At 39.5% G+C, this 144,179-nt stretch overlaps 2 long non-coding RNA genes across 4 annotated transcripts in view; one reads left to right on the top strand and one right to left on the bottom strand.

The window, feature by feature from the left end:
• The first annotated feature begins 36,147 nt into the window (after positions 1–36,147).
• Positions 36,148–134,954, top strand: LOC140528656 (uncharacterized). 2 transcript variants are annotated; one of them, XR_011975246.1, is made up of 4 exons: positions 36,148–36,212; positions 40,603–40,922; positions 44,904–45,064; positions 134,782–134,954. It is a non-coding gene; the product is annotated as an uncharacterized lncRNA (long non-coding RNA). The 2 variants fall into 2 exon arrangements; XR_011975245.1 differs by lacking the exon at positions 44,904–45,064.
• An 8,615-nt stretch (positions 134,955–143,569) lies between these two features.
• LOC140521713 (uncharacterized) overlaps positions 143,570–144,179 on the bottom strand; it is a 17,452-nt gene continuing 16,842 nt past the window's right edge. For both annotated transcript variants that reach the window (XR_011973033.1, XR_011973034.1), the window contains one exon: positions 143,570–144,179. This exon is cut by the window's right edge. This is a non-coding gene — a long non-coding RNA (uncharacterized lncRNA).

Genomic DNA, 144,179 nt, shown 5'->3' with positions numbered 1-144,179 from the left:
TCCAACGTGATTTCTCCTTTCAGTGATGACTGTAGAGGATGAGCTAGAAGCAGGCCTGATGTTTTGGGGGAGAAGGTGCCATGCTATTCCCAAGGTTCTTGGGTTGAGGGTTCTAGACTACCTCTATCAGGGTTTCAGGTGAGATCATGGTCAAGGTTGTGGTGGTTTGACTTGCCTGACACATGTTACCTCTCTTCTTCCCCTCAATGTGCCTTCTGAGTAGCAGTTGGCTGGCACTGAGGTGGTGGTGAGAGGGTTGGCCAAGACCTTCATGAAAGGTGTTCTCTTCTTAGATGATGACTGTGAGGACTGGGATATTTAAGTTGACTTATGATGACTTATCAGGTGTTATAAGGAGGATTCTCTTTGCCTGTCCATAAGCCAGAAGGTCCCTTTTGACTCTAAAATTTTGTGATCCTGTGATCTCTGGTTTAATTGAAGTAAGAGAGAGAAAGCCCCTTTATCCAGTGAAGACTGGTTACTTCCTGATAACTTCTAGGCTCAAAAAGCTGCCTAAGATGGGGGAACAAGAAGAGAGTCAATATTATACACTGCAAATATGATTGGCATTGGAGTCGGAGGATCTGAATTCAAATCCTGACTTATGTGACACTGGACAAAGCACTTGACCTCCATGGGCCTCAACTTTCATGTCTATAAGTTCACTAAATGAGTTGGACTAAATGGCATCTGTTATTCATGTAAACTCATAAGATCTTTGATACTATGAGTTGCTCATGGTTCAAGAAGTAGGCATAGTCACTAGATCTACTTCAAGAAGTGGATATAATTAGGGTATGGTGATGGGGGCTTTGTCACTGGGCACCAATATTCCAGGGGGAGTTTTTCTTTCTTATGAATAATTCTCCTTCTGTCCCTGGCTATGTGGTGCTAGGAGGGTCATACTTCTGCCCTGGTTCATCTTCCATCCCATTGGCAGGTGTTCTAATCCCCTCAAATGAATTTATTCTGATCACCAACATTCTGGGTAATAGAGTTTGATTCTGTCTTCAGGCATTCTGTGAAAATCAAATGAGGTAGATCGATGGGAGTAGGACATTCTAGACATATGCTTTATTCCTCTTTACTCATGGTGATTGATTGACTAATGAGACTGAATTGAGGAGGGTGTGTAGCTCAGAATGTGGAGACTGACAATCTATTATTCAGTCCACGAGCACATCCTAAGCTCCTACTGTCCTGATGCCAGGCACTGCTGTGTGCTGGGGAGACACAGACAAAGAGCTCATCTGCCCTCAAGATTCTTCTATTGGGAGACGAAAATTTTGTTTATACTATAATTTTCCCAAAGTCTTTATCTTATTCCTCATCTCTTAAGTGTTTGAGCCCAAGCAAGAAGGAATGAGGAGAGCCTAGATTCTTTAGGATGTGCTATATCCAGTACTGGAGAAAACCTAATCCATAACAGTAGAAGAATTGTGTATTTATACTTGGGTAATTTACCTCAAGGGCAACTAGGTGGCAGGGTGGACAGAGCTCTGGGTCTGGAGTCAGGAAGACCTGAGTTCAAACCTTACCTCTGACACTTACTAGTTGTGTAACCCTGGGAAAAATCACTTAACTTTACCTCAGTTTCCTCATCTGTAAAATGAGCTGGAGAAGGAAATGGCAATCCATTTCATTATCTTTGCCACGAAGAGTTGGACATGTTGAACAACAGTAAATTTAACTCAGGCTTTATTAGGAACCAGATTCCTTCTGTTTTTCACTTTAGAATCCCATTCCTGAAACTCAGACATCTTGTAGGTGTTCTACAACTGGGATGACAATTCCACTCCATTTTTATTGACATATCTTGGCAGCTAGCATTTATATAGCACTTTAAGTTTTGCAAAGTACTTTATAAATATTATCCCATTTTATCCTTACAACAACTCTAAGAGGTAGATGTTATTATTATATTTTCATTTTGCAGTTGAGGTAACTGAGGCAGAGGTTAAGTGACTTGCTCAGAGGCACACAGGTAGTAAATGTTCGAGGCTGAATCTGAACCCAGTTCTTCCTCATTTGCAGTCCAGTGCTCTATCTACTTAGCTGAAAACAACAATAATAACAACAACAGAAAAACAAATACAAAGATATTTCCAGACCTTAAGGAGGGGTAAGCAGGAGATGGGAAGGGAATGAGCAGGGTGGAAGGGGAAGGAACGAGGAGTGAGGAGAAAGAAGTATAAATATATGCAATATTGATTTAAATCAATACAAAGGAATTTCAGGACACTAACAAGCATGGAAATCAGGGAAGGCTTCAAAAGTGATCCCAATCTGAGCTTTGAATGGAGCTAGAAGCAGAGGTTTTAGAAACAACCTGTGCAAAGACATGGTGGTGGGAGATTGAGGAGTTGTGAGTAGGCCAGTTTGGTTGGAAGGTGGAAGGACAGGTTTAGGGGCTGAATTAATCCACTTTAGAATGCCTTGTTTGTTACTTGGAGAGGGTTGGGACCAAAGCATTCCTGCTCACTCCTTGGGTAATAGTCATGACAGCTCAAGTTGGTTGCCAAGAGCTCTGGGCACAGTTTCAGAAGCCCCCAGTAAGGAAGGAAAGAGGAGAGATGGTGTGAGAACAGCCACTGGTCATCTGAAACAGAATGTAAGATCCGCCTTCAGTTCTCATTATCTGGAGAAGACGAAGCTGTGAAACATCATCATTTATACCCCAAGGGAGAAAAGAGGCCAAGAACGAGAGAAGGTCTAGCAGTCTACAGACGGCACAATAAAAATGTCACTGACAAAGCCTCTGCAGTCTGAAAAGAGAGAGCTGGGATGGGAAAATCAGGGAGGAGAGCCTGACTGGGGAATACACATTTAAGTGAGCGACCAGATGTGGCCACAGATGTTTCTTTCCTCACTGATTAGGGATCAAGAAAAGATGCACAGAGCCTTGCCTAATAAGCGAGTCTGGAATTAGAAAAAGTTGATTTGCTAAGCCAACCATTTCTTCCCATGGGAATTGACTAGAATATGGAGGAAGCTGGGGAAAATTGTCTTGTTCTTTGGAGAAAGGCAGTTTTCTCTGCCATGGTTCTGTTGAATTCAAGACATAAACTATCCATTGCGGACTTAAAAACAAAACCTGTAAGTAAGACCCTTTGGGTACCATGTCTATAAATCCCCAGAGGGCTTTTTTTGTCACAAGAGCAAAGGTTGAAGAGTTTTGGTGACTTGGTCAAGGTCACATAGTTTCCTGAGGCAGCAGAGATAGTGCCACAGATGGTCTTGTGACTTCGAATCATCATTCTTGAGACTTGAGAGACCATCTAGTCAAACACTCTCCTTTCACAGAGGAGAAGACTGAAGCAAGACTGGGGAAGTCACTGGCCCAGGGAAACAGAAAAAGCCTTGGACAGAATCAAGACTAGAACCTAGATTGCCTCCAGTAAAGTACTCACTAAGTGTCTTATTGATCTAATAAAAACAGCTAATATATAGTGCTTTAAGGTTTACAAAGTGATTTACAAATATCATCTCATTTTATTCTTATAACAACACTTGAAAATGGATGCTAGGATTATTCTCCATTTTATGGACAGTGAAACAGAAATGTTAAGCGACTTGACCAGGGTCACCTATCTAATAAGCTGGATTTGAACTCAGGTCTCCCTAACACCTCTCACCTCTTTCTTTCTTTCTTTCTCTCTCTCTCTTTCTTTCTTTCTTTCTTTCTTTCTTTCTTTCTTTCTTTCTTTCTTTCTTTCTTTCTTTCTTTCTTCTTCCTTCTTTCCTTCCTTCCTTCCTTCTCCTCTTCCTTCCTTCCTTCCTTCCTTCCTTCCTTCCTTCTTTCCTTCTTTCTTTTTCCTTTCTTCCTTCCTTCCTCCTTCCTTCCTTCCTTCCTTCCTTCCTTCCTTCCTTCCTTCCTTCCTTCCTTCCTTTCTTCTTCCCTTCCTTCCTTCCTTCCTTCTTCCTTCTCTTCCTTCCTTCCTTCCTTCCTTCCTTTCTTTCTTTCTTTCTTTCTTTCTTTCTTTCTTTCTTTCTTTCTTTCTTTCTCCTCCTCCTCCTTCCTCTCTCTCTCTCTATCACACACTCTCTCTCTTTCTCTTCTTCCTTCCCCTCTTGCTACATTGTAGCTATTTGAAGGTTCACACCATGACACCGTTCACACTCATTCCTGCCAAAGAAGTCTAATACTGCCTCTCCAATCAGAACTGATACAATTTCCATGAAGCTTTCAGATTCCTCACAGAAAACCCTTTGGGTTGGGTGTTTTGATTACATCCACTTCAAAGAGCGAGTAAACTGAAGTAAAGAAAAATCAAGTGACTTGTCCAGGGAAGTTCAGGGCATGAAAAACCAGTGAATAGGAATGATTAAAAGAGTCACATAAAAGGATGAAGGCACAATTATCGAGCACTCATTCCTGTCAGAAACCAGAAACTGCTGAGCACCAGCGGACATAAAGATGAGAAGGCCTCAGGGCCTTGTGTTCTAAGAGGGGCAGCAGTCAGGGGAAGGAGCTTTATTGTGCTGAGTCACAGCACTGATGAGTGGATGGACAATGCTGGGCCATTCTAAAAGATGCTAAGGATATGGTTGCTGGGCCCAGAGAAAGAGGAGGAAAGTGGAGCAGAGGGCTGGTGAGAGGGCCTGGGAGGAGGCTGGAGAGCTGGGTGAGATAGAAAGGCTTCCTAATTGTTTGAATGTGTCTCCTCTATGAGACTGTAAGTTCCTTGAAAGAAAGCGATGGTTATTGTTTGTGTTGCTCTGTAGGCCTAGTAGTACGCATGGAGCCTAGCACATAGGACATACTTTATAAATGCTATTTGACTGAATAACAGACTGCAGATGAAGCATGATCTGTGTTAAGGCCTGGTAGCAGGCATAGTGGTCTCAGTGGACTAGTTTACTCTCATTTAGTCATCAGTCAGCTAGGCTGGGTCCAAGGGAGGAGCTCCACAAATCAATGGATTATCTCCCCTAGGGGCTGGGACCATGAAGCTAGGACTGAAACACAGCACAGGTATTCCGTATCCGAGACTAATGATCTTTTCATGGCGAGCTCTCAGGAAGGACATTATTAAATTATAAGATTGTTAAATCTTCAAGGACAGGCACATAATGGACAGGGTATTGGATCTGGATTCAAATCCTGGCTCTCCTATGTATCATACTCTGGACTTTCAGTGATTGCTCAGTCTTCCTGAGCCTCTGTTTCCCTACCTGTAAAATAAGGGGATTGGAGTAGATTATCTCAGAGGTTATCTCCAATTCTAAATTTTTATTACCTTATGATTAAAATTTAAGAACTATAGCACTCTATAGATTATTGTAACCAGTGCTGGTAACCTCAGATGTTTAGATGATTCAGGAAGTTAGTACAGGTGACAGAGGAGAGGAAATTTCCACAGTTGCCCCTTTGGTCAAGTTGGGGCCTGGTATGAGTGGCAAATGCCTGGGGATCAGGGAAGGTTATGAGAGGGTAGTGCTATGAAACCAGGGAAGGAAGAGTCTAATGATAAGTCTTCATCAGGTACCTGGAGGGAGAAGAAACACAGAAAGAGGAGGCATCAAGGAGTGTTTTTGAGGAGAAAGAAAGAAAAAAGAAGTGAAAGAGAAAAAAGATACATAGAGAATAAATGAAAGAGAAAACAAAAGGAAGGGAGAAAGGAAAGAAATGAGAAAATATAAGAAAAAAGTGAGAAATGAATATAAAGGAGTGAGTGAGGGAAAATGAAAGAGAAAGTATGGAGAGGGGATGAGAGAATCAAAGAAAATAAAGGAGAGATCAAAGAGAAGAAGAAGAGAAGAGGGAAAGAAAGGAAAAGAGTGGAGAGAGGATGGGGAGAATGTGAGAAAGACAGAGTAAAGTGAGGAGGGGAGAGAAAGGGGGCAGAGAGTGGAGAGAGGGAGAAAGGGAGGAGAGGGGGAGGGAAAGAAGGGAAGAGAAAAGGAAAGAGGAAGGAAGAGGAGAGAGGGGGAAAGAGGAAAAGAGAGAGAAGAGAAGGGAAGAGAAAAGAGAAGAAGAAGGAGAAAGAGGAGGATGAGAAGGATGAGGATGAGGATGAAGACAAGGAGGAGGAAGGAAGATCACATTCAAGAGATTCCTGACTTTCTCTACTGAAACTGATGCTTCCAGAATTTTTTTTTTTTAAAAATGAGCTCTTCTGTCTCACAGTGACTGTGCACCCTCTCTCAATCTGTTGTGTCCTCGCAGGTGATGGGGAGGGTCACTGGTGCAGGTCTCATAAGAATCTGGCACATAATAAGTATCAGGATAAACAATGCTCTCCCATTACTTGTGCCTCATGAGAGACGCTACCTCGAAGCACTGAGGCGTCTCTTGTGCAAATAGGCTTAATATGCTTTTGATTAAGTATCAAAACAGAAAATCGAATTGTGGGAAACACTTGGCCATGGCCTGAGCTGAATTCTTAGCTTCCTGTGTGAAAGCTCCTGATGCCAAATGAGGAGGAGCCTGGGTAAAGATGTAGCTTAGTCCTTAGTTGGAGGTGGGGCATAGAGATGTCCAGTTGAACTTACTCAAGCTAAGTAGGTGGGGAGGGAAAGGAAGAAATCTGAGTCTGGCCAAGCCTGGGCCCTCCTTAGTGTAGCAATGGGAGAATTTAAAAATGCAGCAGATACTCCCCATGATAAACATTCCATCCCATTCCATTCCATCTTATTCAATTTGAATTGTTTGAAGTTGGTTCATTTTAGTCTCACTTTGGTTCAATCCAATTCAATTCAATTCGCTTTGCATTCATTAAGTATTTACTATACAAATCGAATTTTGGGGGATGTGAGAGGAGTATTAACAACTGAGAGGATTAGGAGAAGTCTCTGCTAGGTGCTTGAGCTGAGCCTTGAATGGTGTTAGTAATTCTTAGAGGTAAAAGCAAGGAGGGCATCCAAGGCATGAATAAACAGTCCCAGAGGTGGCAGATGGATCATTGCATACTGTGAGCAGCAAATGGCACAGTCCGGCAGAATCTAGAACATGAATGAGTGGGGTAATGAATAACCAGCCTGAAGGGACATGTTGACCATCTTCTGTGAAGTGTATTAAATGGCAAATAGAAGAGTTGGTATTTTATCATAATGGCAGGAGGGAATCATGAAAGCTTCTTGGGAGAGGGGGTGTCAACTATAGCAATAGTATGTTTGCTTTGAGTGATAACTCCCATCATAATGGAAATGGGCTTCATTAAGTCCTTATTACTCTTTCACTCTACCCCTTCAGTCATCAACAACATCACATACAATGACTGTGCAACATTGGGGGTCAAGCTTTGGCCAAGGTCATGGGATAAGTATTAGCTAGGACACATAGTCAGCCTTAAGGAGAATTTTGTGACCTGGGACAAGGACCCATTTGTGGCTGAGTCAGGGATCATCTGTGGTCAAAGTTGGAGGTTAGTCTATTTTTAGAATCAAGCGTCAGTCTGTAACAGATTCAGAGGTAGATGGATAGGTCGATAGATGACATGATAGATAGATGATGGACAGATTGATAATAAATAGATGGTTAGATAGATAGATAAACTAAGCATATACTTTATTCCAGGCACTGTGCTAAGTGTCAAGGGTATAAATAAAAGCTAGCAAGAGAGTTACTGGCATCAAGAAACTTCTGTTCTAATATCTACATGTTCACATTAATGTTTACACGTTTACATTAATATTTACATGCTTACATTAATGTTTACATTGATATTTACATATTCACATAAATGTTTACATGTTCATACTATTATTTACATGTTTACATAAATGTTTACATGTTTACCTTAATGTATACATTAGTATTTACATGTTTACATTAATGTTTACACATTTACATTAATATTTACACGCTTATATTAATGTTTACATTGATATGTACATATTCACATAAATGTTTACATGTTCATACTATTATTTACATGTTTACATAAATGTTTACATGTTTACCTTAATGTATACATTAGTATTTACATGTTCACATTAATGTTTACATGTTTACATTAATATTTAAATGTGTATATTAATGTTTATACATTTATAACATGTAAAAGAGTGCTGGAAAGAGGCATGAGACGGTGGCAAGTTGTGGAGATGGCCACAGGGAGTATGGATGTCTGATTCTCAGCAAGGTAAATAAAAACTCACTGATAATGTCTTGGATCTCAAGGGTAGAGTCCAAATTTTCAGTGAGTGTATGGGTTTGGTGTAGAAATGAAGATGATGATGGCTGGAGAATAAAAGTCTGGCTTGGAAATAAGCTCAGGGAAGTGGGAGGGAGTCCTGACACAGCTTCCAGGTGTCCAGGGCTAGGGGAATCAGTGTGTTATCAGGAACAAGAGTCAGTCTATAAACTGGGGCTAGGGGTTAGTTACAGAAATGCAGAATAGCTGGATTTAGAGAGACTTTGGAGTTAATCTAATCCAAGCTCTTCTTGACCAAGAATCTTCTCTACATTGGTCCAGAGAGTCTGGGGTCAGTCATCATTCAGCTTTTGCATTGTGATCTCAAGTGAAAGGGAGCTCACTTTCTCCCAAGCTAGTCCATACCACTTTTGGATGGTGCTGATAGTTAGAAAGGCATTCCAGACATCAAGTCCAAGTTTAACTCTCTGCAAATTCTGTCCATTATTCCTAATTCTGTCTTTGGAGTCAGCTAATCTCCATGAATTTGTTTTAAAAATGCTTTCATATGTATTTTCCAGTTACTTGGTTCCTTTTTAATCTTGTGTGGTTTACCTTATACATTTAAAACATTCTTCTGAATTGTTGTCCAGAGACTTGGCCAAGTTGCCCAATGGGTTCAAGATACAAAAATGTTTAAGACCCCCTGATTCTACACTCCTCTACATAAGAGCCCCTTAAATTCTCCACCATGCTTAACATCGCAATTCTTACTTTAACAAATCTTCTTCTGGCAAGATCTCTAGGTCCTTTACCACTCTTCTTAAAGCAGAAACAAGTAGTTTGATATTCTCAAACGCAACAACAATAGTTATATATATATATGTATATATAAATATATAAATGATTTATTATAGATTTGCAAAAACACTTTACATGTGTGATTTTGTTTGATTCTCCTAACAACCCTTTGAGGTAGGCACTGCTATTATCCTCACTTTCCAGATGAGGAAACTGAGACTGATACAAAGTTAAATGACTTAGGATCACACAATTAATAAATGCCTGGAACAGGATTCAAATTCATGTCTTCCTCACTCAAAATCAAGCAGCATGCACTGGGCCACATACCCGATTAAAGTCCTAACATGATTCCTAGAACTGAGTACAGTAGTCTAGATATGACAGAGCAAATGGTCTGACTCTCTCTTACCTCCCTGGTTCTGAAAACCATACCCCTGTTAATATAGCTGAAGACTGTAATACTGAAGACTATTGACTCCTTTTTGAGTAAAGTCTGTAAAAACTCCAAGATCTTCTTTTCAACTCCTCATAGGGAGGATTGTTGGACAATCATGTTACCTATATCTCCTATCTGATTTCTTTTTGGACTCCAGGTGTGACTTTAAATTAGTCTCTGTAGCCACCAAAGGGTAATGCCTAACCCTGGTTAGTAGTCTGGACCAGACACTGTTCTTCAAACACTTATCCCCACCTATTATGTGTGATACCCAGCAGTAGAGGATGCTCTGCAGTAATCGCTAGATTACTGACTCTCAGAGAGCTGATTGCTTGTCTTCCCTCAGCTCTGTGCTTTTTGGGTGGTAAACTCAACTAGTGGATACAGTAGTTGGATAGCTGGGCTTGGAATTAGGAAGACCTGAGTTCAAACACAGCTTCAGACACTTATTACTGTGTGACCCTGGACAAGTCACTTAATCTGTCTATCTTGGTTTTCTTGCTATAAAATGAAGATAACGATAGCATGTACCTTCCTGGACTGTTGTGAAAATCAAATGAGATATTTGTAAATCACACAGCACAGTGCCTGGCACTTAGTAGATGTTTAATAAAAGGCTTATTTCTTTCTTTCACTGAGAATCCACCTGACTTAGGGGTCTCTTCTTCTTGTGCTTGAATTCAGCTCAGCACTGGCTCCTATACTGCTCATTCTCCTTCAAGCCTCTTGATGGCTGATGCTCCTGGGTTTAGTCACAGCTTTAGTCTGTCCTTATACTATCCCAAGGGCAGGTTAAAATGTTCCAGGCTCTGTCTGTGTGATCGTAGATTGAGAGCTGTTAGTCTAGAATCCATAATGGGAGGGATAATTGATGTGGTTTGGTCACCATTATATCTGTCCTTTTTTCTTTTAAAAGTTGGTACCAACTTTCTGTTCAAGGATGTTAGGGGAAGGTGTGTGTATGTGTTCGTCCTTCATTGCCGAAGAAGACCACGCCATCAGAGAAATAATGACATGACTTGCACTTGACTTTGTTATGAGTGAGGGAGGGTTGTGTAGGTTACCAGTCTCACTTCTCCTCCAGACCCATCTGAATCCAGTGACCAGATATTCATCAGGATGACTGGAGATGACCCAGGATGAGTCAATTGGGGTTAAGTGACTTGCCCAAGGTCACACAGCTAGTGAGTGTCAAGTGTTTGAGGTGAGATTTGAACTCATATCCTCCTGACTCCTGCACTGGTACTTTATCCATTGCACCACCTAGCTGCCCCTATGGGGGAACGTACTGGTGATAGGGAAAGCATAACCAGGTTACTATCCAAAAAATCAAAATATCCCAAAGCAACCTTATTAAAACTCATCTTAGTAGCTTTGATGCAATACCCCATTTCTATGCTCTATTGGGGAGAATCATGGAGAGTCTCTGAAGTAGCTTTTTTCTTTTGCCCCCATCATCTAATACTATTTTCCTGGAACATAGTAGATAATTAATAAATGATTGTTGATTGATTGATTCCAGGACTTCAAAGGCTCATAGAAAGAGAATGATCCCCTATTTCTTATCTCTCCTGAAAAAGATGGTATAAAAATGGGTGTAGTTTATGGCATGAATTAGCTTACAATTGAAATTTGTATAGCACTGTGTGGTTTACAGAGCGCTTTGCATTTATTAATAAAGTCTGATATTTATACATACTTTAACGTTTACTAAGCACTTTACACATATTAATAATAGTTGGGATTTATATAGAACAAATATAAAAACCCTTCTGCATATATATTCTCAGTGAATTTTCATAGCTAAGAGAGAATGAGGCTGAGAAATATGGTCATGACCTTTTTTACAAAGGGAAAACCTAGTCTCAGAGAGGTTAAGTGACTCCTCCCTAGTCACAGAATTGAGTGACATGTCAGAAGTAAGAATGCTGAGCGTATTTTCTCTTGGTTCCAGGTTCAGTGCCCTCTCCGCATGCCTAGTAAGAGTACTGGCAAACACGACTGACATACATCAGAGAGTCTCTTGTTAAGAAGCTTTTAGACACATGATATAAACCCCTTGGAAGCAACTAGAGTGTGACCTGACCTTAAAGCAGAGGGAGGGATTTAGTCAATCAATTATGAAAACTTATTCTATGTTAGGAGCCATGCTGGGTACTGGGAATACAAACAGAAAAGAACAACTCCTACCTCTAAGGAGCTTATATTCTTTAGGGGGAAATAAATTTTATCTGCATATCTATCTTCCATCAATTTGTCTGTCTATCTATCCATCTACCTATCATGCACTTATGTATTTATGTATGTATGTATCGATCCATCCATCTATATTCCTACCTGTCTTTCATCAATTTGTCCATCTATCTACCTATCATGCACTTCTCTATATTTATCATTTATTTCTGTTTATGTATTTATGTATGTATCTATCAATCCATACATTTATCTATATACCTACTTATCTTTCATCAATTTGTCTACCTTTCTATCCATCTATCATCCACTTCTCTATTTTTATCGTTTCTTTCTTTCTCTCTCTCTTTTACGTGTCTCTGTCAATGCAGAATATGTACAGGGTAACCTAATAGTTGAAAGATCAGAAAAGGTCTGACATAGAAAATGTCCCTTGTGCTGATCTCTGAAGATAACTAGGGATTCTCTGAAAAGCAGAAGAGGAGTGAGTGCATGCCAGGCCTGGTGGACAGCCTATATAAAGGCATAGGAGCAGGATTTGGAAATTTGTGCTTAAAGACAGCAATAAAGTCAGTTTGTCTGGACCACAGGGTATGTAAGGGAGAGGAATGTGTAACGTTGGTAGAAACATAGGTTGGAGTCAGACTGCCAAGGACTTTAAATGCCAAAGGGGGTGTATGTATTTACTGTAGAGTAATAAGGAGAAACTGAAGCTTATTGAGCAGGAGAATGACTGTCCGATCTGCACTTAAGAAATATGACTTTGTTGGTTGTTAATAGGCTGAATTAGACAGAGGTGACACTTGAGGAAGGGAAACCAGTAAGGAAACTACTGGAATAGCCCATGTCCATTTTACTGAGGGCCACTTTCAACCTAACAATTATATGATTTTAAGAAGAGCTATGTCCAAAAGATGGAGAAGAGAATCATGATTTTTTCCCCCCTGCAGTGAAAATCTGGACAAATGGATGGAGGATTCACAGGTTGAAGGCTGACAAGTAGACCAGAGGGGAAACTGCCACCTTCTAGTCTCCAGACATAATTCGGTGAAGAATTAGAGTTCAGCCAGATGGCTTGTCCGTTAACCGGTGACTGCGGGCATTTGGTCATGCCAGAGATAATTATCATAAACAGGTCATATCAACACATTCACAGACTGAGCAGAGTGGTTGTGTTCTTGTCTGTGTGATGTAGAGGAGTTTAGATAGAAGGAAGAAAAACTAGCATCTAACTCACCTAAGTCATCTTGGTTTATTTGCAAGTTTGCTCTAAAAATGGGTGACACTCAAGATATTTCTCATTCCCAAACTACTCTCCCACTAGGTATCTCTGGCTCAGGTACAGTCAGGATTCCTCTCTAGACTTTTGTACTCCTTCTCGTTCCAAACAGGAGGTTTAAAAGGAAGCAGAGAAAAATGATTTTATCCACTTGACTTGATGACTTGATGATGACAGCAATAATAGTGATGTCTAGTATTGATATATCACTTTAAGGTTTGCAAAGTGCTTTCATCCTAATGCTAATGCGTCTTTTGCTGGGTTCTCCTTTGGATTCCACACCCTACCTGAGCAGAGATTCTCCTCTGCTCCTGCCTGAAATACCTGCTCTCCCTAGATTTAACTCCATGCTTATTTATTTATTTATATAGGTATGCATCAATCCGTCCATCTATATTCCTACCTATCTTTTATCAATTTGTCTACCTACCTATCTATCTATCTATCTATCTATCTATCTATCTATCTATCTATCTATCTATCTATCTATCTGTCAGGCCTAGAGGCCTGTGTGGGCTACCCGAGTCTTCTTACCTCACCTCCGAGGTCTTCGGTTGGCCAAAACCGGATGCTCATATGAGAGAAAGGACGTTCCAGGGTCGAACAAGGGTTGAGCTTTATTACAGGGTCTCGGTTACAAGTGCAGGGGGATCTTCCTTAGGAGGAAGAGGGGGAGATTTCCTAAGGAGGCTAAGATCTTAAGGGATTGGAAGTAGAAGTACAAGCGGGGAGAGAGGGGGAGGGGAGAGAGGAAAGAAGAGAAGCGGAGCCTACTGTCCTCTTGGCTTCTCACGTGCTAAGAGAGCTTTCAGGCTTCCTCAATCCTACTTAACCTTCAGCCGCACAGTTTGCATCTGAATACCATGCTGTTAGATAACAATAGTGTGCCCAGATCCGGGACGACCTCGAGGGCAGGGAGACTCCACCCATCACGTATGTCCCGGGGAGAGGCGGAAATACCCGAGCTAGCCGAGCTAGCTCAGTCTGACCTTCTCGAATCCCCGCTGTTCATGGAGGGCCTCGTAAGACTCTAAGATTTAGAAGTCCCACTTTTACCCGCCCGAGACCGTCCACACGGATTTGAACTTCCAATCCCAACATCTATCTATCTATCTATCTATCTATCTATCTATCTATCTATCTATCTATCTATGTATCTGTCATCTATCTACCTACCTACCTCCCTACCTATCCATCCATCCATCCATCCATCCATCCATCCATCCATCCATCCATCTATCTCTGTCTGTCTATCTACCTACCTATCATGCCCTTCTCTATGTTTATCATTTATTTATGTTTATGTGTTTCCTCTTTGTTGGCCTTCTTGGTGTGGTTTTTCCACCTGTTTCACAGGATATCTCGTCCTGGTGTCTCCTGGTCAACCTTGTCTGCTATTGCGCACTCTTCAACTTTCAGTAAAGAAGAATGCAAGCAAATGAACCAACACACTACTGTCCCCTTTCACTTACCTCCACCAAGTGGGAATATAATTACACAACTCACTGCATGGCCTTGGGCAGGTCACTTCTCTCTGAACCTCAGTTTCCTTATTTGTAAAATAGGAATAACAGCACCAGATGTTGAGGCTCAAACAAGATAATATATGACAAGTATATTTCAAACTTTAAAATGGTACCTACATGTCAGTTGTTGTGATTGTCATTATGGACTCTTCTCATTCATACTAAACCCTTCCATCCTTCCCACTGACGCTTTTGTGTTTTTTCTCATCTCTTCTAGCTGTTTGCTTCGTTATTGGGGTGGATATGATGGTCCCTTTAACATAGTCACTAAAAATACCCTACTTGTGAGAGAGTCATAGGTTTAGAGAGGTAAGTAACCTTAGAGCCCACTGCCCTTCATTCTACAGATGAGAAACTGAGCCCCAGAGAAATTGTGACTTGCTGAAGGTAAAACAATATTTGAAGCAGAATTCAAACTCAGATCATCTTGACTCCCTTTCAGCTTCCTTTTATGTGTTGTTTTTCTGCCTGAAATACCTGATCTATAGATTAGATTATATGTTCAGGGTCTCTTTTTATTTTCATTTGTATCTCCAGCACTTAGCACAGTGCCTGACACATAGCAGGCACTTAATCAATGTTTATTGACTTATGAGCCCAGGTCCATTGAACTCTAAATTCAACACTTTCTTTACTTTCCCACAATCACCTAGGTGATACCATATGACTATAGTTGTACTGACTTACTGTGTTGTGGAATTGTTCCCGTGTCTCATTCCTGTACTCTTCAGTGGTCAGTGAAATGATAGGGCTGCACTATAGTCACAGCTATTCAGCACTCAAAAAAGGACATTCTTGCCACCAAAGACCTTGGTGCCATCACATAGCTTCCACGCTTCAGTTCCATAATCCTCTGCCTGTTTTCAGTGCAAGCTTGCCTCTTGGAGGAGTGTTTCATCTTCCCTCCTACACTGTCTTGACATGGGATATTTACTCTTTGCACAGTTGATGAATGACATTGGGGAGAACAACATGTCTAGATGGGGACAATCTAACCAGATGAAATGTAATAGGGATAAATGCAAAGTTTTGCACTTGGATTAAAGAAAACTCAGTAGAATAAGTAAAGATGAGGAATAAGAAGTGAAACAGATATGCTTGTGAAAATGCCTTTTCCCCCTCCCATATTAATTCCATGGAAGCCAGCAGTGTGATATGACAGCCAAAAAGGCTAATGAAATCTTTGATTGTCTTAACTGAGATAAAGCACCCAGCCTCACAACCTAAGTGCTGCTCTTCTAACAGAAGCCCCAGAATATTCCTACTTTCAAAGGACTGAAATTAAGGATTGCTCCAAGGTTAATGAGTAGATACATCTCCCCCCTCATTCCCCCTTCCTTCCCCCTTCCCTCTTTGAGATGGAATGCCACCTGTTATATGGGTTCTATACATACATTCTTATTAAATACATTTTCACCTTAGTAATGTTGCATAGAAGAATTAAAATGAAAAGGAGAAACCATGAAAAACAAAACAAAACAAAACATAACACAAGAGACAATGATCTGCTTCATTCTGCAATCCAGTTTCATAGTTCTTTCTCTGAATGTGGACACCATTTTGTCTCAAGATTCCACTGGGAATTAGGTCCTTGCATTGCTGTGAAGGGAGAAGTCTACCAGAAAAATTCCTCACACACTATGGTTGTTGCTGTGTACAAAGTTCTCCTGGTTGTGTTCCTTTGACTCAGCATCAGTTCATAAAAGTCCTTCCAGGCCTCTCTGAAGTCTTCTTGTTCATCATTTCTTATGGCATAATAGTATTCCATCACATTCATATACCACAACTTGTTCAGCCATTCCCCAACTGATGGGCATCCCCTTGATTTCCAGTTCTTGGGCACCACAAGTAGAACTGCTATAAATATATTTGTACATGTGGAACACTTTCCCATTTTTATAATCTCTTTGGGATATAGTCCTAGAAGTGATATTGCTGGGTCAAAGGGTATGCACATTTTTGTAGCCCTTTGGGCAGAGTTCCAAATTGCTCTCCAGAATGGTTGGATCAACTCACAGCTCCACCAACAATGAATTAGTGTCTCAACTCTCCTTCTTCTCCAACATTTATCATCTTCCTGTTTTGTCTTGTTAGCCAATCTGATAGGTGTGATGTGGTACATCAGAGTTGCTTTGATTTGTATCCCTCTAATCCATAGTGATTTAGAGCATTTTTTCATATGACTATAGATAGCTTTAATTTCTTCCTCTGAAAACTATCTGTTCATATCCTTTGAGTATTTGTCAATTGGGGAAGGTAGACAGAGGTATTGAGCAATCCATAACACATTACATGCAAAGGAGGAGCATAAAGGATGAGACTAAGGAAATTTATGAGTAATGAAAAGAAAAAAAAGATGAGTTGGTCCTACAGTAAGAAAAAGCTAGTGGATGTATTACCTTTGCTTCTGTCATTGGTAGTGAAGGGATGGAAAGATGTTGCAAAGATGGCTTCTACCACATTATATGGACTGTCTAAGATGAGCTTTAAGAAGGACATGGATATGTGATTACATCAGCTTCTAGTGACTATCTCTATGCTGATGATTCTCAAATCCATTTACCCAGCCCTAACCTTCTTCCTGACCTTCAGTCTTACTTCTCCAATTGCCAATTAGACATCTCAAACTGAATTTCTCTTAGGCATCTTAAACTCAACATGTTCCAGAGTGAACTTACTATCATTCCTCCAAACCTTCTTTTCTCCCTCGCTTTCTTATTAGTTTGAGGGCACCCTCATTCACCTAGTCACCTAGACTCATAAACTAGGCATCACCCTCAACTGCTCACTTTCACCTCCTTTTCCAATCTGTTTAAAAATCCTGTTGATTCTACTTTGGCAAAATCTCTTGTATAAGCTCAGTTCTCCCTTAAGACACTACAGACACCTTGATCTAGGTCTTCATTGTGTCAGATAGCCTTCTTGTTGGTTTCCTTGGCTTGATTATTTTTCCTCAGTTCATCCTTCACTCACCTATCAAACTGATCATGTCACAGGTTTGACCATGTCACTCCCTTCCCCTCAATGAGTCAGCTCTAGCGGTTTCCCATTACCTGCACAATCAATTATAAAATTCTCTGCTTGACTTTTAAAGCCCTTCCTAACCTTGTCCCTTTCCTACCTTTCCAGTCTTTCTTGCCCTTTCATATAAGCTACAATCCAGAGACACAAGCCTCCTCCACATAGTTCACACAAAACACTCCATCTTCCAACTCTGTGTATCTACACTGGCTCTTCCACATGCCTGGAATTATCTCCCTACCCATCTCTGTTTCCTGGCTTCCCTGATTTCCTTCAAGTCTCAGCTAAAATCTCTCCTTCTGTAACATGTCTTCCCCAATCTCCCTTAGTTCTACTGCTTTCTTTTTGTTGATTATTTCCAATTTATTCTGCATATATCTTGTTGTACATAGTTCTTTGCCCAATTCCTCTTTCATTAGATTGTAAGCTCCTTGAGGGTAGAGACTGTTTTTGCTTTTCTTTGTGACCACAGTGTTTGGAACATAAAAGTATTTAACTTTTTTCTTTCATTTGTTAATTTATTTACTTATTCATTCATTCTGAGAATGGTTGAAGGATTAGTAATGTTTTACTCAGAGAAGAAAAGACTTAGGGGGAACATGGTAGCTGTCTTTGAATATCTGAATAGTTGTTTTTTGGAAGTTAGTTTATATTGATTCTTTGTGATTTCCCAACAATGACTGTTGGGTTGAAGTGACAGGAAGGCTAATTATGACTCAGTTCCAATAACTTTCCAACAATCAGACAGTCTTTGGACCACAGGTTCTCCTTGTAACCAAACCCTCATAGGCATAATCCAGGAAGATAGCTCCTGCGGAGAAGGGACTAGCCATCTCTACAACTGCGGATGACCTGGAATCCACAGGTAGGCAAGCCAGCCTAGCTGAAGCAAGAAGGCACCCTACAGAAGAGATAGGATATCTCAGGCAAGTCTGACAATCACCACCACCACCAACATCACCACCTCCACCACCACCACTGTAACTACCACTTTGACCAACATCTCCTAATGGAGACAGGACAGGATTCTGAACCCCAAAGTCTTAGAGACAGCAAAACATCCAACCCATTGTCCTCTGCCATCATCCTGGAAAGCAGCTTAGAAAGGAGATGCAGCCTGACAATGGCTCCTTAGGTGCTATAGCCACAGCTGTTGAAGACCCACAACAGGAGATTCTTATCACCGAAGACTTTGGCACTGTAAAGTGGTTTGATATAAGTAACTGACATGATTTTAATCAATAGAAATGATATTAGAGGAAGCTGGTGGTACAGTGGATAGCGTGTTGTGTCTGGAGTCAGGAAAACAAGTTCAAATCTAACCTCAGACACTAGCTGTGTGGCCCTGGGCAAACCACTTAGCTTCTATTTGCCTCAGTTTCCTTAACTGTAAAATGGGGATAATAACATTTACCTCCCAGGGTTATTGTCAGGATCAAATGAGATAATATTTGTAAAAGTACTTAGTAGAATGCCTGGCATGTAGTAGGCACTACATTCCTTCCCCTTCTCCTTTGGCTTTAAATCAAGGATTCTTTCACACTATACTTCCTTCTCCCTTGGCACCCTGGGGCAAAGGCTGATTGAGCCTGCCCTAGTTACAATTCTGGTACCAACCCTCTTGTACAACTCTAGCAATCAACAACTCTAGCAAGCAATTGCTTATCAAACACAACTGTTAATAAAGTTACTCCCAAGTTCACTGACTTATCATGATGAAAGGGGTTTTAAGAGCTACATAAATGTGAGTGTTATTATTAGACATCAAGCTCCCAATACAACTAACCTACCTCTTGACCATCCTTTGGTTCCTGAATTGTGAGTCTTGTTCAGGTCCTCTGGGAGATAGATGGAGGTATCTTATGGGAGAGGGCCATTAATAGTGTTGGCTGACACATAGCAATAGCTATGTGAATTCTTATTCCTTTCCCCTCTCTTAAAGAAAAGGTATCACCATCTACTTTAGTGCTGTACCCTAAGGACTGTAGAACTGTTCCATCTGAAACCTTCCCTATAGGTTATCTCCTCTTTAGAATATGACCTCCTTGAAGGCAAGGACTACCATCTTTTCTATTCATATCTTTGGGACAGCACAGTGGGTAGCACATGGTAAGCATTTAATAAATGTTTTATTCATTTAATTAGAGCTGTCCAAAAGTTGAATGAGCTACCTTGTAAGGTAATAAACTCCCCATTTCTGGCAATATTTAGGCAGAAATTGCATGACCACATGTCAGGTGCCTCATAGAAGGAATTCCTGCTTGACAATAAAACACGCCACCCATTTCTTGATAGGTGGACTCAAGATGCAGAATAAGATATTTTGGGACACAGTCAATGTGTGACTTTGGTTTGCTTGGTTATGTATTTACAAGGATTCTTTTTTTTTCTTCTTTTTCCAATCAGGGTGAATGGAACTATGGGGAGGGAAAGGGAGTAGGTATCACTAAAAAAGGAAAAACGTGAAAGAAAAGAGGTTCATTGAAGCATTCTTTAAAACGAAGAGACAAGAACAGAAGAAAGGCCAGAAAGGAGCACAGACAAATAGGTTAGCTTTGAAATTTACAAATTTACCTCACTACATACTTACAAAATATACAGGCTACACATAATAGAGATCTCTACTTTCATTGTCAGTCCTTATTTTCTGTTTTATGTATATGAAAATGGCCATTTTGTTTAGTGTTTGTTAATTCAGGTTGATATTTTTTTAATGTCCAAAAGAAAAATGAAAGAAAGGATTCCCATTTTTGTTATGAGTTGTACTACACCAGCCCTGAAGTCCCTTCTAATTTGAAGACTGACTCCATGAGAGGGAGGTATTTGTCGTGGGAGGTGGGCAGGTATGGAGAGTATGGCAAAGCCCAAGTTTCTGAAGGCCTTGAAGACCTGATCAAGAACTTTGGAATGTTCCTATCTCCGGTGAAAAGTCATTGAGGGTTCTTGGACCAGAGGTATGCATAGAGAGTGATATCAATATCAAAAAGCCCAGGGGTGTGCAGAACAGACTTATGGACTCGAGGATGGGTAGAGGTGCAGAGAAGAGAATTCATCAAAGAAGAACACATTTTTGAATTGTACTTCAAGCTTCAGGGGTTGGCTGTGCTCTCCACATCCAAACCTTTCTGAATAATATATGAAATCATGTAACAGTCTTACCTTCTCTTTCATACTATGAGATCCTGGGACAGGGACTGTGTTTGCCAGCTGACTGCTTGATAATGTGGTACAAGGAAGGAAATAGATATTAAAAATCAATGAAAGTCATTGGGGGCTTGTCACTTGACTTCTAGCAGAAATACCAGCTGAATAACTGTCTTGCTGAAAGGAAAGATGTTTCTTCTTTTCCACTTAAAAAAATCATTAAAAGCTTTCTTTTTGCTCTGGTCTCTCTTCTCCCCTTCAATATTTAATTTATTTCATTAAATATTTCTTAATTACATGAAATTTTTTTTGAACATTCCTCTAAAAAATTAGTTCTAAATTCTCTGCGTCCTTCTTTCCCTTTCCCCCTTCTTGAGAAGACAAGCAATTTTATATAGATTATACATGTGAAGTAATACAAAACATATTTCAATATTAGCCAGGTTACAAAAGAAAACATGGACCAAAAAGAAACTCAAGAATAAATAGAGAAATTAAAAGTTTGCTTAGATCTGCTTTTAGATTCCACCAGTTCTTTCTCTGGAAGCAGATAGCATTTTTTTTTTTATCATAAGTCCTTCAGAGTTGTCTTAGATCATTGTATGGATCAAAATAGCCATCATTCACAGGTGATCATCACATAATATTGCTGTTACTCTGTACAATGTTCTCTTGGTTCTGCTAACTTCACTTTGTTTCAGTTCATGGGAGACTTCCCAGTTTTTTTGAAATCATTCTGTTCTTCATTTCTTATAACATAATTGTATTTCATCACATTCATATGCCACAACTTATTCAACCACTCCCTAACTGATGGGTATCTCCTCAGTTTTTGATTCTTTAGCACTATGAAAAGAGCTGCTACAAATATTTTTACATGTAGGTTTTGTTTTCCTTCTTCTTTGACCTAGAAGTGGAATTGTTGGGGGGAAAGGATTTGCACAGTTTTATAGCTTTTGGGGGCATAGTTCCATAACTCCACTAATACTTCAACAGTGTCTCAATTTTTCCACAACACCTCCATAGTCTGTCCATTACCTTTTGGTCATATTAGCCAATCTAATAGGTGTGGGTTGGTAACTCAGAGTTGTTTTAATTTAATTTTTCTAATCAATAATGATGTAGAACATATTTTTCATATGACTATGAATAATTTAAATTACTTCATCTGAGAACTGCTTGTTCATATCATTTAACCATTTATTAATTGAGGAATGACTTGGATTTATAAAAATCTGACACAGTTCTCTATGTATTTGAAAAATAAAGCCTTTGTCAGAGAGACCTGCTGTAAAAAAGTTCCCCTACTTTCCTGTTTTTCTTGTAATTTTGATTGTCTTTTTTTGTGTAAAATCTTTTAAAATTTAATGTAATCAAAATTATCCATTTTGCAACCTGCAATGCCCTCTATTTCTTGTTTGTTCATAAACTCTTCCCTTATTCATTGATCTGACAGATAAAATTTTCCATGCTTCTCTAATTTGCTTATGATATCACCCTTTATGGCTAAGTCATGTACCTATTTTGACTTTATCTCAGTATATGACGTGAGATGTTGGTCTATACCCAGTTTCTGTGAAACTGCTTTCCTGTCTTCCCAGAAATTTTTGCCAAATACTGATTTCTTGTCGGCAAAGCTGATATCTTTGCATTTATCAAACACTATCTTACCATGGACACTATCTACTCTGTACTACATATATATACATATATATTCTGTACTACATATATATATGTGTGTGTGTGTGTGTGTGTGTGTGTGTGTGTGTGTATGCAATCTACTCCATTGATCCACAACTCTGTCTCAGCACTACCAAATTATTTTGATGATTACCACTTTGTATGTTTTGTTCTTCCAGATTAATTTTTCTATTTTTTCTAGCTGTATATAACATTTTTTTAGTTTGATTGGTATGGTACTGAATAAGTAAGTTAATTTAAAAAGAATTTCATTTTTGTTATATTGGCTCAGCCTATCTGTGAGCAATGAATATTTTTCCACTTATTTAAATATGACTTTATTTTTGTGAAGTGTTTTGTAATTGTGTTTATATAGTTCCTGGCTTTGTCTTGACAGATAGACTTCCAAATATTTTATATAATTTGCAGTTATTTTAAATGGAATTTCTCTTTTTAGAAAATTCAGGTGTTATGTCATTTGGTGCATATATGTTTAGCAGTCATATTATTTTATTGTTTATGGTACCTTTTAGCAGATGTAGTTTCCCTGCTTATCTCTTTTAATTAGGTCTATTTTTGCTTTTGCTTTGTCTGAGATCATGATTGTTACCCCGCTTTTTTTTTAACATCCGCTGAAGCATGATAGATTCTGTTGTAGCCCTTTACATTTTACTCTGTATCTCTCTGTTTTAAGTGTGTTTCTTCTGAACAATATATTTTACAATTCAGATTTTTAATCCATTCTCCTACTTCCATTTTACAGGTAAATTCATCTCATTTACATTCATAGTTATTCTGTCCTGTTTTCTCCTGTTTATCCTCATCCTCATCCTTGTCCTCCTTGTCCTTCTCTTCTTCTTCTTCTTCTTCTTCTTCTTCTTCTTCTTCTTCTTCCTCTTCCCCCTCCTCCTCCTCCTCCTCCTCCTCCTCCTTCTCCTCCTCCTCCTCCTCCTCCTCCTCCTCCTCCTCCTTCTTCTTCTTCTTCTTCTTCTTCTTCTTCTTCTTCTTCTTCTTCTTCTTCTTCTTCTTCTTCCTCTTCCCCCTCCTCCTCCTCCTCCTCCTCCTCCTCCTCCTTCTCCTCCTCCTCCTCCTCCTCCTCCTCCTTCTTCTTCTTCTTCTTCTTCTTCTTCTTCTTCTTCTTCTTCTTCTTCTTCTTCTTCTTCTTCTTCTTCTTCTCTCTCTCTCTCTCCTATTCCTCCTCCAAAGTCTTTTTTTTGCTTCTGATCACTACTTCTTTTATTACACCCTCCCTTCTACCAGCCCCCTTTCCTTCTAATTCCCTTCTCTTCCTACTTTCCTATAGTAAGATAGAGATCTGTACCCAACTGAATATGCATGCACAGTTCTTTGAGTCAATTCCAATGATGTTCAAGCATTTTCTGCCACCCCCTCCCTATTTTCCTCTTCACTGTAAAAGTTCTTCTTTTCATGCTCCTTTTATGTGGGATAATTGTCCCTCTTTCCTCCCCCTACTCTCAGGGCATCCTTATTTCTTACTTCTTCATTTTAGCTTTTGAAATCATCCCATCATAATCAACTTACACCCATGCGTTCTATTAATACTCCTTTTAATTGTCTTAATAATGATAAAATTCTTAGGTGTTAGAAGTATCATGTTGCCATATAGAAATATAAACAGCATAGCTTTATTGGACTCCTTATCATTTCTCTTTCATGTTTACCTTTTTATGCTTCTCTTGAGTTTTCTATTTGAAAGTCAAATTTTCTATTCATCTCTGCTCTTTTCACCAGAAATGCTTGAAAGTAGTTTTGCTAGGTAAATTATTCTTAGTTGTATTCCTAGCTCTACCCTTTAATATCATATTAAAAGCTCTGCAGTCTTTTAATGTGGAAGCTGCTAAAACTTGTGTTATCTTGTTTGTGGCTCCATAACATTTTTATTGTTTTTTTTCTGGTTTCTTGCACTATTTTCTTCTTGACCCTGGAGCTACGAAATTTCACTATAATATTCCTGGGAGTTTTCATTTTTCAGGAGATGATTAATAGACTTTAAATTTCTATTTTGCTCACTGGTTCTGGGATACCAAGGCAGTTTTCCTTGATAATTTTTTGAAAGATGATGTCTATATTTGTTTTTTGATTGTGACTTTTAGGTAGTCTGGTAATTCTTGAATAATCTCTCCTCACTCTGTTTTTACCAGCCTTTCCAAAGGGATATTTCACATTTTCTTCTTTTTTGGTTCTTTGACTTTGTTTTATTATTTCCTGATGTCTCATAGAATTGGTTTCCATTTGCCTAATTCTAATTTTTAAGGAATTATTTTCTTCAATGAACTTTTGTATCACTTTTTATATTCGGCCAATTCTTTTTAAGGAGTTCACCTCTTCAGTGGAATTTTGTGCCTCTTTTGCCATTTGACAAATTCTTTCTTTTATAAAGTTCAATTTTCTTTAGTATTTTTTGCTCCCTTTTTACTACGCTATTAATTTCCTTTTCATAATTTTCTTGCATCACTCTCATTTCTCTTCCTAATTGTCCTTCTATGTCTCTTATTTGGTTTGTAGAATCCCTTTGGGGCTCCTCCAAGAATCTCATTCGGCATTTGTCTAATTCACAATTTTTCTTTGAGGTTGTGCTTGTAATTGTTTTGACATCAATGTGTTCTTTTGAGTTTGTATTTTGATCTTCCCTCTTACCATAGTAACTTTTTATGGCCAGGTTCTTTTTTATTGTTTGATCATTTTCTCAGCCTATTTTTTTACTTTTAACTTCATGCTAAAGTTGTCCTGGAGTGGAGGGGACATTGTCCCAAGCTGCTGTCACCACTGATGCAGCTGTCTCCAAGGCCTCCTGTTAGTGTGCTTTGCTCTGAGTCCAACCACCATGCTGGTGAGATAGATCTTTCCTGCTGACCTCCTGAGTTGCCTTGGACTGGAAAACTCACCTCAACCTTTTGTGGCCTCTGCCACTCCAGAATCTGATTTGAGATATTATTTTAAAGTTGTTTGGAGGGGAATTTGGGAGAGTTTAGGTGAGTTCCTGCTTCTACTCTGCCTTCTTGGTTCCACTCCAAAGTATTGTGCTTCAACACAACATTCCATCTCAGCTCTTACTACCTATGTACCTTTGGGAAGGTCACATTACCTTTCTAGGTCTCAGTTTCTTCATTTGTAAAATGAAGAGGTTATATGATCTTTGAGAGTCTTCCTAGTTTTAAATATATGAGCCTACAGTGCTCCCCTTCTATGCCTTTTATAGACTTTATCTTTCAGTATTGACTCTCTACTGAAGCCTGCCCCTTAGACCCCTTAGTTTCCTGCAAAGAGTGCTTCTTCCCATCAAGGACTTTCCTAATTCTTCTAACTGATATGGTTAACCTTGTCCTCACAGTACTTGGTACTTTGTGTATATTTTACATTTTTTATCTACGTACACATTGTTTCCCTGGTAGAATATAAGGTCACTAAGGGTAGGGAGTATCTTTAATTTTGTCTTTCCATCTCTAACAAAGTGTCTAGCACTTAATAAAATTTTGTTATATTGAAATGAATAGGATTTAAGGAAGATGAGCACCTTATTCCATGAATGCAACATCTCTGCATTTTAATCAACATTCTCATTACCAGAGAGTCATTTTGTGATTAGCAAAGGCTTTCAACTGTCTCAACACTTTGATGAAAGGTAAATGGAAAAGATATCCCATTTTCAGGAAGAGAAAACCATTTATCAGGACACACACTACCAACAGTGTCCATTTCTTGACAAGTTGAGATGCAACATGATTTAAAATTATTTTGTGTTGCAAATGAATATCCTGATGCCATGAAGAAATCCCCCCAGGAATCACTTGAGGCAGGAGAATTTGGTATGAAATATAACAAGCATAAACTAACCTGAGTAAGCTTTAGGTTTGCTTTTTTTTTTTTAGGATTGTCCTTGTCCCCTCAATAAGGCAGAGGGTGTGCCTCAACAGACTAGGAGTCTCCTAAGGTAGTGTCTTTTTTTCTGCACCTCACTACAGTGTCCAGAATAGGGTTGTGTATAATCTCCCCTGGATGATGCTATGATGGTAGAACCTGTGGAACTTGATGATCGATTGGATGTAGAGGCAGGTGAAGAGGAGTATCTGGAGGGGCATCAAAGTGCAGTGCAAAAAGTCCTGACTTGTGATTAAGAGGCATGGCTGGATTCAGAAAGAAAAGAAGAAAGGAAGAAGGAAAGAAGGAAGGAAGGAAGAGAGGGAGGGAGGAGGGAAGGAAGACAAGGAAAAGCCCTTTAACGGACATGGGAATTATTGCGTTTCTAGATGTTTTCTTGTAGTTTTGTGCCTTCATAATTGCTCCTTTTTATTAGGTGGTGGAGGATTGGTATCTAATTTTGGAGTTTGCTACCTATGTGACTTTGGACAAGTCACTTCACCTATCAGTCTCCTCCCCTGTAAAATAAGGGAATCAGAGCTTTGGATCTGGTATGAAAGTACCTGTATGAAATCCTGGCTCTGTTACTCACAGCCTGGACAACCTCAGTCATGTTCTTTAAACTCAACATGCAAACAAATACATCCAAACAAGTTATTTATAGGATAAAGTGGAAGCAATCAAGAGAGGAAAGGTGCTAGCTTGAAGGGAGGCTCAGAAAAGCTTCTTGCAGATGGCAGGAATTTAACTGGGACTTGGAGGAAGCCAAGGAATCCAGGAGTTGGAGATGAGGAGGAAGAGCATTCCAGGCTCTGGGACAGGAGAAAATGCATGGAGTCAAGAGACAGAGGATTGCATTAGAAGTAAGGAGGTTGGTGTCTCTGGACCTTAGAGAGTGTCAAGGGAAATTACATGCAAGAAGACTGGAAAAATACAACCAACTCCTATTCACTCTCACATATACATCTGTTTCCTCGGCTGCAAAATGAGCTAGAGAAGGCAATGGCAAACCATTCCAGTATCTCTGCCAAGAAAACCCCAAATGGGCTCATAAAGAGTTGGACAAGACTGATTAACAACAACATTCTAATCATCTGATCCTCATCATGAGCCTAGGAGGGAGGTGGCATTATCACCATTTTACAGATGGGGAAACAGTCTGACAGAAGTTAAATGTTGCACCTTTGTCAAATGACAACTATGAGGAGCCTATGCCAGAATGTGAGCACAGAACTTGGTCACCCACAGTCTATTGTTTCATCATTCAGTTACTTAGTAAACTGTGTGATGATGAAGGCACAAGACAGCAGGGAAATGTCTAGAAATGGGTGTTTCTCGTCTCTGTTAGAAGACTTTTTTTTTTGCATCCAAATATGTCTCTGGACTCCAGTGAGTGAAGATCATCAGGGACACATGTTGGAATGAGAAAAGGAAGAAAGTAATTAAGTCTGACAAGAAATAAGTTTATTCATAGCTCTTCCAGAAGGAAATGTTTTGATGAATTTAACTGGATATTAGGAAGGGAGGTGATGATAATAGATGTTGTAAGTGGGAAAAATGATCAAAGAAGGTAAAAAAGTCCTTCTTATCTCCCTTTCAAGGAATGAAGGCCCCCTTTGGTTGAAACTGTCTAGAAGAGGGTTTCCTCTGGCTGGGCATCTGCCCATTCCTGAGAGAATTCTCCAGGCTATCTCATGGTTTGTTGATTGGTAGTTTTTTGGAGTGGGATGGGAATGGGGGAGAAGATTAGGAGAAGGGGAAGAAGCAGGAATATGATTTATGCATTTAATTTCCCTCAAATGTTTATAAGGCAGCTACCCAGCACCCTGAGCACATTAGCATTGGTTAAAGTTAAGTCTTCAAAAGCAGAAGTAGTGGCCCTTTATAAATCGTTCCTTCTTTCCCTCTGAGTTAGGCTGCACTCAGACAGACCTCAGTCAGGCCCTTATGTTTGCCCATCTTCAGCCTAAGTAGACAAGAAACACTCAGGCTGGGGGCAGAGAAAACGCTGAGCTCCAGGCCTGGCCCGGCTATCCTTTATTCCTGCCTATCCCATGCATGTGTTTCTAAATCAACAATTGTGATGAAGCACAAATTAACACTTGTGCATGGAGCAGGAGAAAATCAGACTGTAAACAGGTAGGGACCCAGCAGGGAGAGCACTGAAACAGGCCTTAGGAAACCCTGAGTTCAAAACCTTTCTCAGATGCTCATCAGCTATGTGACCTTAGACAAGTCATTGACCTCTCTGTGTCTCAGCTTCCTCTTCTGGAACATGAGAGTCTCCCCCAAAAGCTCTTTTTTTAAGGATCAAATGAGATGAACTCTGTAAACTGCTTTACAAAACAAAGCACTTTATAAGGAAGGAAAGAAGCATTTTTAGGTGCCTACTATGTGCCAGGCTCTGCACTAGGTGTTTTACAGATATTATCTCGTTTGATTGTCAAAGAAACCCTGGCAGATAAGTGTTATTATTATCCTTGTTTACAGTTGAGGAAATGGAGCCAGACTGCCAGGGTCATACAGCTGAGGCCAGATTTGAACTCAGTTTTTCTTGATTCCAAACCCAGAATTCTATCTACTACTCTCCCTAATTGCCTCAAGTAAATTAGCCCTATTGTTATTATTATTTTTATTAGTAATACTAGTGGTGATAGTAAAAACACAGTAAAATTTTTAGAAAGAGGAATATTTACTTCCAAAGGGATAGTCACCCATATACAAACATGATCCCCTCAATGTGTACCACTCTACACCAGCTCAGTCCCTAGGGAGGGGAAGGGGATTAGGTACATAGTTTAACTCAGTTTCTTTATAGCACAGGCCCATTCTATGTCTAAAGTCCCCCTCAGGCTTCAGTCCCAGATAGCTTGGTTTCTCAGGGCTTTCTTGCTAGGCTGACTGGCTATACTACTCCACCTGTAATCCTGGCTATGAGGTCAATGTGGACTTACTTGTGACTTTAGAGCGATTATCTTTGGCAAGGAGAAAGGTCACTTCTTCATGTGATATAGGATTAAGGGAAGAAATAGTGGTGAAGGCATCTTGGTGATGTGAGATAATGGAATTAGAGGGAGTTCTTGACTGATGGCATTTCCCCCCATGAAATATGAGGCCTGAGAGGTTGAGGCAAGGGGAGCTATGGGAAATTTAAGGAAGGACTGAAAGGCTTGGAAGAACCTTTGGTGATTGGGATGAGTTACTTAGGGCAGTATAAAAAGGATACGCTTTCGGCAGTTAGGGACCATGTAAGGTCATCTGATAGAAATTTGTAATAGATCCAGTCAGCACAAGTTCACAATTTTTCTCTAACTTAATTCAGCAACACATGAACATGAGTGAAGGTGGTGGGTGGTGGGAGTAATCCAAGGCTGAGTCTTGACAGAGCAAAATTGGAAAAAGGGTAAGGAGACAAAGAACTTGAGAGAAGACAGTATAGAGTTGAACTGATTCACCAAGGGATGAAGATGGGAAGAGACTGTAGCCAGTGCAGGGATGACAGCGTAGGAAAAAACTGAGGGGTAGAAGAATTGGAGGTCACTGGGAGAAGGATGGAGTTAGAGCTGTCCACTGGATCAAACCCTCCTCTGACCTGTGAATGGCCAGAGCCAACAGAACAGGACAGAGTCAGGAGAGTCAGGAATCAAACAGAAATTTAATTTCAAAGTGAGGGAAACAGCTTGCAAATGATGTCCTCCTTTTTAAGAAGCAGGGATTGCCTACTTATGGCAGGGGTAGGGTGTTTAAGGGTGAAAACCACAAACAGCTGGACCACAACACAGGCATTCTTAGGTCTTGAGTAAACAGTTTCCAAGTCCATGGCTGAACCACAATAAAGAGTCTCCAAGTTATTATCAGGTAATGGTTATAGTTGTTCAGTGAGGCACAGAACCAGGGCTAGCGTGGCCATGAGCAGCAATGGGGCACCTGGTCTGGTTCACTTGGCATTTACAAGCATGGGGGATTGTTGCTATGTCAAGCTCATGGTACAGCTTGTTTGCTGAGTCTTGTCTCTGAAAAACAGATTGTCTCAGTATCTTGATATTTCCCCATTTTGGCCCAAATAAGGAGGTCTAAAAGAACCTTCTGGGCAAAAGGAGAGGCAGGGACAAGCCTAGGCACCATGAGAGACTAGTTGGGCCAGGACACGGTGTTGAGTTGAATAGGTCTTGTATAGCCATTATTTGCTTGCAAGCAGAAAAGAGAAGGGGACCAAGAATGTAGAGAGAGAAAATGCCAACACATGCCTGAACCAGGGCTTTGGTGGTTGGGCACAGAACAAAAGAGAAAAGGAAAAAATACTAGGACAGTACACTCAACCCTTATCTGGAATTTGGGGATTGTTGTCTTATCTGGGCGTCAGCTGCTTTGGGGTCCGTAGTAGATGAACCTTGAAGTCTCTAGAGGGCTCTGCCTTTCACTCAGGATCAGGGACATTCTTCAGATGATCCTGCAGCACACACCCACAAGTTTGGCTGCTGTGAGAGTAGTCATAAGAACCTAGTAGGGACCCTTAAAAACAATGATTGATTGACAGTTGTGAGAAAATTCCTTGCCTCAATCTTTGAATTTAAGTTTCTGATTAGCATAAAATAGGTCCTTAAGTTAAGAGTCTCAAAACAGCACATTGAGATGATTCTGTTTACCAGTCATATAGGGCTAGATTCAAGCAATGTAATGAAGTTTTTCATAAATTCATGGTCATTCCATTACAATACCTTACATTAAATCAGGTCACATTAATGTTACATCATAGATAAAACTACTTAAAGGTTCGTGATGGACTAGTTTTGAGAAGGGAAATTTACATGTCATGAAAGTGACCAAGAAAACATGAATATAAACATATTGAAACAAAAGAACAGAACAATAGTGATCACCAATATTAACTGACATCAAGTATCCTTATATCTAGTGACCTGTTCACAATGTCCATTTAACCAGCACATTTTGGGTCCCTGATGTCTCATGTAGCTGTCTGGTCCCTTGATATCTTTTCCTGGACAATAGATTTTATTCTCAGAATAGCTCTGAAGAAGGTTCTGCTTCTCTAGTTCTAAATCTGGAGATTCCTAGATAATTCTGCCAATACAACTTAGTACGATCACTTAAATTTGGTTCCTCAATTTTAAAACTTCAGAGAATTTCAGTTTCTATACCTTTTGTTATTTCTATTCTTACCTAAATTTGATATAAGAATCATTTTTTAAAAATTTATATGGGTCCAACAGTAAAATGAATTCTTTCATCTTTTAAAATTAGCAGACAGATTCTTTAATGTTGGGGAAATAATTTCACTTTCTTTACCATTTTCAGTACAGTTTATGCATACAATCCTTAATCCCATTTTGAGAACTTATTACTGAAACATACTCAAAGTCTGAACTTCCATAATAGATGAATTTGGAAGCCAATCATATACATCTGTATATAGTTCTTAGAGAAACAGTCTAATCTTGCTGTTTTCTCAAAATTTACTATTCTACTTATTAAAAAAACTTTTACATTACATCTTGGTCTCATTACTTTGTCTAATCATTTCCCCTTTAAGATAATATCCTTATATTACAGCTTTACCACAAATACAGGTTAAAATTCTAAGATGTTCATACCTACATCCTATTACAATAACTCAGAGATGTTTCAGTATCAATCTATTATGGGATAGATTTAGTATTACACTTACAAAACTTCTTAATTATAGAAATTTTGTATAAAAGGAAAAAGGACATAGTTATAACAATTTTATATATTATAACAGAAGGAAAAGCTCCCTTAGCTCTGTTTGATTCTAGGTATAAGTTGTATCAGACAGTCAATCATGTACTCACAGAACATCAAGATCAAGGCTCAGGATTAACCAGATAGGCAAATTTTCTTTTCAGAAAGGAATTAGCACAATGGGAAAATAGAGTCAAGAGAATCTTACCTTGGGTCATACAAAAATCATTCTGAAAACTCTTCCCAGGCACAGACATCCACCTTTAGCAGTTCCCAGACTGCAGCACATGCCATTTTGTTCTATTGGCTTTATGGCAATTCAGACAACTCTGCCTGTAATCACAACTCAAAACAATAGTAAATTGCAGTAGCAGGAATTTTTACCTATTTAAAAATTATTTTATTTAAAAAAAATTTATTTAAAGTTTTGAGTTCCAAATTCTATATCTCCCTCCCTAACCCTCCTTGAGATGGTAAGCAATCAGATATAGGTTGTACATGTGCAATTATGTAAAACATTTCTATACTAGTCATTTTGCAAAAGACTCAAAAGGAGAAAAAGAAAGTGAAAAATAGCATGCATCAGTCTATTTTCAAAGGATAGTATTCTTCATCATTAGTTCCTTGGAATGGCTTTGGATCATTGCATTGCTAAGAATAGTTGTCATTCATAGTTCTTCATTGAACAACATTGCTGTTACAATGTAACATTCTCCTGGTTCTGCTCACTTCACTTTGCATCAGTTCATGTAAGTCTTTCCAGGCTTTTCCTGATATCATCCTGCTTGTCATTTCTTATGGAACATTAATATTCCATTACAATCATATTTCACATTTTGTTTAGCCATTACCCAATTGATGGACATGGGAGACTTGAGGAGGGATGAAAAGCTTTGGAACTGTTGTGGAGAGTGGGAGAGTGAGGTGATAAGGCAGTTGTTATTGTTCAGCCATTCATGTCTGACTCTTCATGACCCCGGGGGCCATGGCATGTTAGGCAGATATGAAAGAGATATGGAATTGGAAGCAGATACAGAGGGCACAGAACCCAGCAGGAAATTCATACTCATGATGCAAGTCTCTTCGTAGAGGTTGCCCCATTTGTTGTTCATCTAAGTTTTCTCTCAATATGGTTACTGCAACTCAGCTGCTGGCACTGAAATCCTGTCCTGTTGGGGCAGAGTTGGGGCAAAGGGAAGACTCAGAGAACAACAAGGGACAGAGAAAAGGGCATTGGATCAGGAGTCAAAGGACTTTTGTGACTTTGGGGAGGTCATTTTACTTTTCTGGGCAGAAGTGTCCCAAGAGGTAAAATGAAGGTATTTGATGAGTTGGTCTCAAAACTCTGTTCTATTTCTAAATCTATAAGCCCATAGGCCTAGGGTTCCATATTTGAGTGGAAAGTCAAGAAGGATTTTGGGGAATAATCCTGCAGGAATTCATTGTTTTCCTTCTCTTTTAATTGTCCCTTCATAGTTATTTGCTGCATTTCTTGCCATTCTGAGGTAGTGATGACGACCTAGAGTTAAGCATAAGCCTTGTCCATCCTTCTGGAAGACCTCTCCCACTTCTTAACTTCTTACTGTAGTGTGGTTTCCCACTTTGCCACTGGAAAAAATAAAAACAAAACAAAATTTCTCTTCTTGGATGCCAAGGGTTTCTTACCTGCTATTGCTTCCCATCTGAGACACTTTCCATTTACACTGGATATATCTACTATGTACAGAGGAATTTCCATGTTTTCTCCTCCACTAGATTATAAATTCCTTGAAGCAGGGGCACAATTTTTACCTTTCTTTGTATCCCCAGCATCTCGCCCTAGCGTTAGTGTTTGGAAAGTACTTAAATGCTTGTTGATGGACTGATCAGCTGCTAAATCTGCTGACCTTTTGGTGGTCTCCACCCAATGTGACCTCTCTAGATTTTGGCACCATAGGTCACTTGTAATTTCTGGATATTCTCTTATCCTTGTACTTTGGCACCATTGATCTCCTAGGGTTTCCTCAATTACCTGGACACTTTTCCTCAGTGTCCTTTGTTAAATCATCATCTGTGACCCATTGCCTAACCATGGATGGCTTTCAAGACTCTATGCTGGCCTCTTTTCTTTTCTTTCTCTTATACCATCTGTCTCATTGACAGAAGCAGTTGGTGTAGTAGAAAGACCAGAGTATCTGGCATCAGAGCACCTGGGTTCAAATCCAAGCTCTGCCACTTACTGCCTGTGTGACTTTTTGTCCCTTACTTTTCTCATCTTTAAAATGAGGGGATTGGGCTAGATAATCTCAAAATTTATGAATTTATGATCTCATCAGATTAACCTCCAAGAGATTTTCCCTCCCCCTCCCTCTATCATCCCTACCTTCTTACTTACCTTCAATTTTTCCTCTACTGGCTATTTCCCTACTGGTTTAAAATCTAATCTAAATTAAATCTAATTTGTTCAAATCGAATCTTGTTTTCCTCATCCTCATTCTCAAAAAAACCTCACTAGATTTATCTTACACCCTAGTTATTGTTCAATTTCTACCATCACTTTTATGGCTAAACTCCTTGAGAAGCCCATCTATAATTAGTTAGACTCCCTTTCTTCTTAACTCTTTACGGTAGTCTGGCTTCCTCATCATTCAATTAAAACAGCTCTCTTCAAGTTATTAATAATCTCTCAATTGCTAAATCTATTAGCCTTTTCTCAATCCTTATTCTTTTTGACCTTTCTTCAGCCTTTGACATTTTTGTTCACTCTCTTCTTCTTGATAATCTCTTTTCTCTAGGTTTTCATAACATTTTTCACTCCTGGTTTCACAGCTCCTTCTTAGTCATCTTTGCTGGATATTTATCTTCATCATGTCCACTAACTATGGGTTTTGCAAAAGACTCTTTCCTGAATCTCTTCTCCTATTCTCTTTTTCTTGGTGATCTCATCAGCTCCTACATATTAAATGATCATTTCTATTCTGATGATGCTCAAATCTACTCCATCCACGTCTAACTTGTTTCCTGATGTTCAGTCTTTCATAGCTAACTTCAGAGAATGATCGTTGGCCAGGGATTCTGTCTAAAGGAGCAATGAAGGGTGGGAGATAAAGTGCCTAAATCACCAAAAGTGACTTAAGTGCTTACCAGAGTGTCTATATTAGGCATGTGGATTAGTGGATCTTGTCATGGCTACCCAGGAATAGAGGGATGCCCCATGGTAAAGCCAGAGCTTCAGGCATGATGTGGTGACATGTGCTAAGAAAGCAATAATGGAAAATGAATCAGTTATCTAGGAGGTCAATGAAAAGGGTGTCAGTGTGAAATGGGATTCTAGGCACCTGGGAGATTTTTTTTTTAAAAAGAAGGTTCACAAAGAGCAGCTAACTTTTCAGTTTTATTGTTTTGGCAAGTATCAACTGGAGATGATGAACATGCATGCCTCTTTACCTTAGCAAGGTAAGATACATATTTAGAAAAGTAAAGAGGCACATTTTTCTGACCTGGGGAAAAATCTATGAGTTCACACCTTGCCTCAGGAACAAGAGACTTCACAGTTTCTGCTTCAGAGAGTTGTGAACATACTATCACCTTGTAAGTCACTAATGCCCTCTCTTCCTCCTTAGAAGGGTGAGAACATAAACTTCCTCCCTAGATGGGTGAGAACACCCACTCATTCTCCTTAGAAGGGTGAGAAGGGATGCTTTACTTTCACCTCAGAAGGAACTTCTCTAGACCACTTAAAAATTCTTCTGCTTGTTAAATGATGACATTCAGAATTAACATATATCTACTGCAAAATGAAAGCCAATGATATCTCAATTTTGGTGTTTCATTTTTTCGCAGTGGTGGATTTATAAGACTATTTTTGGTGGTCAACCTAGTACCATGAATTAAATGTGTCTGAATACCAAAAAGTCATTAAGAGAAAGGAGTATAGAGATCATGACTATTTTCTCTTCTAGGGAGTTCCCTTAAAAACCTGCCTTCTGCCCATCATCTCATGGGGAAGCTGGAATGTGCTCTCAGGCTTGCTTTAGATCATTTGTAGTGTAGTTACATACAGTCCCTGGCAAAATATGAATTCTCAGCAGGGTGTATGAGGCAAAGAGTCATTCATTCATTCAACAAACATTTATCTGGTGCCTTCTAGGGATAAATATGAGAGAATTAAAATACATGGAATGAAATGTCCAAATCTTCCGTGTGTGTGTGTGTGTGTGTGTGTGTGTGTGTGTGTGTGTGTGTGTGTGTGTGTTCAGGTAGGTGTGTGGAGTGGGCTTTATTTGGTTGAGAGGTTTCAATTCCTGCTGAAGGCTTTTAAAAAGCTACTAAAAGCTTTTTGCCTTTTTTTTGGGGGGGGGGATTTCCATTTTCTACCAATAAGAGAGGATTTGATTGTTTCCCTACCAGAAACACTTCTATTCATATCTCTTCTTAAAGAAGATGCACTGGCTGTCTACCATACCCTTTTGGTAGGTAATTATATATGGTTTTATACTGTTATTGTATTCTTTCCCCAAGGTATCTTGTCTGTTTTCTCTAATGACAAAACACTCCTTGAGTTCAGGGACTGTGAGATATTTCTTCTTATCCTGCCCACTATGCCTAGCACAGAGGCATGGGGTTAAGATCTGTAATCTGATCAGTATGGGGACCTATGGAGGTGGAAAAAAAATCTCTCTACTTATGCAAAAGAGCATTTAGTCTGGAACAAATAATATTCAAAAATTTCCTGGAAACACTGAAAAGTTAAAGGGCTTTCCTATGGTCACATAGCTATCAATAAGCATTTATTAAATGGTTACAATAAGGGCCGTCAAGTGGCTCTGTAGTGCCAAACCTCGAATCAGGAACACTCTTCTGCCTGAATTCAAATCTGGCATCAGACATTTACTATCTGTGTGACCTTGAGCAAGTCATTTAACCTTGTTTGTCTCAGTTTCCTTTTCTGTAAAATGACCTGGAGAAGGAAATGACAAGCCATTCCCGTATCTTTGTCAAGAAAACTTCAAATGGGGACATGAAGAATTGGACAAGACTGAACAACAACAGGAAATGCTTACAATGTGTAAGACACTTTACTAGACTCAGTATAAATGAGATAGTTTGTGCCCTCAATATTGATAATAATATTAATAATGATAGCTAACATTGGCATAAAGTTTTACTGTTTTCAAAGAGCTTCATATATATCATATATTTATCCTTACAACAATCCTGGGGGAATAGGTACTATATTATTCCCCTTTCACAGATAGGAAAACTGAGGTTGACCAATATTGCACAGCTAGTTAGTGTCTAAGTCAGGATTAGAACTCAGATCATCCTGACACCAAGTCCAGTGCACTACCCACTAAGCCACTTTGCTACTCATGGGATACAGTACCTCCTCAATCAGGTATGTGCAGTATAATATACAGAGTGAATATTTTTTTTTGCAAGAGGGAACAGTATTAACAAATGGTTAATCAGAAAAGGAGCTAATATTTAAGCTAATATATATGAGGCAGAATTTAAATCCAGATTAAAATTAGATTTTCCTGATTCCAAGATCAGCCTTCTATCTACTATACCATACCAACTCTATTATGTACTATGGTCTTAAACACATATGGAACTTGTAAATGATCAAATAAATGTAAGAAGAGGCCAGTAGTTACAAGTATCTACATCTTTTAATTGGCAAAAAATTATCAAACGTCCTATTGGTAAAGCTTCTCCATTATTCATCTGAACAACATGCCGGAATTAAGACTAGAAATAGTCAGGAAGAGGGTTGTTTTTGTTGTTTGTTTTGGCAAAAACAGTGCATTCTCTATTGACCCCACTTCCTTATTCAATATATATTTTTCTTGTCCAGGAATTCAAGACCGTCTGCCATGTTCCTCTGAAATATCTCTTCAACTTAATTTTCTATCATGCCCCTTTGTTGTATTGTTTCAGCCAAACTATACTACTCACCATCATCACTTTTTCCCCAACAGCTTTTACCTCCCCACTCTCTTGCTCTCTCCTGCATTTGTATTTTTGCTCATGCCCTTTCCTCATTTTGGAATGGATTCCTCCTCCCCCCCTCACATTTTGATTGGTTCAGATCATTTACCTTTTTCATGGTCTAACTCAAGTACCACCAAAGAAAGGTGAATTTGGGGCAAGAGGATCTAGATTCAAATCTCAGATCTCTTCAACTTACTACCTAAACAACTTTGCTGGAATCATACCATTTCTCTGGGCTTTATTTTATTATGAAAGGAAGGGATCATATCATCCCTTAAATACCATCCATCACAAAGTCTATGATGTTGAGCTCCATGACCCTCCCAAGATATAAATGATTTCTTTCCAAGGAAGTCTTACAGCATGTCAGATCTCTCCCTCACATTGATCCACATTTTAATGCCCCTTCTCTCTGGAAGACACTGCATTCCTGCCCAACTTCTCCAGTATTGGTTGTACCCTTTCTCATATCCATTTTTCTCATGTACAAGATTTGGAAAAGGAGTGGAAGTAATTCTCATTCTTTACTGAAGATTCATGGTATGGTGAATATAATGCTGAACTGGGAGTCAAGAAAAAGTGGGTTAAAATCCCAATGCAAACACTAATAACTGTGTGACTGTGGATAAGTTACTTGCCCTACCTAAGTTACATCATCTGTATTTAAAATGATTGAACTTGGGGACCTCCAAGGTCCCTTCCAGCTTGAAATATCTGATATCTATGAATCTTCCACCATTGCTAAGTACACTATTTCTTTTAGGTTCATGTCGTCCACCTATATAATCTTGTTTAGATTTCTGATGTTTTCACCTATTGGTCTCTATCTCATTCTCTTCCCTTTCCTAAGGATCTCAGTGCCTGGTTCAGTCTTTTTTGTTGACACTAATCACTACCTTCATTCTTGGGGGTCCTTGATGACTTCCTTTAGAACAAAGCCCCTTCTAGTTCATCATCTTCCTCAACTCCCATGATTTCTGTCTGTATTATCCTTCAGATAAGTACTGAGCTGGTCACAGCTTATAACTCCCCACTCCCCAAATATGCACCATCTCAATGGTCTTGAACACTGAAATTTTCCATTTCAGGTCACAATTTCTTTCCCAAGCTTGTTGCTTCTTTTTGACCTCACTGTTCAGGCAACATGAACACTGACATCTAGTCAAAGGACCTATGTTTAATTCCCATCTCTCCTACTTACTATCTCTATGACCTTAGGTGAGTTACTGTGCCCCAGTTCTTCAATTATAAAATGGAGTTGGACTAGGTGGACTAAAAGACCCATCTAACTCTTAATCTGTGATCCTAGGATTCTTCACTTCACACTCATGAGTCTCTAACTAGCTCGGTACTCCTACCATCTCCCTTTCTCTGATCCTTTTTCCATAACTGTAAAAATGAAAATAGCACAGAAACTATGCTCACTACTAATCCATATGATCAGCCTTTAGCTGGGCCTTTACTGCTGTAAAGTAATATTTTTTATTTATGTCTTGCTGTCTTATTCTGCACTGAACTTGTTCCATGATAGTATAACAGGGTGATTGCATTATCTGTGCAGCTTTCCCTGAACAGTCAGCACCACAGACAGCAGTGAATATCAAAGACAGAAAGTCCTGCTAACAGTGCCAAATCATCACCTCTGCCTCCCCCTCCCCTACCCCTCCCTTTCCAAGATCTCAGGTCTATTTCCATGAACTCCACTCAGGATGACTATCATGGTTAAACATCAATTTAATTGGATTAGATAAAAGTGTAATAAAATGCAAACAACAGACATCTGTCAAAAACAACAATCGTTTCAATTCTGCATCCTGCCTCTCACCCCCTTCTAATCCCCAGCGTGGAGCCCCACTCTTACTGGCTCTCACTATAGGGTGAAAAGAAACAGAAATGGGTTAAATGCAAACCTCCTGACTCATACCAGGTGCAGGGAAGCCTTGTGCCAGTTACTTATGACAATTAGCATTGACTAGGAGCAGAACATTTTGCTCTAGCTTGAATGGTTACAGAAATCTCAACTTCAGTGTTCCCTGTTCTCTATGCCAGTTCTGCATCAGGAAATTGACCAGAATTCCCTTGTCCCACTGCAAACACCATTGCATTGCTGAACCATAATAAAGCCAAGATTTTTTGTATTGTAAGTGTAGGGGAGGCAAATTGCTGTCCTTTACCTTGGTGGAAAAGATTGTATAGAGGCAAAATGTTCCCTTGCCTCTGTTTCTATATTTATTTCTGTTTCTGTCTATCCATCCATCCATCTCTGTCTGTTTTCTATCTGTCTCTCAATCTTTATGACTTTCTCAGACTCTGTCTTCTGCCTTTCTCTCTCCCTGTCTCTGTCTCTCTGTCTCTGTCTCTGTCTCTGTCTCTCTCCCTCTCTCCTCTGTTTCTCTGTCTCTCTTTCTTAGTCTCATCTCTTTGTCTCAGTGTTTCTCTCTGCCTACCTCTCTCTCCCTTTCTGTCTCTTTATGAATCTTTGATCCTCATAAAATCCATATACACAGTGATACCTGTGTGCTCCGCACACTCCAAACCCACTCCCTGGGGAATCACTTTCATGCTATTTGAATAAGAATTCATGTTATCTTTGCCACAAATCATCCTTCTAGGAGACAAAAGATTGGGCTACTTCTGGGGAGAAGTTCTCAATTTGGTACCCAAATGTGGGCTGTGTGATGCAAGGTAGAAGACATATAACTGCAGTTCCAGAAGAAAATCATGTATAGATATATGTAGTAAGTTATTTCTGGCTTTGGAAAGTGTGTGTGTGTGTGTGTGTGTGTGTGTGTGTGTGTGTGTGTATTTTCTTACTGATATGGTTGAGGTTCTGCCTTGACATGTCCCCGTTTTTATTCCTACTAGATTTTTAGCAGAGGTTGAAGATCCAGATCAACCCCAGGACAGCTTTGCTTGAGTGGATATGGAGAGGGTATGTCCCACAGATGTGTCCAGGAAAGACAAACAGAAATGACTTCAGCCTCAGATGTAGCCACCCTGGCTATTGGGGCTGGTCTTCTGTGGGCATCATGGCTGGGACTAGAGATCATTTGCTTTGGTGCTTGTGGGTGCCCCAGCTACAAATGCCCCTCTGGAGATGGTTAACATCTTCCTGTGACTCTCTACACCAGAAGCAATAGAGGAAATTGAAAAGAAGGGAATGCGGACTCTATTCATGGAGAAAAGTAAGCCAACACCTTCCTACCAATTCTAAAAGTAGAATATAACATCTTGGAGAGAGCTGGTTCCCCTTTCTCAAGGTCTTAAAGCCAAGTCTGTAAGACCACCAATGATAGGTATAATGTAGAGTAGATTCTCATTCAGCTGTCCTTGTGCTAGATCCTTTGAGATCCCTTCCAACTCCAATATTATGAGCTGTCTGGGGCCCTTGAGTATCAGACTAAGGAATTCTGATGGCATCCTTCATGCAATGGAAATTCAATCAAGGTCACATGGTACTATGAAAACAATATTGATTTTGGAGTCATATAGGGGCAGGGTTCAAATCTTGCCTCTGCCAGAGATTCCTTCCAGTCTTAAAATTATGGTCAGATTCAATTCACCAAAGATTTAGTCAATGTTCATTTGGTAGAGAGCACTGTGGTAGGCCCTGGTGAGGAGGGAGAAGTACAAAAGCCTGTGCTAGATGGGAAGAGATATACAACACAAATAAGAGGGGGGTCTTCTCCTTATGGAACTTAGCAGTCCAATGGGGAAGACAAAACACAAAAGTTGTTAGTGTAAGAACCAAGAATTCACAAGTCTACTAATGGTGTACAAAAATGTTACATTTAGTGTTGGGGGAGCCTATGTTGACTGGAAGGTTTCTTAAAGGAGGAAGCTAACAAGATGAATGTTGAAGGATGGGCTACTTCTTGGTTCTTGAGCAGGACAAATGGTATAACGGATGAATCAATGAACCCATGCACAGATGGATGGATGGAGAATCATTGAACACTATGTACAAAGCTCTGTGCTAAGAGCTACAGATACAAGAAGAAACACAAGTGTTGAGGAATTCACATTCTAATTGGAGTAAGGTCCAGTGGTTCTCAGCCCAAACAAAGCAGAGGCCAATACAGGTTCTTTAACCATGCTGGTTTCTGATGCTGAACCATTCCACACTGCTGAAGACTTGAGTGGCTTAGGATCCTGGACTTTCTTCCAGGGTGGTTGAGGTGATGGTGGTAGTGTGGGTTTTTCTATCTCTCCCTCTACTTCTGCTAGACTGAAATACCTGTCTGGATCATGGCAATTGGCATTGTTAGTGGCAATAACAGACTTCCATTAAATAACCAGTCATTCAAGATTTCCTTGATATTGGTGTTTGGGGTAAATTGAAAGGGAAGAGATTTTAGGTTCATGAAATCTAGAACTTGGATAGTCTAGTCCAATCTCCTCATTTTTAGAGGAGGAAGCTAAAGATGAGTGAGGTAAAATGCCTAAGGTCACAATCCATACTATGCACAGCCCTAGATTTTGGGAATCTGAAAACCAAAATTAAACATCCTCTGCCTTCTAGAAGCTTACATTCTGTTGAGGGCTATGAAAAAATCTGCAAAATAAAATTAAAGGTCCCATTGGGGACACCATATTTGTGACCTTGGGCAAGTCACTAAACCTGTTTGCCTCAGTTTCCATCATCTGTAAAATGAGGATAATAATAGCACCTACCACGCAGGGTAGCTGTGAGGATTAAATTAGGTAATAGTTGTAAAGTACTTAGCACAATGCCTGCACATAGTAAATGCTGCATAAATGTTAGTTCTCATTAATTATTATGTACCAAGTATTGCGTTAGATTCTGAATTATAAAGACAAAAATTAAACAACCCCTACTTTCTAGAAACTTGCATTCCATTGAGGATTATGAGTGAATCAACAAGATGGAGTTAACGGATCTGGGTTCAGATCCCACTGGGGACACCATCTCTATGGCTTTGACCAAGTCATTGAAGTCTCTGAGCTTCTGTTTGCTCATATCTAAAATAAAGTATTTGGCCTGTATGGTCTCTGAGGGCCCTCCTGGCTCTAGATCCAAGATCCTGTGATCCTTATGCAAAAATAAGTTTAGCAAAAGGAATGTTGGCAGTGGAGAGCTCATTCACAGTGTGGTAGCTGTGGGATCATGGGAGGTTTCATTGAGTTGGTAGAACCAGGTCTGGGCTTCAAATGAAGAGAGGCTGAGATGAGTAAAAATGGAATAGTTATCATCCCAACATAGGCCTTGGCTTGTGAAAATGCCTGGATTTCAGGCCAGATTCAGTTCAGGGAAAATGGGATAGTCTAATCGGGTTGGATCATGAGCTCATAAAGGAAGGAAACAAATATTTGTTAAGCCTCTACTTGTTAAGTGCAGTGTCAGGGACTGGGCTAAGCCCTTTGCAATTATTATTATAATGTATCCTCACAATAACCTTGGAAGGTAGGTGTTATTATTATCCCCATTTTACAATTGAGAAAACTGAGGCAGACAGAGCTTAAGGGACTTGCCCAGGGTTACACAGTTACTAAATATCTAGGACTGGTTTTGAACTCAGCTCTTCCTGACTCCAGACCCAGCATTCTATATCCACTGTTCTGCCCAGCCCCTTGCATGAAGTGAAGGGTATGGCTTATGACAGGCAAAATAGCTGGGATCCTGATTAAAGAGTATAGGAAATGCCAGAGAAAGTGATTTGAATTTTATCCTGGGTAGAAACTTGGGAGACTTTTCAGCAAGATTCTGATGTAGTCACTGAAGGATGGATTAGAGAAGGGAGAGTCTGGAGGCAGCGGGGGACAATCAGAAGGCTACTGTGATAGATGATGAGGGTCTGATCTGGGGAGGTGGCCCAGGAGGTGGCCTCTTTGCCAGAGCCCAGGAAATGAGTTATGATGTTCTTGAAATAATCCCAGTTTGAAGAAATGAGTACCTTAGTGAAAGAATTTATTTTTAGCCTTGGGCTAAAAGGCATGGCCTGAAAGTTGGCCTCACCACGGGGCACCTTATTAAGACTTTATGACTTTGCCATTCCTATGACGTGTTGACATCTGCCTGCTTGCCCGGCTCAGGATCACAAATTCACCAGAGCTAACTCTTATGGCATTCAGAGCTCCTCTCTAAAATTAGCACCCCTGCCTGTCCATGATCGAGTACACCATGGTTTTGGACCTCATCCCTTCACCTTCCAGAAGGCTTTCCTTCTGGACCACACAGATTCATTGAATCCTCCTCTAAGCTTTAAAGAATAATGTCATGTAGTTCAATTCAGTTCAGCAGGCTTACTTACTAGGGCATCAATCTGGTGGGTAGGAGGCATAGTGAATACAGTGCTGGGCCTGCAGTTGGGAAGGCTTGAATTCAAATCCAGACTCCGATACTTACTGGCTGTACAACCCTGGGCAAGTCACTTAACTCTGTTTGCCTCAGTTTCCTCATCTGTAAAATGAGCTGGAGAAGGAATTGGCAAACCCCTCCAGTATCTTTGCCAGGAAATCCCCAAATGGGCAAACCCCTCCATTATCTTTGCCAGGAAATCCCCAAATGGGGTTGTGGAGAGTTGGACACAACTGATAAGTGAATTAGGATTCTGAGCACATACTATGTGCTAGGCATTTTGCTAGACCTTAGGGATATTAAGTCTAAAAGGAAACAGTTCCTGACCTCAAGGGGCTTATAGTAGGAAGGAAAATATCTATAGATAAGTAATTGTGTGTGTTCATCCTTCATTGCCGAAGAAGACCATGCCATCAGAGAAATAATGACATGACTTGCACTTGACTTTGTTTTGAGTGAGGGCTGAGATAAGTAATTGAAAAGTGAGACAAAGAAAATGTAGTGTAATAGGTTGAATTTCTTGTGGTTTTATGGAGAAGGGTAGTGAGGAAAGGTCTCATATAAAGGCAAGCCCATGAAGTGGCCTTCCTTCCTTGAAGGAAACTAGGAATTAGAAGAGCTGGAGATGTGGAAAGAGCTCCTTCCTCTCAGGAGGAGGAGGAAATAGGAGGGGAGATGGGACGTCCTCTCCTAGGAATAGTGAGTAGGCCAATTTGGCTAGAATGCAGGGAAAGTGAGGGATAGTAATGAGGAATCAGTCTGGGAAGATAAATTGGATCCAGATTCTGAAGGAATTTAGATGCTGGGGAACAGAGATAAGGACCCGACCTGTGATTTTATTGTCCAGGGAACTCTTCAGAGAGGAATGTCCCTCTATGACTGCAGATTGGGACCTTCTTTGTGACTTCTAATCTTAGAGAGAACTATCTAAAGATATGGGGGACTTGCTCAAGACTGCATGACCATGATCGGATTTGGGACCTGAACCAGAGTCTTCCTGGCTGTAAGGTCTGTATTCTATCAACTAAGCTGAGCTGCAGAACAAGTGGCATTTCTATTAGAGTTTCATGTTTCCAAAATGGTTTCCCACCCCCATACGCAAGCCTGGAATGACTTCACTCCTCACCTCTGCCTCTTAGAATCTTTAGCTTCCTTAAAAGCTCAGTCCAGACGTCACTACCACTGGAGGACTTTCAGTATTGCTAAAGTTACAAGTGTTTCCCTTTCAGAAATTAATTTATGTTTATTTGTGTATATTTTGCATTTATTTATCTGTGCACATGATATCCCCTCCTAGTGCCTATAACAGTTTCGGATGCCCAATAGGAAATTAATAAGCATTTATGAAATTGGACTGAATTGAACTATTAAGACATTTGATATATGAACCATCAGACATGAAACAATTGACTGTCAACCAAGTGCTTAATTGAAAGATAACTGTAAGATGTTAGAGAAAGGGAAGGGTCTGTGTAGGTTATCAGGGTCTTTGAAGGTGAAAAAGCCACCTGGTTGATAGCTGAGTGCTTATGGACAATAAAAAGATGTTTGTGTATGTGTATATGTGTGTGCATGTGGGTGTGTGTGTGTATGTATGTGCATATGTGGGTATGTATGTGTGTGTGTATGTGTGTGTGTGTGTGTGTGTGTGTGTGTGTGTGTGTAGAAGGAAGGTTCAGAAGACTGTAAACTTTCAGCCAACAGGGCCTTCAAAAGTCATCTTGTCCAACCACCTGCCTTTGTACGTAAAGAAATTGAGGCCCAGGAAGGGAAGGAATTACTCAATGTTGTACAGTGGATCATATCTAAAACATATGCCTGTGGACTCTTGCCCCAGTTCAACTCTTTCCATGCTACCTGGTAGAACGTGCTATGTTTCAGAGACTGCAATGATGGAGATTTCCATGAACTGATCAACAGCTCAATGCCATTGTGTTTGATACTCTGTAAAAGGCTTTAGCCTCTTAGCATATAATCTACATGAAAAGAAAAGACAGAGGTAGTAAAACATAATGGTATAAGGCAGCCTATGTATCAGGGGTGCCCCAACTTCTCTGCAAGGAGATTTTCTCCAAAGAATTCAGATGGGAACTGGGGAGGCTAGCCTTAAAATGTTTGAACAGAATTGGGTGGAGAAGAGGGGATGTTCTACAGACCAACTCTCTCCTTCCTCTCTGGCCTTGTGGTCAGAGAGGTTCAAGGTGAAGGTAAATGATTTACAGCTGTGTAAGATAAAAAACCAAGATCTATGTGCAGAACTAGTGTTATAAAGCAGCAGGTAGCTGCTATTTTGGGGACCATGGTGAGGGGTCGGGAGGAACTGGACATTCACTGGTTTGGGACTTGGGTCTGACTCCTAGTTCTTTCTCTTGTGACTGTGCAATGGTGGGTCATTTCTTTCACCTCTCAATCTGAATTTACTCATCTAAAAATTGAGTTATAATAATTGCATTTATGGTGTTTTAAGTTTTACATGTATTATCTCATTTGATCTTCACAATAGCCTTCAGAGATAGGTGCTATCAATATTCCCATTTTACAGATAAGAAAACTGAATATGAAAGAAAGGTGCTAAATATCTGAAGTAAGATTTGAACTCAGGTCTTTTCAGTTCCAAGTTCATCACTGTCCTCTGTGCCATCTAGCTGTCCCAATACTGGTCTTATAGGATTGTTATAAGATAAGTGCATTGTGAGTGTTAAAGTTACTGTGTGAAGTTGAATGATTCATGGTGTTAATAAAGAAATAAGGAGGAGGAGAGAAAGGAGGTGGAGGACATTGTAAGACTGTGGTGACATGGAGACGTTTTTCTTTGGCCAGAATGCAGCCTCAGAACTGGGCTGTGGTGCTGCTGTTTACAGATATACATAACAAAGGCAAGAATATGTTAGGTGGGTGGAAAACACTGAATTTGTCTCTTTTACCTATTGTTCAGAATCAAATTCTCTCTCCTGCTAAACCGGAGAGGATCTTGGGAATGTCTAATCCTAAGTAGTTGTCTGGGACAAAGTAATTTTCATTTTGGTTTGGAAAGTCACAGGGATGATATATGGAGCCATAAGGTAAGAGGCTGATAAGTCCTTTGCAGGAGTGAGCAATATTAGATCTGAGGTGGTTAGAAGGCATCACTTTACCAAAGTGCTAAAATTAGTCAGGGAGTCCTGTATTCAAATCCAGATACCTAAACATTCTTTTCCCCAGTTCCCTCATCTGTAATAGGAAAGTTAAGTTTAATGGTCTCTAAGATATCTTCCAACTCTAAATCAAGATCCCATGATGATTGTTCCAGAGCTGGAAAGAGAAAGAGGATGATAGAGTGAGAAAGGCTGGGGCATATGTGGGCAGTAGCAGACTGAATAGTAAGGAGATTACTCGGGTAGAAAGTGGAGTTTGGCTGGGGCTAATTTATATAAAGGTCAACTTGGGACACTAAGCATCCAGGGTGAGAGATGCTTTATAAAAAGCTCATTGAGTTGAATTTGTTTTTAAAAAGCAGCATTATCTGAGTTCCAATGCAAGCTTTACCACTCACATCTATGTTAACCTCTCCGGACCTGACTCCTCATCTATAAAATGTGATGAAGCAGAAAGCTTGTAAGATCCTTTTTGCTCTCAATCTACTGCACTATGACCTTACTAGAACACTAGCCCAAATGTTCCCCTCACCAAGAGAGTTCATGGGATCATAGACCTACAACTCAAAGAAACCAAATTAATCCAAACTCTCTGAATTTACAGAAGGGGAACTAAAGCCCAAGGAGGTGAGTTTCTTGCCCAAGGTCATTTTCAATTATGTGACTTTTCGTGACCCCATTTGGGTTTTTCTTGGCAGAGATGCTGGAATGATTTGCCATTTCTTTATCTCATTTTACAGATGAAGAAATGGAGAAAAATAGGGTTAAGTGACTTGCCCAGGGTCACACAGCTAAGTGTCTGAGGCCATATTTGAGTTCAGGAAGATGAGGCTTCCTGACTCCAGGCCTGGATCCCTATCCACTGTACCAGCCAACTGTCCAAATTCACAAAGGTAGCAAACCTAGGAGGTATGATTTGAATCCTACTGACTCCAGAACAGCTGCTGTTCTTACTATTTCATCAGGATCATTTTATACAGGGCCAGTCAGGGATATCATCAGACAGGAAGAGGATTTTTGAGATAAGGTCTAGATTTCTGAAGAGAAAGGGTGGCAGAGGGATAGTTTTTGGTTAGGCTGGAAATAAACAAAGGTAGATTTGGAGCCTGGAAAGTTTCTGGGAAAGGTGAGTGGGCCAGCAAGGCTAGAGCAGATATTTCTAGGGTAGAAGAGTGAGCCCTAGTTCTGGAAGGGGGAGAAGGGGAGGAAATGCATAGCAGCCAGGGGAAAACAACATAAACAGCACTTTCAGGGTTAATCTTCTTCTTGCTTCAGAGTTTTGGAGGGCTCCTCGCTGTGCAATGATTTTCTTATTCAAGAGCTGAGCTTTTGTAACACACACACACACACACACACACACACACACACACACACGCACATCCACTGGGCAACAACCTAATGTTTGAAAAATGTTCCAGACTCAGGGACAAAGGAGAAAAACCTTCATAAAACTGCTACATTTCCCATTCACTAGGGAGGAGTAAAGAAAGGATGAGTCATCCAGCCAGCCCCTCAGCTCAGCTATCTACAGCCTCATCTTTTCAAGAGAAATGGACCCCATTCACAAAATGACAATTCCTTCCCAGCCCCCCACTGCTCCTGTGTATCTGCAGATATAAAGCTCAGAGATTTAATCAGATTCACTAATTTTACCCAAACTCCATCATTCAACTAAAAATCCTTTTTAATAGAAAAGAGAAGAGTTGAGGGGTTTATATCATTTTTTCTGGTAAACATCTGTTATATAATAATGACATGACTGCTAATGGTAACAACAACGGAATAGATATAATAATTAGAAGGGGATTAATACTAATAAAAAATAGAAAGGGAATAGTTGATGATGATGATGAGTATAATAGGATAGGGAGAATAAGTAGGAAGGGAGTGGTGGTGATGATGATGATGAGGATGATGATGGTGATGATGATGAGGATGAGGATGACAGGACTTTAAAGGTCTAAAAGGTCTAAGAAATAGCCAATGTCTTCCCACCCTGAAGACATTTGGGAGTCCTCGAAGTCTCTTTCGGAACTGATGCAATCTTTCCTGTACTAAATCTAAAGGTTGAAAAATGCTTTATATTGAGGGAGGTAACCTAGCTTGGTGAAAAAAGCATGGGCTTTGGAGTCAATCCAGAAGGTTCCAATCATGACCACCAGGATAAGGGCTGTCATACAAGTGATTTCATCTTTTCAGCCCTCAGTTTCATTCCAGTAACGATGGAAAAACAAACTTTTATTAAGTGCCTACTATGATGTAATCACTGTACTAAGTACTTTATAAATATTATCTCATTTTATCTTCACAACAACCCTAGGAAGTAGATGTTATTACCATCTCTGTTTTATAGAGGAGGAAACTGAGACAGAAATAGGCTATGTAACTTGATGAGCGCCAGGTAACTAGTAACTATCTGAGGCTAGATTTGAACTCAGGATTTTCTGACTCCAGGCTCAGCAAGATATCCACTGCCCCATGAAGTTGCCTCTGTAATATGCGAGAGTTTGGCTAGATGACTTTTGGGATCCCCTATAACTCTAAATCTATGGGCATGCATTACTTCCTTACATACTGCCAGCCATGATCAGAGTTCTGGAATTGACCAGGATCTTAGAAATTACTTTGTTCAACTTCTTCTGGTTTTAGAGGCAGGTGTAGAGATGAAGAGTGATGTCACAAGGCAATAGATAAGAGATCTGGGATTTCAAGCCATGTCTTCTCACTCCAAGTCCAGGTCTCTTCCCTCTTCAGAAAACTTTCATTAATCTCTGAGGTAGTAGTAGTAGATGTCAGTACCTAGATATATTATGCCCATTTTACAGATGAGGCTCCAAATTATTAATCACAGAATTAAAAAATATTTTAGGCAGAATTTAATACAGGTATTCTCGATTTGAAGTTCAGCGCTTTATTCTTATTCTAACAAATTGTATACTCATATAGTACTTTACAATTTAAAAGGTAGCATAGTATAGTGAGTGGAAAGATGAATTTGAGTCAGGAACGCCTAGATAAAGATCTTGCCTCTGAGATACTAGTAGGTGACCCTGAACAACTTATCTGACAACTAAGAGTCCCATAAGAGTTATCTACATCTATAACTTAAGAAGTGCTTATCTGCATTGTTGCTAGGAGATTTTTTCAATGGGGAAGTTCTCTGCAATCTATGAACTCATAGGTCTGGAGAAAAAATAATGAACAAAATGGTTTGCTTACGTCACATCTGTTATAGTCTGTCAAGAAGTGTAGGCATCCTCTTTCAGAGTGATCTATACTTGTCATTATTCCACACATGCAAATGGCATAGTCATTCTTTCTTTCTAAACATTTCATGCCCTTCAGTGCCCTGAATCTATCTAATGCCCTCTAGACTATGGTACTTAAGCTACTAACTGGCAAGAAGAACTCTCTCACATTGTGTCTCTTCCTTTACATAAAATCATAGATTTGGATTAGAGTTGTAAGGGACCTTAAAGGCCATTGAGTCCAGTTTCCTGATTTCACATATGAGGAATCTGAAACATTGAGAGTTGAATTGATTTATCCAGTCTCATACAGTGAGTAAAGATCTGGAGATAGTTTTGAGCCAGTCTTCCTAATTCCAAGTCCAGCATTGTATCCAATGCTCACCTTCATCCTCCTCTCCCCTCATCACAGTAAAAACTTCCATGAATTAGACTCTACTTTTCTTTCCTTTGACTTTCACAGTTCAGTATTTCTATTTCCAACATGAACCTCTTCTACTGACTCTTTTCCTCTCTCCCATTTTCTTCTGACTTGTCCAATGATGTGAAGGAAAACTTTTTCTTTCTTTGTTACAATTTTAGCTCAAGAAGCAGACCCCTAATCATCGATCTTGGGCATCAGAGTAGTGCTCTTGATAGGGTTTTTATCAAAAAATGGAAAGCTGTAAATTTGAAAGAGGAATTAGACCTAATAGAGAACCAGTGGCATCCCACTCTAGAGTGTTTGAGAAGTCCCAGAAGTCTCTTTCAGAACCAATGCAGTCTTCCAGCTACTAACTCTCTTCCCCAATTAAAGCCATTTTTCCCCTTAGGCATCAGCATTACCAATAAAAAACCACTGCCATTTTTACATTTCTTCCCTGTTTTGATTAATTGCTATTATTAAAGCTCTTTTTACCTTTTGTATTGCTAATATCCAGAATTTTTCTTCCACAAGGCAGCTACTTAGCACAGTGGATGGACCTGGAGTTAGGAAGACCAGAGTTAAAATCTGTCTTCAGACACTTCCTAATTGTATGACCCTGAGAAAGTCACTTAACCTTTGTTTGCTTCAGTTTCCTACACTGTAAAATAAGGATAATAATACACCTACCTTCCAGGATTGTGAGGATTGAATGAGGTAATATCTGTAAAATGTTTAGAAAAGAGTCTGGTACATAGGAGAACCTTCCTCCCTCCCTCCCTCCTTCCATCCCTCCCTCCCTCCTTCCCTCCCTTCTTTCCTTTCTTCTTTCCTTCATTTTATGAAGGGATGTTCATGGTAGTCTAAGGACCATTTTAGAATAACATTAAAATTAAAATGTTCATAGGTTGCTTTATGGCTTACAAAGCACTTTATATAAATTATAGCCAAATGACCCTCTGTAGACCAAGTCATTTCCTCTCTACTATACCAGGAGATTAAACATATAATAACCTCTGCCATGCCTCCGTCTTTCTGTTGTAATCCAGTCAATGGAAACATAGCAGATTCTTTCTAAAAGGTACTTTCTCAAACTACCCTTGCCTCAGTCTCGATCATGGTCTTCTCTTCCCTAGGTAGGAGGTAGGATGTAGTTGTATTTCACCACCTTCAAGTGACAAATCACCAGAAACCACAAATTTAGGAAAGTAGAGAGGTGAGCAACCCCATAAAGCTTCAGCTGCCAAGAAGATAATGCCAGAGCTAAAGAGTTGGGGGATGGGAATAGGTGGAGAAGAATTCATTTTTTAAAAAGTAGCCCTACTCCCACTGGCTCTCCTCCTCTCTCTTCTGATTCCCTTCTCATTTATTACCCCTTTCCCTTTAGGGTTTTGTTTTTCAGTTCCCCTCTCCTTCTTTTACTTGGTTATATATTTCTTCTCTCTTTTTTCCCCTCTCAGTTACATAGATTTCCCCTTCCTTTCTTCCCCTTCATCTAATTCTATTTATTCACTAGCTTTTAAATTTTTTTGTGCCCTTTTACAAAAAAGATTTCATTTACTCTCTTCAATATCCATCTTCCCTTTCTGTTTACTTTAGACTCTCATTCTTTGATTCATGACCTCCTTAATTACCTGGTCTCTCTGTTTTCTCTGTATTCTTCATATAGTCAAAACTGCCAAGGTATCCATTCTAGGCTCTGTCCTTAGGTGCTTTCTGCCATTGCCTTATAAGATTGATGTCACGGATTCCCTTTTCCATTGTGCCACATTTACTAAATCTGGAGGCTACATTTCCTCCTGTAATTATATTTCCTGTTTACTTGTTTCTATTCAAGGTCTTTGAGATTTCTTCTTCCTGAAATCCTTGGTACATTCAGTCTCTTTTCCCTCTCATACCCCGCCCCCCATCTTATTTTTCTTATCACTCACTTCTTAACTCCATCCTCTCTGATTGTAGTTTCCTTAGGTGCTGGATCTCCAAGTGTCTCACCATTTTCTCACACTGGGGAATTCATAGTTCATGGTCTCTGTCCTAACTGACTTTTGGGTGGTCAGAAATGTCCCCAGATCCAAGCTCTCTAGGAGCTGACCACTTCTTTCCTTAAGCTCCATCTCTCACAATGTTCTTCTCTTAGACTAGAACTGTGGTAAGGGTGGATTTGTCCAATGACTCGTATGGCTTATGGTACCTCACTCATCAGGAAACTTCATCCTCTTATCTTCAATGCTATACTTCAGTGGATGCTATCACACCAACATGGTTTAATTGTTTATATTTAGCACCTCCCCCACTACCAGCAGTGAGCCACACAAGAACACTCAGACACAACACAGGCTAACACAAAACCAGCCTCTGCACCGTGTTCTTTCTCCCCTCTTCCAGCTCTAGACTGAAGAAGTTTTCTTGGACCCCAACAGCCATTTTGGCCACAGACTTTTAGAAGAAAAAGATTGCTGGGGACTGCAACCCAGAAGTACCAATGCTAGTGTTGGGTTGAATTCACCATCTTCAAGAAAGTATGGCGTGGCTGATGGAAATCCGGAGGTTAAACCTAAAATATTATAACCTCCCTTTATGGAACTTCTTCTATGGATATCACTATTAGTCTATGCTCACTGACTGAAGATCTTATCCTGTCCTTTCCTTTCCTTTATCCAGATCATTCTCCTTATCTGAAAAAGAAGTGTTTCTCATCTCCTTTTTTTCTCTTTGGATTACATGCCACCTCTTTTGAGAACATGTCCTCAGTTGAAAGTTTTCTCCTCCTCAAGTCTTCAAATCTCATTTCATCATCACTGCCTCAAGATTCTGTTAATTCAAGTATTATTATTCCATTATGTAGATGAGAAAATGGAGAACTAGAAACATGAAGTGATCTACCTCAGGTCATATAGCTAGTAAGAAGAATCAGGACTCAGAGCTGGTTCTTTTGATTAAATATTGCACTCCCTCTACTATTAGAATGTGGAATTCATGGGAAAATGCCCTTTTTTCCTGAGTCTGAAACTGCAAGTTTACAAATGAAATTTTGGAACACAACTTCTTTGTACATTGGCCCCATCCTGTAGCATGTATTCTTTTCTGCACTCATTGTAGACTGCTTTGGAGTTCCCACATGCCCATCACCAGGCACAATTTGAAAAAGGGTTGGCAACCTCTCTGAAGTGGCATTCCAAATCTTTCTTTATTTCCTTCAGAGCATAGGGTCAAAGGGGGAGGAGGGGTAGCTTGCTCATGACTCACTCATGAATCACTCTCCATTCCCTCTCTCCACCCCCACCCTGAGCAGCCACTGTAGTCAAACTCAGAGGCATGGTATCCAGGATCCCTGGAACTGTCAGGAAATGGAGAGTCAGAGACATCTCTAGGAAATGCTTCCACCAACTTTGGACTCCTGGCACTGAGATGCACCTGGTGACCCCAGGAAGGAAATTTAGTACCTGGAGGGAAAAGAGGCAGTAGAGTATGTCCAATTTTGTTTATGCCTCACCTATTATGCTACTCAACATTTGCCCAATGTCTACTTGAGGCACATATGAAAATGATAGAGATCCTATAGCCTATCACCTCTCCATCACCCTTTGGGGAGAAAGCTATCAATTTTTCATTGTCTCAAACAATAACTGACATTTATAGATAATTTTAAAGTTTGTAAAGAACCTTATAGAAATTGTCTCATTTGAGACTCATGACAACATTTTGAGATAGGGACTGCTGATATTATTATATACATTTCATAGAAGAGAAATTGAGATTGAGGTTGTGAGAAGTTACTAGATTTGCCGATGGTCACAAAGACTGTTAGGGAGAATCAGATGAAGAGACTGATCATATTTAGATTGAGAAATTAAAGACTTAAGGGAGGATGTGATAGCTTCCTGTAAGTACTGACTTTGAAAAGCTGTCAGTGAAGGAGGCATTCAATGTCTTCTGTTTGACCCTAGAGCACAGGACCAGGAGCAATGGGTAGAAGTTGCAAAAAAACCAAATTTTACCTGGATGTCCAGGAAAACAACAATAATCAACTTCTTAATGAATGTTGTTGTTGCTCATTTGTGTCTGACTCTTTGTGACCCCATGGACATGTATTTCATGACAATACTTCCCATGGAGTTTTCTTGACAATCTTGGGCAAATCAGTCAACTGCCCAGTTCCCTAAGCACTGCCTAAGGCTATAAGTTACCACAAGGCTGTTCATCTCCAACAATGGTCCACCCTGGATGTTCTATCTATCAGTCACTCACAGGTGGAGAGTAGCTGCCTAGCACCATGGATAGCTTCCTGGATTTGGAGGCTGAAGGATATACCTTTACATTTGATCTCTGACAGCTGTGAGTCAGTTACCTAATGTCTCTGAGCCTTGTTTTTCTCTGCCCCGAAGGGCTTTTTTGAGATTTAAGTGGGATAATATAGGAAACGTACATTTAGGTGAGGTGCCAAAAGAGTTGACCTGGCTTAATTCAGCCTTTTTTTTTTTGTATTTGGTTGATCTTAGATTCTGATACAGGGTTACCTAAGTGTCATTTATCAAAATTATTCAAACATAATAAGTGGAAGAGGTGAATGGATAGTGAGTATATAAATAGCTTTTCTTGGAGCTAAGAAGACCTGGGTTGGAGTCCTTCTTCTGACACATACTGACTGTGTGACCCTCAGCAAATCACTTAACCCCTCATTGCTCTAGGCAGCTCTTATATGAGTCCTTAACTTGGAATGTGTTAACTTATTTTTTTCAATAAATATTTGGTTTTTAAATAAAAAATTCTTAAGTATTTTAAATTTAAATACTAACAACATAAATGTCTATTTATTTAACGAAGATTTAATTTCCTTTGTAATATTATCAATTCTATTTTATGCATTTTAAACATTATTCTCAGAAAGGATCCATAAGTTTCAGTAGATTGCATCTTTGAACCAAAAAAGTTAAGAATTCTTGTTTTAAGACTATAAGCTACAGAAAAATTGCTGATCTTTTTTGGTAGAGAACGTTTCCTCATCCCTTAAGTGACCCAAACATCTCCTTGAAACAAGGGCTTATCTTTATGAAACTAATAATATTCCGGTGTTGTTGTATGATGATGAGTCATGGAATACAACAATTTTTGAAGAATTGAAAATTAATATCACCCAGAGGGCATGTGGTGGGTGTAAGTAGGCTACAATACATCACAAACAAGATTTGAATGAGAGGTGTACATGATGACATCAAAAAAACTCATTAAAAAAGATCTGCAAGAGCAAAGGAAGGGGAGCCATCGGTCAATGAACACTTGTAAAGCACCTACTATGTTCCAGGTACTGTGCTTAGCAATGGGGATACTACAAGAGGCAAAAGGCTGAATAGAGCACATACTCCATGGATCGTCTTCTGATGGAAAGTGAAAGTGTGAAGTCCCCAATACACTATGGGTGGATCCTCATGTCCAACACAAAGTAGGATGTACAGAAGCGTTGTTGGGGATAGGCAGGCAAGGCTAGGTTGCCATTCCCATTATTTGAGGGAGTATCTGTGAAAGCACAGTTATCAATTATTAGAGTAGCTGTATAACCTAAAGTAAAGAACATCATGTCTTAGGGAAGAAGCCTTAATGATGAACATCATTTCAAGCTCAAATGAAGGGCATGGTGCAGTTCCATGAATACACTTAATGTAGTGGGGAAGAACTCCAGTGGGTGCATGTCCTTGGATAATGGAGTCAAGGTAGGGTAAAGGAGATACTCATATGCTTTGGTGATCCAGGCATATGGAGGGAAAGCATGTTGGCTAAGACTAGACTATGTGTTCCAGGGTGAGGATTTTAATATAGGTGGAGATTAGCATGGCTTTCATAGAAGTTGAGCTCCAGTTTACACCCTGCCAATATAGCACAAGAAAACCAAGTTTAATATAGGGTAGTGCTAGCAGTGAGGATGGCCTGAGGATATGATTTCCATGGCCAAAATGACATAATTTTATGGCTAAGACAAGAATATATGTGTGTGTGTGTGTACATATGTGTGTATATGTTTGTGTGTATGTATATATACACATATACACGTGCACACACATATATGTACACAATACACACATACACACATATATTATGTTCATCCCCTATAACAACATGACATACTTGGAAAAGTAAGTACATATTACACATAAATGTTCTGTCATTTCTCAGTTATATCTGACTTTTGTAATTCGATTTGGGGTTTTCTTGGCAAAGATATTGGAGTGGTTTGTCACTTCTTTCTCCAGCTTATTTTCCAGATAAGGAAACTGAGGCAAGCAGCATTAACTGACTTAACCAGGGTCACACAGCTAGTAAGTATCTGAGACTAGATATGAACTTAGGAAGATGAATCTTCCTGACTCCAGGCACTCTATCCACTGAAGCTCCACCTAGCTGCCCACTATATGCGCATATGTTCCTATATTATGTATTATATTTACATATATACATACATATGTGTATGCATTATACTGTTTCTTTTCTGATTCCTTTAACTCTGTGTGCTCAAGTCAAATGCCTCCTTTGCCTCATCCTTGGCAAGCATCTGTTGCTTCCATCTAGCTGGGTTCGAGGACATGTCCATGTCAAGGGAACACAAGGGAAAACAGAAGGGTACAACTTCCCTGGAAGCAAAGTAAGATAGGAATGGCGAATTAAAACAGGTCAAAGCCAAATGGGAGAATTCTTGGGGTGAAGGGAGGCAGAGAGAAAGGTGTGTTTGTGTGTATGTGTGTGTGTGTGTGTGTGTGTGTGCGCAAAAATCAAGCGTTTTTATTTTATTTTTTCATTCATTCATTTACTGTGGCTTCTGCTGCTGCTATTTTCAGTGGAGGAGGTGAAACCTAGAGAGGGGAGGGAACTCTCTCACCTGGAATTTGAACCAGGATCTTCTAATGTCCAATTCATAGAAAGCATATTTATTTACTTTAGGGTTTATCTACTGAGCATCATGATACAGTAGATTTGGAACTGATTTGGGATCAACAGACCTGGATCTGACACTTCCTGCGTGACATTAGGCAAGTCCCTTAGCCCCACCCTGGGACTAGCTGTAAAATGAAGGAAATAGAACTAGTTATTCCTCAAGGCTTCTTCTGGTTTCATATTTTTATCATTATCTATGATAGAATTTAACATCCTTGAGTGTAGTAACTTTGATCTTTGTGCTTTGGTGTCTAACACAGTGCCTGGCACCTAGTAGGCAATTAATAAATTCTTGGTGATTGATTGATTAAACAAACTGAACAGAAAAAGAAGAGGAGTGAAAGGAGATGTGGAGGGGGGATACTTGTGTTTGGAAAAGGCATGTGTTTGATTTGGAAGGAGTAGAGAATTATCTGATTAATCACAGGATAGGATCTCAAGACTTTCCTTAAGGACATTAGTTCTGTTCTGTATCCCCTCTAAGCCCCTGGCTGTTTCCATATCTGCCCTTTCCTTGTGAGAACAGAGCAGGACTGAATGTACTGGCCCGATAATTCAACCAGAGGAGAATTGGACCACACCGCCCCCCATAGGAGACAAGGCCTCATTGCAACGAAAAGCAGCCAAGAAGACATGACTTGGTTTCTGACCAAGGTCACTTATTAAAGAGAAGAGGGAATCTTGGACCAGGTCCTTACAGAAAATGATGTTGCCTGGACTTGGGAATTTGCAACCCCCTCTCCAAAATGTCCAACTGCAGAAATTTAGGCAGAAGTCCCAGTCTAACAGAGCCCCATTGCTCAGCCCTGCGTATTATCTGTTTGAGTAGGGCAATCTGCAATCTGGAACTAGGATCATGGGTCAAACCATGATGTCAATGAAATTTGTCTGTGGCTCTTCCTCACCTACATTCTCTTTATCCTTCAACCTATGGTTGCCACTCCATGCCATACAGCAGTAAGCATACGAGGATTGGTGGAGGAATTAGTGATACTTAGGCAGTGTAGAAGACATGAGAGGAGGGGTAAGGATAGATACTTTTTAGTATCTGAAAGGGTGATGTATGAAGAGGGATTAGGCTGTGTTCTGCTTGACCAGGAGGGCTGGACTTGGCACTCAGAGGAAGCTACAGGGTCAACGTAAAGAAAAAAAAATGTCCTACCAACTAGAGATGGTCCCAAAGTGGAAAGGCACTACCTGGGCAAGATGTGGGCTCCACCTTCATACTGAACATCTTCAAGCAATAATTTTGGACCTAGAACTACCACTACTTGGTCTATTTCCAAAGATGATTAGGCATAAAGAAAAGAACCTCTATGTTCTAAAATATTTCTAGCAGCTCTCTTTGTGGTGACAAATAACTGGAAATTGCAGGGATGCCATTAGTTGGGGAATGGCTGAACAAATCGTGGTTTATGATTGTGATGGAATATTCCTGTGCTATAAGAAATAATGAATTCAATGATCTTAGAATAATATGAGTAGATTTACATGAAATAATGAAAAATGAAACCAGCAGAACCAAGGGAAGGTTGTATACAGTAGCAGCCATGACTGTCATTTTGACTGTTATAAATACCCAAAGTAACTACAAAGAATATATCAAGGAAGACACTCTCTGGATCCAGAAAAAAACACTGATATATAAAAGTATGTATATAGAATGCTTTTTTTATTATAAAATTTATTTATTTAACTTTTAACATTCATTTTCACAAAATTTTGGGTTACAAATTTTCTCCCCTTTTCTCCCCTCCCCCCACCAAACACCAAGCATTCTAATTGCACTTATGACCAATCTGCTCTCTCTTCTATCATCGCTCTCTGCCCTTGTCTCCGTCTTCTCTTAATCCTGTAGGGCCAGATAGCTTTCTATACCCCTTTACCTGTATTTCTTATTTCCTAGTGGCAAGAATATTACTCGACAGTTGATCCTAACACTTTGAGTTTCAACTTCTTTACCTCCCTCCCTCTCCACCCCTTCCCTTTTGAAGGCAAGCAATTCAATATAGGCCAAATCTGTGTAGTTTTGCAAATGACTTCCATAATAGTGGTGTTGTATAGGACTAACTATATTTCCCTCCATCCTATCCTGTCCCCCATTACTTCTGTTCTCTTTTGATCCTATCCCTCCCCATGAGCGTCAACCTCAAATTGCACCCTCCTCCCCATGTCCTCCCTTCCATCATCCCCCCCACACTGCTTATCCCCTTATCTCCCACTTTCCTGTAATGTAAGATAGGTTTTCATACCAAAATGAGTGTGGATTTTATTCTTTCCTTTAGTGGAATGTGATGAGAGTAGACTTCATGTTTTTCTCTCACCTCCCCTCTTTATCCCTCCACTAATGAGTCTTTTGCTTGCCTCTTCTATGAGAGATAATTTGCCCCATTCCATTTCTCCCTTTCTCCTCCCAATATATTTCTCTTTCACTGCTTGATTTCATTTTTTTTAAAGATATGATCCCATCCTCTTCAATTCACTCTGTCTCTATGTGTGTGTGCGTGTGTGCATGTGTGTGTGTGTAATCCCACCCAGTACCCAGATACTGAAAAGTTTCAAGAATTACAAGTATTGTCTTTCCATGTAGGAATGTAAACAGTTCAACTTTAGTAAGTCCCTTATGACTTCTCTTTGCTGTTCACCTTTTCCTGGTTCTCTTCATTCTTGTGTTTGAAAGTCAAATTTTCTTTTCAGCTCTGGTCTTTTCATCAAGAATGCTTGAAAGTCCTCTATTTCATTGAAAGGCCAATTTTTCCCCTGAAGTATTATACTCAGTTTTGCTGGGTAGGTGATTCTTGGTTTTAGTCCTAGATCCTTTGACTTCTGGAATATCCTATTCCATGCCCTTCTATCCCTTAATGTAGAAGCTGCTAGGTCTTGTGTTATCCTGATTGTATTTCCACAATACTTGAATTGTTTCTTTCTAGCTGCTTGCAATATTTTCTCCTTGACCAGGGAACTCTGGAATTTGGCCACAATGTTCCTAGGAGTTTCTCTTTTTGGATGTCTTTCAGGCGGTGTTCTGTGGATTCCTTGAATATTTATTTTGCCCTCTGGTTCTAGAATATCAGGGCAGTTTTCCTTGATAATTTCATTAAAGATGATGTCTAGGCTCTTTTTTTGATCATGGCTTCCAGGTAGTCCTATAATTTTTAAATTGTCTCTCCTGGATCTATTTTCCAGGTCAGTTGTTTTTCCAATGAGATATTTCACATTATCTTCCATTTTTTCATTCTTTTGGTTTTGTTTTGTGATTTCTTGCTTTCTCATAAAGTCATTAGCCTCCATCTGTTCCATTCTAATTTTTAAAGAACTATTTTCTTCGGTGAGCTTTTGAATCTCCTTTTCCATCTGGCTAATTCTGCTTTTGAAAGCATTCTTCTCCTCATTGGCTTCTCGAACCTCTTTTGCCAATTGAGTTAGCCTATTTTTCAAGGTGTTATTTTCTTCAACATTTTTTTGGGTCTCCTTTAGCAGGGTGCTGACCTGCTGTTCATGCTTTGACTTCATGTCTCTCATTTCTCTTCCCAGCTTTTCCTCCACCTCTCTAACTTGATTTTCATAATTCTTTTCGAGCTCTTCCATGGCCTGAGCCCATTGGGTGGGCTGGGACACAGAAGCCTTGACTTCTGTGTCTTTACCTGATGGTAAGCATTGTTCTTCCTCATCAGAAAGGAAGGGAGGAAATGCCTGTTCACCAAGAAAGTAACCTTCTATAGTCTTATTTCTTTTCCCTTTTCTGGGCATTTTCCCAGCCAGTGACTTGACCTCTGAATATTCTCCTCACACCCACCTCCCCTCCTGATCCTCCCAGCCAGCGTTTGGGGTCTGAGATTCAAATGCTGCTTCTAGCCTCAGGGCTTTTGGCGGGGGCAGGGCTGCTATAAAGTGTGAAATTAAGTTCAGGTGCTCAGGTGGGGGCAGGGCCACCTCTCAGGCTCAGTTCCCTCAGGGGGTTTATGCACAGACCTTCAACAATGGATCCAGGCTCCTGCCTGCTTGGGGAGCCCTGGTCTGCCGCTGCCTCTCAGCTTCTGCCTCCCGAGGGGGCCTGAGTTATGGGGGCACCCCACTCCCCTCTCGACCCACCAAAGAGACTCTCTCACTGACCCCCGTCACCTGTGGGTGGAGGGACCTGCGTGGCCGCTGGAGATCCTGTCCCTGAAGCCTGCTCAGATCTGTTCCTCTCGGTGCCGCAGCCGTGGCAGGTCTGGGCTGGGCTCCACGTCTGCAGCGTGACAGATCTTTTGCGAGAGGTTTGCAGGTCCCTCTGGAACAGAAATCTCCTTTGCTCCACTGTTCTGTGGCCTCACTGCTCCAGAATTCGCCATGAGTTACTTTATACAGATGTTGTATGGGTTGTGGGTTCGGAGCTATGTGTATTTGCGTCTTTCTACTCCACCATCTTGGCTCCGCCCCCCTAGAATGATTTTATATACACATACATTTGTGTCTCATGGCAGTCATCTCTAGGTGGGAGGAGGAAAAAAAGAAAATAAAAAAAGAAATTTACACCATAACTTGATGATATATTTAAAAAGAAAAACAAATCGTACATAATAGATTTGCAGCTTCTTTTTATTATACTGTTATGGAAATGCTCGTTTTATTCCATAAATTAAAAATAAAATCAAAATGAAAAAAGAATAGATGAACATGTTTCAGGGACGTTAGTTCAGGTATGGGATGGGGACATTGATTGTTTGATGTTCTTTCTAATTCAGAACATCTCCGATTCTGAGCGTTGGCTCCTGGACAAGAAGCTCATGTCTGAGTTCCAACCTGAGGTTCCTTCCATTGGGCATCACCGACTCTCTCATACAGTAACTTACCTGAGCCCAGTTCTCCTTTTAGGTTGTTGGGGACTGTTGGGAACTCCCAGAAAAGTTAGAGTCCCAGAGTTGGGTAAAATTATCTTGTCTGATTCTTCCCTCACGCATTATTTTCTTTGTTAAGAGTAAACATCTCCTCCATGGAATATATGGTGCCTTGTGCATAGTAAGTACTCAGTACATGTTTGTTGAGTTGAATGATCATAACAGTAAGTAGCATTTATATAGCACTTTAAGGTTTTCCACTTGTTTTGTAAATAATGTCATTTGTTATTTCCCTACTTGCAGCTAGATCTGCTATTTCTTATGTTGGAACCTACATCCTGGTACCTTCCATCAAGTGGTCCTAGTTTTGACCTGTGTGTGTCTTATACTTGTATGAACTATGAGTTTTATGGAGTCAGGGACAGTGTCATAGCTATACTTTGCCTCTTCTCCAGGACCTACCACATCATTCACCCCACTGCTACTTCATCTGGGTACAATGAGAACAAGACTAACCTAGGTGCCAGTCAGTCATTAAACAAACATTTATTAAATGCTTCCTATGTACCAGGAATTGTACTAAGCTTGGGGATGCAAAGAAAGATAAAGATGGTCCCTGTTGTCAAGGAGCTCACAGTTTTTTGGGGGAGATGACATGTAAATTAGAAGGTGCATTTTATGTCTGTCTATCTATCTATCTATCTATCTATCTATCTATCTATCTATCTATCTATCTATCTGTCTATCTATCTATCTATCCATTGTGGGTCATCTCCAGTCATCCTGATGAATATCTGGTCACTGGATTCAGATGACTCTGGAGGAGAAGTGAGGCTGGTGACTTGCACAGCTCTCCCTCACTCAAAACAAAGTCAAGTTCAAGTCATGTCATTATTTCTCTGATGGCATGGTCTTCTTCAGCAAGGAAGGACGAACACACATCTATCTATCTACCTATCTATCTATCTATCTATCTATCTATCTATCTATCTATCTATCATATATCTATCATTTATCTATTATCTATCTATTTATCTATCTATTATCTATCTGCCTACCTATCATCTATCTATAAATCTATCTATCTATCTATCATCTATATATGTCTATCTTTCTATCTATCATGTATCTATCTATCATGTATCTGTCTATCTGTCCATCTATGTATCATCTATCCATTGATCTATCTCCATCTATCTTTTTATGTATCTATATCTGTCTTTCCATCCTAAACGGAAGGGCATCTTAAAGAGGAAGGCACTAGCAGTGGCTAGGGTCACTGGGGAAGTCCTCCTGCCAAAAATTCTTCAGTTATCACCAGAATTGAGCTGTGAAGAGATATGAGAATTTGAAGTAGTTGAAAGGAAGGAGCCAGAGCCAGGGTTAAGAAAGAAGGACTGTTGAGCTGGTACTGACATCCTTAACACAGTGAAAAGCATGGCCTGGAAGCTGGCAGATAATGAAAATAAAGATCTGAATTAAGTGTTGGCGAAGGTCTCAGGGAAAAGAGGTTGCTAAGTGATTGGGAAGAGGAGGGTCTGGAAATGAAATGATGAGCCAGAAGCAGACTAATGCCTCTTTCTGGCCCATGTCTGGAGATAGATGTGATGGAGCAAGGAAGAGGGTGCCCATATGTGCCTTTCTCCCAGAGAGAACCCAGGATTCTTTGCAGAAAAGAAGAAGGATGCAAGAAGAGATTCGGAATTCAGGAAGATGTGTTCATGACAAAGCAGATGTCACAGAGGGCACAATGGAAAGCCAAAGTGGGGGAGAAAAGAAGCCAGTGAGCAGTGGGACTGGGCAGAGTTGGGACAAGGATACAAGGGGTAGGAAGTGAGGTGAGGGGTCATTTGTTTGAAGACATTGATTTCAATTCATTGGGATTAAGGAAGAAACTGGTGAAAAGCTTCTGGTCCCAGGTACCTGTTGGTTGGAGCAGCTACATTTCAGAGTCTGAGACGATGGAGAATTCCCTCTGCAAATACTGAGAAACCAGGGGTAGTGGTGGAAAGTCTGGAGTTTTGTGTTCTGTAGTATTGGTTTGGACTCCTTCCTGATGCCAATTCAGTAAGGACACCCTAGCCTGGCAAAAGATGTGACTTGCCCTCAATCTCTGCCATATGTGTAAGCACCAGGTGGTCAGGGTCTGGTGCCCTAGACCTTTTGTCAGTCTGGCAGCTGGCTACAACCTTGACTGGATAGGACTAGACAGGACTAGCCCTTGGTCAGAGTTTTCAGGCTTTCCATGTCCAGGTACAGTGTGATAGCCTGAGGACAAAACAAAGGCTCAAAGCCTGAAGCCATGGAGAGGGCCAAGCTCCAAGAACAGACCTGGTAATTAGAGGGGAAGTCAGGATGAAAATTGTGTGGTATTTAGAGGATTTGGATGACTGGAGTAACCTAGAGACACAAGGGAGAAGCATGAGAATGACATAGTGATCCAATCAGTCAACATTTAGGAAACATCTCATATGTGCCACTAGAAAGGAGTCTCTAGAGGGACCTGGATTCAAATTCTACTCTGAAAATTACTGTTTGTGAAATCAGTTTACTTCCATAACTCTCAGTTTAGTATAAAATGAGAAGAGTGGATTAGATGGTCTTCAAGGTCCCTTCCACTTCTAGGTTTATAGATGAGAACCTATAAACCTACTCCCAAGACAACCAGGTCCTTTGGGAAGGGCTTTGTGTTTCTGACCCCTCTATGTGCCTTGGTCTTCTCATCTGACAAAAATAAATGTCTTTTCAATGTGCTATTGAATATTAAGGCTAAAAAGAATATCAGAAATTATCTAGTCAAACTCTCCTTTTATAAAGGAGGAAAGGAACTGAGAGAGTGGAAGGGACTTGCCCAAGATCATACTCCTAGTAACTAAAAAAAGGGGGGATTTGAAATGAATCTTCTGGTTTTCTATACAGGGTTCTATTCAGGAGTGTGCTGGAATCAGCTCAAGTGGCTTGCAAGAACCAATTATTAAATTCTCAGTGTGAATATTCACACCTGGGAAACTGGAAAGTGCTACAAAGCAGGAGTTTATTTAGCTGATGATCTAGACTTAAGAAAGTGATGAACTACTGCTTAGAGTACTGACTCTGGAGTCAGGAGGACCTGAGTTCAAATCCAGACACTTGACACTTACTAGCTATGTGACCCTGGGAAAGTCATCTAACCCTGATTGTCTTCCATTTGTGAAAGAAAAGGTGATGGAGAAAATGTTAAAAATGAAGGTTGAAGCCTGCTGGGTGTATATTCTCCCCCAGTCCCAAGAACCAGTTGTTAAATATTTACCAATATGCTACACTGTCTCCCATCACAGGGTTGTTGTGTGATCCAATGATGTCATAAAGGATTTAGAAACAATGTAAAAAGACAAAGACGCTAACTATACCTTATGTAGACAGCTATTATTAAAATCTCCTGAATCTGGATACAACTTTATGGGAGTATATATGACTAAGGAAAGCAGAATCTGAATCCAGCTTTCAGATAATTAGAGGGGCCTTTTTAGAGCTATCTCCAAGTGGGTTGAGCTCCTGCCCACTGGAGATCCTTCAGGAAAGGCAGGGTGGCCACTCATGAAGGATGTTGAAGTAAGATTTCTCCTCCTGTTTAGTGTGGGCTAGATGATGCCTGAGCTGAATTCCCTTCCAAATACGCAATTCAGGGATTCTTTCTGAGTTGCTTTGCACCTGGACAACGTGAGGTCCTTCTGTTGACCCACCACAAATCTTTCATCCTCAGCCTTGGTAATGTCTCACTGAGTGCTGAGCCTCAGTAGGGAGGAGATGGCTTTCTGTCCTGCCTTGATAAATGTCTGGGAGCTTATTCGGCAATGCTTATTCAGAGCAAAGCCAACTTGAATTAGACACTCAGGAATTCGCTCCAGGGAGCCAGGCTATGGGCTGAGCTGTCTCCCTGGGAAGCTTGCTTTGTGCTCCTTGCTTTCAAATTATGCTGTCTTGAGGAGGGGAAAATGGATGTGGGACTGGTGACAGTGAAATACAGGGAATGAGACGCTGGTCAATGGATAGGAACAGAGAATTTTCCAAGTGACTTGGTTTAAATCTCTTCAGCACACTGAGTTACTTTGTTTCAGAAGAGTTTCTATGTGAGGCAGGCACCTGCTTACTCTCTCAGGCTCTGTAGGGGTTGATGTGTGGCATTTGTTTCCTGTCTTTGTGCCTCAGTTTCCTTGTCTGTAAAATGAGAAGAATTGAACTAGTTTAAACTTTTTAAAAAAATCTTCAATGTAGGATCAATGGAAGGAGACTGTAAGTTTTCTAAAGATAGGGTCCAGTGTGTGTGTGTGTGTGTGTGTGTGTGTGTGTGTGTGTGTGTGTGTGTGTGTGTGTGTGTGTGTGTGTGTGTGCGCACGCGCGCGCGCTGCGTTTGAATCCATGGTGCCTAGCCCAGTGATTTGCATGTACCAGATGCTTAATTGTTGCCTGTGGAATTGAATTAAATTAATGTTTTATTACTTACTTGTGAGTGGAAAATCAGCCCAAATTCAAGTCCAGTTCTCTGGCTGTCTTCCTCCTTTGCTTTCTGGCTCTAACCTTTAGCTCCTCCTCTGAGGCCCCAGGCTCCTGACTGATGAGAGTCACTCATATTTAGCCCAGACTCAAACTCCATTCCTACCTCCCCTATTCAGCCCCACCATGTTTCCCAGGCAACACGCGTCCAAATCCTTCCATGACACCTGAACCATAAGCAAATCAATATCATTGTTCCTAGAAAGGAGAAGTCAATCAATTACACTATGGGTCTACTTACTATCTTTATAATTGACCAGGCCAGAGCACCTTTCCCTAAGAACCATCCCCCTATAGGGGTGTCCCCATCCCATCCAAAGTAATCTTGAAGGCAGAGATTTTTTTCTCTTTTTTCTATGTATTTTCATTGCTTAAAACAATTTGCAACACAGTAAGCCCTTAATAAATATTTTTCGATCATTAATGCATTTCAAGGTCGCCTCTCATTTTGTAGTAAAGGAGTGCTCAGAAATTTGATGTTGATTTCCCAGTGTGAGTGTGAACTTCACAGCAGTAAGCTGGGTTTTAAACCAGTTCCTTTGCCAACAAATCCCAGGCTCTTTCCATCACTCTCCATTGCTTCTCTGTCCTCACGGAGTTAATTGCCTAGTAGTGATGGAGTGTTTCCATAGAGGAAGCATGAGATAGGAAAAAGGGGGCTAACTTTGGGATGGGGAGACTCATCTACAATACTGATGGCCCTGGGTAAATCAGCTCATTTCTCAGGTCTTACCTTTCCTCCTCTGCAAAATAGGGATAATATTTCTGTTGGCCAAGTTCTGGTCAAACTAGCCTTCTTCACACATGAATCTACATCTCATGCCTTTGTGCTGGATGTCTGCTAATAACAATAAGAGGTAGCATTTTATATAGCACTTATTATGTGCCAGGTGCTGTAGGAAGCTCTTTACAATTAATTCATTATCCCATTTGGTCCTCACAATAACTCTTGGAGGTAAGTGCTAATAGTATACTTATTTTATAAATGAGGTAACTGAGGTACAGAAAGGGTAAGTGACTTAATCAGGGTCACACATCTAGTAGGTGTCTGAGGCGGGATTTAAACTCAGGTCTTCCTGACCTGGTGCTCTATCCACTGTGACACCTAGCTGCCTTAGGGTCTGAATGCATCCTTCCTTACCTCTACCTCTTCTGATTGCTGTTTTGCTTCATGATTTAACTCAAGCACCATCTTTTACATGAATTCTTCCCTTTAAATGGGAACACTATCCCGATAAATTGCCTTTTGCTAAGTTTTAACATAATTTGTATGTACTATCTATGTGCATATAAAAGGTCTTTGGGGGAAAGGGCTTCTTTGCTTGTCTTTGTTATATTTTCTGTCATATAATAGGTGATAAATAAATGCTTGTTGGTTGGTTGATTATCAGATTGGTTATTCTAAAGTTGGAAGGCACCTCCAAGGACATTCCTCATCACAATGAGGATACTGAGGCCAGAGGAATGAAAATGACTTACTGAGGTCACAAAGGTAGAAAGCATCAAAGGCAGGATTTAAACACATGAACACTGGGTTTATTTTCCACTATACCATAGTTGGATTGGGTTGAATCATCTAGACATGACCAGGGCTCTGGCTGCTGGCTTAGCCTTCAAAAACACAGAGCCAACTCCAAGGATCACTGAAGTACTGGAGGAGAATTTAATAAATCCCAGTCAGCAAAGCAAGGAATTGTACACTTGTGATATGCAGGGTACTATATTATGCGCTGCGAAAACAAAAGGGTACAAGACATAATCCTTTTCCCACAGGGATTTACAACCCATGTCTTGGGCAGGATAGAGACATAAGGAGAAGAAACACTATAAAGAAATATAAAGCCAAGTGTGCAGGAGGGATTCAGACAAATGGTATTGGAGACAGGGGTATATTAGAGTCATTTTGAACTTGCTAGCAAGAGCCGATTGTTAGATCTTCAATGTAAGCATTTACACCTTGGAAATGAACAAATTCTATAAATCAGGTTGCGATTTATTGTTTTGTCGATCATGTAGTGAGGAAAGTGATGGAAATGTTAACAATACAGATGAAATTTAAAACTGTGTCAGGTGTACATTTCTTTCTCTAGGAGCCAGTTGTTAAACATTTACCAGCACATTTCTGGTTACAAGCTTCAGAGAAGTCAATGAGGTCTAGGGTCACATGGAGGGCTTTACCAAGGAGCTACCATCTGTATCTGGCTGTGGAAGAAGGAAAGTGAGACTCAGACAAGAAGAGGGGTTTGGGGAGGGCATTCCAGGCAGAGAGGAATATGTAAACAAAGGCATGGAGGTAAGAAAGAAAGGAGTTATTTGAGGAATAATACATTGTCTAAGGTAGAGATCTCTCTACAGGTCAGTAGCCAAAGACATAGCTGGGAAGGTAGTATGGAGACAGATTATAGAGGACCTTGAATGATAGGCTAAGCCAAGACATTTAGACTTGGATTCCTGAGTATTTTGAATTGATAAGGAGGTATAGAAACCATTTCATCTAATCCCTTTATTTTGCAAATGAGAAAACCAGGTCCAAGACATTGAATGCCATGCCCAAAACTCAAGTTTAGTATCCCTTTAAACCTAAATTTGTGATCCTATGATTTACAGTTATAAAGGTAATTAGTGTTAAAGGTCAGTTTTGGAAGGCAGAGGACAGACCTTCGGAACTGAAGTCAGGAAGACATGAATTCATATCCAGCCTCATAGTCTAGCTGTATGACCCTGGGCAAGTTACTTGATCCCCACTTGCCTCAGTTGCCATATCTATGAAATGGGAATAATAATAGCAACTCCCTTGAAAGGTTGTGAGGATCAAATGAGATAACTGCAAAGCATTTAGTACAATTCCTGGCACATGATAAATGCCACATAAATGTATTATTTGAACACATCTTCAAGGCTCTAAGTTCAGTTCTCTATTCTACATCATGCTCTTCTCTTTCCAACTATATTCCAATTCTCCTCCTATGGTTGGACTAAAAGTGGGAGGATATGAGCTCAGCATCTGCCATCAATCCTTTGGATGTCTTTGGGCTTATGTCCCTCTTTACCCTTCCAAGCTTCTCAATTATGTACAAAATACGGAGCCATCTGAAGCTGAAAGCATGGGTTATTTCCAAGGGCAGGTGGGCCCTTGATTTCATTAGAAGGAATCTTTAAATTTTTTCTTGCATCATGGTAGGGGGAAGTTATTGGGTTCCACTCATGCCATTGCCCTAGATATCCTAATAAGCAGCCTCAGAGAATGAGAATAACGTTCCCTGGGTGACCCAAGAGAGAACAGAAGGGCTTGTGGGATAATTGGAAAGGTATCCTTAGTTTTGTTCAGCTTCTAAATCTCTGGGAGAATTTGATGTGAGTGGGTAATACAGTGTCACTTCCCCTCACGTTAGATCATGAAGTTACCGTGGCCCATCCTGCTGGCCCATCCTCGTGTGAGACCAGCTTGAAGAGGCCAAGTCAGGTTTGTGTTGCTGATTGCTGGAGAAATTTTCTAAAAAGTCTAAGGTCAGTGGGACAGGAGAGTATGGGAGAGTGTGCAGAGCAGAAATGTCCTGGTTTGACTTAATGCGTCAGTAGCAATACTTCCATAACAAGGACCTCTGAAATATTCATCAGAAGGAAGGCTTCTCCTCTCAAAAGTCTGGCATATATTTTTCCCCCTCACCAGAACAAACTCTATAGAAATTATTGATTTCATATACAACTCTCCTTTCTGTTTTTCTTTTCATATTGAAAGTTATTGGCACATAATAAATGCTGAATAAATTATCTCTCTCTCTCTCTCTCTGCCTCTCTCTCTTTCTCTCTCTCCTTTCTTTCTCTTCTTCCCTCTTAAGTAGCCACCCCTAGGTCCTGGGTGCTGGAACACAGTCCTTACTCCTCCCCATTGGCCCCATTTTCAATTCTGGTAGGAGTCTAGCTTTGCTGAGATGGGGTAGGCTCTTTGGTTCGTTAAACACTGTCCCTCATTAAACACAACATCAGGACACATTATTTAGAACTTAGGGTTAGGCTCCTATTCAGGGTTCCTTCAAAAAGATGAGTAGAAAAGTACTCAATACATACTATCATTCAGGTATGGGACAGGCACTTATTTCCTATACACAAAAGAAATGTTAAAACATGAAAGACTTTTACAAGCACACATTGACAGTAAAACTTAAGTTAAACAAGGACCAAGCTAACTACTGTTAGACTCAGCCTAGAAAGTAATGCTTAAAAGAGTCTAAGCATCCCCCAGAGTGTACTACTTGCCACATGAAAGAATCAGACCAAGGGACTGAAAGGGAAGCTCTCTCTCCTTTACAAAAGCCCAATGAGTCATTGGCTCCTCTGGCTGAGCAGCCAATGAGGGGATCACTTTGTGATATCAAGTTTCCCAAGGCCTTTAGTGCTAAGCAGCCACAGGGAACTCATCTCTGATGTATTTTTCAATGATGGGTCACCATGTTCCTATGGCCCCTACAAGTTTCTAGTGGAACTCCAGGTACATATTCCTCATGATGATCCCTACAACCTTGGCTACACTCTCTACTCCCTCTCTTCTTCCTTTTTTCTTTTCTCTTTCTTTTCTTCCTTCCTTCCTTCCTTCCTTCCTTCCTTCCTTCCTTCCTTCCTTCCTTCCTTCCTTCCTTCCTTCCTTCCTTCCTTCTTTCCTTCCTTCCTTCCTTCCTTCCTTTCTTCCTTCCTTCCTTCCTTCCTTTCTTCTTTTGACTAAGGGCAGTAAAAAAAGAGAAGAAGAAAAATATGGGAATTTATCTTGTCTGAATAGGCATATCTATTATAGAGAGTTCCCCTCCACACTTTCCTTCCACCACACCCCATAGAGAAGTGGAAGTGAGAGAAAAATGGTTTTTTAAGTGAAAAAACCAAACTTTTAACTTTAAAAAATAAAGAAAGAAGGGAGAGTGCCAGCTCTTGATGGATGCAGGGGAGAGCTATAGGCAGGGTGAGGAGGATGTGCCTGGGCAGCCCCTGGCAGATTCCATGCTCTTACTGTACAAGGTACTATACTGGGAAGCACTGTGGGACAAAGTCTGTAGAAAGCATGACATTAAGTGGCCGGGTTATGTAGGCCTCCAAGAAAAGGCTGTTTGTCAGCCTCTATCTCCCACTCCCATGAACTCTGCCTGGGAGGTCTATTTGTTTTCTTGGACTTGTAAATAGCCCTACTCTTCTTTGAATTTGTGAACTCCCATTTTGGGTGCTCACAAGGGAACTTGGTAATGAGTTACTGGGTGGTATCTTCTACAGAAATCTTCAGACTTTCTGGGTGGGGAAAACAAGCCAGGGATGCAAGAGATTCTCTCAGTGGCACCTGGGCCCTTCGTGTCATGGGAGAGCCGAACCTCGGACCCTCTGACATCGAACTACATGAACAAGAAAGTATTCTCCCTCTGAAGCTGAGCTACCATCTCATAGCCTTTGCCCTGATCCCTTTCCTCTCCACCAAGTGATTCCAGTCATCCTGACTAATAGTTCATCAGTAAGAAGGGGGGAGACCTCAGGTGCAGACAATGTGAAGCCATTATCAGTTCGAATGGAATCACAGCAGAGATGAAATTAGTATTTGGAATATTAATCTTAAAGGTCTTTGTGATCTCTCTTTTCCCTTGATTCTATTTTTTATCTTTAATAGATTTCAGAGGGGGGAAGGCTCTCAGAAGTCTTCTAGCAGTCCTACATGTATATGAATAAAAATGACCTTTATAATCTCCCCAGCAAGTGGTCATCTGGCTTTTATTTGAAAACTTCCAGTGATGATTATCTCTGCTTCCCAAGGCAACTTCTCTGTTTGGGGTTGAATCTGTTATTAATGAACAAATACCAATCGACACAGAGTGAATTTAAGTTTTGTCAAAACACTATATGGCAGCTAGGGGGCATAGTGGAGAAAGTCCTTGATTTAGTATCAAAAACAACCTGAGTTCAAATGTTGATTCAGTCCCTGGGTGATCCTAGGAAAGTCATCTGACTTCTCTTAAGCTCAGATTTTTCATCAATAAAATGGAGATAATAATTACACCTCATTCACAAGGTCATTGTAAGGATCAAATGAGATCACACACATACAATATACATACACAACTATGCACATATATGTGAGTAAATATATATATACATGTGTGTATATATGTGTGTATTGTGTATACATATATGTGTATTTATGCATGAGTGTGTGTGTATACAACTTAGGAAACCTTTGGATGCTATATAAATGTTCTACTATTATTAACCTAAATCCAAGATTAGACCCACCAGGACTGCATGATCTTTCTCTGGCAGAAGATTTGGGGTCTGGACTGTGTTTCAATCTATAAATTATCCCTTCCATTTTTGAGAAGGTTCTCCAGTCCTTTTGAGAATCTCAGGGGAAACTGTTGAATCCTTCTCCTTAATCAGAGTTAAAGGGCCCATAGAATATATTCACTTGGAAGGTCTTTAGAGTCATGATTTCCCATTTTACACAAGAAACAGCAAATGACGAGGTTTTTGAAATAAGATCATCAGTTGGGTATGCCTGGGAGTCTGGAGGCTGATGTTCCATCTCTGTCACTAACTTGTTACAAGGTTCTCTGCTGATTTCTCTCCCTCATCCATAAAAAAGAGGGTGTACTTGAAGTCCTTTCTGCCTGCAAATGGGGACCTTCAAGGCTAGAAGTAGGGAAAGGTACTGCAATTTTCATGGGAGTGGTCTCACAGTGCTGAGAGCTGCCTGGCAGCCACGGATGGGGCAGCAGATTTGAATGTAGGGGCTGAGGGCAGGGATTGGAGGATGCCATGAGGTGGGCAGAGGGCTGGCACAGGGATCTAGGAGGCAATATGGCCCAGTAGATTGAGTGCTGGATTTGGAATGAGAGAAACAAATCCTGTCAGGACTAGGTGATATTGAATATCCCTCCTCTCTTGAATCTGTGATTCTATAACGTTAGAGCAATGCTTTGGCATCATGGATAGAAAATTAGAGGTTCAAGCCTCACTTCTTTGGCATTCAGATTTCTCAACTGTAAAATGAGTGTGGTAAATGTGAGTACCTATGTCATATTTTGTTTGTTTTGGACTCAAATGAAATAATGTACATGTTGTTATTACATATTATTATGTTGTGTTATATATTACGGTGCTATGTTAAGTTACTATTGCATATTATTGTGTTATTCGTTGCTACGTATAGTTACAAAACATGGAGACTGAGGCCCAGAGATTGAGTGATTTGAGTATAGCCACTAAGTTAAAACCATTGGGGACAGGACTCAAACCCATGCCTTCTTGACTTCAAGGCTAGCATTCTATTCAGTTTCCAAAGAACTGAAATTGATGAGTTCCTAGAAGGCCACAGGGATGTGATTGCAGAGGGTTGTAGGAGGAATAAACTGACGTTAGATTCAAAAGATATGGCATCTATGATGCCAACTACCTGTGTGACCTGGATATGTCATTTCCTGACCCTATGTAAAGTAAGGGAGTTAGATCTGATGACTCTGAAGTCCTTTCTGATCTGAGGGCTCCAACCAGACATTGCAAAGACGGATTTAGAAAGGAGAGACAATGTCAGTGATATCATCAAAGATATGTGTGAGCTACAAAGGAGGTCGGATGCTCACCTAGAAAAAGGGAGGGATAAATGATGGATTCCCCACACACACTACTAGTGTCTTATTCATTTCAAAAGCAAGCAAAGCAGGCCAGTCTAAATTGAACACACACTTCGTGGTAGGTCATGGACAAGAGTCATGGAAGATAGGTAAGCATGGACAGCTCACCATCTGTATCATTTCAGGGAACATCCATGCCAGTGAAATCGTGGATATATTGGAATATGATTACAAGCTTTCAAACATTATCAAAATATGAGTTATGTTTAGGATTTCAATTCCCAAGAGCACAAAGGAATCCAGCCATGCAGGCCCCCATCATAGGGCTTCTGAATGATGCTTGTTGAGGAAGAAATTCTGTTCCTTAGAGGCCCTCTGGGCAGTGGTTTGCCCCCACTGTCTTCCTTATGGCCAACAGTTGCCGTGGCTGTTGATTTTAGTCATTCCAGATTTGGGCCCCTGAACTTCTCCTTGACTCAGGCTGCTCATTCTGAGAAGGAATGTCCAAGTTTGTTTTTAGTTTGTTCAGTTGTTTTGTCTGTGGTTGATTCTTCATGACCCCATTTGGTGATTTTCTTGGTGAGGACACTAGAGTGGTTTGCCATTTCCTTCTCCAGCTCATTTTACAGATAAGGAGCCTGAGACAAAGAGGGCTAAGTGACTTACCCAGGGTCATACAGCTAGTAAATGTCCGAGTCTAGATTTGAACTTAGATCTTCTGGACTCCAGGCTCCACATTCTATCCACTGTGCCACCCAGCTGCCTTGTTTTCAGTTAGCCAGCCAAAATTACATTTCAATCCCTAAAAGTGATTGGTGGTCTGAAATTCCTGCTGGGCCAGGCATGAACCACTTCAGCCTTTGCTCATTACTGAAAGAGCACCTGGAAGCCGAGAGTGTCTTGGGCTAGCCCAGAATCCTCCCTCAGGCTTCCTCTCACCACCCTTTGAATGTTGAGCCTATGAATCAGGATCTGGGGTTGAAAGGGATTGAAATATCAGGCTCCTCTTGGGTTCTATCATAATTGCTATTTCTTTCTGTTTGTCCTTCATTCTTAAAGAGTACCAATGAAGCCATAAAGGTGATATCTTGATTGCATGTGAATTGGACTTAAGTGAGGCTTTTTCTAGAGATTAAAGCTCTGCTTAGTGATGCCTAATACAAGGCTATTAGCTGTTCTCTTTGGATATAAATTTAGGTAGGCTGCTGGGCTGTTTTGGTCTCCATAGACAGATTATACAGTTATCCCTTCCACATCACAGGATTAGGGACATGGCAGCCCCGTTATCTGGAAAATCTGCATTAAATTTTTTGGCCCTCCCTTCACACCAGAGAAGAAGTCTGATATTTTTTTTTCTTTTATGGGGTATTTACAGTACCTAACTGTAAAATTTGAGTTAAGTATTTGGTCATGGGTTCTGTGTCATCTGTTGGCCTTCTTATATCATCTGTGGCTTCGACAAAACTCCCTCAAAAGTTCCATTTCATTTCTCATACTGACCCATGATATACTGAAACCTCAATAGGGAAAGTCACTATGTAGAAGAATGCAATGTTAATGAGATTTATGTTAATGAGAGAGTTTCCCCACCCATCAATAGGCCTCATATTAGGGGAAGCTTGTTTTACAGGAGGGCCTACACCTTCTGTTAATTGCTAATGAAGCAATTAACAGTGTCATGCCCTGAGGCTCTGAAAAGTGTGTATATGTACTCTGAGGTGAGGCTTTGCTTTGGGGGGCATGGAAGAAGATTCTTGTGCCAAGTGAAATTCTGTGTAGCTTACCCCCCACCCCCCAATCTGGCTTTGAAAACCCAGATGTTGGGACTTGTCTCTCTGGTAACCATGTATGCATGTAATGGTCAGACAGTTGGATCTGTCTGTTGATCTGTGATCTGTGTATTGCTTATGGTCAGATAGAAGCCTTGTCTGTTGGTCTTTGTTTCTCTACTTGTATTTTCTCTACTGGTGAATATAATTAAAGTGGATTTTTGACTTCTCAAAAATTACTTTTCTGTTAGAAAAGTAGATCTAAGAACCTGTACAGCAGACCCTCCTATGTATGGTGGGATCTTTGCTGCTACAAAAGGATAGTTGAATTTCCTTTTCCTGCACTGATCACCTACACTGAGAAGACCAACAGGTGATTTTCCACCAGCTGCAACAAAAAGTGAAATATTAAGAGGAACTGAAGGATTAATAATAATAAAAAGCTGAACTATAAACTTTGCATAACATATGTCATTTCTTTAATAAATGCACATTAACTGACAGACTTGATTCTACAACAGTTCTGTGAGGTAGGGGCTATTATCATCTCCATTTTACAGTTGAAGAAACTGAAGGGGAGGGAAGTCAAGGCTCTTGCCCAGAGTCAGAAACCTCCTAAGTGTGTAAGGAAGGAGTGGAATGCAGGTCTTCTGGACTCTAGCTCCAGTTCTCTATCCACCACCCTACCTAGCTTGCCTTATTTAATGCTAATTAAAGATTGATTTCATTGGTATAGGGAGATGTTGCTAAAAAGGTTCTATTACTGCCATAGAGTGATGGCTTCTCTGAGTCTTAGGCAATTGCCTGGCATGCTAAGAGATTAAGTGGCTAACTCTGAGCCAGTCATCCAGGTTGTATAATAGTCGAGGCATAAATCTAAGTCTTCCTGACATCACAATCAGTTTTCTACTCATGCTGCTGATGAAATCACAGATGTCCCTCTCCCTCTCTCACATAAAAATGGGCATTTATGTGATTTGAATTTGGCAAAGCATTTTATAGACATGATCTCATTTGACTGTAGCACAGCATGCATTTAGAGGTGGATAGGACCTTAGAGGTGATTTAGTGCATCCTTATTGTTTTATAATTGAGGAAACTGAGGTCCAGAAAGTTGAAGTGATTCATCTAATGTTGAGCTACAAAGTGGGAGAACTGTGATTCAAACTCACACCCTCGCATTGTTTTCCATGAGTTATAGCTGCCTTCTCATTTTGCAAATGAAGAAACAAATGCCAACAGATGAAATGAGTTCCCAGGATCACGCAGTTACTGAGTAGCAGAAGTGGCTTTTGTACCCAAGTCTTCTTGACTCCAGGGAAGTTATGTACTTTTTCCACAGAGTTCTGGTGCCTTAGCCTTTTGAAAAATCCCTTTTCTCCAAGTTTCTCTGATAAAGCTCTTATATCTAAAACTGCCAGGCCTAGAGGCCTGAGGGCTACCCGAGTCTTACCTTACCTATCACAAGTCTTCGGCTGGCCAAACCGGATAAACGTATGAGAGAAGAGACTTTCCAGAGTCGAACAAGAGTTAGGCTTTATTCAGGGTCCTGGTTACATGTGCAGGGGGAACTCTTCCTTAGGAGAGAGAGAGAAATCTCCCAAGGAGGCAAAGATCTTACAGTAAGAGAATGAAAGCAGAAGTGGAAGTGGGGAGAGAGGGGGGAGGGAAGAGCGAAGAGAAGAAAAGGGGCCTTCTGTCCTGAAAGGGCCCCTCAGCGCTAAGAGCGCCTTCGGGCTTTCCTGACCCTACTTAAGCTCTCCTGCCGCATAGTTTGCACCTGAATACTGTGCCTGTTAGATAACAATAGGTGTGCCCAGATCTGGGCCAGTCTCGAGGGCGGGGATGCTCTCTCCCATCACGTTCTCACGGGAAGAGGTGGAAATACACGAGATCTCACTCCTCAATTCCCTGCTGTTTCCTGGGGGGCCTCATGAGAACTCTAAGGTTTAGAAGCTCTCACCTTTACCCACCCAAGACTGTCCACATGGAACTGAGCTTACACCCCCAACATAAAACATATAGGGAACTGACTCAGATTTCTAAGAATAACTGTCATTCTCCAATAAATGGTCAAAGGATATGAACAGATATTTTTTCAAAGGAGAAAAAATTCAATATATCAACAATCACATAGAAAGGAGATCTAAATAACTAAGTTGTTGCTCAGTTGTGTCCCACTCTTCATGACCTCATTTTGATTTTCTTGGCAGAGACACTGAAATGGTTTTCCATTTCCTTCTCCAGTTTGTTCTACAGATGAGGCAACTGAGGCAAATGGGCTGAAGTAACTTACTCAGGGTCACACAGCCAGTAAGTAGCTGAGGTCAGATTTAAACTCAGACTCTCCTGACTCCAGGCCTGGTGCTCTATCCCTTGAGTCACCTAGGTACTCCCAACCACTAAGTAGAGAAATACAAATTAAATCAAATTTAAAGTTCCTCTTCATGCCAACCATATTGGCAAAAGTGATGAAATAAGTGAATGACAATTGCTGGAGGTTCTGAGGGAAATCAGGCAATTGAATTGTTGGTAAAGCTGTGAATTGGTTTAACCTTTCTGTAAAACAATTTAGAATGATGTCTCAAAGGTTACTAGAATGGGTGCGTTATTTCAACCAGTTGTTTACTAAACATATGCTGCAAGAGAACAAAGAATGAAACAGGATATATGATGTAATGTATATATGATATATATGCACACACATAAATCTATGCATACACATATGTATAAATGTTGAAGTCAGATTTTGGGAGAATGGTTCAGATGTGAAAGAATTCTCTTAGACCTTCTCTGTGCCATTGGGAGCTTTATTTATCATGTAAGCAACACGTACCTCCTTAGCAAGAAGGTTAAGTAAGACTCTGATATTTGGGGGAGTTATGGGGGAGAATGATGATGTAGTTTTAGAGATTTTTATGGAGGGTAAAGATTAAAGACAGGACAGGATGAGGGAGAGAAAAGGAATTCTTTTTGGTCCAGCATGGTGGATTAAAGATTGAAGCACAGGAGAAACACAAGATGGGGGAGACAAAAGCAATTCTTTCACTACAGATTAAGGAGAAGTTTATGGTATTTGAAGATAAGGGGAGAGGACTTTAGGGTGCCTTCAAGTTACAGAATAAGCTATGGGTCTTCACAAAGTACTGGAAAAATGACCTTTAATGTTCTGCTTAACTCTTAACCATTTACATTCATGTCATAAATACATACATATACGCACATAGACATACATATAAAACTCCTTGTAAGGAAAATGTAATCTCTTTATGTATCAATATAGTTATATAGATATATATTTTGTGTGCATATATTTAGATGTACACACATATGCACATATACATATACATACATATGTATGTATATGAGTATATATGAGCCCATATGAGTATATGTGTGGGCACATATTTACAACATATTTACAGAAGCTCTTTCCAAAGTTGCCCAAACTGGAAATTTATGGTAGCATCCTTTTATGGGGGACAGTTCAAACAAATTGTAGTCCACGTATGTAGAGGAATATTACTATACCATAAGAAAGGATGAAGTGGACAGTTTAAGAGGAAGCTAGGAAAAGCTCTCTGAACTAACATAGAGTAAACTGAACAGAATCAGAGGATCAATTTAAATATACAACAATAACCAGATAGAGAAAAACAGCTTAGAAAGACTCAAGATACACCACAAACATTGGACCTTTGATCAATGCCATGACTAAACCATGAGTCCAGAAGGCTAAAGATGAACCTCACCAGCTACTGGCAAGAGGATGAATTTAAAATGTGGAGAAAATATACATTTTGGGGTATGCCTAATGTGGGCATTAGTTTTTGCGGGACTATATATGTTTATTATGATCCAGTCACAATGTTGCTATTTTATAGGGCAATGTCCACTGTTGGCTATACTTGAGCTTCCAAGGGGATCCCAAGCTTCTGAGGGGGAAGAAAGAAGTATGCTATGGTGAAGTCAATATGGCCAGTTCCTCTTTGGCAGAGGGCCAATAAATGCTTGTGAAGTGGACCAGCTGGCCTAGCCAAGGGGCAAGTTGGCTACTTTAGGTTCATTATTAGTCTGAGTGCCCCACTTGTTAGTCAGTGGCAAGCTGCCTAAGTATTTATTTCTCTGCCCATGCAGAGAACCCTGGGCTTCAACCAATACATCTTGTCATTCTAATTGTTGTTCACAAGATTCAACAGGACTATCCCTGGGCAGGTCTGGAATACATGGTTACCTATGGGTGAGATAGAAGGGGTCCTAAAAGACACAAACTTACTTAAAAGGTGTATCCTCTATCATCTGCCACAGCACTAGGAATTTTAGTGTTATGTAGTCATTTGCTTTAGATTATGAAGACTTTCTGGTCTACTATAGATTCTTATTAAAAAGCCATTATCAGACATTAACTCTACTATAGGAATTAGGGAGCCATCTAGTTTACACAGTGCTGATGGAACTGCCTAACCCTGATTAGCCTGGGTGCTTGTAGCACCAATGCAATACCCACAGCATCTGCTATGGATAGGAAGACATATTTCCAGGGTAAATTCACAAAATATAAACTCTCTTCCTCAAAGACAAAACCAAAATATTTATTCAGATATATCAGAAAGGCAATTCTACCACGATAACAAGGAAGTTTGTAAGCATGACCAACAAAGGGAACACAGCCATCCACAAGCCTTCTCTCCATCCCACCTCCCCATAAACAAGCTTCGTTAAGCAAAATCACTCCCTCTTTAACTCATGCTAGCTGCTCTGCTCTGCCTACTCTCTCTCCCAGCTCTGCCTCTCTCTCTCTCTCTCTCTGCTCCACCTCACTCTCTCTTTCTGTTTCACCCTTCCTACTCCACCTGTTCAGCAAGCTCCTCCCACCATGGGCTCCATGTGACTCAGGCTGAGTACTGGACCATAGCTTAAACAGGTCACATGGGTCTATTAAGGGGCAGGGATGATCTTCAAATTCCCTTACCATTACAGTGCTAAAAGATAGGTTGTATTTGGAATGAATGGATTTGGGTTCAAACCATAATTTTAAAACCTCCTACCCTTATGATCTTGGGCAAGTCACTTTTACTCTGTGGGTCTCAGTCTTTTTTTCTGTAAAATGAGGTAATTGGACTGGAGGACCTCTGAGGTCCCTTCCAGCTCAAATTGTGAGCCTCTGATCCTTCCTCAAAAGACCCCAAGAGAGTGTAAGGATACAGTAGAATGAGCTCTTTCTCTGGAGCCCAAATTTTCACCCTGAGTTCAGATTCTATCTCTGATACACCTGGGCACACTACTCATTCAACTTTCCTAATTCTCAGTTTTCTCATCTTTAAAATTAGACCTTGGCTTCTGGTCCTTTTCAGGGTTAACCTTTGAGCATGTGAATCTCTGGGTTGGGTAGTTATCGGCTGTTACATACAGGCCCTGCAATGATACAGAGTGGTGATAGCTGGGGGATTGAAATATCTTTTCTTTTCATGCCTGCGTTGGCTCTGGTCCTTTCTCCCAGAAAATAAATACCAGGCAGCCTCCAGAATACAAATGGCTTTTAATACATCCATTCCCAAGGGCAAGGCGGGGGTGGAGAGATTCACATATTGATTCCCCTGCATTAAGACAATGAATGATTCAGACAAAGGCCAATTGCTCAGCGCTTGTAAGACCTGGCAGGCACATCAAGGTTATTGAGGAAGAAATTAAGGAGAATGCAGTTTTCTTCAGATTGAGTTCTCTAATCAAATGGCTGTAGGCAGAACCTCTTCTATACTCTAATGAGTGGGCTCTGGTAAAGGCAGTGGATAATGGTTTCCCCTCTCTTGGTAATATAATCAAAGTAATAGCTAGAATTTATGTAATGCTAGAATTTATATAAATGCTGTAGTGGATAGGACGCAAGGCCTGGAGTCTAGAAGACCCAAGTTCAAATTCATCTTTTGATGCTTCCTAAATGTGTGACCCTGGGCAAGCCTCTTAACCTCTGTTTGCCTCAGTTTCCTCATTCATGAAAAGGACATCATAACAGCACCTCCCTCCCAGGGTTGTTATAAGGACCAAATGGGATAATATTTGTAAAGCTTTCAGCACAATAACTGGCACATTGTAAGAGCTATGTAAAGGTTAGTTATTGTTACTTTTGTTACTTGAAAGTTTACATGTTTTTTTCTCATTTGATTCTCACAATTATCCTAGGAGGTAGCGGCTGTTATTCTCTGCCTTTTACAGAGGATAAAAGAGAAGTTGAAAGACCTTAGGTGACTTGCCCTGAGCAGGATTCAAACTCAGGCCTTCCTTATACCAACTAGTTGTCTTTTGTCTTATTGTGAGAATGCTGTTAGAAACAACCTGGTCAAGTAGACAGGCAACTTGGGCCATGATATGCCACAAACACAAAATACAAGTTTAACACTTAGTAAGTGCTTGCTGTATACAAGAGTCCTAGGCTGATCTCTAGAAGGGAAAAGAAAAGTTTGACTGACACCTGGTCCCTGTTTTCACGGGTTTGTGAGAAACAGAAAAAGGAGTTCTGTTTCTACAGGAGTGACACCTACACACTCCCAGCTTTGCAGGGAAGATAACCAGATGTAACTGATTCCAACCAGAGCTATGACTTGGTAGAACCAACCCTCTGACCTGGTAGAAGGTCAGAAGTTTGTATACATGTTTAACAAGCTATTTAATAATAATCCCCACACACAACCTCAGGAACAAACTAATTTGAATGCACATGCTATGCATGACAAGGGAAGGGGAACACATCTAGGAAAAACCCGTGGAATAGGTGGTTCAGGAAGTTGTGTCCAGCCAATGGGGAATGCAGGGGGAAATTCAAATTGGAAACAGGGAATACATAGCCTTGCATTTGTCCAAGCAAGCATGCTCCCTTGGGGTGTGTGTGTGTGTGTATGTGTGTTACCCAATCACAAGAATGTAAAATAGAATAAGAGCTTTCCTGACTTCAACAATGAATGTTGTAGTTTCTAGAGTGAGCACCTTTCTCACAGCCTTATGATTTAGTAGAGGCAAAAGACACCAGTAGGAAAATGTCAGACCAAGGAGCTATGCTTCCTCTGACAAGTCATGACCTCTCTTTAGTTATAAAAGGTGTGGAAAAAAATTCAACCTATGTCAGAGGAAGGCTACCAAGATCAAATGAGAGAAAGGATGTTAAAGCCCCCTGGAAAAAGGTACCAAGTTCAGAGCTCTTACCCCTAAGGAGTCTGGGAGTTTCAAATCTGATCTCAGACACTTACTTAGAAGTGTGATCCTGGGCAAGTCACTTAACTCTGTTTGCCTCAGTTCTTCAATTATAAAAGGATCTGGAGAAGGAAATGGTGAACCACTCCAGTATCTTTGCCAAGAAAACCCCAAATGGAGTCATGAAGAGTAGGACATAACTGAAACAACTGAACAACAAGAAAAGTACCAAGTGTGAAACACTGTAGGCACTTAATAGATGTGTTTCATTTCTTGATGTTTATAGCTACATGATGCATTCATTAATGGGAGCCTGTCTATATTTGGGAAACAAGATGATACCAGGGGGTAGGAATTTGTTGACTCTGCTCAAAAGTTTCCAGAGTCTGGGTCTTTTGTCTGCCTCTTAGGATACCAAAATCTGGGTAGTGACTGTCGACCTGAAAGTTTGGTTAAAAGAGGCAAACAGACTAGATGGTGTATAAATTCATATTATTTATTCCTTTAATGCTAACAGAATACTTGCACATGGAGCTAGATTTTAATTCTAACTGACTGATAAAAGAATGACAAGCCTTATATATGTTTTAGAGCAATTCCACTTCAGGATATCTGTGTCCCTCAGATTTATGACCTCCTTATCTGTTTAGCCATAGCATGAGAAAGGAAGTTTCTTAGTTGAATAAGTTATAAAGGCAATAAGACAACACAATTGACAAAGTGTCAATTGAAATTACAATCCCAGTATATCTGTGTTTCCCTGTATAGCATATGTCCAAGAAAAGTCTCACTATTCAAGACATCTTATCCTTTAGCGGTTACAAACAGGAAGAATGCTCCTGGTCAACCTCACCTGTCCTACAGTTGCTGACTCAGGAAAGGGCATTTTTTAGTTCACTCAAAATGTGTCTCTGGTGGATTAGTTCAGTCTTTGGCCTTATTGGGGTTCAAATGATCTTAAATGATTATCATGACATAGCATAGACTTTGGGGGAACAGTGTGACAGTTGAAGCAAAAAGAATTTTCAGTAATATGCAGAAGCTGAAATTATCCCTGTCTGTTGAATAGTAGAATTAGTAAAGAAATTGGAGCTAGGGGAGCAGATTAGAGAACTTTTAGTGAAAAAATTCCTTCTCCCAATGAAGCAGTCTACAGAGAGCTGCTGGGATCACCCCAAAGGGGAGTGTCTTCTCCGGAGTCACACAGCCATGATGGGTCAGATCTGGTTGGAGTCAAGGATGTCTCTGTGCCCTCTCTCCTTTCAAAGTCTGCCTCTGACATCTCTGTGGACATCAACAAGTCAGGGTTCTTGCCATCATTTTTCTTCTCTTCTCCTTGCAGGATATAAAAGAGCAAGGAGCAAATGGACCCAATCTCCTATTCAGATTTTCTGGTGCTAACTGGTGAATGGGCATCTTCCTTTGCAAAAGCGAACCATCCTTGGTCTCCCATCATTGACTCAGAGGGCTGTTGTGAGAAATATGCTTGGGGAGGCTGACTTACATCTGACTGCAGCCTCTCCCTCTTCTCACATTCCTTACCTTTCTCTCCCCTTCATGCTCTGTAAGTTCCAACCAAAAGGCTTTCCTTGATAATAGCTAACTTCTACATAGAGCCTACTATACACCAGGCAGTGTGCTAAAGGCTTTACAATTATTATCTCATTTGATCCTCACAACAGCCCCTAGAGAGAGGTGTTATTATTATAGCCATTTTGCAGATGAAGAAACTGAGGCAAGTGGAAGTCAAGTGACTTCGTCCAGGGTCCCATAGCTAGCAAATATCTGAGGCTGAATTTGATCTCAGGTCTTCTGAACTTCAGGCATGGCACTTTGGCCCCTGAGTTGCCTAAGCTAACCCTAAATGAGCCACCCCTTGCTTGCTGCCTACTTACATGTCTTGTCACCTCCCGTTTGATCAGGTTGAAACCCTTACCCGGAATGCTCTCTTCTCTCAGCTTTGCAATTTGCCATCTCTTATTCCCTTCAAAGAGCCGGGCTTAGTGCCACCTCCTACAAGAAGCCTTTGCAAATTCCTCAGATTGTCAGTTTTCCAACACCCCTCCCATCTCTCAATGATTTCGCATTTTCTTTAAATTTGTATTGTAGATATTTTGCATTTACTAATGAGTGTATGTGTGGTCCTCTGATGCCAAGCAGAATTTATGCTCCTTGAGCTCAGGGATTGTGCCAGTCGCAGTGTCTGATAAATTGTAGAGGCTTAAAAGATATGTGGAAATTCACAGAAATGATCACTGTAGGGCCAGTTCCTTCCTTCCTTCCTTCCTTCCTTCCTTCCTTCCTTCCTTCCTTCCTTCCTTCCTTCCTTCCTTCCTTCCTTCCTTCCTTCCTCCTTCCTTCCTTCCTTCCTTTCCTTTTCTTTCTTTCTTTTTCTTCTAGTGAGTCAGAGCTTATCTCTGAACCATTTTTTTCTTCTCCTCTTCCTTCTTTCTCCTGTACCTCCTTCTTCTCTTTTTCCTCCTCCCTCCACCCTTTCTCTCCACCAGTAGTCTTCCTCACAGCTTATGTGGGCACGAGGCCTTCAGGCAAGTAAAATCTCATGATACTGAGTTCACTTGATTGTACCTTTAGTTTAAGGTCAACCTTTGGAAAAACTGAATTCAACAAAATTTGTCTTCAGCATCCTGAATTTGGGTATCTAGGTGGCATAATGGATAGAGCACTGGGCCTGGAATCAGGAAGACTCATATTCCTAAGTTCAAATCTGGTCTCAGATATTTACTGTGACCCTGGACATATCACTTATCCCTGTTTGCCTAAGTTTCCTCATCTGTAAAATGAGCTAGAGAAGGAAATGGCAAACCACCTCAGTATCTTTGCCAGGAAGGCCTCATATGGGATCACAAAGTGTCTGACAAGACTGAAAAATGTCTGAAGAACCACAATCCCAAGTGTCTTGTTCTGTATACTTTTGCTCTCTCTTTAGCGTTATCCCCCTTCCCCACCACTACCTCCACCCAATGCTGATACTCCTTCATATCTCTCCTGTATCAATCCTGCTTTCTTGAAAGGATGTGGTATCAGTAATTTTCTTCTTCTCTTCAAAAGATTGACATTTGCAGTCTCATGTCTCCCTAAGGAATGGAAGGATTTATCTTGTTTTTTGAATCTGCTGACACTCTGGGAAGGTCTTTTCAAGGACTCAGGGTCTCCTGAGGACCCCTGAAATCATTCCCTATGGGTAGCTGCCTATTCTGCCTACGCACAAGGTTGGCCTTTTGGGGATACAGACACACACAGTGGCCATCCATCATGTTTTATGCTGGCAGCCTCCTCACTGCGGGGGTGTATAATCATCATCTGCAGTAGCAATGGTCATAAAGCATCCCGAGCCTGAATGCCATAGTCTCGCTCAGGGGGGCAGTGAAGCTCCCCAGCCAGCTCCTTATTCCCATCTCAGAACATCAAAGGCTAGGGCAGCTTGGAGTAGTGCCTAGACTGGTGCACTTGGTGCTTGGGTTCAAATCTCATTTCAGACACTAGCTTACTTAGTCACTATGTTCCTCAGTTTCCTCATCTGTAAAATGACAGATTGGATTTGATGACCTCTAAGTTTCTGTCAAGCTCTCAATTTATGATCCTATTACTAGTATCTGGATCACAAAATCTAATAGGACACAGAGATCTGTTGTTCCATCATTTCAATCATGTCTGACTTTGTGGGACCATTTAGGGTTTTCTTGGCAGAGATACTGGAGTGGTTTGCCATTTCCTCCAGCTTGTTTTATAGTTGAAGAAACTGAGGCGAAAGGAGTGAAGTGACTTGCTCAGGGTCACATAGCTAGCAAGTGTCTGAGACTATATTTGAACTCAGATCTTCCTGACTCCAGGATGCATTTTCTATCCATTGGACCACCTAGCACCTCCTCAGAGATTGAGCCTAACCCATTACTCAACCACGACTCCTCTAAGCTTCGCCAAACAGATTTACTTAAAGACTTTCAGGGACAGGGAGCTCAGTATTTGTCAAGGCAGTCCATTCTACCCTTGGAAAGACAGCTCTGTTAGAAATTTGTCTTCACCTGAACATTAAATGTCTCCTTGCAACTTCTACTCATTGGTCTTAGCTCTACTCTGCTGGGGAGAATAAATCTAATTCCTCATGTGTATAATAGGCCTTTCAGTGAAGGAAGATAGTTGTCAGGCTTCCATTAGTTTGGAGGCTCATGAATATGTGTGCCTATGTATATGTGTGTGTGTGTGTATGTGTGTGTGTGATGAACCACTTTGATGAAACCTGTACAGCCTTGCTCAGGATATATTTGTAAATACATAAAATAAATAGGATTATGATGGGAAGCAATTATGCTGAATCCAATTATCAACGTGTTGAAGTCAATGAAATGAACAATTCCCAGACTCCAGGTTAAGAATCCCTGCCCTAGATCTAAATATCCCTGGTGACTTCAGCTGATCCTTGGTCATCACTGATCACAATCATTGATCTTGAGCAGGAAAGGACCTCAAAGGTCATCTGGCCAACACCAGCATTTTGCAGATGAGAAAGTAGAACCCCAGAATAGTCAAGAGACTTCCTCAAAGTCTCACAGAACTTGGACCTGAGCTCTGTCTCCATAGCCAATGCTCTGTCTGTGGCAAAATGCTGGTTATCTTCCTTTGAACACATGAAATTGTTAATGTCCAACCTTAAAGATGGTCTTCAAGATAGGACCCATGGCTCTAAATTTGCTTCTGTCTGGGGAAAAGATAGCAGTACTTTTATTTCCTCCACTCTATCCTGTACCTTTCTACCAATGCACCCTAATGGGTTATCATGAGGCAGGAGAGTATAATGGTTAGGAGGCTGTTGATGGAGTCAGGGAGATTTTTGACATGTACCAACCCTGCCTGTAATATCAGGTAAGTCACTTAGCCTCTCCATGTCCCAGGCAACTTGGGAAGGGACCTTGTGACCTTGAGGACACATGTAGCCCTCTAGGACAGCTCTTTGACTGAATCCAAACTTCACAGAATAAATCCCCTTAATAAAAAGATGTGTTCTGTGAAGTTTGAATTCAGTCAAAGGGCTTCACTTGAGGACCTAGAGAGTCACATATAGTCTTGAGGTCACAGGTTCCCCAACCTTGCTCTGGACTATTAGATGTGGTGATGGTGTCAATCTGCTTTGGGAAAGATGATTCCTCACTAGAAGTTCCTTATACCAATGAAGCCCATTTTTATCAAAGTATAAAATGAGACAACTAGGCAAAGTAGTACATAGGGTATTGTCTTTGGAGTCAGGAAAAGCCAAATGCAAATCCTGCTTCAGATACTTATGGGCAAGTCATTTAACTAATCTCTCAGCCTCAATTTCACTATCTGTAAAATGGTCAAGTTGTTTAACCTTTTAGTTATCTACAAAGACACCTATGACAGTGAAAGGAGTTCCCAGCACTGTTGGCAAGGGGGAACTCCATATACTAATAAAGAACATTTTTGTTGTTTAGTTGTGTCCAACCCTTCCTGACCCTATATGGGGTTTTCTTGGCAAAGAAAACCTTGCATGGTTTGCCATTTCCTTTTCTAGTTCATTTTACAGATGAGGAAACTGAGGCAAATAGGGTGAAGTGACTTGACTAGGGTCACACAACTGGTGAGTGTCTGAGGCCATATTTGAACTCAGATCTTCTTTGCTCCAGGTCCAGTTCTTTGATCCCCTGAGCCACCAAACAGCCTCCAATAAAGAAAATAGCTTTCACCAAAACAGGTTGTGCCTACCTATGCCTTAGTAGATATAGTATAAAGACAGAATGGGACCTTAAAGGTAAGATAGTTCCTTCCTCCTGTTTTGCAGATGAGGAAACTGAGGCCAAGAATGAAGGAAAACTTGCCATAGCCAGAATCTGAACTCAAACTGTCTAGAAATTCATCATACTCCTCCCCATCCCATCCTTCATTCTGTAAACCACTTAAAACCAGTGAAACTGAGTTGCTTTCTTAAATCCTCTGGGTCTCAGTTCCTTCATCTGTAAAACAGAAGGTTAAACTATCATTGTTTAGTGGAAAGAGTTCAGTATGCCTAGACAGTATTTAATAGTTGTATGACTTTAGACAATCACCATACCTCTTTGGCTTCAGTTTTCTAATCTTTAAATTCAATAAATAAATCTTTCTTTCAACGAGGTGACCTTTAAAGTTCCTTCCTACTTTGCAACCTTAAATTCTGTTCCTGAGGCATATAGGAGATAACCATCTTGCCAAGTTATATAGCCAGAAAGCATAAAAAATAGAATTTAAACTCAGATCTCCCTGACTTTTCACCTCACATTCTATTGATTACACCATACTACTCCCATATCATTACATCTACAATAAAATATAATCCTATATAGGAGGCACTATAGTACAGTATGTGTTATATGCTGTTGTATAAATTAACTGGGACTGCATTTTTGGCACTTACAACTATTTGCATTTTTAAAGAAAAGCTTTTTATATACAATGTTTTCTAGTTTGCCATGGATTTCATAAGATTTTGACACATAATTTCTACAAAGTCTTTGTCATGAAACCACTCATTATACTGGCAAATAAGCACTCCTTTGATAACCAGTACATTTTTTGATGTCTCAATTTGCCTTTGGCAGGGCCATGTTGGAAACCAGTTTCTATCCTTGGGAGAGCTGATTGGCAAATGTTCAGAGTGAGCATTTACACCTTGGACATTGGCAAACACTATAAACCTGGGCTTGGTTTATTTTTCATAAATCTGGGAACGTAATGGTAAGGGAATTTGAAGATCTTTTCTGTCCCTTAATAGGCCCATGTGACCTGCTTTGAGCTCTGGCCCAGTCCATGGCTTGAGTCACATGAAGCTCATGGTGGGAGAAGCTGGATGAATGAGCAGAGCAGGAAGGGTACAGTACGAACAGAAAGTGAAGCAGAGCTTGGGAGAGAGCAGGCAAAGCAGAGCAGAGCAGGTAGTGCGAGTGAGAGAGGGAGAGATTTTATCTAAGGGAGCTTGTTATGGGGGAGGCCTGATGGAGGGAAGGCTTGGGGAAGGTCCTGCTCCCTGCATTGATAATATGCATAGATTTCTTTGTTACTATGATGGATTTGACTCTTTGGTGTCTGAATGAATATCTTGGTTTTTGTCTTTGAGGAAGAGAGTTTATGTTTTGTGAATTTACCTTGGAAATATGTATGCATATCCATAGCAGCTACTGTGGGTATTGTATTGGCATTACACTTACTATTCTCCTTTTAAAACATACTCAGTACGATTCTGTCTTCCCCAAAAAGCTACTTTCTTTAACCCTTTAACAGTTTTTTTGAGATTTGTATAATTTCAGAAAAATATAATATATATATATTTAAAAGCTGTCAAATTTAATAATTTATTGTACGTTTCTGAGTTTTTCCCTGACTTAAAATTTTGATGACACAATATTACACCATGTAACCATATAGTATCATATTGTAAACAAGTCATTAAACATATATATTCCTGACAATGCATACTGAACTTCCCAACATAGTGTGATATGCTCACTTTCCAACGCTTGTTTGTTAATATTTGATGGTGGACTTGACCACTGATCAGCTATAACTTGCATGTTGGGTGTCTATTTGGAAAATAATGTAATCACTTCTCTTCTTTCCTCATGCTTCCACTGCCCCTTTATTTTTATTCAACAACCCCCCCAATTGCACCCAAAGTTACTATTTCCCCCTTGGATCATTCCACTGCCCCCCAGATGGTGGTATTGCCCACTTTGGGAACCTATGCTCTAGAGACTTAAGAAAATATAGGGAAAATGTTAATGCAGATTGTAATTAAAAGTATGTACTATGCATAGGTTTTGTTTTTGCTTTTAAACATTTCCCAGCATGACTATAGCTCATGTATTTTCAATGGGGTTTAAGTCAGGAGAATTGCTGGGTGATGAAGGCCTATGTATCCCAGTCCTTGGAGAAATTTCTTAAAGTTCTGTATCATGGAGCCTGGTGCAGGGTCATTTCCTATCTCCACATAGGAATTTCTGTAATTCTGGAACAATTTTACTTCTTAGTAGATTTGTCAGTATATCATTCCTTCAGTCGGGAAAGGCCATTGGAATTAAACACCATATGAACAAATACTTGTTCTTTTCCTTTTTCTTTTTTATGAATGGATATTCTACAGTCTAATGAAGGCGCCTATATCTTACAGATTCACCTGGACTTCATCTAATTATGCTTTTGGTACATCTTTGGATAAAAAAAATGAGTTTCATTAGTAAAAGTTACCTTTTCCCGGTGTCTGGAACTCCAGTATTTGTATTAATACTCATGGAAAGCAATATAACTTATTTTCATAACAAGGGTTAAAAGTTTTTTTTTTTAAACTAATCTTCTCAATGTTCCTCCTATTTTAAGAAGCTCTTATCATACTGAAGAAATTAGTAACAACTCTGAATCCCTGCTACTTTAGAAGATCTTTGTTTTCTGAGGATTAATTAGGTTTCACAGCAATGGTTGGTCAATTCTTGGCTTTTCAAATTTGGCTTTGTTTTTGATGGCACCTTCCTTTGCATTTTTGTGTAACTGATTTTGGGTCATTATGGGTTTCAATGACTTGCTGAAACATTCATTTTCTCCCATATCTACAGCTACTGCTATTTCTCTTACAATGATGTAAATGTACTTTTTAAGAGCTACAGATTTTTCATGTTTCCTTGGAAAAATATCTGTTCTTAAAAAGCACAGAATTAAATATGCAGCAGAAGATGTTCACATGACAAGAAAGCTAGCACTTAACTGAGAGAGAAATAAGGTAAACCTGTGGTCAAGGTCATGCATTTTGAATCAGCCTAGTTTTAGTAAAAACATGCAGGAATGATTAATATTATCAAACAATCAAATTTTACCAAAACATTACTTATCCCAAGTAATTAACACACATGTGCATGTTCACCTCATATATAGGTATAGATATAGATTTAAGTGGATGGAGAATTTGCTAAATCTAGGTCTTTTTTCAAATGAACTAATTTAATAAAATACTAAACTTTACCAGTAGAAATGAAACATTAAATCAATTTACTTTTCTTATATCCTCAAAGAATTTTTAAGAAAGTACCCTGTTATAGAAAGGAGCATCTTCTAACACCATGGGATATTGCCCCCATTCCAGATCACAAAACCCCTTGATGTTCTCTCCTCCTTTAGTCTAGATCCTGATGAAGTAATGATCTTTCTCCTGTTCAAGACCAAATTATCTAATGTTTCCTGGATTCAAATAACCTCCTATCTTATTTAGCATTTGTTTCCTTCAACCATCCTTTCTCTCCCTATCTACTGGTTCTATTTCCACTGCCAATAAATGCACTCAGATTTTCCTTGTGGTTTTTTTTTGGAACGTAAAAAAATTTAAACTTAAATACAAAATAAAAAAAAGAGAAACAAATATTAAAACAATACAAAATAAGAAAAGAAAAAAATTGCCATGTGCACAGCAGAACATGAGAGGATTCAAAATATAAAGCAATACATTTCCATTTCAAGAAAGCCTATATAATAAATATTGCATTGTGCTCAGATCTGTCCATCTTTCCTTTACTTCCTTGTAGGTTTTATTTTTTCTCTTCTTTTTTCATCCTTCCTACTCCTCTTCCCTAAAAAGGTGACAATTAAGAATTAAGCATAGACACACACATATTTATACACCTATACACAAGCAAATATACATACATAAATATATTTACATGCACATACATATACATAGGTATCTATAATCATACACATATATAAACATGTGCATTTATTTGCATTTATGTAAGACTGTACTATACTTGCTTGTGCTCTGTTTCTCTTAAGGTGGATAATATTTTTCTTCATAAGTCCAAGTCATTTCATATTTTTCTAAATCTACCAACTCATCATTTCCTATACCACAGCAATGTTCCAACCTTCTACTGACTAGTTATTTTAAATAGTCTAAAACAATATTGATTAACATGGCTGACATATAGTGCAGTTTGCTTATTTTCTTTTTTGATCAAATTTATTTTAACTTTGACTGAGATCATAATTAATATCCCTGCTTTTTTCCCCCTAATAAATTCTACTCCTGATCTTTATTTTATATTTGTTGCATCTCTTAATTCCTCTCCCTCCAGACTCCTCTACTTCACTTCTGTCTACTACTTTGCCCTCCTATTATTCAACCTCTCCTGCTTCAAGGATCCTTCCCTTATCCTCTCCCTTCTAACCCTTTCTCCTTGCCTTCTTGTTTTTATTTGAATTTTAAAAAAACTTCTGTAGTCTTCAAATATATATGTTGTTCTCCCTTTATCTCATTTCCATTAATCTAGACACCATTCTATACCCTTTTGTTTTTTTCCCTCTCTCTTATTTCATTATAAATTTAGAAGACTTTTATTCCCCTGCTAGATGTATATGTATTGCTTCCTCTTTAACCCATTCTCAATGAAAGTAGGGTTCTAGAACTACCAGTCCTCCTCCCCATCTAATTCCTCTGTGTCACTTCATCCTCTAGCATCTCATTTGTATAAGATGCTCTTTTATTCTTTTCCTAGATGGCAATACTTTTTAGAATGACATCATACTCAGCTTTATCCCAATCTTTCTTTTGAACTACCCAATTAGTAATTACAACTTTAGAGATGAAGTTTACGTTTCCTCGTATAAGAAGTAAACAGTCTCTCCTTGAGTCCTTTGTAATTAGTCTTTGATGTTTATCTTAAATTTCTCTTGGATCTTCTATGTCAAATTTTCTGTCAGGTTCAGGTGTTTTTGCAATAAAATCCTAAAAGTCTGGTGTTTCATATTCATATTCATCAAATATTTATTTTTATGTGTGTTCAGAATTGTGTTTAACTTTGCTAAGTCTGATAGTTTTGGTGGCAACCTCAGTTCTTTTGCTCTTCAATACAATATTCCAAGACCTGAAATCTTTTAATGGAGTTACTGCTAGGGCTTATGTGATTCTACCTGTGCCTCCATCCTATTTTAATTGCTTTTTTCTTGTTGTTTATAATGTTTTTTCCTTAACTTGGGTGTTTTGGAATCTAGCCATGATATTCCTGTAGGTTATCTTCATAGGATCTCTTTCTGGTGGTGATCTGTGTACTTCCCCTTGCTTTAAAGTCCCTACTTGACCATACCCTAAATCCCTTACAGTTCTAAATCTATGCTCTTATTGTAAGGGCATGGATCTAATGAATTACCTAACCAATCATTCAAAATCATACAGTACGATACTCTAAATATAATACCTTTATAAATGAGAACTGCTCTATTGAATCAAAAAGAGGTATTAAGCTAATATATTAGATATCATATCCTGAAAATCTTCTATAAATTCCAATCCAGTTTGGAACTCCAAATCTAAAGGGTCCATTGGCTCATTTTTCAAGCAACTATGTTTTTTTAACAATTATTTTGTTTTCAGTGTTCTACAATCACTTCCATATATCTTAGAATTTTTTACCCTCACTCCCCCTCCTTCTTCCCTCCCTTCCCACTCTCTCCCTGAGATAGTTTGCAATCTTATATAGGTTCTACACATGCATTCTTATTAAATACATTTTCACGTTAGTCATGTTGCATAGAAGAATTAAAATGAATGGGAGAAAACATGAAAACAAAACAAAACATAACGCAAAAGAAAATGGTCTGCTTCATTCTGCAATCCAGTTCCATAGTTCTTTCTCCAGATGTGGAAGGCATTTTGCTTCAAAAGTCCACAGGGAATTTTTAGGTCCTTGCATTGCTATAAAAGACTAAATCTACCAGAAAAATTCCTCACACACTGTGGTTGTTGCTGTGTACAATGTTCTCCTGATTCTGCTCCTTTCACTCAGCATCGGGTCATATATATCTTTCCAGGCCTCTCCAAAGTCTTCCTGTTCATCATTTCTTATAGCACAAAAGTATTCCATTATATTCATATACCAGAACTCGTTCAGTCATTTCCCAATCGATGGGAAACCCCTTGATTTCCAATTTTTGACCACCACAAAGAGAGCTACTATAAATATTTTTGTACATGCGGTACCCTTTCCCACTTTTATGATCTCTTTGGGATGCAGTCCTAGAAACCATATTGCTAAGTTAAAGGGTATGCACATTTTTGTAGCCCTTTGAACATAGTCATGCAACTATTTTTGAAATATTTAAGATTATAACTGAGAAATCATACATAATCAAATAACTGTTTGGAACCTATAGGAAGTTTCTATAAGTGCTGCTTGGTGTTATACCTAGTAGAACAGTGGCCCTTTGGAATATCACATCATATTAGCTATGAGCCACTGCTTCTGAGGAGGCATTGATATGAGGCTTTAGAAGTTATAGGCCTACATAGCTCCGAACCCACAGCCCATAGAACATCTATAAAAAAGAACTCCCGGCGAATTCTGGAGCAGCAGAGGCCACAGAACAGTGGAGCGGTGGAGATTTCTGTTCCAGAGAGCCCTGCAAACCTCTTGGAAAAGGTCCGTCGTACTGCGGACGCGGAGCCGAGCCCAGCCCTGCATTGGCCGTGGCACCGAGACGAGCAGATCTGAACAGGCTTCAAGGACGGGATCTCCAGCGGCCGTGGGGGTCCCTCCACCCACAGGTGATGGGGGTCGGTGAGAGGGTCTCTTTGGTGGGTCAAGAGGGGAGTGGGGTGCCCCCATAACTCAGGTCCCCTCAGGAGGCAGTAGCAGAGGTGGGAGCAGATCGGGGCTCCCCAAGCAGGCAGGATCTCTGATCCATTGTTGAAGGTCTCTGCATAAACCCCCTGAGGGAACTGAGCCCTGAGGCGGCCCTGCCCCCACCTGAGCACCTGAACTTGATCTCACACTGAATAGCAGCCCTGCCCCCGCCGAAGCCCTGAGGCTGGGAAGCAGCATTTGAGTCTCAGACCCCAAACGCGGGCTGGGAGGATCTGGAGACAAAGTGGGTGTGAAGAGAATATTCAGAAGTCAAGTCACTGGCAGGGAAAATGCCCAGAAAAGGGAAAAAAAATAAGACTATAGAAGGTTACTTTCTTGGTGAGAAGTTATAGGCCAGTGGGGGAATAAGCACTTATGTGGTGTCTACTATGTTCCAGGCACTGGGTTAATACTTTTGTAAATATTATCTCTTTTGAGAGCAGGAGTAGAAAGCACAGGGGAGGAAAAAGAGGCATCTGGATGAAGATGAGTAGGAGAGAAAGATGAGAATGGGAGGATCTGGGAACAGAAGGCATAGAATCAGCTGTGTCAGCTAAGGAACTGATGTGACCCAAGACATTGCAGCTGCTGGCAGCTGATTGGAAGAAAATGTTATTGTTAGTGATGCATAGAGAGCCGTGTGGGTTTGTTGCTCTCAAGGGCCACCTACAGCCTCAGAGAGGGGGAACCTGTCAGGGTGACCATGTTGCACTGTATAGCCCTTATTGGTTGTAGGGGAAAACAGAAAGGGAAACACCAGCTTTGCATCTGCTTTGCTGTGAGCAGAGGGACAGCTTTGCTGAGATCTGACTGGACAAAGCAAAATTCTCTGCTCTTTGAAAGGACTGACTAGAAAAAGGCTGCATAGCTCTACCACAGCCTACAACTTGAAAAGTAGACATCCCCCAGAGCCTCAGAACTGGTCTGAGGAGTTGTCCAGTTTAATTAAACAATCAATAATGCATTTATGAAGGCCTGGGGATAGAAAGGAAGGCAAAACCATTATTCCTGCTCTTGTGGAACTCACATTCGAATGGGGAGGTAACATTCAAACAACTAAGGAAATACAAGATATGCATGTGTGAGTGTATATGTACATGTACATAAATGGGAGGTAATTCAAGAGGTAAGGCACTAGCAGGAAGGGGAGAAGAAGGCCTCTTTCAGAGTGGAATTTGAGCTTAGTCTTGAAGGACTCTGGGAAATCCAGAAGGTAGAGGTGGAGAGGGATAGTATTCCAGGAAGAAAGTGATGGGCAGTGAAAAGCAAGCTTCATGTTTAAGAAGCAAAAAGTAGAGTATGAAGGAGCCAACTGGTGAGGGGCTTTAAAAGCCAAACACAACATTTTATATTTGATCTTGGGAGTAATAGAGAGCAGGAAGGTGACAAGATAAGACCGGCACTTTAAGAAAATCATTCTGACAGCTGAGGGGAGGATAGGTTTAAGTAGGGAGAGACTTGAGGCACGGTGACCAACCAGCTGGCAATGGAAATAGACTAGGCCAGAAAGTGATCGGAATCTGAATCAGGGGTGGCTGGCAGTGTGTGTGAGTGGAAAAAAGTTATATATGAGAGATATTCATATAGAAACAGTGGTAACATCTACAATGTTCTTCTAGTGATAGTTCTCTGGCTTAAGGCAACTGCTTGTCATTGAAAGAGTGTAACACTTCCCTAGCATTGTGCCAAGTAGAGATGTTTGCTGGAAGAGTTTGTTATAGCTTGAGCAGCCTGAGGGTAGTACAGAAGTGGTTTTAACCTGAAAAACTATCAAGATCAGAAGGGATGTATATATCAGAGAAAAGTTAATTTTTGTTTTTGTAATAGGAGATATGTGATTCAGACTTTTCATAAAAAGACCAAGACATCAAAGTCTGCCATCTAGAGTCACTAATCATCCCAGTACATGGAATTCCCTTCTTGTCAAAGTTCCTGTGAGGCCCACTCTTTCCCATGGATATACTTCCACTTTAGGTTTATTGGTGGGAGAATATGGCCCAGATTTGTGGGTGGACTGCTATGTTTTCATTATTCCTGCTTTTATCTCCTATTGAATACATGTTAACATTCTTATTGATTTATGACTTATTTAGCAAAGGTGTTGTAGTTGTTTAAGAGTTAATGGTGTCATGGTGATTGATTTTTCTTTCAATGGAAGGTATGCTGGTACAGACTTAGGATCTAAAGGGATAATGAGTTGGAGTGTTTGCTGCTAATGCCAGGGTTACCCCTCAGAACTTGAGCGTTGGAATTGTAGCAGCGTGGTATACCCCACTCTTGGAACCCCAGACTGGCCAGCATGATGGTAGGTGGGTAAATAAATCAGATAATAGAAAAATAGTAAATGTCAAATCTTTTACTTTTGTACTATAGATATATTTAAATCTGCATCCATGGAACAATTAATAGATGATAGATGGAATGAAAGAACACAGAAAATAAATAAGAACAGATAAAAGGTAACCTTGGTAGAATAAGGTAGCTGGTGGAAGGAGTGAAGCAGAAAAGGACTCTGAGACCTTGATATCTTTTGAGTTCCAGTCCCTTCACACCAACTGCCTGCAAGGTTCTCTAGCTATGTGTTCCACTGGCATCTCAAATATGACATGTAAGAATAGGACTTGCTATTCCCTGTGCACCCTACTCCAAACCTCTGATGTTGCCATTTCCATGGAGGACACCTTTGTCCTTCCAATTACCCAGCTTTACAATCTCAAAGTCATCCTGCAGTCTGCTGTCTCCTTTCTTTCATGTTCCAATTAGTTGCCAACACTTATTGAGTCTACCCTAACAATATGTCTCCCAACTGTCACCATTTCTCGACTTGCATGACAAAGTGTCTGAACCATTACTAACTGGCACCTTCTTAGGTGTTCTGGCTGCTTTATTTATGTCCTCTTTCCAATCTATCCTCTGCACAAATGCTAAATTGATATTCCTAATGCTATGGTCTGGCCATGTCATTTCCTTAGTCCAGATGCTATAATGGCTTTCTATTGCCTCTAAAATAAAATGCTAATTCCTCCATTCAGCATTTAGAGCACTTCACAATCTGGATCAGCTAATCCAGAAGGCTCATCACATAATACTCTCCTTCTCATACTTGATAGTACAGCTAGACTTTCTGTTCTTTTTCTTTCTTCCTTCTCCGGTGTCTTTATACTGGGCATAGAATGAACTTCTACCATTTTGCTTCTTAGAATATCTAATATCTCAGCTCATATTTCCCCCATGAAGACTTTCCTGATACTGCTCAGTTGGTAGTCCCTACCCAAATTATACTGTGTTTAATTTGCATATATTGTGCATTTACTTATCTGAGTAGCTGCTATATCCAGATACGAAAAATATAATCTTCATGAGGGTAAATAGCATTCCATTTTTATTTCTGTATCTTGGATGTATAGCCCAGTACCTGACATGAAACAAGTGCTTAATAAATGGTTATTGAATGAATGAAAAAAAAACTATCATAGAGATATATCAATCAATTGCAGTATTGGGGCAAAGAGAAGGAGGGAGGAGTGGGGCAGAATGGGAAAGGATTTTATGAGTCTTGAGTTCGGGGATCTCCAGAATACAAATATTGTTAGGGAGAAACTAATGTTCATAGGGAGACCAGCTGATGCTCAAGGTGAGATCCCAAAGTCGTAATGTTTCTGAAGATTGTACGAAATTCCATCAGGACAATTTGACTGTCTTTATGATATTCTTACCAAAAGTACAGGGAAATTTCCAAGTGGAAACACATCTCTGAGTTGCCATTGGAGGGCAGATGGAAAACAAGAATTCAGTTTCCGAAAAATCTAATCTACTTTGCTGGAATGCACTAATTCTATCAACCTACTTAGACAACCTACCTAACCCACAGGTATGTAAGTTTCATAAAATGTAGCACTGAATGGGACCATATTCCAACCTCCTTACTTAACATGGATGCCCAGAGATTTAGGTGCTTTCCTCCAGGTCTTATAGGGGTGAATTTGAACAACTTTCCAGTTGAACTTGCTTCAAAATGCTTGCCTCTCTTTGCATTTTAAGTTATCACCTCTATGGCCTGAGGTGGGTGATGCTCTTTGTCTTTGGTTTCCTGGACTTGTTTATGGTTTATTAATGCACTGATCAGAGTTCTGAAATCTTTCAAAGTTTTTTTTTGTAATGTCATCATTGTATAAATTGTGCACCTGTCTGCTTAATTTCTTCTGAATCAGTTCACAGAGATCTGCCCATTTTTCTATGAAACTCTCCATTTCTTATGGCATAATAACATTCCCTTTTGCCCCCATAAATTTAACCATTTCCTAATAACCTAAAAACTTAGATTTTTCTGACTCCCTGCTGTTTGGAAACCCACTCAATAGAGAATTATGAATTCCTCTCCAAGTTTTACTGGTACAGTGGAAATCTGTGGAACTTGATACTTTTGAGATGCAGGTAACAAAATATAATTCTTATTGGTTATCTTGAAAAGAACGAGCTAGGAACACATCTGCCAACTGGAATTTTGCCTCCATCAATCCTTGCTGAGTGTAGTAATCAGATGAAAAACTTGGCAGTGTTGAAGGAAGGCTCTCTTGGGACTTGTTGTTCCAACACATTGTTCACAACATTTTTTTTGGAGAGGAATGAGAATTATCATTCAAACACATTAATTGTTCACTTAAAGCCACTTTCCACTGGCCAAATTTTCACTTTAATACTTTGTTGCAGGAGAGATAGTCAAGGATGTGATCAGTATCTCCAGTGGCTTTCTACCATTGTGGTTGAATATGAACTTTTCTGTTTAGAGCAAAAATACCTTCATTACATGTTTAAGCCTTTTCAGCTCATAGAAATGGGTGCAACACTGACCCCTGACTTTTAAAAAATCTATTTTTACATGCATTCAAAATCCATCCCTCTCACTGCTGCCTAAACAACATTATTATCAACAACAAAACTCTCATCCTAACACTCATAGTTCAGCAAAACAAATCCCCAATTGAACTTGCTCCAAATTTCTGTTGCCCTCTACATTTTAAGTTCATCCCCTCTATGGCATGAGGTGAGAACCACGTTTCATCTTCATTTTCTGGACTTGTGGTTTATCAATGCATTGACTAGAGCTCTAAAATCTTTCAAAGTTGTTTTTCTCTGTAATGTTGACATGATATAGATGGTCCTTCTACTTCTGCTCAATTTGCTTTGCATCAGTTCATAGATATCTACCCACTTTCCCAAAAAAACTTTCCATCTCTTATGACATAATAATATTCCATTATATTCATATACCATCAGTGCAGCCACTTCCTAATAGATCACCCTCTTAGTTCCTAATTTTGAAATCTTATAAAAAATAGCTGCTATAAAATATTTTTGTACATATAGATCCTTCTTTCTTTGGTGTCTTTGGGAGTATAGAGCTAGAAGTGGTATAGGTGAGTCAAAGAGCATTTATCCTTACTAAACACTCTTTCCATCCCTGGACTGGGAATGACTGATTTACCTCAACTGTACTCATTCCTGACAGGTCAAGGTGGTTCTCTAAAGGAGAAGTCACTCAAAAAAACTCATACCCTCTCTTACAGTCCCAAGGTAACCCTAGCCACTGGAATACCTGATTCCTTACCAGTGTGTTTTCCAGGGATACAAAATCAATCACAAAACCATTTATTCTTAAACATGAAATATTTTATAGACCAGAAATTAAAAAAACAATTTACTCTTTAGAAGATGAAAGTAGGAATGATCATAAAAAATAATCCATCCATAAACCTGAGTCACATTCTCCAACCAATGGTTCAAGGGAGAGAGTGGTCACTCACAGAAACCTAGCCAACTGATGACTCTACACAGCAGACCTTGATTCATTGGTCCCTTTAGGAAATAGTCTATACTATGCATGACCTGCTAGGCAAAACAACTTCTCTGTTGTCTGTTTTCCTTCTGATCCTACTGGATGGAACTCCTTCTCTGCTACACTTGGATCACTGAAATAGTATTAAACTTTTTTTATTAAAACAGTAGCATCTCACTTTTTCAGTGAAATAGCAATTCCACTAAGCCTCACATCTAAGGAGCTAATCACATGTTCTCTATGGGATATGAAGGATTTCCCATTCTCAAGCAGTAAAGGAAAATATAGGGCAACACATACACCCCTGAGAGGTTGCCTTTCTGCCGTACTATAGATAGTGCTAAAGAAGAATGAACTTGTACAGCTCTCCATACAGAAGTAGGACTGAGCTCCCCTTTATTCAGATTCTATTGACTACTGAAATCTACTGGGCTTTAGTCTTCTCTCTCAGCTGACTCAGCCTCTTTTCTGCAAAGCAGATCTCAGCAATCTCTCTTCCATTGAGGATGGCTTAAAGCAAACAAAACAAACCAAAAAACAAAATAAAAAAACCTACTTCCTGTCTTCCTCTTGTTAGTTTTTGATTATTTTTTGAATGCAGCTTTTCTCGTCTCGCTTTGTGTCTTCTGTTTCCAATCCTTCCTGCCCTCAGCTTCCTATTCTGCTGTTTCTTCATCTGAGTATCTGCTTCCTTCCTTCTATAGTTTGAGATGCTTTGAATAAGGACCTCTTTATAAGAAATAACCCATATCTATTTGATGATGGGAAACTCAAACAATCCTACTTTCTGTTAACTATAACCCAACAGTCCTTATAAAATATTTCAGAGTCCCTGAACAATTATTTGACTTGTATTTTATCAGCTATGGCCTTCAAAACTTTAAAAATTGTTTTATGCATGTAAATGAATGGACCACAATGTGTTGCAACTATTTTTAACTCAGTGTACTACCTTCAAATGAGTACTCTGGGTATATTTTTCTGAGGGGCTGACCTCTTTCAGTCCTTAGAACCATCTGGTGGCTCCCTTCGACATTTCATCTAAGAGGTTACGTTTTTTTTTTCAGGCTTATTTTTCTATGTTCTTTACACAGATGTTCTTTCTCCCCTTTCCACAATCAGGTAATGAAAAGGAAGTACCTTCTGCTTACTACATTTTACTTACCTTCTAGTCAATAACGACTAGTCTTTGTATAGTGTTTTAGATCTTGCAAAATGTTTTCCATATATCATTTGATCCTCATGACAATCATGTGAAGTAGATGCTAATATTGTCCCCATTTAAAAAATGAGCAAGCTAAGGCTGTCTTTGTACCTTTCATACTACCTAACACAGTACCTTGTTTATTGTGGTTAAGTATTTAATAAATTTCTATTGGATTGTATTTGCTTATAAGAAGATCTATTTTTCCAAATTTGGGGGAAGAAGAAGGGATGAGCTGGTATATGTACATCTTCCCAGTGACTTTTATTAATAGTATCACACTGGGCAACTCACTCCATCAGCAAAACAAGAATAATAATCCCATAGTCCTTGCCTTATAAGGCTGTTTTGTGACTCATATGAAATGATGTAAGTGGCATGCTTTATAAAACTTAAATCATTCTTTAAATGCCAACTCTTGTTCTCATTATAACAAAAGTTCTATTGGCTCAAAGAAAGCCTTGCCTACTAGCAATCTGATTTTTTAAAATAGCCTTTAGTGATAAAATGTCAAAGTAATTAGATTAATTCACAGTTATACCAGAAATATATTAGTTTTTCTACCTCTTTCCAATCCCTCCAAAATGAAGAGTATTTTTATGTTTTATCATCGTGTCCAATTTTGTGGTGTGAAGTAGAGCTTCATGATTGTTTTGATTTGTCTTAATCCTTTGATTAGTGATTTAGAAATTTTTTTACCTACTGGCTCACTGTTAGTTTCTATTTCTTTTGCAAACCATTCATTTATATTCTTTCTTCACTTGTTTCTTGGGCTTCTAGTTTTGTAAATTTTTATCAATTCTTTATACATGTTGGATGCCAGAATTGGATCAGAGATATTTGATGTAAATATTTTTTCTCTGATTGATAACTTATTTTTCTATTCTAGCTAGGTTGGTTTAATTTTTTTTTTTAAAAATTCTGAGCAAAATTATCTAATCTTTTTAATTCCTTTTACATATTGCCCAGTAATGAAATAAAAGCAAGGCTATTAAAATCATCTCCTTCCATCCTCCTCTTTCTTTAAATTTATAACTTTTTATATCCTGGTTGTTTATCTTTTTTGAGATTATTGTAGAATATGGCTTAAAGTGCTAATCAAACCCGATTTTTAATTTTTTTTTTTGCCAAACTCCTCTCTAGTTTTCACAATAGGTGTTGATGAATGGCAAACCTTATTCCAGTAACTTGTAGGTCATGCTTAGTTAGTCCATTCCACTGATATCTTCTTCTATTTTTAAAATAGTAGCAAATGGTCTTTATGTTTAATGGATTTATGCTGTAGTTAAATCTTTGGTTATGTCATCTCTTTTATATTCCTGTTTTTCTATTTTCATCATTTCCTTTGATATTTTAGACCATTTCTTTTTAAAATGTAATTTTTTATCTTATCTAGCTTTATGACTTGGTAGTTGAATTGGTATGATATTAAATCTGTAGATGAATTTAAATTAATCTACAATATGTCCATTTTTATTATAGTGATATGACTCAGCTATGCCTAATAAATCTCTCTCCAATTACTTAATTCTTCCATTATTTATATAAGGGATATTTTTAGTTGTATTTAATTTGCAAAGAATACTGAGTTTTACTCCTGACTCCTCAGAGGTTACTGAGACCTTTCTTGGTCTCAATTTCTCATCACTAAAACAAAAAGATAGTTATATGCCCTTTAACATCTCTTCTGGCTCCATGATACAACAAAATGAACATAGTATGTGTTTCAGAGGGTTATCCTGCATAATTTATAGTTGTTTTTACGTATGTTAATAGAATTTCTCTTTCTAGTGTTTCTTTATTGTTTTTCTTATTATTTTACCAAAACACTGATGAGTTTTGTGGATTTATTTGGTATACTACAACTCTGCTATAAATCATTAATTTTATCAAATAGGTATTTGATCTGTTTTCTTAGTTTTCTTAAGTAAATGATCATCATTTTTATCTTCTCTTTGCTGGTGGTTGTTTCTTAAAAATTCAGCTTTCTTGTTTTATCATGATCAGCCAGATAGAGAAGTGGATAAAATCCTGAACCTAGAGTCAGGAAGAATTCTAATTCAGCTTCTTACAATGACTAGTTATATGAATCTGGACAAGTAATTTAACCTCCATCTGGCTAGTTTCTTTAGCTGTAAGATGGGGATAATAATAGCACCTGCCCATGGTTGTTGTGAAGGTCAAATGAGATAATATTTACAAAATACTTAGTGTGCTTTTGAACACATATTAAGTGCTTAATAAATGTTACATCCTTTCCTGTATTGTTAAATCCTTGTCCCTTCCTTTCCCTAATTTGTCTTTTTAGTACCTGTAATGCTAATGTAAGATTAATGGTGAGTCAGGGGCAGGGGGAGAGTTAAAGATCTTCCCTGCCCATCAATAGGCCCCAAACACCTTTTGTTAATTTCTAATGGGGCACTGGGTCATGAGGGTTGTGCCTTCCATCCCTGAAAAGAGTAGATACACTCTGAGGTGAGGTTTTGCTTTGAGGCTTATTTTTTTAAGAAGATTTGTGTGTCAGATGAGACTCTGGGCAGTCATTTTAAGAAGTTCCCTGGCTTTGAAAACTGAGATGTTGGTGCTTCTCTTTCTGGTAATGAGGAATATATTGTTTATGGTCAGACAGTTGGAAGACTTGTCTGTTGGTCTTTCTGTTTGTAATTTCTGCTTGTAATTTTTGTTTGTATTTTCTCTGTTCAGGGTGCCGACTTTTCCCCCTGAACTAAGTGAATGATATATTTACTTGATTAAAGTAGGATGCTGACCCCTCAAAAGCTGCTTTCTTTTTAGAAAAGCAGATTTAAGAACAGATAAATACAGCAGGCTCTCCTCTGTATGCCAGGGCTTACTGTTACAGTACCTTGTCAAATAATAGTACTGAAAAGGAATATATTCTTGAATTATTATTGAACTTTCTGGGGACACTTCCAATTTTTCTATAAAGCAAAAAAAATTGTCTCTTAATTTTAGACATATACTTTTTATTATTTCATGCCTACAATTTCATAGCTTTTAATATAAATTAATGTTGCATTTTCCAAAATATGTTCTGAATCTATTGACTAGACTGTATGGTATATTATGTTAATTATTTTTATAATTCTGAATAATCTTCTATATCTGATACAAATTAATGTGGTAGCAATAAGTACTCTTCCTCACTGGATATCATTGACCAACGGCTAGATAACTGATGCAAGGAATGTTTTAGAAGGAATCCTTTTCTAACTGTAAGTTAGATTGGATGACTACTGATGTTCCCTTTCAACTTTTGAAATTAAATGATTGTCTAACAATATTTTCAAAATATTGATCTATTCTCTTTGATCAATTAGTGATATTGGGCCCTATTCTCATTTTATTATTTATCTCTCTCTGGTTTGGGTATTAGAACAATATTTACCTTTTGAAGGAAGGTTGATACAGTGCTTTATTTCTCTAAATCACTTTGTATTTGATATTGTCAGTCATAGAGCAGATCACAACATACCACAATGGATCTGTAAGAATGCTTTCCTCTGTGGCTGATATTTCATGTGAGATATTGAAAATTTTGACTGTCTTGTTCAACAATATATCTGTGGAGCTAAAGTTGTGTAAGTGTGGTACAGAGGAAAGTGCAATGTTCTCAGAAGAAGTCCTGATTAAAAGTCCTACTCCTGGTATTTGGCAGTTGGATGACCATGGACAGAACAATTCTCACCTTCGTAATTTGTAAAATAGACATAATGATAATTTCACTGTTTACTTCACAGGATCATTTGAGGGAAGACTTTGTAAACTTTAAAGCTCCAGAAAAATAGGAGCTGTTAGTATTCCCACAGAAACAGAGCAAATAAATAAAAGTTCACTTTTCTGTTGCCCACCCCACCCCCCCTTCAGGTCTCTGATTCTGTTGTTTTGGGGGTGGTAGCAATGAATAAAACTTCACATAGGAGAAACTCAGCCCACATCTCTGTCCTAAATATTTGCTTACCAGTTAAAGTCAACAAACTTTGAACGTTGCTCTCACCTTATGCGAGTTGCTATGGGTGAAAGTTGTTGGATATATAGATTTGAAAGTCCTCACCCAGTGATGATACCTGAATCAATGGAAGCAACAGTCACCAAGGGAGAAAAGTAGAGAGAGAAGAGATGAATAAATCCCAAGATGACAGTCCATGAAGGCAGGAGCTGTTTTCTTTCTGTCTTTATATCTCTGGCACCTAGAAGGTACTTGATAAATAAGCACTGATTGATTAACTTATAGTAGGAGAACAAGGAGAGATCAGGGTTATGGAATTCAAGGAAAGGTAAGGAGAAAAAGTTACTGAGTTTAGTGATTGAGATTTTTCTCTAACCTTGGAGAGAGCTGTTTCACCATAATGCTGTGATCCAAAGCCAAATTGCCAGATATTGAAAAGTGAGTGGGTGGTATTTGGAGGTGAGGAGTGTTGATGTCGCTTTTTAGAAGTTTGACAGTGACAGGAAGAGGTCATACAGGATAGTCATTTGATGGAATGATAGGGAAAAGGGAAGGTTTTTTAGTATTCGAAGAGACCTGGGCAGCAGGAAAGGAGCAAGAGGATAAAGAGAGACTCAAGATGAGGGGACTGAGAACGATAAGAGTGGTGAGTTCCAAGAGGAAGTGGAAAGAGATAGAACCAAAGGCACAAGTGTGTGTGTGGGTGGGGTGGATGTGGGTGGAGGGATGGGTGTGTGGATCTTCCTCTTTTGAGACTAGAACAAAGCAGGAGAGGATGGATGAAGGTACAAAGGAGCCTAGAGGAATGACAAAGGAGAGACAAAGGAGTTACCTCACCCTCACATATGAGTATGGTTCTCTATGATACTCCTTGGTCTGAGATCATTTTGAATTTGCATTGAAGGGAGATAGAGGCAGGAGTCTCCTCTCTCACTGTACCCATTCTCAGTCTAAGGAACTTTCAGAGTTGAAGAAAACTTTTTCCTAGCCCTAGGCAGTTTCCCAGTCCTTAAATGGCTCCAGATGTTTAGCTGACAAGAGTAATCTAGCAGTTCCTCTCCTTGAGCTGTAGTAATTCTTAGTAAATGCTACTGCCTGACAAGTGAATTCGCATTAGCCAGTTTTTTTGCAAAAATGGTGGGAGTGTTATTTCGTGTCTCTTTATAGGTTTGGATCTGCACAGCTGGCCTTTCAGAGCTTGGTTATTTCCTCCTGCAGACAGTCAGCCAATTAGTCAACAAAGATTTATTAAATATGAAACATGTGCCAGGCAGTGTGCTAAACATGGGATACAAAACAAAAGGCAAAAACAAAACCAAGGAAACAACAAAGTAAAAAGTCCATGCCCCTAAGGAGCTCACATTCTAGTGGTGGAGACAATATTCAAACAATTGTATAAATATGAGACAGGTTCAGGGTAGATTGGAAGTAAATCTTAGAGAAAAGGGGTGGGAAGAGAAAGCAGGTAAAATCTCTAGCAGAAGAGAGGATTTCAACCAAGCCTTGATGGAAGCTATGGAATCTAGAAAGTAGAAAAGAAAAAATATTCCAGGAATGGGAAATGGACAGTGAAAACACAGAGTAGGAAGAGGAGGTCTTATGTGAGGAAGAGGAAGTAATTATTGTCACTGGATCACAGAATCTATGAAGCGGACTAAATTTTAAGACTAGAAAGATAACATGGGGCATAGATGGTAAAGTCTTTAAAAGTCAACCAGAAAAAAAAATTACTCCTGGAGGTAATAGGGAGTCATTGGGGTTTATTGATAAGGAGGGTGACATGGTCAGATCTGGGCTTGAGGAAGCTTTGATAATCAAGCATAGAGGTTCATGAACTGGAAGAAAGAGAGACTTGAGGCAGGGACACCAACCAAAAGGTTATTCTAATAGTCTAGGTCTGACATAATGACAAACTTAAACAGGTTAATGGCAATGTAAGAAGAGAGAAGGGGGCATATAGGAGAGATGTGCTGAAGGTAGAAATGGCAGGGCTTGACAACTACTTGAATACAAAGAGGTGAGAGAGTGAAGAGATGGGAAGACACTTGAGTTGAAAGTCTGGTTGACTAGGAAGATCGTGTTGCACTTGACCATTATAGGGAAGTTAGAAAGGAAGGAATTTTTTTAATGCAAATTTTATTACAGTAATTTAACCACATATTATTTCAAAACTTGGAAACTTAGAAAACTTGAACTGAAAAGTTTATGGAGTGAAAAATAACTTCACAGTTTTCAAGTTCTTTGTGGGTGTTGTACTTCATTTAACTGAACCGTTAATTATTTGTTCTCTAACAAAATGTACTATCTACACAAGAGGCTGCACTACACTTGAGCAGTCCATACAAATGTTTTTTATCCCATTAAACTGTGCCGTGAATAATCTCATATTTGTTTTGATAGAATAATTTATCTTTGAAAAGAATCATTCATGAATGAAAAATAATATGGAAGTAAATAAATTAGATGATACTTTACATGTTTATTGTCTCTACCAAACTTTTTTAAGCTAAGTAGGAAGAAAGGAAGCTAAAACAATCTTATATATAAATTGCTTTTGTGTTACTGATGCATTAGTTATTTGTACAGACTGGCCTTTTGTCTATTTTTAACTCTGGTAAGGGAAGGAATGTTTTAAGGAAAAGATATGAACTCAGTGTTGGATGTGTTGAGTAAGATGTCTACAAGATATCCTCTTTGAGATATCTAATAGGTAGTTAGAGATGTAAGACTGGAGGTCAGGAGAGAAGTTAGGGTTGGATAAGTTGATTTGACAATCAGCAATATAGAGATGATAAACTAAATCCATGGGAGTTGAGTTGATCACCTAAGGAGATAATGTAAAGGGAGAAGGGAAGAAGGTCTAGGGCAGAACCTTGGGAGATACCCAAAGTTATTGGGTCTGACCTAGCTGAAGATCCAGCAAAGGGTCCTGAGAAATGATCAAAGAGATGAGGAGAACCAGGAGAGAGTAGGGCCATGAAAAGCTAGAGAGAAGAGTAACAAGGAGAAGGGGGTATCAAAGAAAAAAGAATGGTTGGCAATGTCAATAGGGATGTAGTAAAGGATTTCCTTGCTGCAGTGAGAGCCCAGGTGAGATGATGGGACATAAATCTGTAGCAGATCTAGGAAGATTAGTTGTCTGATTTTCTCTGACTCTGTTCAGCAGCTTATGGATAGGATCCCAGTAATATACAAAGCTCCTCTATAAGATCTGCGGGGGGTGTCAGGGCACACTCCTCCAGTTTAGGAAAAGGATGATGACTGGAGTAGAGGAAGGATGGCAGGAGTTCTGAATTTGGGATTTGAGAGTTTCTCTTCTAATCATGGCTCCAAGGCAGAATTTGCCACCAGTCAAACCAGTTAGGCAACAGCAAAACCTTGAGGAGCAGAATCTAGTGGTCAATGGACTGGGTCATGAAAGGAGAGACTTATTCTGTGGCTGTATCACACTTAGAAGTGCAGACCAGGAGGTAATTTTTGTTGTAGCTACTTTAAGTTTGAGTCCACTCTTTAGCACCCTTTCCCTCCATCAGCTATGCATTTATGGAATAGTATTCCTCCTGTTTCAGGGAGACATGTCAGTATGTTCCTTCTTCCCATATCTTCTCAGTAAATATCCTTTTGTAAAAACTAATTGTTTTAACTGATTAAATGATACTGGGTCACTAGTCACTGGAAATTAACAATGGGGGGAATCCATCTGAATAGGGACTAACACTAATGGATTTAGAGAACCCCACTGCCCTTCAGCAGTACTCATAAGACTTTGAGGAGGATTTAAATCTCATCTCCAGAGAATAATTTTTTCAGAGCAAGTGGGAGTTGGGATAAGTTACCTGGTTTCTATAAAAGATTTATATGTTATAAAGTTAACAGTGTGGTATGTAGATACTCAGACAGGAGATAGAGACAAAGAGACATAGACAGATAGAGACAAAGAGAAGCAAAGACACACCCAGAAAGACAGAGACAAAGACAGAGACAGAGACAGGCAGAGAGACAGAGAGATTTCTTTTACTGTTATTTTCTTTACCAAGGAAGAGAATACCCTTTGGATGGGGAAAGACAGGAAAAAAATATGACTAATGGGGAGTTGATACCCAAGATAAGTAAAGGAATAGTAAGAAGTCACTTAATTGTTGATGAGTCAGAAGCCCAGGAACCAGATGAATTATGAATCCTTGAGTACTGAAAATAACTGGCAGATAGGACTGTGCAGCCATTAATGGTGATGTGTGAAATATTGTAGAGAATGAGTATGGCACCAGGTAAAAGGGAAAATGTCCTGATTTTCAGAAAAGGAAAGAGTGAAATCTATTTCTGGCAAAATTCTACCATGAATTATTAAAGAAGTGGTATCATGTAGTGGAAAGAGTGGTGAACTTGGAGTAAAAAAATGATCTGCTTTGGGTCTGTACTGGTTGTGTGACCTTGGGCAAGTCTCTTAACCTTTCAATTCCTCAGGCAACTCTTTTTGTTGTGGTTGTTGAGTCATGTTTGACTCTTTGTGACCCTATCTGGGGCTTCCTTGGCAAAGAAACTTGGGTAGTTTGCCATTTCTTTGTGCAACTCATTTTACAGATGAGGAAACTGAGGCAAACAGGGTGAATTGACTTGCCTAGGGTGATGCAACTTGTGTCAGATTTGAACTCAGGAAAAATATTCCTGACTCTAGACCTAGCATTCTATCTTCTGTGCCAGCTAGCTATAAATTACCAAAAAGTTGTGTAATTGCATTGATGGAAGGGAGTTTTCATACTAGGGATTTCTTACACCAATGAAATTGTGATTCTGGGCAACAATACCACCATCAACAATAAAATTATTACTGGACATTCAATAAAAGATTGTGAAATGTCATTATAGCTCCATCAAAGACAGGCTATGACTCATCAGCCTCAACTTATTTCTATTTTTGCCACAGTTACTAAACTGGCAGACTAGAAGAATGATATGGATATGCTTTGTCTAGGTTCTAGAAAAATATTAGGTAAAATCTTTCATGGCATTTTCAGTGGACAGGATGGAGAGATGTTGTCCAAGTAATAGAAAAATTAGATTCATTCCAAACTGGCTTGATGAGACGAGTCATTCTAATTTCAATGTTAGCTTAAACGAAGGTCTCCGCTGGAGTTTGTAAAGATCTGAGATCAATTCAGATGTTGAACATTTTTTAATCTATTACTTGGGTAAAGATATGCATATCAAATTTGGAGACTAAACAGAGTCATGAGGGAGAGTTAGCTCATTATCTGAAAGAATATATTCTAAAAAGAGCTAGACAGGTACAGGTATGGGACAAAATATAAAGAAATTTCATGGGGATGGATTATATTAAGGTCTTATAATTGGTTTATGTTTTGACTCTATACTCATATGATACAAGAGTCACGGTGAGTCAAGTGTTTGACTGAAGGAGCTCTACGGGCAGCCAGCTGGCACAGTGGATACAGAACTGGCCCTGGAATCAGGAGGACCTCAGAAACTCATTAGCTGTGTGACCTTGGGCAAGTCGCTTAACCTTGATTACCTACAAAAAAAATAAATAAATATAAAAGAAGATCTGATGAGGGTACAGTGCTTAGTGAATCACAAGTTGAATACAAGCTAAAAGAGTGAGCTATGGCAGCAATAGCTAGTAGGATCTTGGCTGCACGGAGTTTTGAAAATAACTTTGAAAAACCAAAAAGTGTTAGCTTCTCATACCTTATACTCCCTCATCTAACTACCATGAGATTCAGTGACACTGGTCTCCTTGCTTTTGCCTAAGATACTTCATCTCTTGACTCTAGTCATTTTCTTCTGGCTATTGTCCATGCCTTGGACTCATCTTCACCTCGTGGCTTCTCTGGCTTTCTTAGTTCCCTGCTAAGAATCCTACTTACTACATGAAGTCTTTCCCAATTCTTGTTAATTCTAGTACCCTCCCTTTCCTGATGATTTCCTTTCTATCCTCATATGGTTTGTTTGTACATAGTGGTTTGCATGTCATCTCTCCTATTAGATCGTGAGCTTCTCAAGGGGAAGGACTGTCATTTGCCTTTCTTTGTATCTCTATAGCAAAATGCCTGACGCATAATAAAAGCTTAACAAATGCTTATTGACTGACCAATAGATTTCTACTGTACCCTTACTTAGTACACTCACTTCATGTATATTGTGCTTTGGTCTGAGTTTTACTTCTTAGGAAAATATTAATAAGTAGGAGAGTTTCTGAAGGAAGGTAACCAGGATGGTGAAAAGTCTAGCATTCAGGTCATATGAAGACCAATTTCAGAATGTATAGATGTTTACACTGAAGAAGAGAATACTGGCTCCAGGGCATTACAATGGTGCTCAAGCACTAGAAAGTCTAACATATGGAATCTAACCCAACCAATCTTTATTTTTTTTTAAAAAAAAAGAAACACAAAACCCCAAACATTTTCATTTAAAGTTTTGAGTTTCAAATTCTATCCCTCTCTCCCCCCTCTCCCAGATGGCAAGCAATTAGATATAGGTCATACATGTGCAATTATGTAAAAATATTTCCATATTAATTATTTTGTAAAGGAGACTCGAATAAAGAAAAAAATATGAAAGAAAGTGTAAAGAAAGCATGCTTTCATCCGTATTCAGTCAATAGCAGTTCTTTCTCTGGAGGCAGATAGTATAGCTCATTGTGAATCCTTTGGGGTTGTCTTGGATCATTGTATTTCTGAGAATAACAAAGTTATTCATAGAAATCTTCATCAAACAATATTGCTGTTACTGTGTACGGTGTTCTGGTTCTGTTCACTTCACTATGCATCGATTCATGTACGTCTGTCGAGGTTTTTCTGAAATCATCCTGCTTGTCATTTCTTATAGTACAGTAATATTCCATTACTATCATATGCCACAATTTGTCTAACCATTCTCCAATTGATGGACGTTCCTTTGATTTCCAATTCTTGGCTACCACAAAAAGAGCTGCTATAAATGTTTTTGTACAAATAGGTCCTTCTTCCCCTTTTTTTCGATGTCTTTGGATATAAGCCTAGAAGGAGTACTGCTAGATCAAAGGATATGCGTAGATTTATAGCCCTTTGGGCATAGTTTCAAATTGCTCTCCAGAATGGTTGGATCAGTTCACAATTCCACCAACAATGCATACATCCCCTCCATCATCCATTATTTTCCTTTTTTACTATGTTAGTCAATCTGATAGGTGTGAGGTGGTACCTCAGAGTTGTTTTAAGTTGCATTTCTGTAACAAATATTTAGAGCATTTTTTCATATGACTATAGATAACTTTGATTTTTTTGTCTGAAAACTGCCTGTTCATATACTTTGACCCTTTATCAATTAGGAAATGCTTTGTATTGTTATAAATTTGACTCAGCTCTCTATATATTTGAGGAATGAGTCCTTTATCAGAGATATTTGTTGCAAATCCCCACTTCCCCAGTTTTCTGCTTCCCTTTGGTTGTGCTGGTTTTGTCTGTGCAAAAAGTTTTAAATTTATTTAGTTAAAATTACATTTTGTAATGTTCTCTATATCTTCTTGAGTCCTAAATTCTTCCATTATCTATAAACCTGACAGATAAACTGTTTCATGCTCCCTTAATTTGCTTATTCTATCCCCCTTTTAAGTGCAAATCATGTAGTCATTTTGGACTTATCTTGGTATAAGATGTGAGATGTTGGTCTATACCTAGTTTTTGCCATACTGTCTTCCAGTTTTCCCAGCAGTTTTGTCAAATAATGAGTTTTTGTAGCAAAAGCTTGGCTTTGCTAGTTTGCTATGAGATAATTTGTACCATATATATTATATACATGTACCGTATGTATGTGTGTATATACATACTATATGTATATATGTACCATATATGTGCCATATATGTACCACATATGCATATATTTACCATATATGTGTGTGTATATACATATATATACATTTTTTAATATTCCATGGATCCACCACTTTATTTCTTAGCCAGTACCAAATTATTTTGAGAATTAACATTTTATAATACAGTTCAAATCTAGTATGGCTAGACTATCTTCCTTCATTTTTTTCGATTCTCTTGTTATCCTTGAGCCTTTGTTCTTCCAGCTGAATTTTGTAACTTTTTCTCACTCAGTAAAATAATTTTTGATAGTTTGATTGGAATATCACTGAAGAAATAGATTAATTTAGGTAGAAATGGCATTTTTATTATATTGGCTTGACCTCCCCGTGAGCAATTAAAATTTTCCCTGTTGTTTAGATCTGACTTTATTAGGGTCAAAAGTGTTTTTATAGTTATGTTCATATAATTCCTGGATTTGTCTTGGTGGGTAGGCTTCCAAGTATTTTATATTATCTACAGTTATCTTAAATGAAATTTCTCTTTCTATCTCTTGCTGATGGATTTTGTTGGTGATTTATGTGGGTTTATTTTGTATATTGCAACTTTGCTAAAGTTGGTGATAATTTCAAGTAGTTTTTTAATTGATTCTCTAGGATTTTCTAAGTGTAGCCTCATATATTCTGCAAAGGGTGATAGTTTTCTTTCCTCATTTCATATTCTATTTCCTTCAATTTCTTTTTTTATTGCTATGGCTAAAATTTCTAGTACAATATTTTTAATATTATTTTATTTGTTTTCAGTGTTCTGCAAAGACTTCCATATATCTTAGATTTTTCACCTCTCCCTTTCCACTCCCTCCCTGAGATGGTATACAATTTTATATAGGTTCTACATGTATATTCCTATGAAATACATTTTCACCTTAGTCATGTTGCATAGAAGAATTAAAACAAATGGGAGAAATCATAAAACAAACCAAAACATCATACAAAAGAAAATGATCCTCTTCATTCTGCAATCCAATTCCATAGTTCTTTCCCTGCATGTGGAAGACATTTTGCCTTAAGAGACCATTGGGAATTATTTAAGTCCTTGCATTGCAATGAAGTACTAAGTCTAACAGAAAAATTCTGCGCACACTATGATTTATCATTTTCCTGTTTCCTGTTTGCCAATCTGATACATGTGATGTGGTACCTCGGAGTTGTTTTGATTTGCATCTCTCTAATCAACAGTGATTTAGAGCATTTTTTCATATGTCTATAGATTTCTTAAATTTCTTCTTCTGAAAACTGCCTATTCATATCCTTTGACCATTTATCAATTGGAGAATGACTTGTATTCTTGTACATTGGACTCAGTTCTCTATATATTTTAGAAATGAGGCCTTTATTGTAGACATTAGTTGCAAAAATTCTTCCCCAGTTTTCTGCTTCCCTCCAAATTTTGGTTGCATTGGGTTCAGTTGTTTAAAAACTTTTCAGTTTAATGTAATCAAAATTATACGTTTTGCACTTCATAATGCTTTCTATCTCTTGCTTAGTTAAAAATTCTTCCCTCTTCTATATATCTGATAAATACATTATTCCTTACTCCACTTATTGTTTGTAGTATCAATCTTTATACCTAGATCATGTACTCATTTGGACTTTATTCTTGTGTATGGTGTCAGGCATTGGTCTATCCCTAGTTTCCACCACACTGTTATCCAGGTTTCCCAGCAATTTGGTGTCCTTGGGTTTATCAAATAGTAGATTACTAAATTCATTGCCTACTGTGTCTTGAGTACCTAACCTATTCCACTGGTCTATTCTTCTGTTTCTTAGCCAGTAGCAAGTGGTTTTGATAACTGCTGCTTTAATAATGCAATTTGACATCTGGTAGAGCTAGGCCACCTTCCCTAACATTACTTTTCATTAGTTCTCTTGGTATTATGAAACTTTTGTTTTTTGTTCTTCCAGATGAATTTTGATATTATTTTATCCAGCTCTAGGAAATAATTATCTGATAGTTTGATTGGTATGCACTAATAAGTAAATTAATTTAGGCAGAACTGTCATTTTTGTTATATTGGTTTGGCCTACCCATGAGCAACTGATGTTTTTCCACTTACTTAGATCTGACTTTATTTGTGTGAAAAGTGTTTTGTAATTGTGTTCATATAGTCCCTGGATTTGTTTTGGCAGGTAGTCCCCCAAATATTTTACAGTGTTTATCCTAGATTTAAATGAGATTTCTCTTTCTATCTCTTGCTGTTGGGCTTTGTTAGTAATATATAGAAATGCAGATTTGTGTAGGTTCATTTTGTAACCTGCAACTTCGTCAAAGTTGTTTATTATTTCAAGTAGCTTTTTCTTGAATCTCTGGAATTCTCTAAGTATATCATCATATTATCTGCAAAGAGTGATAACTTAGTTTCTTCTTTGCCTATTATAATTCTTTCAATTTCTTTTTCTTCTCTTATTGCTACAACTAACATTTCTAGTACCATATTGAATAATAGTGGTGATAATGGAAATCCTTGTTTCACCCCTGATCTTATTGAAAATATATCTAGCTTATTTCCATTGCATATAATGCTTGCTGAAGGTTTTAGGTAGATACTGCTTATTATTTTATGGGAAGTTCCATTTATTTCTCTGCTCTCCAGTGTTTTCAATAGGAATGGGTGTTGTATTTTGTCAAAAGCTTTTTCTGCATCTGTGGAGATAATCATGATTTCTGTTAGTTTTATTGTTGATATGGTCGATAATGCTAATAATTTTCCTAATATTGAAGCAGCCCTGCGTTGCTGGCATAAATCTTACCTGATCATAGTGTGCTATTCTTGTGATTAGTTGCTGTATTCTTTTTGCTAAAATCTTATTTAAAATTTTTGCCTTTATATTCATTAGAGAAATTGGTCCACAATTTTCTTTCTCTGTTTTGTCTCTTCCTGGTTTAGATATCAAAATCATATTTGTATCATGAAATGAATTTGGGAGGACTCCTTCTTCCCCAATTTTCCCTAACAATGTCCATAGTATTGGAATTAACTGTTCTTTAAATGCTTGATAGAATTCAGTTGTAAATTCATCCGGCCCTGGAGATTTTTTTCCTAGGTGGTTCATTGATGGCTTGTTCAATTTCTTTTTCTGGGATGGGATTATGTAAGTATTCAACCTCCTCTTCTGTTAATCTGGGCAATTTATATTTTTTGAAATAATTATCCATCTCATTTAGATTGTCGAATAAAGTTGGGCAAAGAAATGTCTAATTATTATTTTAATTTTCTCCTCATTGGAGGTGAGTTCACCTCTTTCATTTTTGATATTGGTAGTTTGGTTTTCTTCTTTCTTTTTTTAATCAAATTGACCAAAGGTTTATCAATTTTATTGTTTTTTTCCATAAAACCAACCCCTAATTTTATTTTTTAGTTCAATAGTTTTATTAATTTCAATTTTACTGATCTCTCCTTTGGTTTTCAGTATTTCTAATTTGATATTTAATTGGGGATTTTCAATTTGTTCTTTTTCTTGCTTTTTCAGCTGCATGCCCAAGCCATTGATCTCCTCTTTCTCCATTTTATTCATGTAGGCATTCAAAGATATGAAACTTCCCCTAAGAACTGATTTTATAATATTCCATAAAATTTGGTAGGTTGTCTCATTATTGTCATTCTCTTTAATGAACTTGTGGATTGTTTCTATGATTTGTTGTTTAACCCACTCCTTCTTTAGGATTAGATTATTTAGTTTCCAATTAATATTTGGTTTATCTTTCCATGGCCTTTTATTACATATAATTTTTATTGCATTATGATCTGAGAAGGATGCTTTGACTATCTCTGCCTTTCTGCACTGAATTGTCAGGTTTTTATGCCCTAGTACATGGTCAGTTTTTGTATATATACCATGTGCTGCTGAGAAAAAGGTATATTCCTTCCTATCCGCATTCAGTTTTCTCCAGAGATCTGTCATATCTACCTTATCCAGAGTTTTATGCACCTCTTTAGCTTCTTTCTTGATTATTTTGAGGTTATATTTATCAAATTCAGAGAGGGGGAGGTTGAGGTCCTCCACTAGTATAGTTTTGCTTTCTATTTCTTCCTGCAACTCCCTCAACCTCTCCTCTAAGAATCTGGATGCCATTTGGAGCATATATGTTTAGTTATATATTGCTTTGTTGTCTATGGGGCCTTTTAGCAGGATATAATTTCCTTCCTTATGCCTTTTGATTAGATCTATTTCCGCTTTTGCTTTGTCTGAGATTAGGATTGCTACCCCTGATTTCTTTTACATCAGCTGAAGCACAATTTATTGTGCTCCAGCTTTTTACCTCTACCCTGTGTGTATTCCCCCATTTCAAATGTGTTTCTTGTAAACAACATATTGTTGGATTATGATTTTTAATCCGTTCTGCTATCTATCTCCTTTTTATGAGAGAGTTCATCCCATTCACATTCAAAGTTATGATTACTCTCTGTGTCTTTCCCCCATCCTCTTTCCCACCATTTGTGCTTTTTGTTCTCCCTTCTCCATTCTCCTCCACAATAGAATTTTAATTTTTGGCCACCACCTCCTGTAGTCTACCCTTCTTTCTTTCAGCCTGCCTCCCTTTTACTCCCCTTTACCCTTACTAATTCTTCCCTCCCGTTTAGCCTCCCCTCCCCTTTATTTCCCCCTTCTCCTCCTCCTGCCTATAGAGCTCACTAGATTTATATATTTAATTAAGTTTCTTGTTCCGTCTTTGAACCAAATCTCAGTGTTCAACCAAACCAATACTCAACTCCCTCCCCTCTTTCCCCTCTACTGTGATATAATTTTGTGCCTCTTTCTGTGATGTAATTTACCCTTTTCTCCCTCCTCCTTTTCACATCTCCTGTTACAATTCCTTCTTACCCTTAAATCACATTTTTATCATCACATCATTAACTTTATATCTGCTCCCTCTATCTACATATATCCGTTTTATATTTCATAAATATACAATTCTCAAGATTGTCTAGCATCATATTCCCTTAAAGGGATATAAACAATTTCCCCCACATTGAGTAATAAGACTTTTTCCCCTCTCTACCTGTTTATGCTTCTCTGAAGACCTGGGTTTGAAGACCCAATTTTCTATTGAGTTCTGGCCTTTTTATCAGGAAGGTCTGTAAATCTATTATTTCCTTGAATGTCCATCTCTTTGCCTGAAATATTGTGCTCAACTTTTCTGGGTAATTGATCCTTGGTTGTAGTCCCAGCTTCTTTGCCTTACAGAATATCATATTCCAGTTCCTTCAGTCTTTTAATGTAGAAGCTGCAAGGCCCTGTGTGATCCTGACTGTAGCTCCTCGATATTTGAATGGTTTCTTTATGGATGTCTGTAGTACTTTCTCCTTCATTTGATCATTCTGGAATTTGGCAGCAATATTCCTTGGTGTTTTTAGTTTGGGATCCCTTTTGGGAGGTGAATGGTGGATTCTTTCGATGACTATTTCACCCTCTGGATCTAGGACTTCTGGGCAGATTTCCTTGACGATTTCTTGGAAGATATTGTCCAGGCTCTTTTTTCATCATGGCTTTGTGGTAAGCCAATAATCCTTAAATTTTCTCTCTTGGATCTATTTTCCAGGTCAGTTGTTTTTCCAAATAGGTATTTTTCATTTTCTTCCATCTTTTCCTTTTTTAGATTTTGTTTGACTGATTCTTGATGTCTCATAGAGTCATTAGCTTCTACCTGACTAATTCTAATTTTTATCAAATTGTATTCTTCAGTTAACTTTTGCATGGGAGTTCTCTTCAGCTGAGCTAGAGCAAAGGCAAGCTCAGTGGTTGGCAATCCTGGTTGCCCTAGAGTCTTCCTGATTTCCCTGGGGTGCTGAGGTATGCCTTGGTCCTGGTGTTGGTGATTGTGAGGCTTCACCCCCCCGGGGCTCCTGATCTCCTCCTGGTTTGCTAAGGTGGGGCTGTCTGGGACAGCTCTGGCCTTCCACCACAGCAAAAAGGATCATCTTTAGCTATTTTCCTAGCCTCACATGCTATGAGACTGTTTGCCCCTTGTGCTGATCCCACTGATCCAGGATTTTTCTGGGGAAATATTTTATGGTTCTTTCAAGGTCAACAAAGGAAGAGGGAGAGAACATTTACTGACCACTCAGCCATTTTGACTCCTGGAAGTTCAAGTAAGTGACTTACACAAATTTGATCTGTGATAGTCTGATAGTCTTAGGAGTAGCTACTGCACATACATGTGTCTTTGTGGCTCTCACTCACTTGGTTCTTCTGGACTCCTGCCCTGGACTGATATGCCTGAAATTCTGCAGTGCAGCCATTGCCTCAGATTGCTCAGGGCTTCCTACTCTGCTGTGGTGGGGAAGTGTTGTGTGTTCCTCCACCCACACAGAACATCACCTTTCCTTGGACCTTCCAGTCTATCTTGAGCTGTGAATCTGCCACAGTCTGTCTCCTAATGGATTCTGCCCCTCCAAAATTTAATTAGATTCTCTTTTTAGAGGTATCTGAAGGAGTTTGTATAAGAGTTCAGTGAGTAGTTGCTCTCACTCCTCCATCTTGGTTTGGCCCCCCTCGACTTTTCTCTAGTACAATATTAAATAATGTATGTGATAATGAGAATCCTTGCTTCACCCCTGATTATACTGGGCAGGTTTGTAGCTTATCCCCATTCATATAATGCTTGCTGATGGCTTTAGATAAAAATTATTTATCATCTTGAGGTAAGTCCTATTTATTCCAGTGCTCTCTAGTGTTTTTAATAGGAATGGGTGCAGCATTTTAGCAAAAGCTTTTTCTGCATTTATTGAATGAACTATATAATTTATGTTGGTTTTGTTATTGATATGGCTAATTATGCTAGTCATTTTCCTAATATTGAACCAGCCCTGCATTCATGGAAGAAATCTCACCTGGTCATGGTGCATGATATTTGTGATGTACTGGTGTAATCTCTTTGCTAGTATTTTATTTAAAATTTTTGTATCAGTATTCATTAGGAAGAATGATCTATAATTTTCTTTCTCTGTTTCGGTTCTTCCAGTTTTGGATATCAGCACCATATTTGTGTTATAAAAGGAATTTGGTAGAATTCCTTCTTCACCTATTTTTTCAAATAGTTTATAGAGAATTGGGATTAATTGTTCTTTAAATGTCTCTGTCTCTCTGTCTGTGTGTGTGTGTGTGTGTGTGTGTGTATGTAATCCCACCAACTACCCAGATACTGAACAGTTTCACGAGTTACAAATATTGTCTCTCCATGTGGGAATGTAAACAGTTCAACTTTAGTAAAGTCCCTTATGACTTCTCTTTGCTGTTTACCTTTTCATGATTCTCTTCATTCTTGTGTTTGAAAGTCAAATTTTCTTTTCAGCTCTGGTCTTTTCATCAAGAATGCTTGAAAGTCCCCTATTTCATTGAAAGACCAATTTTTCCCCTGAAGTATTATACTCAGTTTTGCTGGGTAGGTGATTCTTGGTTTTAGTCCTAGTTCCTTTGACTTCTGGAATATCCTATTCCATGCCCTTCGATCCCTTAATGTAGAAGCTGCTAGATCTTGTGTTATCCTGACTGTATTTCCACAATACTTGAATTGTTTCTTTCTAGGTGCTTGAAACATTTTCTCCTTGACCAGGGAACTCTGGAATTTGGCCACAATGTTCCTAGGAGTTTCTTTTTTTCGATCTCTTTCAGGTAGTGATCGGTGGATTCCTTGGATACTTATGTTGCCCTCTGGTTCTAGAATATCAGGGCAGTTTTCCTTGATAATTTCATGAAAGATGATGTCTAGGCTCTTTTTTTGATCATGGCTTTCAGGTAGGCCCATAATTTTTAAATTGTCTCTCCTGGATCTATTTTCCAGGTCAGTTGTTTTTCCAATGAGATATTTCACATTATCTTCCATTTTTTCATTCTTTTGGTTTTGTTTTGTGATTTCTTGGTTTCTTATAAAGTCATTAGCCTCCATCTGTTCCATTCTAATTTTGAAAGAACTATTTTCTTCAGTGAGCTTTTGAACCTCCTTTTCCATTTGGCTAATTCTGCTTTTGAAAGCATTCTTCTCCTCATTGGCTTTTTGAACCTCTTTTGCCAATTGAGTTAGCCTATTTTTCAAGGTGTTATTTCCTTCAGCATTTTTTTGGGTCTCCTTTAGCAAGGTGTTGACCTGCTTTTCATGCTTTTCTTGCATTTCTCTCATTTCTCTTCACAGTTTTTCCTTCACCTCTCTAACTTGATTTTCAAAATCCATTTTGAGCTCTTCCATGGCCTGAGCCCATTAAATATTTATTTTGGATGTTTGTGATACAGAAGCCTTGATTTCTATGTCTTTTCCTGATGGTAAGCATTGTTCTTCCTCATCAGAAAGGATGGGAGGAGACACTTGTTCACCAAGAAAGTAACCTTCTATGGTCTTATTTTTTTCCCCTTTTCTGGGCATTTTCCCAGCCAGTGACTTGACTTCTGAATGTCCTCTCCACACCCACTTCACCTCTAGATCCACCCAGCCAGTGCTTGGGGTCTGAGATTCAAATGCTGCTTCCCAGCCTCAGGGCTTTTGGTGGGGGCAGGGCTGCTATTCAGTGTGAGATTAAGTTCAGGTGCTCAGGTCGGGGCAGGGCCACCTCACGGGGCTCAGTACCCTCAGGGGGTTTATGTGGAGACCTTCCACAATGGATCAGGGCTCCTGCCTGCTTTGGGAGCCCCAGTCCACTGCTGCCTCTACTGCTGTCCCCCAAAGGGGCCCGAGCCATGGGGGCACCCTGCTCCCCTCTCTGCCAGCCAAAGAGACTCTCTCACTGACCTTTTGTACCTGTGGATGGAGGGACCTGCTTGGCTGCTGGAGATTCCATCCCTGAAGCCTGTTTGGATCCGCTTCCCCCACCCCCTCCTGGTGCAGGGTGGCCAAGGCAGGGCTGGGCTCTGCTCTGGGTCCAGGGCATGATGGACCTTTCATGTCAGTTTTTCAAGGCTCTCTGAAATAGAAATCTCCTCCATTCCATTGTTCTATGGCTTCTGCTGCTCCAGAATTGTTGGGAGTTCTTCTTTACAGGTATTTCATGGGCTGTTGGTTCGGAGCTAGCATATGTGTATCTTTCTTCTCCGCCATCTTGGCTCCTCCCCCACCAATCTATGTTTCTTAAGTGCTTATTATGTGCTGAAATGATAAGGATACCACTAATAAACATTAGACTTGTTTTACTTTATGCATTGGGTCAGGACCAGAAACAATGGGTAGAAATCACAGAAAAGCAAATGTAGACTTAATAGCAGGAAAAACAGCCTTCCTGACCTTGGGAGTTATACAAAATCCAAATAGATTTCCTTGAGGAGTAATGGCCTCCCACCTCATCGAAACCCTTCTAGTTATGTCTGGAAGATTGCTTGTCCAGTTCATTGTTGAAGAAATCCCTTTTTGGCATGAAGTTGGACTGGCTGGAAGTTTAAATCTCTTCCAATTTTGAAATGCTATGATTCTTTACAAATGCTTATAATAAGTCCTCATTTTCTTTATTACTCACAATACACTCACATGAAAGATGTCACTGTACACCAGGTATTGTTATCCCTATTTTGAAGGAAGAAAATCTCAGTCTCAGATAAACCACAGTGACTTATTTCAGAGCCAGTGAATGTCAGAGATAGGAGAAGAATCTCTGAACTCTGAACTTTAAGCTACTGTGAACTGGATTTTAGGGAAATGCCAACTTAATAGAAGGTACCTATTTATTTTCCAAGGCTTCTGCTTAAGGGTGAGGTGGCATGCTATAGTGGATAAAGAATTGTTTGTAAAGGTAGGAAGCAGGTTTTGAATCATGCCACTAGTGTCTTAGCTATGTGATCCTGAGCAAATCATTTAACCCCTTTGTACTCTAGACATCTCTCTAAGTCCTAGTTGCAAAGAAGATGTTGACTTGCATCAGTAGAGATAGATCCTTACCTGGGAGTTTCTAATATCAATGATCCAGGCTCTATCCCTTGAAGGTCAGTTTTGTTCAAATATATACATAATACAAATATATGAATTGTGTGTGGGTGTTGTAAGTGGAACTACCACTAAATTCATGTCAGGAGCTCTGAATGAAAGACTCCCTTGACTAATGCATATTCTCTGCCACCAGTGCTGCTAGAATTGCCTTGGGCATTTGGAAGTTAGATGACAACCACAGTCATATGGACAAGGACTTACACCTAGATCTTTCTGATATGCATGTTCCTATGTGGATAGTTATCTTCACAAAAATTGAGGTTAGGGGTTGGACATGTTGTCTTCATCTTCTTGGGCTTCTTGGGTAGAGGCTATAAACTGAGAGAATGAATCATTTTCCCTACATGTGCCTGAACCTTTCCTTTGTGTCATAAGAGTTGCTGATAAAAGATTTACTTTTGATATCATGTTATGAGTAGTGGCTCCCTCCATTAACATAGACGGGATTCTTTTACATGTTACAGTCTTTATGAATTGCTGTTGTTTAAAAGAATTGATCACCCTGATGCCAACATCCAGAACATATTTGAACTCATTTAGGCTGGTCCTTGGTAAGAGACATCTCCATCTGCCAGAGGTTGTAGTAGGATGATGTAATTTCCCACCATATCTGTCATAACTTAGGGAAAGAAGGAAATAAACACACATTTACTAAGCACCTACTATGTTCTAGGCACTGCGCTACCAGCTTTAAAATATTATCTCATTTTTTATCCTTACAAAATTCACAGGAGGTAGGTACCCTTATTATCCCCATTTTACATGATTTGCCCAGGGTCACACATCTAGTAATTCTCTGAGGTCGTCCTGACTCCAAGGACAGTGCTCTATCCATTTGGTCACCTATCTGTCTCCAGTTTAAAAAAAAAAACACGTTTCTCATAATAACCTTGGTATGCAGCTTGGAAATAAGGTAAGTCCCATCTCTGTCACTTAATCCCTGCTGCATCTTGGGTGAGTTTAGCTTCCCTGGCTCTTAATTTTTGCACCTGAAAATGAAGGGGTTGGAGAAGATAACCTTGAGTCTCTTCTATTTCTTAATCCATAAGCCTATGAATTTAGGGTTCAAGTATTGTGATCTCCATTTACAGATGGGGAAACTGAGTTTGGGGTGATTAAGTGACTTGTTCAAAGTCACACAGTTAGCATATATCAGGTTTGTGATACAAGCCCCAGTCAGCCCCATCTTGTCCAGTGTTCTCCTCATTTAGGACACAGTTACTGGGACTTTGACCCAAGACAGTGATGTGTGTAGGGGACAGAAATTTCAAATAATGATCTTTGAAAGTGGTTCCCTTATAAAATGTGTTAGCTTTACTTTGTTAAAGTATGTCTATGCATTCCTCAGAGGAGAGACTAGGTGGCAAGATGACTTAGTTAAACCAAGAAGCTGTTTTCTTCCTCCTTCTACTTGCCCTTCACCATATCGCTCACCTCCCCTGCCTCCTTTCCCTAGTCCATTTCTCCTTGTACAAGGAGCAGCCTCACTGGATTCTGGGATCTTCTCCATGAAGCTGCAATCTCAGTCAACAAGCATTTATCAATTATTCACTCTCCACCAGTCACTTCGATAAGCCTAGGGTAGCAAAGAAAGGCAAAACTAGCTTTTCTCCTCAAAGTGTTGACATTCTTTAGAGGGAGATATATAAGTAGTTAGTACACAAGATATGTTTCTGTTCAGTCCTTTTGAAGATTTTCTTGACAAAGATACTGAATCTGTTTACCATTACTTTCTCCAGTGTATCCTCATTCTATAGATAAGGAACGGAGGCAAAGAGAGATTACATGACTTGCCCAGGGTCATACAGCAGCTAGTAGGTGTTTAAGGTTGGATTTGAACTCAGGTCTTCCTGACTCTGGGCCCATTGCTCTCTTCACTGCAACAGCTAGCTGTTCATACAAAATGCATGCAGAGTAACTTGAAGGCATTCTGAGAGAGAAGGCATTCATACCTGGGAGGGACCAAGAAAGGTCCCTTGCAGATGAGATTTGAATTGTTTCCTTCTCTCTCTCCTGGGGTGATATTCTGGTATCTCTTCTCTTGGTGCAATGTCCTGGTACAGAGTCCTTGTTGTTGGGCTAGTGTTGGAGCCTTAATCCATCCCCTTGGCATGAGTGATTTGAGAGTATAGCCCAGGCTTCAAAGTGGTCAGTTAATGTCCTGTCTCCATTACACCATGGTTTCCAACCTCTGCCTCAATTTCATTTAAATCTCAGCTCCAATATCACTTCCTCCATGAGGTTGATTTCCCCAGCTCAAGTAGAATTTCCCTCTGCACCCATCTACTTACATTTATTTGGGAGTACATCTTATATTTACTTGTATATGCAGGTGTATTCTCTTCCTATTAAACAAAAGTTTTTAACGTATGTGTGTGTGTGCGTGTGTGCGTGTGTGCGTGTGTGCGTGCGTGTGTGTGTGTGTGTGTGTGTGTGTGTGTGTGTGTGTGTGTGATGGTCCATTTGGGCAAGCTGGTGAAGTCTATGAAGTCTCAGAAAACTTTTTAAATGCATAAAATAAGATACATAGGATTACAAGGGAAACTAAGTTTATCCAAATATAATTATAAAAAATTAGGTATAAAAATCTGTTTATCAAGTTCTTAAGTGTTTTTTACAAACAATTTGTGAACCCCAGGTTAAAGAGTCTTGCTAGAGAAGGTGAACTCTTTGAAGGCAGGGACTCTCATTTTTGTCTTCCTATCTGTAGCCTGGCACATAGCAGGCACTTAAGGCTGATTATTGATTGATGGCTGCATTGGTATTGACAACGAATGATGTCCATGTGCCCAGTGACCAGATGATGCCCAGGAGAGAAGCTGTGGAGGGGGTTGCACTGTGAAGGGGGAGAGAGGAGGGTTCTTATCTGGGTGTCTTTTTATGCTCTGCCACAAATGATATATCTTCTTGTATTAGTCAGACTTGGACTCTACCTCCTTCTTAGGAACCTGACTTGGCAAGGAAGAGAGGCCCTGATAAATGAAAGGATGATAAAGATATCGCAGAACCGGGGAGGAAATTGAAAACATAAACACGTTTGATTTCTCTTGCATGTCAGTCCCTATAATGCATCCTTCTCCTGCAGAGACCAATAAAAAAAAGGAGCTCACACTTTAATAAAAAGGCTGCAAACATGGGCATCATTAGCCTCTGCCTGGATTCACAGATAGCATCTGCAGTTGGTGACTAAGGAGTCTGCAATTGTTATTGGGACACTCGTTTCTGTTTGCTTCCAGGGAAGACGCTAATGTCTGGGATTATAGTCTTTTTTTTTTCCTGATGTGAGTCACAGACACTGAGAATTGTGTATTCCCCTGTATGGTTTCTGGTGATATAGAGGATGTCCCAAAAGTCTTAATGTACTTTGAAGCTTTAATAGCTCACAATGAAGACATTCTGAGAGGGAAATTTTAAGCTTTCCTAGTTATAAAAAGCATTAAGACTTTTAGGACACCTTGCATAACATCCTGAGGGAGGTGTTGTGTTGGTGGTGATGAGATGTGGGCAGGAGAGTTGTCACTGGAATTAGAGAACCTAGGTTCAGATTTTGCCTTTAATACTTAATAGCTCTGTGGCCCTAGAGAAGTTACTTAAATTTCTCTAAACCTCAGTTTCCCCAACAGTAGAATGAGGAGTTTGAACCAAATAGCCTTTGAGTTTTCTTCTAGATCTTGAATGATAACAGCAATAATGATGATAGATAACAGTTGTACAGTATTTTATGGTTTGCCAAGAACTTTACATATGCATTTTGCATTTGATCCTTACAATAAAGCACTATTATTAACCCTGATTTTAAAGATGAAGAAAATCAGGCAAACACAGGTCAAGCAACTTGCCCAGGGTCACACCTAGTAGATGTCTGAAGTGGGATTTGAACTTGGGTCTCCCTAATTCCAGGGATGGTCAACAAGAATTACTGCTTTGCTTGGGCCTCTTCCATTAGGGTTGGAATAGAGAGAGGAAACAGGAGAAAGGGGTAGGGAAGGGATAGAAAAGGAAAAGCAAAATACTTGAACCCAACTAAGCTTTTTTCATCCCGCATTCACTTACTTATCTGTGTGTGTTTTCCTATTAATAGGATATAAGTGTTATGAAGGTAGGGACTGTTTTGTTGTTGTCTCTGTACTTCTGGACTCAAATTATGTAATTTGTTGTTTGGTCATGTCCAAGTCTTCATGACCTCATTGGGAGTTTTCTTGGCAACAATATTGGAATTTCTTGCCATTTCCTTCTCCAGCTCATCTTATAGATGAGGAAACTGAAACAAGTGACTTGCCTAGTGTCACATAGCTGGTAAGTGTCTGAGGCTGAATTTGGACTCATGAAGATGAGTCTCACTGACTCCAGGTCCAGTGCTCTATCCACTAAGCCACCTAGTTGCCCATGACACATGATAGGCATTCAGTAAAGGCTTGTTGAATGGGCTTTAATTGAATCAAGAGCAAGCATCCCAGCAGGAAACACAGAGTACTGCCCTCCCACACACAAAAACAGAGCCACAACACAGAGAGAGGGACAGAGAGAGAGAGAGAGAGAGAGAGAGAGAGAGAGAGAGAGAGAGAGAGAGAGAGAGAGAGAGAGAGATATGGACAGAGACCTATTTATAAAGAGACAGAGACAGAGGGCAATCCAAAGAGATGCCCATGGACGATAAGAAAGACAGTAAGTCACACAGAGACAGCCTTACCATTTATTACTTCCTTTCATGCCTTCCATCCTCCAGTCATAAAGAAAGAGTTGTTAACACCTGCCACCCACAAATACCCTTCATATTTATTCATCCATATGCTGGGATACAATATTTCCTATGCCCTTAATGCCTTCTTTCTCTCCTTTTCTTTGCCTGTGGCTTCTCCCCCATGCCTTCAAGCCCAATACCAAAGCCCTCTGCTCTGTGGAAGACTTCTCTCATCCCTCCCTCTTTCATATTAACCCTACACCCAGATTTCATCTAGTACTTTGCTCCTCATGTCTCTAATATCTTTATCATGCAGTATTGTGAACCAGACCTGTACCTGTCTTATCCATCTGCCACATAGTCAGTTCTGTGTTGTCAAGGATCATAAATATGGTATCTCCAAGCAGAATGAGAATTTGATACATTTGTTAAAGAAAAAATGAAATATAGTGGCATGCTAGACTCATGCCATCATACTACTCTAACTTAGTTTGCCCCCAAATTTGGCCCCTCTGGCTTACATAGACAGCAGAGTGAAGCAATGTCAGAGGCAGCATAGTGGGAAGATTTGAGAGGGGAAATAGAGGATTGGGAAGAGCACAATCACACCTGGAGCTCTGCCAATTCTTCTGCTTCTGTTAGCATCACAGCCACAACTTGGCTTCTACTATTTCCCCAATATTATTCATCAAATTTCTCTGCAGATACGTTTGCTAGCATAAGTTTTCCGTTATCTCTTTAGCTCTCTCCTCTCTCCTCTTTCCTTCACCTTATGTTAGAGGTTCTAGGTTAAATCTTGAAGAATACTTCCCATGTAGCACTACCCTCCCATTCCAGATTTAGTGGCAAGCTGAATGGGGCCCCAGAGGTTGAGTTGCTATTTGTCCTTCACCTGGGTTATGCTGTTAACATGAAAGAGATGGGGAAGTATGGTTTTCCAGTGTTATTGCTTACAAGCCGCCTCCAATGTGCTTCCCTCTATGATTATCAATGGATTATCAAGTGGACAGAGAGATAATTAGCTTCTATTTATTTGTTTATTCATTCAAAAAAAATTGAGTACTGAATTCTCTCCCTCCCTCCCATTCCTCCCCTACCCACTGAGAAAAAAACACAATGTCAATTATACATGAAAAATTGTGGAAAACACATGTCTATATTAGACATGTAAAAAAAAAGAAACATAAAGAAAGTGAAAAAAGTATGTTTTAATCTACCCTCAGTTTATCAGTTTTCTCTCCTGATATGGAGAGCATTTTTCATCATGAATCTTTTCAAACTATTTTGGATCACTGTCTTGTTCAGAGTAGCTAAGTCTTTCACAGTTGATAATCATTACAATATTTTTATTACTTTATGCAATGTTCTCCTGGTTCTGTTCACTTCACTTCTCATCAGTTCATATAAGTCCAGATTTTCCTGAAGTCATCCTGCTCTTCATTTCTTATGGCACAACAGTATTCCGTCAAAATCATATACCACAACTTGTTCATTCTTCAGTACATAGGTACCCCCTCAATTACCAAATCTTTGCTACCACAAAAAGCATAGCTATAAATATTTTATATATATATGTCCTTTACCCTTTTCCTTGATCTTTTTGAGATACACATCTCGCAGTGTTATTGTCAGGTCAAAGAATACAGTTTTATAACCTTTTAGGTGTAGTTCCTAATTATTCTCTAGAATGGTTGGACTAGTTCACAACTCCATCAATAATGCATTAGTGTTCCAATTTTTCATATCCCCTCCAACATTTGGCATTTTCTTTCTCTGTCATATTAACCAGTCTGATAGGTGTGAGGTGGTATCTCAGAGTTGTTTTAATTTGCATTTCTTGAATCAATAGTGATTTAGAGCAGTTTTTCATGTGACTATTGATAGTTTTGATTTCTTATTCTTCAAACTTCCTGTTAATATCCTTTAATCATTATTGGAGAATGGCTCTTGTTTTATATAAATTTAGCTCAGTTCCCTGTATATTTCAGAAATAAGACCTTTATCAGAAAAACAATTAGCTGTAAAAATATTTTCCCAGGTTCCTGCTTTCCTTCTAATTTTGGCTATACTGACTTTGTGCAAAACCTTTTTTAATTTCATGTAATCAAAATGATTTATTTTATTTCCTGTGATCCTCTCTATCTCTTGTTAGATCATAAGCTCCTCCCTTTTCAGAGAGCTGGTAGGTACATTTTTCCATTCTGAATAAGCGTCAGTTGTTATTATAAAAACAAAAATTACCATTATAGCTCAAGCTTTCAGTATGAATGATGGAATTCAATCTAAATATCAGAACACAGTAGCCTGTTGTCACAACGACTCCATATGGTATCACTTTGTACTAGGAAATTAAGGTGATATGGAAGCTTTTCTCCACTTGCACAAATTAGCAAATGGAAATCTAATTGTGGAACACTTATAATATAATGCCTCCAGTAATTTTCTCTGTAATTAACATATTTCCTATAATCTTTCTTCCCCCTATTATACTGGTGTGTTCTCTACCTTATATATTGCTGCCAACATGGAAAATAACATGTGCATTACCACTGGGACCTTCCATTTCTAAAGAGCTAATTGACAAGGAAACTTAATAAGCATTCTCTAGAGTTTTATTGGATGGTGACAGAAGAGGGCTCTTAAAGGTACTAGCCCATTTCCCTCATTAGGCCACCCAAAAAATCCCTTTCCAAACTTTGTGTCTCACTCAGGTTATTCTTTCAGACCCCTATGCAGTCCAGACTAAGTCTTGCCTTTCTCTGTCTTTGCAAGAACCTTCTTTTCTTTCTCTCCCCTCCTCTGAATCTTAGCCACTCATGAAGTCTGAGCTCATATTCATTCTCCAAATGCATAATGATTGCACAAACATTTAAGTGGTGAATACATGATAGAGTGGGGGTGGGGCAAATGACTCTCCTGCATGAATCACAGATACTGGCATCTAAGGTATCCATCACCTCCTCCTTCTTTAAGAAATGGACTTTCACAGTTAGCACAATCCAGCTCAGCTGGCTGAAATAGAGAGTGGAAAGGCAAATGGACAGAAATGGGAGGACCATTCTACTCCTCCCCAAAGAATGTGCAGGGAGAAGGGGTGCTAATGCAAGCAGAGGGCACACCAATGAGGAGCTGGGAAGGGAGGAGATAAACAAGAGGTGAGGAGATTTCCAAGCCGGCTAGGAATGGAAAATGGACACTTGTCCAGAAAGGGAAATTAGGAAGAGTATCTATTGTCCCCAAGGGAAATCTTTGGTGTGTAGGACATGTAGGGCAGGGACTGTGGAATCCTCTTTTAATGAATGAATGATTCATTATCAAGCTCTTGCTCTGTATAAAATAATGCAAGAGCTGGAGATACAAATAGAAATCTTGACTCATTCTGCTTCATCTGACAAAATCTGTAGTATTATCTTGAGTTTTGGGGATTGGCTTTTAAGAAGGATAATAAAAAGCTGGAGAGTGTCTGGAAGCAGACTACTAAGGTGGTGAAGGTCCTTGATTCTGTGTCATATGAGGACAGGTCAAAGACCTAGGATTGTGAAGCCTGGAGAAAAAAATAACAAAGGCTCAGAGTCTGGAGATGGAGAGCACTGTTCAAGAAATTCAAAGAAGGTCAATGTCCCTGTCAATGTAGAGTGAATGAAGGGGAGTAAAGTGCAAGAAGACTGAAGAGTAGGAAGTTGCTGGGTTATAAATGGCTTTCAAAGCCAAACAGATGATTTTTATCCTCTTTGAATTACTGGAAGTAATTGGAGATAATTGAGTAGTAGGGTGGTAGAGACATGACCAGCAAGCTTAATAGGTGAAGTTGTCTATTAGTACTATAACATAATTTTCATGAACAAGTTCATGATCTGTTTTTCAACTCTTCATTCATTGTCTCTTTTTTGTGTAGGTAGTCTGTAGTGAACTCTATGACAGTGTTGTTTGCTTCTTTCTCTAGTGATCCCCATCCAAGTGATCTTCACTATACATACTTCATGGCTGTAGTAACTCATAGATTTAGAGCTAGAAAGGATTTCAGAAGCCATCTGTTTCAACCCCCTTATTTTTATGGATGATTATATGAGTTCCAGGGAGAATAAGGAACTTTCAAGGTTTTGCAGGAGGTAAGCATCATTGGTAGGGTTGGAATGCAGGTTTAAGAGTTAGAAATCTTTCCACTGTACACTATTTATGTCGGCAAAGAATTCCTCATTAACATACAGTGCTTCGCTACCAAAGTATTAAGTCCATTTGGCTTCATTTTAATAAAGTATTCCTTTCCATGAGGCCAATTGACACAATAGATAGGGAGATAGTCTTGAAACCAAACAGACAACATCAGATCCTACTTTTGTAACACATTTGTTGTGTGACCCTGGAAAAGTCACTTAATTTTTCAATGTCGTACTTATTTATTCTCTAAGATTATAAGTTATGGAGCAGGTGCCAATATGTACTGGTGAAGAGTTTCATTTCTGGGACTCCTCTTGGTCAATGAGATCACAGGTCTGGTCCAAACATTCCCTTCCATAAGCAAACAATTTGCATTTACTAAGTGCTTACTATTTTGTGCAAAATTCTATTGGAAGCTGAAAATACGAAGACAAAATGAAGCAAATCCTTCTCCTCAGGAACTTATATTGCATTTGGTTGTGGTGGTGGTGATGGTGGTGATAGGAACATTGGATGTTCCCAGATAAGTAAGTATAAGAAAATTTCAATTTCAGGAAAGAGGAGGCTAACAAATACTTGAAAAGTCAGTAGGAAAAGCAGATTAGGGAAGGCTTTCACAGAGAATGGAACATCTGAAGTAATCCTTTATGAAAGATAAGAATTGTGGAAGGTCAAGAAGAGGGAAGATTGGCCTTACAGACATCAAATAAATAGAATATGTCATGGAAAGAAATAGGAACAAACCTAAAAAGGTGATTGGGTGCCAGATTGAGGAGGGCTGTAAATGTCATGCTAAAGGTTTAATGCTTATGTTTTATCCTAGGGGCAAAAGGAAGGCTTTGAAGATGTCTGAAGAGCAGGTAGTGATGTGATCACATCTTCATTTAAGTATTAGCAGCTTGTAGCTTCTTGGATAATGGTCAAGAGAGATGAGATAATACAATTGGGGAGATCAATGTTTCAGTACTGCAATACATAATAAAAGCTTTTTGATCAGCTCAGTATCTATCTACTAGTGTCTTTCAACCCTCTCCCAATAAAGATTGGTTGTTGTTAAGTCCTTTCAACTCTTCATGATACCATTGGAGATTTTCTTGGTAAATACGCTGTAGTAACTTGCCATTTCCTTCTCCAGGTTATTTGAGAGATGAAGAAACTGAGGCAAACAGGGTGAAGAGACCTCCCCAGAGTCACACAGCTACTTAGTGTCTGAGGTTGGATTTAAACTCAGGTCTTCCTGACTTAAAGCCCTGGCCCTGTGCTCTATCCACTGCACCACTTAGCTGCCCTTAATTAGTTTTCCCTAAAAGGCTTCAAAGTTGTCCTGGGGCCCTTGTTGGTCCCTACCGCCCATGATGAAGCTTCCTGATCATCCAAGGAAATTAAAAAGTAATATGTGGAGTCAAGGAATTTCTGACTAGGTGTCAGACCACAAGTTACCTTATTCTTCCCTGCTGACCAGAACCATAGGTAACATCAGCCCAGACTACATTTCCTTATGTAGATAAGTAGAGACAGAGGATGGTGGTGAGGATGGGGGAAGAAGGGAGCATCTATAAAAGCTAACTGCCACTGTATCCTTGCTGCATATCCTTGCTACATTAAAGCAAAGTAAACTTCTATTAACTGTTCAATGACTTAATTATGTCTCACTTCACCCTCAAATCAAATCTAAAGGAAGAATTTGATGAGATCAGCTCTCTCCCACCCCCAAGAGACTTGATCTTGGGTAGTGGTTGTGGGAATGGTTGAGGGAAGGGGATGAAAGTGACAATTGTTTTAGAGGTATAATTGACAAACCTTGGAAACAAATAGTAGAGAAAATGAAGGAGAAGCAAGAGTCAAAGATGCTGGAATGGGTGACCAAGAGGATCTAATGCTCTCAACAGAAATAAGAATGCTTAGGAGACAGGTGAGGTAGGGAACTAAAGGGATTTGTTTTGGACATGAAGAGTTGGAGATCCTAGGATCATGGATGCCAGAAGTGACCTCAGAGGTCATTCAGCCCAACATGTCATTTTACAGATGAGGAAACTTTGACCCAGGGTTAAGCATCTCTCCTGAGCTTAGACAAATAGTAGGTGTTAGAACTGGTCCTGTGATTCTCCTTTACCATGCAGTTTGATCATTGGTTTTACTATTGGAGTCTGGAGCTCACTATATCCCCAAATGAGCTTGTTTTGTTCCAGGAATCAAAGTTAAGATCACTGAACAACACTTTGCACACCCTAAAATCTTCTGTTTTTGAGAAAAATCATGATATTTGCTTTTTCTATAGTTCTACAACCCTTCTCTCATTCTCCATGTTCTTTGAAATATCGTGGAGATTGACTCAGAAAGCCTATCTGCTAGTTTTTTTTAGTAACCAGGACTGTAGTTTATTTAGACCAACTGACTTAAATTCAAAGGTCAGAATAATGACTTTATAATGACCAGACACAATAGCCTTCCTTTAATTCTCATTTCCCTTGACTTCTCTGAGAATGTTGACTTTCTCTTCCTATTTGACACTCTTTTTCTCCTTGGTTATCCTTCCGTTTCTCTGACCACTATCTCTCTCCTTCCTGGGCTCCCATCTTCCTTCTGATTCCTTATTGTAGATGTTTCCCGAAGATTTTTCCCTAGCTCTCTTCTCCTCTCTCCCTTGGCAATATTATTCCCTCCCACAACCTTAATGATAACCTATATACGGATGACTTTCACCTATTTATCTCCAATCTTAATCTCCCTTCTCTGTTCCCAATTTGACAACTCCAGTTCAAGGTACTGTGGTTTAGAGAAAAGCTTGTCTGTTCTCTGGGTTCATCCAGTAAGGACCAGATTTTCTAACTAGTCATGGTTGATGGTAGGGCTCAATTGTTCCTCTTTTTAGGCTGAGCTCACCAACAGCAGGCAGGGGGGATCTTGAGAATCTAATGCAACCCACAGAAGCATCATGGATCAGTAGAAAGAGCATTGACCCAGAAGTCTGAGGATCTGAGTTCAAATTTCACCTCATGCTTACTAATCTCTGTCACCTTGGTCATTATTTCACCTTTCTGATCCATATAGCTTTCTCTCCTGTAAAAATGAGGATTAGTTGAGATTCTCCAAGATTCCTCCAGTTCTAAATTCCAAGACAATTTCTGCAGCAGCTCATGGCCATTTCCTCTACCATTCCACTGCAAAATGGTTTACTGCTGAAGTATTTGATATCTCAATTTATTTTCTCCTCTATTAATTCCATTCTTTTCAGGAATATTAAATCTGAGTGAAGGAGAACCTCTGAGAACGATGAATGATGAACAGGATTTGTGGAGCCCTGTTGATCAACATCCTAGACATAGTGAAAGGGACTTCCATCTTATCTCTCTTTAGTGATGCTTCTTGTTGACGGAGCAGAGGCCAATATCTCATGTCTCCCCAAGAGCCCACTGAGGGACCTGGGACTGCTCCACAGTTCTTATTTATTGAATTAGTCCCCATAATGGGTTGATATTTCATACCAGGAAAAAGCCAGTTTGTGGATTTCTTTCTATCTATACACTCACATATACATATACTTACACACACACATATATGTATGTATATGTACATGAAAATGCAAAGTCTTAACCCCATGATTAAAACACATATAGATGTGAACAAAAGGCATGTAACTATAACTCTAGATAATGAGAAAGAGAGCTCATTAACCTTCCTGGGCCCACCTGGGGAATAAAGAATTGGGAGCAGCAGGGATCCTCCATGGGTAAGTGTGTGCTGTCAAAGAGCTCAGTTGTAAATATAAGAAGGAAGAAATTGCATGAGAATGAAGTCATAACATCCTAGAAACTAGAGTCAAGACTAGGGACTTTGATGGTTTGAAAATGAATTCACAGAATCATGGAGCCAGGAGGAAGCCTAGAGATTGTTCTGTCTAGATAAGAACATCATAGAAATTGGAGATTTAGGACTGGAAAAAGACCTTAGAGTTTACATAGACCAGTTCCTTCTTTTTGTTGATGAGGAAACTGAGGCCTGATGAAGTAAAGCAACTTGCCTGTGGTTACACAGAGAGTAAGTGACAGAGCCAGAATTTCAGTTTGGGTCATTTGACTCCAAATCCAAAGGTCTTTTCACTGTAATGCTGCCTCTCTCCAAACTCTCAGGGAGAGTCCCTTGAGATCCACCAGGAAGGCTGTGTGATGAGGTGTGAGAGAAGGGACAGTTTTGTGCATGACATTTGTGACCAGTTAGACCTCAGAAAAATCAAGTCAAGTCATCAAGATTTATTTTATGTGTCAGGCACTGTGTGAAGCACTAGGGAGGTCTACAAATTCAAGAAAAAAGAGACAATCTCTTCCCTCAAAGACTTTAAATTATAATAAGGGAAGATTAAAAAGTAACACATAAAAGAGAGTTGAAAACAATGAGCTGTGAAGGGGAAGCTGCCCACTCAGAGTCATGGTGGCAAAATAAGAGTCAGAAGCAGAGCCAGGAAAGGAAGGAAGGATTGCTGGCCAGGGCCTGTCATCAAAATGGAGGTTTGGGGAGGAACCAAGAGCACAAGGGGGCTACAGAGTGGAAGGAGGTTCCAGAATGAAGAGGCCACAGGAACTTCCAGAGTAAAAAGGCAATGGACATGTAGTGAAGTCCGAAGAGTTAGAAGTAAAGTGGGGAGAAGAAGAAACATTTTTTTGTTGTTTTTAGGCAAGATTAAGTCTTTACTTTTAATTCCATATCTGAAACTGAAATCAGTCTTTTGCCCCAGATAATCATCTGACTTAGTGTTAGAAATTCCCAAGCTATTCTAACTTGATTTTAGTGTAAACCAAAACTAGGTCATGAAGACAGGATTCTCTACCCACCTTACCTCTATTATATATGTATAATATATAATATAATACATGTGTATATATGTATATATAAGTACATATATGTATATATATACACACATATATACACACATACATATACATACACACATACATATACATATAAATATATACCTACACTATTAATTACATAGTAGATTATCATATTATAGCATATATGTCTTTCAATAGCAATAAATACTCAAGCTTAAATATAATTATTGAGTCAATCAATCAAAAATATTAAATGAATGTCTACTGTCAGGCATTGTGCTAAATATATTGCTACTTCTGTTACTTGTTGTTCAGTTGTTTAAGTTGTATCCAACTTTTTGTAAGTTCATTTGGGATATTCTTGGCAAAGATACTGGAGTGGTTTGCCATTTCCTTCTCCAGCTCATTTTATGGATGGAGAAACTGAGGTAAGTAGGGTTAAGTGACTTGTCCAAGGTCACCCAGCTAGTTAGTAAGTGTCAGAGGCCAGATCTGAACTTAGAAAGATGAATCTTTCTGACTTCAGGCTTAGCACTCCACCCACTGAACCATCTAGCTATCCTTTCTTACTATACCATTAGATGAAATACCTTTATTCCTTTACTTTGAATGAATTAAATTCATTAGCTTACTAGTAAAAGTAAACACTTTGATAGGGGTTCACATATTATGGTTTGGAGCAAATGTAGGTTTACAGAATCTAGGATAACTTTCCTTAGGGTCCCAGGTAAGAGAGGTGGCCATCCTAGATACTATGAACTTGGAAGGTATGGTAAATTGACAGACAGACAGACACACACACACACACACACACACATGCACAGGGTGAGAAACAAAAGCAGACAGACAGAGAGAAAGACAGAGTCAGAGAGAGACAGACAGAGAGACAAAGAAACACAGAGACAGAGACACAGGGAGAAAGAGAGAAGAAACTGGGGAATAGGAAAGAATTCACAGAAAAAGTAGCACCTAAGCTGAACCTTCAAGAAAAGACAAGGAAATTAAAAATTTGAAAGAAAATAATGCTTCTATAACTCATAGACTGTTAAAGACCCTTTGTGATTATGTAGCCCAGTCACTTCATTGTATTTATGAGGAAACAGATCAGAGAGTATGAATACCTTATTTAGGGTGTTCAGGTCCCCTGACCATCACTTTGTTGTGAATTCTTCCAGTCAAAAATTTCTTCAAACTCCTAGGATGCCATTTCCATATTTCTGCATCTGGTCTTTTATTGCAGTTATTTGTGTTCATGCCTTTTGCCCCGTTAGACTAGAAGCCCTCTGAGGGCAGGATTCATGGAAGATCCAGAACAAGAGAATTTCAAGATGAAAAGGACCTTTGAGGTCATATGGTCCGGCCTCCTCATTGGCATAGAGGAGGGACTTGATGCCAAGGGAGGCTAAATGATTTGTCCCAGTTTGCACAGTTGGTGATTTATATTTGTGTGTCTCCCCCATGTCTACCATCATGCTTTGAATGCAGTAGGTGCTCGATGCTTTGTAAGTTTCACAATGTCACAGAAATGTGAACATTATCATCATCACCATCACTGTTATTGAAAGAAGAAATATCTTACCTTGCCACAGGCCCTGAGGAGGGATTTTTGGGTGTAATGTGGGATAATGGGAAAGAGAATTAAAAAGAAAATGATTCCTAAAGGGTTGGATCATTAAACTCATGCATTGGACATTCTTTCCCAGTCTTGGGAATTTTTGCAAGTTGTTTCTTTTAGTGGGAAACACTGATTTCTTGAGACATTTTGAAAATCACAGAATTACAGAATGTCAGCTGGATGAACCTCAGAGGTCACCTAGTCCTACAACTTCACTTGACAGATGAGGAAACCAATCCCCAGAGAGAAAAAGTGACTTGTCCAAGGCCATGCAGGGAGCAAGTCAGGATTCCAGCCTAATCCTCTTCCCACACTTTGCTTTCAAATTCAGCAAAGATTTAGACTTAGAGTCTTTGCTAGATGAGTAGAGAAATACACAGAAAGCAAATGTGGTCCCTATCCTAATGAAATACACTGAACGAATAAAGAGAATATCCATGAATCATCTTAAAACAGAACATAATGAAATAAAATCGTTTGGTACAGTGGGAGTGATGATAATGTAAGAGTGAGAGGACCTGCATTCAAATCCTTTCTTTGAGACCTTGGGTTAATCATTTGCCTTGTCTGCTCTCAGTTTCCTCATTTGGGAAATGAGGAATTTGGACTAATGGTTTCCAAGTTTCCTTCTAGCTCTAAATCTAAGATCTTATTACAGTGTAGCCATTTCTGGTCAGTCATCACCCATCAAGGGCTGTCTTCAGTACAAACCAGAGTAACTGAGCAAACTGAGTGGTATGATGTAAGGGGTGCTGAGGCAGTAGTGTTGCTCAAACACATCTCCCTCACTTATCTGTCATGAAGAGCCACATGTTGCATCATCGATGTTCCATGTGTTTGGACAGAATGTTGCCTGCTTTAAACATCCTTATTTAAAAATAAACACCACCAGCTTTACTGTTCCCTTGTTTCCCAGAGGGGAATGGATTCAGCTTCTACCATCTATATCTGAGTCCTTGAGTTCTAATTCCAGGTCTACTGCATACTCCCTGTGAGACTTTGGGTGAGTCACTTCCCTTATCTTGGGTTAAGTTTTCTCATCTGTAAAATGATAATGTCATAATAAGTGATGACTGATGACTTTTCCAGCTTTAGATTTTTTGGTCCTATGAGTTCAATGGGGTGAACCACTGGATCAAAGATTTACAACCTCAAAGGACCTTAGAGGCCATTATGCTACAGAGGAGGAAAGTGAGGCACAGAAAGTTTGAGCGACTTGCCCATGGTCCCACAACTAACAAATGCTGAAGGTGGAATTTGAACAGGGGGGCTTCCTTACTCCAAGCCCAGTGTCCTGCACACCACATAGGGGAGTTGTTCAGAAAGTGTTCTTCTTGGCTGGAGAGGGGAATGCTGCAGAAGAGTCTTGGCCTGGGCAGAGTGTGTGTGTGTGTGTGTGTGTGTGTGTGTGTGTGTGTGTGTTTGTCCTTCATTGCTGAAGAAGACCAAGCCATCAGAGAAATAATGACATGACTTGCACTTGATTTTGTTTTGAGTGAGGGAGGGCTGTGCAGGTCACCAGCCTCACTTCTCCATAGCCTTCTAAATTTAGTGACCAGATATTCATCAGGATGACTGGAGATGACCCAGGATAAGGCAATTGGGGTTAACAAGCTCACAAGGTCACACAGCTAGTGAGTGTCAAATGTCTGAGGTGACATTTGAACTCAGGTCCTCCTGACTCCTGCACAGGTGCTCTATCCACTGCATCACCTAGCTGAGCCTGGGCAGGGTAGGGGTAGGGGAACTCTGAAAGAGGGAGAAGGTCAAAAAGAAAGAGTGATGAGAAACTTTCAGGGCAAACTTTTCCCTTTCTCATATTTCTTTGACCACCCTGAAGGATTTTCATTTTCTGGCTGAAAACAAACCAAAAACCACTTTAGGCAGTCACTAAAGCAGAGGGATTTGCTGTGGCTACTTCAAGATTAACTTGCTATAGGAGGGAATCTCCTGCTCTGAGAAACTGAAGTAAATTCATTTATTAAACTTAAGCTGCTTAATCATGATAACAGCTAGCAATTACACAGCAGTATAAGGTTTGCAAAGTGCTTACAAATATTATCACATTTGAAACTCACAGCAACCCTGAAAGGTAGATGCTCCTAGAATCCCCATTTTACAGATGAGGAAACAGATTGAGAGAGGTTAAGGGACATGTCCAGAGTCTAAATTAGGATTTGAACTGAGGTCTTTTCTCTAAATCCAAATCTCTATTAAGCGACACTTGTAAGGGGGTTTGCTTGCATGGAGCAGAGCCAGGCTAGGTGACAGACAAGGGAAGGTGGAGTTTGACTTCCCTTTGCACTGTACTTTGGGGCCCTGGATAAGGTGAGAGGGATGAAACGACCAAGAGGCTGTTCATGGTGGAAGAATATTAGCAGCTAATGAACATTGCTAGTGCATCATCATATTGAAGAGGTTGGTTTGGACCCTGAGTCAGTACCACCTAAGTTCAAATCCAATCTTGGATCCTTTCTAGCTGGATTGACTATAAGGTAGTCCTTTAACCCTTCTGAGCTTTAGCTTCCTCATCTATAAAATGGTAATGATAATAGCTGTTTTATTTCGATCACTCCAGTATTGTGTGGCTCAAATGAGATGACATACACAAAGTACTTGGTGTACCATAGAGCTCTCTTTATAAATGTCAATTATTCTCAGTAAAAGAGGGATCAGAATTCTTCTTCTTCTTTTTTTATTTATTTAACTTTGAACATTCATTTTAACAAAATTTTGGGTTCCAAATTTTCTCCGCTTTTTTCCCCTCCCCCCCACCCCAAAACAGCGAGCATTCTAATTGCCACTATCAGCAATCTGCTCTCTCTTCTATCATCCCTCTCTGCCCTTGTCTCCATCTTCTTTTTTGTCCTGTAGGGCCAGATAACTTTCTATACACCTTTACCTATATTTCTTATTTCCTAGTGGCAAGAACAGTACTCAACAGTTGTTCCTAAAACTTTGAGTTCCAACTTCTTTACCTCCCTCCCTTCCCCCACCCCTTCCCTTTGGAAGGAAAGCAATTCAATATAGGCCAAATCTGTGTAGTTTTGCAAATGACTTCCATAATAGTCGTGTTGTATAAGACTAACTATATTTCCCTCCATCCTATCCTGTCCCCCATTACTTCTATTCCCTCTTTGATCCTGACCCTCCCCATGAGTGTCGACTTCAGATTGCTCCCTCCTCCCCATGCCCTGCCTTCCATCATTTCCCCCACCCTGCGTATCCCCTTATCCCCCACTTTCTTGTATTGTAAGATAGGTTTTCATACCAAAATGAGTGTGCATTTTATTCCTTCCTTTAGTGGAATGTGATGAGAGTAATCTTCATGTTTTTCTCTCACCTCCCCTCTTTATCCCTCCACTAATAAGTCTTTTGCTTGCATCTTTTATGAGAGATAATTTGCCCCATTCCATTTCTCCCTTTCTCTTCCCAATATATTTCTCTCTCACTGCTTGATTTCAGTTTTTTAAGACATGATCCCATCCTCTTCAAATCATTCTGTGCACTCTGTCTCTATGTGTGTGTGCGTGTGCATGTGTGTGTGTGTAATCCCACCCAGTACCCAGATACTGAAAAGTTTCAAGAGTTACAAATATTGTCTTTCCGTGTAGGAATGTAAACAGTTCAACTTTAGTAAGTCCCTTATGACTTCTCTTTGCTGTTCACCTTTTCATGCTTCTCTTCATTCTTGTGTTTGAAAGTCAAATTTTCTTTTCAGCTCTGGTCTTTTCATCAAGAATGCTTGAAAGTCCTCTATTTCATTGAAAGACCAAT

This window comes from Notamacropus eugenii, chromosome 1 (genome assembly GCF_028372415.1).
Source record: "Notamacropus eugenii isolate mMacEug1 chromosome 1, mMacEug1.pri_v2, whole genome shotgun sequence".
NCBI lineage: Eukaryota > Metazoa > Chordata > Mammalia > Diprotodontia > Macropodidae > Notamacropus > Notamacropus eugenii.
Note: the sequence above shows the minus strand (reverse complement) of the source record. Positions and strands in the feature narration are given on the sequence as shown.